The sequence below is a fragment of the Saccostrea cucullata genome, unplaced genomic scaffold (assembly GCF_032062105.1).
Source record: "Saccostrea cucullata isolate Sc308-1 unplaced genomic scaffold, CSIRO_AGI_Scuc_v1 ctg1058, whole genome shotgun sequence".
NCBI lineage: Eukaryota > Metazoa > Mollusca > Bivalvia > Ostreida > Ostreidae > Saccostrea > Saccostrea cuccullata.
In genome coordinates, this window is record NW_026934013.1 from 1 (window position 1) to 114,102 (window position 114,102).

The 114,102-nt window shown below is 33.6% G+C and overlaps 7 protein-coding genes across 7 annotated transcripts; 4 read left to right on the forward strand and 3 right to left on the reverse strand.

The window, feature by feature from the left end:
- Positions 1-1,048: 1,048 nt before the first annotated feature.
- On the forward strand, positions 1,049-4,835 carry LOC134239792 (uncharacterized). The gene is made up of 4 exons (XM_062721935.1): positions 1,049-1,212; positions 1,819-1,874; positions 2,026-2,169; positions 2,466-4,835. Exons 1-4 carry the CDS (start codon positions 1,136-1,138, stop codon positions 3,035-3,037), a joined length of 849 nt encoding a protein of 282 aa, XP_062577919.1. The 5' UTR covers positions 1,049-1,135; the 3' UTR covers positions 3,038-4,835.
- LOC134239799 (potassium voltage-gated channel subfamily F member 1-like) lies at positions 3,946-11,490 on the reverse strand. Its single transcript, XM_062721941.1, has 3 exons — positions 11,041-11,490; positions 8,739-9,391; positions 3,946-3,976 (listed from the first exon to the last, which is right to left on the reverse strand). The coding sequence occupies exons 1-3, from the start codon at positions 11,488-11,490 to the stop codon at positions 3,946-3,948; spliced, it is 1,134 nt and encodes a 377-aa protein (XP_062577925.1).
- A 585-nt stretch (positions 11,491-12,075) lies between these two features.
- Positions 12,076-14,494, forward strand: LOC134239795 (uncharacterized). The gene is made up of 4 exons (XM_062721938.1): positions 12,076-12,172; positions 12,350-12,411; positions 12,684-12,827; positions 13,817-14,494. Exons 1-4 carry the CDS (start codon positions 12,090-12,092, stop codon positions 14,377-14,379), a joined length of 852 nt encoding a protein of 283 aa, XP_062577922.1. The 5' UTR covers positions 12,076-12,089; the 3' UTR covers positions 14,380-14,494.
- Positions 14,495-24,690: 10,196 nt separating this feature from the next.
- Positions 24,691-26,200, forward strand: LOC134239796 (uncharacterized). Its single transcript, XM_062721939.1, has 4 exons — positions 24,691-24,814; positions 24,959-25,020; positions 25,206-25,349; positions 25,812-26,200. The coding sequence occupies exons 1-4, from the start codon at positions 24,729-24,731 to the stop codon at positions 26,198-26,200; spliced, it is 681 nt and encodes a 226-aa protein (XP_062577923.1). The 5' UTR covers positions 24,691-24,728.
- A 2,494-nt stretch (positions 26,201-28,694) lies between these two features.
- On the reverse strand, positions 28,695-67,738 carry LOC134239793 (uncharacterized). Its single transcript, XM_062721936.1, has 13 exons — positions 67,681-67,738; positions 65,951-66,051; positions 64,951-65,082; positions 64,556-64,672; positions 64,210-64,350; positions 59,003-59,160; positions 58,357-58,585; positions 51,329-51,433; positions 38,460-38,619; positions 38,184-38,332; positions 31,416-31,490; positions 29,461-29,587; positions 28,695-29,133 (listed from the first exon to the last, which is right to left on the reverse strand). The coding sequence occupies exons 2-13, from the start codon at positions 66,024-66,026 to the stop codon at positions 29,130-29,132; spliced, it is 1,473 nt and encodes a 490-aa protein (XP_062577920.1). The 5' UTR covers positions 66,027-66,051; positions 67,681-67,738; the 3' UTR covers positions 28,695-29,129.
- Positions 67,739-70,636: 2,898 nt separating this feature from the next.
- Positions 70,637-80,990, forward strand: LOC134239797 (uncharacterized). Its single transcript, XM_062721940.1, has 4 exons — positions 70,637-70,794; positions 72,264-72,331; positions 79,755-79,895; positions 80,140-80,990. The coding sequence occupies exons 1-4, from the start codon at positions 70,703-70,705 to the stop codon at positions 80,649-80,651; spliced, it is 813 nt and encodes a 270-aa protein (XP_062577924.1). The 5' UTR covers positions 70,637-70,702; the 3' UTR covers positions 80,652-80,990.
- An 11,330-nt stretch (positions 80,991-92,320) lies between these two features.
- On the reverse strand, positions 92,321-101,425 carry LOC134239794 (uncharacterized). Its single transcript, XM_062721937.1, has 9 exons — positions 101,419-101,425; positions 100,909-101,076; positions 99,864-99,973; positions 97,623-97,685; positions 97,015-97,216; positions 95,456-95,575; positions 94,425-94,518; positions 93,345-93,456; positions 92,321-92,508 (listed from the first exon to the last, which is right to left on the reverse strand). Exons 1-9 carry the CDS (start codon positions 101,423-101,425, stop codon positions 92,446-92,448), a joined length of 939 nt encoding a protein of 312 aa, XP_062577921.1. The 3' UTR covers positions 92,321-92,445.
- Positions 101,426-114,102: the final 12,677 nt, after the last annotated feature.

Consider the following 114,102-nt stretch of genomic DNA (forward strand, 5'->3'; position numbering starts at 1 on the left):
AACCATGACCCCGGGCTTGGTCGGGGCCAAAATGGCCGACCCAAGTTTTACATAGGAATATATAGGAAAAATCTTTAAAAATCTTCTTCTCCAGAACCACTGGGCCAGGAACGATGGAACTCATGTGGAATCATCCTCAGGTACCGTAGATTCAAGTTTGTTCAAATTATGACCCCCGGGGCCAGGTGGGTCCAAAATGGCCCACCCAAGTTTTACCTAGGGATATATAAGGAAACCTTTTAAAATCTTCTTCTCCAGAACCACTTGGCCAGGAAAGATGAAACTCATGTGGAATCATCCTCAGGTAGTCTAGATTCAAGTTTGTTCAAATCATGACCCCCGGGCCCAGGTAGGTCCAAAATGGCCCACCCAAGTTTTACCTAGGGATATATAGGGAAACCTTTTAAAATCTACTTTTCAAGAACTTCAAAGCTATGATTAGTTATATTTATATGGAATCATCCTCATGTAGTGTAGATTCTAGTTTGTTCAAATGATAAATGCCCGGGGGGGGGGGTAAGTTCAAACGCTGTGGCCCCTGGGCCTCTTGTTTCTTTTTTGTTTTGTTCAGTATTTTTTATTTAAAGAATTGTTTACAATTACTTTTCTTTTCGCTAGCTCCCTTATATGACTTTTAAGTTTATTCTTTAAAATTTCCAGCTTTATTTATTTCCGTTTCGAGTATTTTTATCCATACTTGCTTTTATTTAATGTAAATCCAACGTTATTATATGTATCAAACTATTCTAAAAGGGTGCAGAATTCTTTTGACCTAATGTATGCAACAATTAAAAATAAATTTTAAAGAAAGAGTTTTTCTATATTTGTGTTCAATCTGATAAATACTTTAAACAAATTTCCCGACATTTTGTTGCGATTGCTTCAGCATATAATTAAAACACTTGTGAGGTCAGGGATAAACTATTATAATTATCCTATATTTATCATTGCAACTTAAAACACGGAAGGAAACTTAAGTATATTTTTGTGCTTAATTAATGTATGGTCCTATTTTCAGGATAATACTTAAGGAAGTTAAGGATTTTAGTTATTTATTTAGGAAAGAGGTTTTCTTTATTAACAATAACAACACTAAATTTTTAGTGCAAACTATTGATAAAAAAACTATGAAAGAATGAAAAAAATATACTATATAGTTCTTGTAATTATTTCACGTTCACAAAATGGGAATGTCAGCGCTTTTTGTGATGGGTAAGTGAATTTTAATGGTGAAAAATAGATAATTTTAACTTATTCATTAATATAAAACAAAATTTGAATATGTTTTTATCCGTTATTTTATTCAAAGGTTTGGCAAGCAAACAAATTAGTGGAAGGTATATACCCTCTTGGCGAAAAAAAATTCTGCCTTATAATTTGGTTATTGTTTATGAATGTCACAAGTATATTTTACTCTTTTTTTATTAGCGCATGTTCAAACCAAGATTAATCTGATAATGATAAATATAGTAACTCTAATAATTCGTGGTTGAATTTAATGGGTTATTTTTCATCCACGAGCCTTGACAAAATATTTGCAAAAATTCGGACAAAAATGACAACAAACTATTGCAGATTCTACTTTTATCCAATGTTTTATCTATCACTGTCAATGTTCTACACGATTAAATATACAAAATCTTTTTTTTTCTTTTCTTCAATCTCATAATTACAACTCTTTAAAATGTTACAACTTCGGGATATCAGAAAACATCCAATGAGTGACATCCATATAATTATGGGGTAAACATAGGATTAAACATCATTCTTTTCACACTTTTACAAACTCTAAAATTTATATTACTTCGAATTCAATAGGCTTTTCCGACCATGCTGTGCAGATGAAATGCTGCTTGCAAATAACACATGTGTTCGTGAGTAACATATTTATTATATTAATCATACCTGTACATATTTTCTGAAGAATATTGAGCAAAATTAGAAAGTTTATAATCATTTAACAACAAAAGTAATTTTAGAATCTTAAATATATAAAAGACTCATTTCAATTCAATATTTTATGAGCGTGTCAACCCGGATTTCATGGTGCAAATTGCACAAGAGTGTGTGATTACCCATACTATGGTAAAAAATGTCTAGATGGCAAATGTGCCTGTCCGAGAGAGCTCTGTGACAAAGCAACAGGATGTGTGCAAACAACTATCGATCGTAATATATATTTGAATATCTTACTAATCTCATCTCAGGTATTATAATTTATATTCCTGTGATCCAGAGGAAGTAAAGGAATTAAATTAACAAATTTATAATTATAAATAAAGTATAATTGCTGTTTTTCAAAAAAAATATTATATTAAAACAAATACTATACAAATTAGAAATCAATTTTTCAAAGCTAAAACTATCAATTTCTTAGCATCCAGTATGTGTATATGTGCTTATAGAAATTCACTTGAATTTTCAGATAATAATTAATTTTGAAATTCAACCCTTTTATTCTATAGAAATCACCTTCATGAAACAGATGTCAATCGTTGCAAGGAAAGAAGATCTGAATCATCCCCCAACAACAAAGAGAGAATATTCCACTAAAAGCTCAGACCATACAGTAAAGAATGAATCTTCTACTCAAGATTCAGACCAGCAAAACGAAAATATTGTTGCGTCAGGAACTAAAGAAATTTTGAAAAATCCCATTCTATGGGGCATATTGGGGGCAAACTTCATTTTCCTTATTCTCATACTGACGTACGTCTGCAAAAGAACGATGAGATGTTGTTCTTCAAAGGAGAGCAAATCCAATCAACGGAAACAATCAGAGGAAACGGCAGAGTCCCATTATGAAGAGCTGGAAGATCTTCACACAAATACGGATATACCGACCGATTATAACAGATTGAATATGACTGGGCCTTGTTCCTCCCTCAAGGACTCAATTTCATGTTCGGAATCATCAAATTTTAACGAAAGTGGAAAGAGTACGAATTACTCATACGATGACATAGCTAATGTAAAAGGTGTCTCTTCAACTGAAATTGAAATAGTATCAAACCGTAAGGAAAGGCACTTTAATTGAATTATATTGTGGTATCAAGAAGATTACAGTGTTCATTTTTTTTTAAATCCATCAAAGTTAAAAATCAAAAACATCAACTTCATAAAGTTACTCGTAATTTTTTTTTATCATTTATTATTATTTTTTACATTTAAAGGGAATGGTTTTATCAGGAAAATGTCTATTGTAGCATGTTTGACCTTTCTATTCCTGACTCACTTGAATTCAATTAGAAAATTGAGTATATTTTCCTGATTTAATATATATCCACTTATGATTACAATGATGCTTTTAATTTAGCGTCACATTTATCCTTTGACTTAAGTTATTTCTCTTCTTTTTTTCTATTTATGCAGAAAATAAAAAAAATTCAAACACATCCCTTTAAATTAGGAAATTGTTCCAATATTTACAGTTTTGAAATACTTGAATTCATTTCCACGCGTAAGTAATATATCATTATAATTATAATGTCAATAATATCGTTTCCGCGATTCCTCATAAATAATCCTTTTATAAGGAAATCTTTTTTATGATTATTTTAAATTTTTAGCAAAAATTCACATAGACTTAAAACGAACTCTTTTTCAAAACAAGATTAATTTTAAAATTTGTAGTTTTATAATTTTAGACGTGTTTAATTTGGTAACAGTTACTTATCTATAATTTTGTTCATATGATAGACTTCTATATCATTGATCACTGATATGTTAATGAAATACTTGCAGATGACAATTGTAAAAGAAGTCTGTTTTTTTTAAAGAAATAATTCACCCTTCGGGTATATCTCTTAAAGCAATACATTGACTGACCCGTGCAAATTTTGCCCAAGAGTCACAGAATAAAAAGCTGATCCCTAAATCTCGGTATGAGTGAAATATTCTCAATAGGGACGTAAATCAATTAGGAAACAACAAAAAACACAGGCTTTAATAAGTGGCTTGGTCTTTCTTCTCTAGGCTAATAGAAACAACAATACGCTCATAAATAATTTCATTTTTAAAAAGTTATAAGGTGGAATAGAATAGAAGATGAAATAAATATTCTTTAAACTATGACCAAGTATTATATTTCATCGGGATAGAAAATAGTAACCTTCTTGAAGTTTGTATTTTATTAAAATGATACCAGCATCAAAAAGCAAAGTCAGTTAACAACGAAATTTATCAAAACAAACAAAACAGTAACGGTGAAATACTTATCAGATGTTATGTTTTCATTGTGTACAGATTGGTGATATTCTATTATATTTTTTTATTTTATTCCTTATATTTTTGAAAAAAAATATTCTGATTTGTTAATTTAAACGATTAATGGAATCACAATAAAGGTACGACTTTCCTTTGTTTTGATACATAGATATATCAAAGTGTTGAGATTATGTACATGTACTAAACTTGAAATTTAATTACTTTTTTGTAGAAAAAAGTTAAACTTCTTATGAGAGTTATACGAGGGCCGTTCAAAAATTACGCGGACTTGTTGCACAGAAGAAATATTTGACAACATAATCGGGCAAAATTTCACAAATAATATAAAAGAATCTTTACTTATATGGTCTTCAAAATTTTATATCAAAATGTTGTAAATTGGTATTAATTTTGAGTGATTTTTCAGGACATACCATTAAGTCACGGCGCAGCAAAATCTTCGACGTCACAAGCATTATAAAAAATATGTGATTGAGCTTTCATTTTCTCAACATTTTCCCTTGAGTACCTGTATAGTTTGAGTTACCTTATCTACTCAACATCAAAACACCATTTCTTGTCAAATTTAAAATCTATTAAATAAGTAAAGAATATTCTTTTTTTTTTTTGTTTTAAAACCAAAAACTACTTACATATGTATGAGATATAGTGTGATATTGGTGACTCTTAATCACGTTCTTTACAGTCCGGATAAAGTTAACTTTTCGTCTATAATCTTCTTTCCGTCCTCCCGTATAGCCTTTTTACTGAGGTCTAACTGTCTAAAATTTCAATTTGCTATTTGTGGGCGAATGTCACGAGTAGCCTAGTTTACTACATGTTTTATTATGCATATTTTGGATCTATGTTGCTGATATCTAGAGCATTACACATACTTTAACAAAAGTGTGGTGCGCCGTCAATTCAGAAGACTTCATTTTCAAAGTCGTTTTCACGGGAATCGCATCAGAGAAAAATCACTATATTTCTGTTAGTATTTCAAATATTACGTCAGAAATCTAAATTTATAATAATAGAACAATTTAAAGGTACATTTGAGAAAATTGTTGAAAAATATCGCGAATTTTAGAAAATGAATGAACTAAATTTTTAAATCCGCATGCTTATGCTTCAATTTTTTTGTCGTGCGCCGGACCTTTCCATCAACGATATTAACTTACCGATAATTTTAGTAGAATTTTTTTAAAATACAGAAATTTTGCCCCAAATTTATTGGAATCTTTAAGATACATATTTCTGTGAAATTTTATAACTATATGACGTCTGTAAGAGTAAATAATAGCACAGTCCGCGTAATTTTTGAACGGCCCTCGTATGCTAGACTGGCAAACTTTTGAAATAAAACAGAGGAATAACAAGTTGATCAACAAGAGACTTATGGGTCACATCACTCACCTGTGTAACTTTTGCCATTATGTACTTGAACAGATTTCCCGACTTGTTATATTTTGTGCCCCCCCTCCCCTTATAGCCCCGGGGTTCATGATTTTAACAGTTTAGAATCTATACAACGCCAAGGATACTTCCACATAAGTTTCAGCTATTCTGATCCAGTGGTTGCCCTATCCTCGGAGTCAAGATTTAAAAAGGAATTCTGGACCAATGGTTCTTGAGAAGATTTTTTGATGACCTCACCCTACTTTTGTCTTTTCTTAATAAGACCTTGAAAGAGGACTTGGTCTTCTATTTTAATAATTAATATATTCAAAGGTTTTTTTTTCATCCAAGGAAACTTTGTACCAAGTTTCATTAAAACTGGCCCTGTTGATATTGAGAAGAAGTTGAAATGTTTACAGATGGACGGACAAACGGTGATCAGAAAAACTTGAGTTTTTCAGCTCGGGTGAGCTAACATCCACATATTGTGTAATCTGTATCACATTCCTTGCAGAGCAATTTAATTTTTTTTGCGATTTCGTTCATTTTTATGTCCTGGTATGTTACAACGCGAAATGTAATAACAACGTGAAATGTAATAAATAGAGAATATTACATACTAAAATCCATATCATATGTCATATCATCCCGCGTGGTCGCATATCAGCCCGAGGGCCGAAGGCCCGAGGGCTGATGAGGGGCCCGAGGGCTGATGTAACATATGATATGGATTTTAATATGTAGTATTCTATTTATCATATATTTAAAATACTTAATATGCGAGTTTACATATGGTCATTGAAGAATGTTTCATGCTTGTTTATGACATTTTTCTTTCAAATGTAATAGAAAAGTTTTAGGTAACTGGCAAAAAATTAAGACTACAAATGTCACTGAAGAATTATTTTATATATATATTTAAATAAAATCAAGAAAATTAACCTTTAAAATTGATACAAACGTTACTTCCGGTTTGATATGGATTTTCAACCCGCCGGTCCGATACGTGATATGGATTTTCGGACTGGTCCGTGATATGGGGTATTGTGACGTCACCCGTATCACACCGTGCAGAATAGGTGTATTTACTACTAAGTATATGATAAACCTGGATTATTACATATTGCGTTATTTCATTTCGTGTCGAGATCAACGCAAAATGTAATAAAGCAAAATGTAATAACACGATTTTTAGATTATTACATTTTGCGTTATTACATTTTGCTTCAAAATCAACGCAAAATGCAATAAAGTCCTTTTTCGTTGTAACAATTTGCGTTATTTTATTTTTGCACTGAAGACAACGCAAAATGTAATTAAAAATATGTAATAAAACAAAACATAATTTTTTTTTTTTGACTGCGTTTAGCAAAAAAGATCATAAAATTGATTCAAACAATACATGTAACCAACATGGGAAACATGCTGTTAAAATATTTAGAACTAAAACAATGAGACCAACGTTAGGGCTTTTACAGACATAAATACTTCTAAATGTATCGTTTTTCTGACTTTGCTTTTAGTTATATTGAATGCACTGTGCTTAATTATACAGAATTGATTTAACTTTGATTGGCATATTTTTGATAGTCTTATTAAACTTCTAACCAATAACACATAATTATTTAATTACTAAAGATTGACCATAGGTTCATTAAAAGCTCTTGATATGCATATTCAGCATGTATACATTGGTTAACAAATTAGAAGTGTATGTGTGTGTCAAGCGAGGAAGGGCAGGGATAGGGTTGGATGATTACTTCGTATGTTTAGTATTGCATTATTGTGGACATGCAGAAACAATCCATTTTATTATAGGATGTAAAAAAAAAAGAGAGAAATAGAATTTTGTTTTCGCTTGTCTGCAATGCTGGAGATTTGCATGGCACAGTATGGTATCAATAAACCCCTTCCGGCTATACATTTACACCTGCCAGTACAAATGAATATTTTGTTGGTTTTTTTTTTTAGATTCATTACATTTGTCTACAAAAAAAAAAAGAAAAGGCACACTGGTCAATACCCTCCAACAACCCTGCCCACAGATGCACGTTTCTACTTTGCAACACCTATAATATGAATACATTTATTAAACTGATTTAAAATACATGTTGTTTATTAAATCAATATATTATAAAATTTATTAATTGTAAGAAATTGCGTATATATAATTTTCCTTTTTGTTTTATTTTCTTTTCATCGGCCGCTACACTATTGAAATTGTACTCAATCTGGCTGACGAAAAAAATGTTTTTGTTTTTTTTTTACATTTTGCGTTCCTGCCTTTTGCTTAATCTCGACGCAAAATATAACAACGCAAAATGTAATAATCCAAAAATTATGTTATTATATTTTGCGTTATATCATTTTGCGTTGATCTCGACGCAAAATGTAATAATGCGAAATGTAATAATCCTCAAAAGTTTGTTCTTAAATTTTGCGTTATTACATTTTGCGTTGATTTCAGCGCAAAATGTAATAACACAAAATGTAAAAATCAAGGTTTATTACGTTTCGTGTTGTTATTACATTTCGCGTTGTAACACTGGTAAAAGAAAAAAAACGTTCGTTTACGTAAACACACACAAACAAAAAAAATGATGTTTGGACATTTTATTCACCAAATATTTACAAAAAGAGAGAACTAAGTACAAATATTAAACGTTGGACATACTGGTATATGCAAGCTCTTACAGCCTGATGCCAAAAAGTGTCAATCATTAACCTTTCAAGCCGTCTTCTCTGCAAGTATCTTAGAGTCCGTTTCCTCTTCTTTTATTTTGGTTTTCTGAGACTGCATGTTCGCAAAGACTGCATATTTATACAGCGAGTGAAACGTATTTACAAAGATAGGTACGGTCATTGCAAACATAAGAACACCATAGATGGCGCACATTCCGCCAATTATCTTCCCAGTAATTGATTTTGGATACATGTCCCCGTATCCCACAGTTGTCATGGTGACAATGCTCCACCACCAAGCATCAAACATGGTAGGAATATTTTTTTCGGATTCAAAAAAGTAAATGAAATTTGAGAATATCAACATCCCTATGAACATGTACGACAACATCAGGGTCAAATCTTTTCGCCCGTTTCGCACGGAATACCTAAGTACTCTAAATGCAACTAACCTATTCAGTGATCTCAGTAATCGAAGAATTCGAAACGTTTGAAAATATAGTAGGAACTCGAATTTTGATTCTGCTATATTTATTTCGAAAAAGAATATCCCATACCGAACGTAATTTGCAGTAAGGGTCACAGCGTCCATGATATTTAGGATGCTGAAAAAGTACAGCTTTAAATTTGGGCAGCAGGTTAAACGAAGAAGAAACTCAAAAGTAAAGAGAGTCATAATAATGATTTCAAAAAGAAACAATTGTATGCTATTTTTAGCCGTTGTTGATAACGTTGTATCTTTTTTAATCCAAGCCGTTTTAAAAGTAGCGTCCGCATACAAGCAGCCTTTGCAAATATTCATAATGATATTTCTTTGGGAAGAGTTAGATATTGGGAAACCAAGAATTTCAAATTCATCGCAAAGAATGCAAAATTCCATTCTGCAATTTTCTACATTTGTTTTTGTTTTATTCAATTCAAGTATCGTCTCCTTGCAATAGACATTAGAAGAAAGCGAGTTTTGGTTTTGGTTTTGGATCTCGAGGTTGGTCGTATTTTTGTTTTCAGTTTCCATTATTAGTTTGGACCTGATTTCCGGTAGTGTACTAACGGCTATCATAATACAGCTAGCCAAGACGACGAGGGTAGATAGAAAAAGGTACACCTGCAAATAAAAATCAGAAGATATTAAGTATCAGTAGAATGTAATCATTCTTATTTCTTGTATCTTATTATTATCCAAAAAATTGATCGGACATATTCGTTTTTTTTTTTCAAAAAAAGTAAAAAATTTCGTGGGTGCAAATTTTCGAGGCTTGAGAAAAAAAATATTGATATGATATGTGAGGGGACAATTGTTAAGTAATAATGCAAGTTTAATTTACATTCCATGGTGGTCATAAATTCGTGGGTCTTTCCATACCTCGAAAACAATGATAATTAACTCCCCGTGAAAATTACTTATTTTACAGTAACCGTTTGTGTTCAAGTAACCATTTCTCGATTTAAATCATGAAGAACAATGAGGGCAAAAAAAGCAAAGTTACAAATGTACAAAGCATCTTAATTCTGTGTTTCCAGATGTAAAAATATGGAATTTAATTTTGTTTACCTAAATGAAAAGAAACGTGAAACAATTGTTAAAAATATAATAAAGCAAATAAAACAAAAGAATGCAGAATGAAGCAAAAGAGCGAGAAAAAGAAACAATAATAGAGGTTTGTTGCGTGCTAAAGAAAATACCCTCCCCTCCTACTAGTTCCTTATTTATTTTTCTAAAATAAAAACAAAGATTAAAAAGTTGTTTTTTCTTTGCATTTTTATAAAAAAATTTAATGTGCATGTTAAATGTATATTTAAACATCCTTTATTTTTATTTTTTTTATTGTTAAGTGCAGTGGTTGCGTATTTGACACACTCCTGTAGTAGTTGCATTGACTTTTGCATTTATTCAAAATAATTTTAAGCTATGATCTATTGTTTATTTATTTTAACCATAAAATATCAACTTCCCCTTTTATTCTTTATTGATCTATAATCTTATTCATAGAGTCGCCCGCGTGGCGCAGTGGTGAGAGAGTCTGCTCTAGAGTCGCGAGGTATAGAGATGATCCTTACGTCGCGGGTTCGAATCCCACTGTGGGACTTGGAGACCGGCCCTTCGGATTAGACCGTATAAACCGATGCCCCGTGTCGTAGGTGCTGGCACGAAAAAGATCCCTCCCTGCTTAATGGTCTTAAGTGCCGAGTATAGGACATAATTTGCAGCTGTCCATCGGCAAGTTTTGGCATCTCCATATGAGTAAACAATTCTCGAGAGGGACGTTAACCAACATACAATCAGTCAATCTTGCTGATAGACTTATTGATGTCGTTGTTTACGTGAAATTAAATGTTGATGGCACGGAGCGCTAACCATTTCTGACTAAAGTTACCGAATTGTGAGTTAATATGGATATCAAAAGTTAAATTAAAAATACTACTTTCAATGACTGTCGGGACTCGTAGTATATTGCAGTCATTTGTCACTTGTATCGTCTAGGATATAAAAATATATATATATCTGACTTATACTGTATTGAGGGTTATTTTCGAACCGTGTTATTTTCACCCTTTCAATATTGGAAACAAGTTTTCTCCGTTTTAATTTTTATATAATATTAATTATACCATTAACTTCATTTTCGCAATGTTTTAAATTCGCTTACTTCCGACCAGGACGAAAATGTCCCTGTATGCAGTTATTTTACAGGCTAATTATGATTAATGATCCATGTAATATTTTTTTCCAATAAAATACTCTCTGAGAAATACCTTGGCATAGATACTGTCATTCTGGTAATCCAATATTTCCCAGACCTTTTGCCTGAGTGACTTTGTGGAGATGTTATTGTTGTCCCGATCTTCACATTTCTTTTGACGTCTGCTAAAGTCACACTTGAATTTCAAAAGCGACTTCTGCTGAAGATCATAATCGTACAATTTTCTCAGGCAGCATTCTTCCATTGCCGACTCATCAATTCCCCAAAATTCCAGCTCTTCTTTGAATTTTCCCACACAGACACTTTTCGGAATATGCAATTTACCCGAGAAATAAAACTCGTGAATCGCACGAAAGCTTTCCCGGCATCGCGGGAAGGACATAGTCTTACACTTGTTCTCTTCCAAAACTAATCTTTTTAGGTAAGAATCTGGAATTTTTTCCAAAGATATTGCATTGAAGCCAAATTCTTCTTCCCCCACTTTTACAATCAACTCTTCCATTTTTAACTTGTCTCAGATAACCAATCTTAGTCTTTGGTGCTTATCTGAACCTCATCTAGTATAAATATTCCAGATGGCCAATCAAACTTTTATTAAAAGTAATTTCTCAATGCAATAAATACTCAAATGCTGCTGTTAACTGTTACCGTACGGTACTCGGTTCTCATAGGAATACAAAATATTGAATAATTAAAATTGCTAAAATTATTACTATCTCTCCAGATCCCTAAAGAATTAATAAATGATAATTGCTTTCAGTGATAGTAAGGAAGATCAGATTGAAACTCATAAAATCAATAAGTTTAAAAGTATACCTGTACTAAATAATTCTAATGAGCACTACTGTTCAAAACGTATAGTAATCAGTTAGGGACATACGATTGTTAGGCATGAAAATGTCTAATATTTTCTAATTTACATGATTTCATAGTTTTGGTTTAAATGTAAATATTCTGAATTGTAAATACATTTCCATTTATATCTTTATCAAATTTATCGAGTTGAACTCGAGTTATATTTTTATGAATTAAGCAAATACTTCCTGTTCAATGCGGAAATTCCTGAAGTGTTGTAGGAGAGAAAAAAAATTAATTATCAAAATGGTCTCCAATTCCCATGTTTTAAAATATTTATGTTTTATGATCTTTTCAGGTACAGGGTTTGGTCAAGAAATATGTGATAGGTAAGCATAAGATAAGAAATATTTGATTCTGTTCATTTGTATGCTGGTATTCTAAACGCTTTCTTTCTTTCTGTGTGGTAGGGGAGAGTTTGTGAGCGGGGGTGGTGGTAAAAGGGTGTCTTCGTGTGTTCTTAATAATCAAAAGAGTTTAATACTCTCTTTTGTTTCCTACACAAGTAACACAGGCCCAGTGTGCTGTGATGGCTATTACAAGGATCAAATTACAGGGAACTGTACAAGTAAGTATGAATGACTTTCGATATATTTGCAGATCATGATTCATTAAACAGTTCATGTACATACATTCAATGTGGTAAGCATTTTGTTTTTATATTTCAAAGATAAAATCTATCTTTAAAATAAAAAAAAAACACATAAAATGGCTTTTCATTCTTTAAGTAATGTTTAAAGATGTGAATACTAAAAAAAACAAATTGTGCCTAGAATCTATTTAAAAAAAACATTTTGACAGTGCAGATGACGTAAATGATACTATTAAAACCTTTTGCAGGCTGCAAACCAGGATATTTTGATTTTAATTGCTCAAAAATGTGTGGATATCCTACGTACGGTGACAAATGTCAGGAAATATGCAGATGTAATAAAATGTTTTGTAATTTTGCCTTTGGATGTCGACTGAACACAGATATGGCTGGTAAGTAATGTTTATGTTACGTTAAATTTAAAGATAAAAAAAAACGAGAATAAATTGTCTATAAGACATGAATGTATTGCAAATATTTTTATTGTAATGTAGCAAGAAATTTGTGTATAAAATTCGTATAAAATGTATTGCGTTAGATTTAAAACAAATTAAAAATGATTTTCTTAATTGTACGTGTAGTGAGTTTATCACAATGAATGATATATAAAGTCAAAGGTCATTTTTGGAATCATGATAAAAGAAATCAGATAAAGCTGATAAATTCCTACCAAATTATTCATCTGTGAATAAACTTTAAAAGAAATATTTGACTTGAAACTAAACTTTAGAAAATTGAGGCCAAGGTCAATGGAAAGCCCAGCATCATAAACTCATTTTTAAATTGAGCTTCATTCAAGGCGACGGAAGGACAGTCTGAAGAAACGAATTACGTTAGACAGACATAACAAACATAATATCCCCCATCATAATGGTATATGACAAGTAATAAAATATTTTGCTTTCCTATATTCGTTTTATTGATTGAATTGTAAATACTACATTATAGAATAAATGGACCCTGTATGTAGGCATAAAAAGTTTTGTTCAACAATGCATGGTTACATTACGGAACACATTACACAAACAATATACAGGAACTATGATGATGGAAACATCATCAGAGTGAATTTTTGGTTGCAAATTTGAATCAAAACTTCATTTATTTTTCGATTTTTTTTACCCCAAAAGATAATAAACAAGTATGTACATTGAGGAATCTTTTAAAAATAGTTTGTATTGAAATATAAAAGAAAGGGATTTGGTTTGTATGCACAAACGTATTCATACAATGTATTTCTTTAAACCTGAAAATTAAGTAGATGCGTGGTTTGTGTATAAAAATTGAACTACGTTCCAATTATAATCGAATATTTGTTCCTCGAAAGAAACAAAAAGATAAGTACATCCTTATAATTATTGTATCATTTTTTTCATTGCAGACACAAGTGGTTCCCACACCTCGACGGAACCCTTGAGTCCGAAGGTCAGATCGTCACTTGTTTTTTTGACGAGAATAACTTCAATAGGAATCAATTTAGATCGAAGCTATCAAATACAGGACATAGACACTTATACTAAATCAGAAATTATTATTGATAACGAAAAAATCAATTGGAAAACCAATTCCAATATTTCCACTGCAAATTCTTCGGGATTTCCAAGTTCTGTGATCATTGTTTCAATTATATGTTCTACATTGTTGTTCTCTGGACTTGTGTTTGTCGTGATCATATTGTTAAGGAAATTTATTAATATAAGAAACAGAAATGTTACTTTTCGAAATGATCCAGTAAATGTATCAGACACGATGATGTCAGATTATGACGTACTGAACAACAGAAATGTGTTTAGAGGTTTAGCTGAAATTTCTATCGATTACAGTGAGATAACTCAATCTTACTCTGTCAATTTTAAAACAAAACCTTTGGACACAAGGCAGCCTGGTATAAATATACCAGATTCGGGCCATGTGTATTTAGATTTAGATGACAGTACGAAATAATTCTTAGAGTTTATCGAAATAAGAAAGCGAAAATAGATTGGTTTTTAATGAAAGAGGAGAAAGTGCTGAAAATAAAAACATGGCTTGACCCGTTTACAATTTAAATCAAATAAAATATACATGCATTTTCAATTGTTCGCATTATGTGGTAGAACTTTGCTAATTTTAGCATGCAATAATAATGACAAAAAATAAATTTCTTTTAAAACGCTTTTCTTTTCTTTTTTTCTTTTTAAGCGCTAAGCGCTTACTGTCAACGTAAATCTACTTCCTTTCGCCATCCAGCGCTACTAAGTAATTTGTTAACTCCAATTATTTTTTCTAAAAATATGCAACTGGAAATCCCAAAATCTGTTTCTGTTATGTAATTGTAATACTGCGTTAGGTGCAGTTCTAGTAATCAAAGTCAATTAGTAAGGTAAAGGGATAATCCACACTAAGAAAATAAGAACAATGTAGTTCATTTAAAATCGTTTCGGCACTCAGCACTCGTGTAAGCCTTCAATTGCTGCATCTATGGCCAAAATACTTAACTAAAAACGGTTTTATCATAACGTATACTTATAATATAGTGATTGAATAAGTACATATTCTAAAACTCAAATGCGATTTTAATTAAAAAATATATATAATTTCAAATCTCAATTGCAAAGTGAGTTACTCAGTAAAATAGATTTGCATACAATTGATTTACAATGTACCTACATAATATGGTATGTTCTATATAACTTTTATCCATATAAACTATAATTAAACATACTTAATTATCAACGGTTATAATATGTCCTGACATGTAAGATAGTAATTAAATAAGTACATATTCTAAATCTCAGATGGGATTTTAATAAGTTTTTAAATATCAAACTGGAAATGAGTTATTCAGTCAAAACAATCGCATACAATTGATTTACAATGTATAATTTACATTGTATGGTACGTTCAATTTAACTTATATCCATATAAACTATAATTTCGTCTTCCAGAGAGTCTTATTTCAGGCAATGTAACTAAAACCATAGACCTAAAGCGAAAGGAATGCATTCCTAGACTGTCTTATTTAAGGTCTATATTTGTGTACTACTCTATACTTGTATCTTATGGGCAAAACATATAATGTAAATAATTCGAAATGAAAGGCAGTCTGCAGCTGTACATACATGTTGGGCATGTGTTTGCTGTGTTTTCAACGAATCCATTCAACATAAAACTTATTCATTGCGTTTAAAGATTGTGTGTGTAGCGTACGGTCCCTCATCAGGATATGGCAAAATATATGCAAAAAACCTTCATTAACATTCTTAGCAGTGGACAGGAATAGTGATATTGAAATGTTAAGCAAACAGTGTATTACTTTAGGAAACTAGGAAGAAATATATTATGTAAAACGATTCTTATTGAAGACTAAATAAAAATAGAATAAAACAATGTATACCTTCATGAAGATTTATTTATACTTGAGATGAATACTGTATTTTCTTCCTTGGACTTTTTAATTATTTATCATTGAAATATCCGAAAAAATTAGGGGCAATTATTTTCAGTAATCCTTTTCAACTAGCACATCAGGTTTTGCATGATTGTTAAGATCATACATAAATAAACAGAGTATGTTGAAAGGCATCAAGCGTCCGTATAAAAAAATGAAGCTTTTTAAAATATTTCAACAATCATGACAATAGTCAGATAAATTCTTTTTTGGGGTTTAATGACATATTTTTGCCCCGTGGGGATCCACGTTATACTAGATCCTCAGTACCCCTTTGCTTATCGTAAAAGGCTACTAAATGGGACGGTCCTTCGGATGAGACCGTATAAACCGAGACCCCGTGTCACAGCAGGTGTGGCACGATAAAGATCCCTCCCTGCTCAAAGGCCGTAAGTGCCGAGCATAGGCCTAAATTTGCAGCCATTCACCGGCAATTGTGACGTCTCCATATCAGTGAAATACTCTGGAAAAGGACGTTAAACAGTATACAATCAATCAATCAATGACATATTTTTAATCCACAGCAGAAATGTATTTTAAAAAATATGACCATCAAAGCTTTGTTGTAATCCTATAATTGATCAGGGTGTTACATTGTACTCCTCAATTAATTTTGTTCACACACGTGTGTCTCCAAAAAATAAATGCGACCACAATTGAATTTTATTGATGTACTTCAAAGCAATTCCTATAATAAACAGTACTTGGAAATTTATTTGAAATAAGAAGTTTCTGTAATTGATATGGATGACGGATATCTACAATTATCAAGAAATGGGTAAAATAAAAACTGTAGACCCATATCAAATAATAAATCTTAAATAACAATTATCAGATTAACAAATTCCTTTATTTTTAGAAGCATTAGGAGCATCACATTTCAGCATGATTAATACGGTTAATAAAACATTGAAAAGACATAAAAGCAATTGCTTAATGTTAAACATTTTCTCAACAAAAATAGAAACATGTTGACTCTCTAGAAAAAAAAAATAATATTCTGCATGATACCCTCGTAAAATTTAACATTGAATTTAAAGCGTTTAAAAAGTTAAATCACTATTATTTTTAGATTCACAATGCTAAGGAAAATCGGCTAATGGTACTTTGCGGAACGGAACGGAACGGAACGGAACCAGTTGTGGGGCACCCTAGGGGGAATAAATATGAATATATTATATAATAAAAATGAATATAATTAGGTAATTTATTACAAATTATTCTGCCATTTTATATCTTAGGAAACCAACCAAAGAAAGTGTCAAGTGTCTGAAGTAAAGGACCAAAAAATAAAATGTCTATAAGTTATGAATTATTCTGCCGTTAATTTTTGATCTGCTGTGTCATGTGTAGTAACTATGTGAACTGTTTTGAATGACAGACGTATACCTATCAATGATGTAAAAAAAATATTAATGCTTTGCCTTCAAAGTTTACTGTCAATAGATTATTATGAAAAAAAATGTCGTTCATGTGCAGTCTAAAGGTAAAGAGAGTTGTCGCGCTTTCCCAGTATGGTCATCTCTGGTTCCGTTTCGTTCCGCTAAATACCAATATCCGTGTGGGTATTAGTATTTAGCGAAACGGAACGAAACACAGTTAAGTTGGAATAAGATGATACACATACAAACATTTTGTTGTATTTCATTTCATCTCATCTTTTTAATAATCAAAATTTCAGGGGGAAAGAAATATAAGAGACAAGGATGTTTGAAGAGGAAAGTATATCATCCATCATATATCCAGCATAATAAAGCATTTTTTTTTAACCTTTCAAGCTTCTCCAAAAGTCTTGTCTTTATACAATCGCAGGCCTTGATGTTGATAGGAAAACGTAAATACCATCTCTCTGTCTTCAACTAAATCGATATGCAAAATAAGTTTAACTTTATTATTATGTAAACTTAAGGTAGATCTTAAAACGCGTGATTTGCAATTTGCTGTATGCTAACAAATATGTTTACTACCTGAACCTTGATCGATATCTTAGATATTCAGTTCTGCACTAATAAGAAAAGAAACACACACAACAAGTTCCGTTCCGTTTCGCAAAATACCATTATCCAATACAATATTAGTACTTTGCGAAACGGAACGGAACTATTATATCAAAGGTTTTAAAACTCTGTTAATGAACGACATGAGCTAAGTTTTGTGTCCTGTAAGGAATTGAATTGAAAATCATGCTCAGCATTGAAATCAAGGCCGTAACTACCATTGAGGCAAGTGAGGCAAATGCCTCACAAAATTTTTAGAGTTTTCTGAAAAGTGAAAAAAAGTTTAACATTGAACATACGAATTATATGTGTCTTTATGCTATATTAATATTTTAAACTTTTGTTTCAATTTCTGTAAATCGTTCATCTCACAGGTGCCTCATTTTCATGTAGAACGCATGTAAAATATAATTCAAAATGTTCGTTTTGTAAATTGTTTGATTGTTTAACGTCCCTTCCAAGAATTTCTCATTCATAATGAGACACCACTATTTGCCGGTGGAGGGCTCCTAGTTTTAAATGACTCTACTGGGCTTTAAGGTCACTGAAGATGATTGAACAGTGAGAGATCTTTCTGTGCCATCACTTACTGTGACATAGGACCTGGGTTTTTGCTGTCTCATCGGAAGGACCGGTCTCGACAACCCGCATGTGGGATTCGAATCCGCGATGTAGGGTTCAACTCATAAGTCTGCAATTCTAGAGTATACGCTCTGATTACTGTGTCATGCAGGAGACAACTCAAAACGTAAATTTTTTATAAGATTAAATCTTTTATTTTCTAATGTCCAGGTTTCAGGACCTCCCCCCCCCCCCTCAACTGGAAAACTGCATCACTGGCCATCAATTAATACCCTTGCCCCGTTTGAGACTAGGAATGCCCAGCACTCTTGCCTCACTAAATATTTCAGCTTAGTTACGGCCTTGGAAATTATTTTGACGACAGTCCTAAAAATTCTTCTTCTTTTTAAAAAAAAAAAAATACAATTAAACAAAAAGTTTTGTTAACTTTTCATTTTCTGTAAGTTAAACACCATTTATATTTGAAAAGAAGAGGCAAGAAAAGTATTTCAAAATGATCAAATCTTTTTCCGTTCCGTTCCGCAAATTACCAATATCCACACGGATATCGGTACTTTGCGGAACAAAACGGAACCACATCTTTTTATTTGAAGAGAAAAAAAACAAGAACTAACCAAAAACAACCTAAAGCTGCCGTAGTATTCATGACATCAACCAATTTTTTTAGCTTTCATGAATCCTGGGTAAATCAGAATATTCCAAAATAAGTTTAACTGAGAGAACAAGTCATTTTTAATTAAAGGAAAATATACGACATTCACGTAACAACTTATTTCTTCATATATTTATTCCATTGTGTTTTAGTTTTGCTGAGATTTGTTTAGTTCCGCTGAATACTACTAGTAATTTCTGTAGTGACTATGTGAACTGTGTTTAATGAGAGACGTACACCTATCACTGATGTAAAATAGTAAAAAATTATTAATGCTTTGCCTTCAAAGTTTACTGTCAATAGATTATTATGAAAAAAATGTCGTTCATGTGCAGTCTAAAGGTAAAGAGAGTTGTCGCGCTTTCCCAGTATGGTCATCTCTGGTTCCGTTTCGTTCCGCTAAATACCAATATCCGTGTGGGTATTAGTATTTAGCGAAACGGAACGAAACACAGTTAAGTTGGAATAAGATGAAACACATACAAGCATTTTGTTGTTATTTATTTCATCCCATCCTTTCAATCATCAAAATTTCAGGGGGAAAGAAATATAAGAGACAAGGATGGTTGAAGAGGAAAGTAATTCATCCATCATATATCCAGCATAATAAAGCATATTTTTTTAACCTTTCAAGCTTCTTCAAAAGTCTTGTCTTTATATCAATTATATGTACAAATACAATCGCAGGCCCTGTTGCAAATAACATCTCTCTGTCTTCAACTAAATCGATATGCAAAATAAGTTTAACATTATTATGTAAAGGTAGATCTTAAAACGCATGATTTGCAGTTTGCTGTATGCTTAAAAATATCTTCACTACCTGAATCTTGATCGATATCTTAAATATTCAGTTCTGCGGTAATAAGAAAAGAAACACACACAACAGGTTCCGTTCCGTTTTGCAAAATACCATTATCCACTACAATATTAGTACTTTGCGAAACGGAACGGAACTATTATATCAAAGGTTTTGTGACGGGGTTCCTCCCTGTCACTGGCACTGGTTAATAATGACGATTGTTTTTATTTACATCGTTTATTTACATATTTACAACACAAGATATATTTATAAGAAATCACAAATGAATGTTCACAATGAAAAGACACGTCCACACTCATTGACTTTCAGATTTGTTCTCCTCTCTCTCACTCATGTTCCCAGGGCCCACTTTCTCACACAAATCAATCTAATGCTCACTTTCATCTCTCAGAACTCTATCAAGCACAATAAACAACGATAATAGAAATGACAAATAAACAAATTATAATTCTCCCTCTCTTTCTCTCTAACAAGCTAAAATCACACTCTTGGGATGTATCCTGTGCCGCGCACCTGTAACCTATCAGAACTTCTAACTCTCTCATTTACAATTAATTAACTCGGGTGATTGCTCTGTGACAGTTTTAAAACTCTGTTAATGAACGACGTGAGATAAGTTTTGTGTCCTGTAAGAAATTGAAATGAAAATCATGCTATTTTGACGACAGTCCTAAAAATTCTTCTTCTTTTTTTTAAATACAATAAAACAAAAAGTTTTGTTAACTTTTCATTTTCTGTAAGTTAAACACTATTTATATTTGAAAAGAAGAGGCAAGAAACAGTGTTTCAAAAAGATCAAATCTTGTTCCGTTCCGTTCCGCAAATTACCAATATCCACACCGATATCGGTACTTTGCGGAACGAAACGGAACCACATTTTAGATTATCGCATTTTTCCTTTCCGACATTTTAGGGAGATCCAAGCTTGCCGGAAAGAACTATTTTCAAGAAGGTGACAGACTTCACTTAAGAATTTTTGAAAAGGTATAGTTTCGTCTTTAATTGGATTGATTTGAAACAAATGTGTTGCTAATTTTATTTTCAAAACTGCCGTTCATTTGTATATTTTTTTCATTATGTATACATGTTTATCCATAATCTTATTCTTTTTAATTTCATTTTGTAAGAATGTTCATGTGTAGGCTATTTTTACCGAGTAGTTGCAATGAGTAATGAGTATTGGTTTCACTGTATTACTTTTGATCAGAAAGTTATCAATGTTACGCTGGCTAAACTAACAGGTAGTGTTCTTAAGGAACAAATATGAAGAGTTAAAAATTGTTCATTAGAATATCTGATTAAGCATATTGTTGTATTCAAAGGACTACTTAATTAACTTGGCACAAGTTATTCCAACTAAATTTTGAATATGGGGAAGAATGCAGTTGTAATAAGAAAAATTACGTTACTGAAAGAAAAATTGTTAGTTGTACATGAAAATAAAACAAACGAGTTGAACGTATAGATACGAGTATCTTGTGACTGTCAAGTGTCATGTTGCGTGTCACATGGTGATTTGAATTTTTTTGGAAATATGTCTTAAACTGATGGTATATACTTTGATACTGTTATGCTGTCATATCCTGGTGTAATTGTGTATGATGACCATACTTTATTTCCCCACTTATACATTCAAGCTTAACTGTGTTTCGTTCCGTTTCGCTAAATACTAATACCCACACGGATATTGGTATTTAGCGGAACGAAACGGAACCAGAGATGACCATACTGGGAAAGCGCGACAACTCTCTTTACCTTTAGACTGCACATCAAGGATATTCTTTTTATAATAAGCTATTGACAATAAACTTTGAAAGAAAAGCAATAACTTTTTACATCAGTGATATGTGAGCGTCTCTCATTCAATACAGTTCACATAGTCACTACAGAAATTATCCTGGTAGTATTCTGCGGAACTAAACAAACCTCAGCAGAATTGAAACAATGAAATAAATATATGAAGAAATATGTTGTAACGTGAATGTCATATATCTCTTTAATCAAAAATGACTTGTTCTATCAGGTAAATTAATTTTGGAATATTCCTATGAATACTACGGCAGATTTATGCTGTTTTGGTTGGTTCTTGTTTTTTTTTCTCTTTAAATGAGACGATGTGGTTCCGTTTCGTTCCGCAAAGTACCGATACCCGTGTGGGTATTGGTAATTTGCGGAACGGAACGGAACAAGATTTGATTATTTTGAAATACTTTTCTTTCCTCTTCTTTTCTAATATAAATATTGTTTAATAAGCTTACAGAAATGAAAAGTTAAAAAACCTTTTCTTTGACTGTATGTAAAGAAAACAAGAATTTTTTGGACTGTCGCCGGTCATATTAATTTTCTTGCTGAGCGTGATTTTTAAATTCAAAACCCTACAGGGCAAAAAAATTCTAATGTCGTTCATTAACAGAGTTTTAAAACCCTTGATAATGTAGTTCCGTTCCGTTCCGTTTCGCAAAGTACTAATATTGTAGTGGATAATGGTATTTTGCGAAACGGAACGGAACCTGTTGTGTGTGTTTCTTTTCTTAATAGCGCAGAACTGAACATTTAAGATATCGATCAAGGTTCAGGTAGTAAACATATTTGTTAATATTTACGTTTTCCTATTAACATCAAGACCTGCGATTGTATTTGTATATATAACTGATATAAAGACAAGACTTTTGAAGAAGTTTGAAAGGTAAAAAATATGCTTTATTATGCTTCATATATGATGGATAATTTTCTTCTGCAAAAATCCTTTTATTGTGCATTACTTATATGATGGATGAATTACTTTCTTCCTATTTTATTTTCCCCCCTAAATTTAATTTTTGATAAATAAAAAGATGATATGAAATGAATAACAACAAAATGCTTGTATGTGTATCATCTTATTCCTACTTAACTGTGTTTCGTTCCGTTTCGCTAAATACTAATACCCACACGGATATTGGTATTTAGCGGAACGAACGGAACCAGAGATGACCATACTGGCAAAGCGCGACAACTCTCTTTACCTTTAGACTGCACATGAACGACATTTTTTTCATTATAATCTATTGACAGTAAACTTTGAAGGCAAAGCATTAATAATATTTTACTATTTTACATCAGTGATAGGTGTACGTCTCTCATTAAAAACAGTTCACATAGTCACTACAGAAATTACTAGTAGTATTCAGCGGAACTAAACAAATCTCAGCAAAACTAAAACACAATGGAATAAATATATGAAGAAATAAGTTGTTACGTGAATGTCATATATTTTCCTTTAATTAAAAATGACTTGTTCTCTCAGTTAAACTTATTTTGAAATATTCTGATTTACCCAGGATTCATGAAAGCTAAAAAATTGGTTGATGTCATGAATACTACGGCAGATTTAGGTTGTTTTTGGTTAGTTCTTGTTTTTTTTTTCTCTTCAAATAAAAAGATGTGGTTCCGTTTCGTTCCGCAAAGTACCGATATCCGTGTGGATATTGGTAATTTGCGGAACGGAACGGAACAAGATTTGATCATTTTGAAATACTTTTCTTGCCTCTTCTTTTCAAATATAAATGGTGTTTAACTTACAGAAAATGAAAAGTTAACAAAACTTTTTGATTAATTTTATTTTTTTTTTTTAAAAAGAAGAATTTTTAGGACTGTCGTCAAAATAATTTCAATGCTGAGCATTATTTTCAATTCAATTCCTTACAGGACACAAAACTTATCTCACGTCGTTCATTAACAGAGTTTTAAAACCTTTGATATAATAGTTCCGTTCCGTTTCGCAAAGTACTAATATTGTAGTGGATAATGGTATTTTGCGAAACGGAACGGAACCTGTTGTGTGTGTTTCTTTTCTTATTAGCGCAGAACTGAATATCTAAGATATCGATCAAGGTTCAGGTAGTAAACATATTTGTTAGCATACAGCAAATTGCAAATCACGCGTTTTAAGATCTACCTTTACATAATAATAAAGTTAAACTTATTTTGCATATCGATTTAGTTGAAGACAGAGAGATGGTATTTACGTTTTCCTATCAACATCAAGGCCTGCGATTGTATAAAGACAAGACTTTTGGAGAAGCTTGAAAGGTTAAAAAAAATGCTTTATTATGCTGGATATATGATGGATGATATACTTTCCTCTTCAAACATCCTTGTCTCTTATATTTCTTTCCCCCTGAAATTTTGATTATTAAAAAGATGAGATGAAATGAAATACAACAAAATGTTTGTATGTGTATCATCTTATTCCTACTTAACTGTGTTTCGTTCCGTTTCGCTAAATACTAATACCCACACGGATATTGGTATTTAGCGGAACGAAACGGAACCAGAGATGACCATACTGGGAAAGCGCGACAACTCTCTTTACCTTTAGACTGCACATGAACGACATTTTTTTCATTATAATCTATTGACAGTAAACTTTGAAGGAAAAGCATTAATATTTTTTTTACATCATTGATAGGTATACGTCTGTCATTCAAAACAGTTCACATAGTTACTACACATGACACAGCAGATCAAAAACTTAACGGCAGAATAATTCATAATTTATAGACATTTTATTTTATGGTCCTTTACTTCAGACACTTGACACTTTCTTTGGATGGTTTCCTAAGATATAGAATGGCAGAATAATTTGCAATAAATTAACTTATTATATTCATTTTTATTATATAATATATTCATATTTATTCCCCCTAGGGTGCCCCACAACTGGTTCCGTTCCGTTCCGTTTCGTTCCGCAAAGTACCATTAGCCGGAAAATCCGACTAAAATGAAACAGAAAGTAGATTTGTAAATAACCTAATGCATTTATATATCTAAATGGATTATTTTCTAAATTACCTAATTTGTATGTTAATCGTCATGAATTCAGCATCAACAGGACTGAATCAAGAGGTGTGCGACAGGTATGTAAGGAACGATCACCAAACACATGAATTTTATTTAAATCATGATGCTCTCTTTATTTCCTTTTTCCAGTTAATGGTCATTGAATTGAAATCATCATTTCTTTAAATTAAAATATACTATCCCTTTGTCTGTTTGTTTAGTAACACGGGGCCTGTATGCTGCGATGGATATTATCGGGAACAAATCACAGGAAATTGCATTCGTACGTAAACCATATCAAGAAAGAAAATATAGCCCACTTTCATTCATGTCAAGACATGTATGTGGTTAGCCAAACCAGATTCCGTTCTACCAATTTATCATTATTTTCTATACAGCTATATGTCTTGTATTAATGATAAGCTTACATAATGTCCTTGATCATTTGCTACTCTTATCTTTTAACAGGTTGCAGGCCTGGATACTTTGATCTGAATTGTTCTAAGAAATGCGGGTACCCTACATATGGTGAACAATGTCAAAAAATCTGCAGGTGTACAAGGACTCAATGCAACTTTTCTCATGGGTGCATTGTTAATTTTAAAGTATCTGGTATGATTATGCTTATATACTGAATCTTTAGAGTTTATGAGGTGTGATAAAATAGTTATAAATGAAATATGTCAGCGTTTAAAATGTTAATACTCTACAGACTTATAGAAAGGCCAAGGGTCTACACCGAGAAACAGTTTGATTTTTCTTGCTAGAATAAATGTGGAGTGCAATAATAAAGTCTAGGTCTAGTGCATATAAAGCGATAAAATAGGTTACATATGTACATGTATATATATTGTAATTTTTTCCAATATGTGGCCACAAAAGGTTTTTTTTTTCTTTTTACCTCAAATATAATTTATTTTAAACAGTGATTGTAACCGTACGGCTCCTTTACAATAAATGCATTATAATATGTCTTCAACGAAAAATTCCTAAGTATATGATTAATAAATTGAATGAAGTTGCGTTCTTTATGTTGTGTGAATAACACATTACTACCATGCTTTCTTTTTGTAGATGAATCTAGCCTAAACCTTTTCTCACCAAGACTTCAAAGCAGAAAATCAAATTTGCTATTTGTCAACAGAAATGAAATGAATACAGTTATAAATGCACATGGCAATTATCAAATCAAATATGGGAGTACCACTTCGTCGGTCTTGGTAACTGGAAATGAATCAAGAACTTTGAAATCCGATTCTTACAAGAGCAACTCGGAGCATCCAAAAAATATTAGAAGCAATACTAATGATTCTATCATAGCAATAACATTTTCCGTTATACTGGTTTTGGGGGGAATTATCGCGGTGACCGTTCAAATGATAAGAATATGTGTATGCAAAAGGAAAGAAAAAAGCCATCAAAAAGGTTCTCCCTTGATAATGTCCGATTTAATTACATCATAGCTTAAGGAACTGCATGCATAACAGAAATGCTTGTTCGAGATGTATACGTAGCTGTGCGTGATGAAGGTCAATCCTAACTTAAACTGTTTGATGGCTCTGGTAGAGAAATAACATCGATCCTTTCTTATCAAAACTATATATATTGTTCATTGGTTTAATAACTAAGACCAGAAAGGAAACTTTAAAAAAAAAGATATATTTTTACTACTAGTATACTATTAGCTATTTAACAGAGCTAAGCACTAACACCAGAACCCTTACATGTACCCTGGGGCCATGAATTTCAAAATTTCGGTAGAGGGCTCAATTCTCATTACAAACATGCCAACAGTTTTACTGCTTGATGTCAAGCAGTAAAAACAATTTTCAACGGTTGCATTGGTTTTCGTAGTTTTGGCCCTATCCCTCATTCCCCATCACATTCAGACTGATGTTATATGTCAAAATTGGTTGATATTGGTTCAGTGGTTTTAGAGAAGAAAATGAAATTGTTCTCCCTAAAGTTAACATACGACACATGAAGAATTCATGACGATGGACGAAATTAGATAGCAATAAGTCACATGAGTGGCTCCGTTGACCTAAATTTGTTAACTTTTAAGTGTATGCAAGTTATGATTTAATACGATGTGTTTTTTTTTCCTCATGCATGTTGAAAATATTGAACACAGTGCTTTTTTTCATTAATTTTTCATTGCGTTTTTCAAGATGGCTAGAAGCAACATATAATATTGTCATTAAATAATTGCCTTAAAGAATGTTTTCCCCTCCAAAGTAACAAGCAGCAATTTTAAAATACTGGTAATTAACTTAAGGTTTTAATACATGTAATTTTATCTATATAAAAAAAAAGCAGCGATTCAAAAGACATGAAAAACAAGAGGCCCATGGGCCACATCGCTCACCTGAGAAGCTTTGACCATTCTGTTCTTAAATTACCAGTTTTCCCCCTTGTTATACATAATGCATACCCACCCTACCCCACTGATCATAATTTAGACATTTTGAAATCTACACTACCCCATGATCCTTCAATGGGCACATATGTTTCAGCTTTTTTGGCCCAGTGGTTCCTGAGAAGAAGATTTTCAAAGATTTTTCCTATAAATTTCTATGTAAAACTTTGATTCCCTATAATGGCCCCGCCCTTCCCCCGGGGGTCATGATTCCTACAATTTAGAATTTACACTACCTTAGAATGCTTCCACATAAGTTTCAGCTTTTCTGGCCCAGTTGTTCTTGAGAAGAAGATTTTCAAAGATTTTTCCTATATATTTCTATATAAAACTTTGATTCCCCATTGTGGCCCCGCCCTTTCCCCGGGGGTCATGATTTGAACAATTTAGAATCTACAATACACCAGGATGCTTCCACATAAGTTTCAGCTTTTCTGGCCCAGTGGTTCTTGAGAAGAAGATTTTCAAAGATTTTTCCTATATATTTCTATATAAAACTTTGATCCCCCATTGTGGCCCCACCCTTCCCCCGGGGGTCATGATTTGAACAATTTAGAATTTACACTACCCCAGGATGCTTCCACATAAGTTTCAGCTTTACTGGCCCAGTGGTTCTTGAGAAGAAGATTTTTTAATGACCCAACCCTATTTTCGTCTTTTCTTGATTATCTCCCCTTGCGAGGGGAAATGTCCCTTCATTTTAACAATTTAAATTCCCCTTTACCCAAGAATGTTTTGTACCAAGTTTGGTCAAAATTGGCCCAGTGGTTCTTGAGAAGAAGTCGAAAATGTGAAAAGTTTACAGACGGACAGACAGACGGACGGACAGACAGACAGACGGGCGGACGGACGGACGACGGACAAAATGTGATCAGAAAAGCTCACTTGAGCCTTCGGCTCAGGTGAGCTAAAAAACCTTATTTAACATACATATACGTAATATTGACACATGTAGTATCATTATGTTATATTTTTTACAATATAATAATAAAAATGTACAAAACATTTAAAATTAGTTTGTTTGTTTTTTTATTTTTTTAAATATATATTACAAATGCCTTTATTGTAAAAAAAAATGTCATGACTTAAAGATGACAAAAAGCTTAATGCTTAATAAATTGTAAAAAATTTCGTAATTTTTATACATGTACATGCAAAATTTTATTAATCAATAAATATATATACCTTTAATTTCTTCATCCATATTACTTTCAAAAGAAGTAAACATACAAATTTAAGTCTTTAGAAATGGTTTATTCATCATAATCATATTATTTCTTTCATTTCATTCAGGAACTCATTGCATAATGCAACGGTATATGTAAATATAATGTTAAGAAGGCTGGGTGGTCGAGGACATTTTTAGACTGAATTGAAAGCCTTTAGAAGAAGAGGTCTATAAAAAGATAAACAAAAAAAAATTAAAAATGAAATTTTTCTTTGTCAAATGATAGGGGACAGCTTAAGATATCATATCTGAAAAATTAATCTTTATTTGATGGTTAATTGCCCCCCCCCCCCCCCCCCCCCCCCCCCCCCCCCCCCCCCCCCAGCCTCCTTTATTAGTTAACATTTTTTGCTTCCATTCAAATATTCCTGATATTCCTAATCACAAGTTTAAATAAATATCAAACAACAGATTTGTTCATGGTAAACACATTGCATTTTATGACCATCATCACAAACAAAAAAAGCACACGTTTACACAATTTAAAATATATAAAAAAAATCCCTACATGATTGAATGATTATCTTTAAATTAACATGTCAACAAATGAAAAAAATGAACACATCTGTCGAAAAAGCCATTTATACTGTACTTTAATTCTCTTTATATACAAACAAGTCACTTTCCCTGTGAGAATCACATTCAATGTTTTATATCCTCGCAATGTACACCATGTCATCACATTTATGAAGGACGATTTTCATTGAAAGGTTGCCTGACTGTGTCATCCTCTACACATGTAATGTTATCTGCAATTTCAAAAATTGACAAACTTGGAGAAAAAAATATACGCCTATTTTAAATTTTGGACAAGATTGTAGCTTTCCTGGTTCCAAATTATACATGCAGTATTTTCTCCTTTTTTTTAATATTGTTCTTTTACATGTACATGACTGTATAAATTTGACTTAATGGGTTTGATTCATATTGTCATTACTAAGTCAGCTTTAACCTCATTTTACACCCACATGGTGCAACGGTTAAAGTATCTGCTCTAGGGTTACGGAGTAGGTATAGCTGATCCTTACATCATGGATTGAAAACTGATGCGGAATGTGGAAAACAGCTAGACGTACCTTATTGCATTAGGCTCTGACATGATAAAGATCTCCAACTGCTCAATGGCACTGAGGGCCGAGCATAAGTGTAAATTTGCAGCCCTCCACCAACAAATAGTGGGGTGTCCATTTGAGTGAAAAAATTCTTGACAGAGACATTAATTAGAAAAAAGTCAATACAGCTCATTTAATAGCAATTTATAGTTTGTATAGAGCAATATTTTTAAATTTAAACTTGTTGATTATTGCACTGAACTTGGAAAACTCATTTTATTATTTGCAGGCACACTAATTAAACATGTTATATTAAACAAATCAAAACCTATTGCACAGGATATGAATTTTCTCCTTTTTATTGTCAAAGTTCAAATGATTAAAAACAAGAGGCCCATGGGCCACATCGCTCACCTGAGTAACTTGGGTGATGCAGATCTTTTTTAAAGATTTGCTCTAAATATATTTCTATGTAAAACTTGGATTCCCTATTGTGGCCCCGCCCTACCCCCGGGGGTCATGATTTTAACAATTTAATATCTACACTACCCAAGGATGCTCCCACATAATGTTCAGCTTTCCTGGCCCAGTGGTTCTTGAGAAGAAGATTTTTAAAGATTTGTTCTATATATTTCTATGTAAAACTTAGATTCCCTATTGTGGCCCCGCCCTACCCCCGGGGGTCATGATTTTAACAATTTAATATCTACACTACCCAAAGATGCTTCCATATAAGTTTCAGCTTTCCTGGCCCAGCGGTTCTTGAGAAGAAGATTTTTAAAGATTTGTTCTATATATTTCTATGTAAAACTTGGATTCCCTATTGTGGCCCTGCACTACCCCCGGGGGTCATGATTTTAATAATTTAATATCTGCACTATCCAAGGATGCTTCCACATAAGTTTCAGCTTTTCTGGCCCACTGGTTCTTGAGAAGAAGATTTTTAAAGATTTGTTCTATATATTTCTATGTAAAACTTGGATTCCCTATTGTGGCCCCGCCCTACCCCCGGGGGTCATGATTTTAACAATTTAATATCTACACTACCCAAAGATGCTTCCACATAAGTTTCAGCTTTCCTGGCCAAGTGGTTCTTGAGAAGAAGATTTTTAAAGATTTGTTCTATATATTTCTATGTAAAACTTGGATTCCCTATAGTGGCCCCGCCCTACCCCCGGGGGTCATGATTTTAACAATTTAATATCTACCCTACCCAAAGATGCTTCCACGAAAGTTTCAGCTTTCCTGGCCCAGTGGTTCTTGAGAAGAAGATTTTTAAAGATTTGTTCTATATATTTCTATGTTCAACTTTGATTCCCTATTGTGGCCCCGCCCTACCCCCGGGGGTCATGATTTTAACAATTTAATATCTACACTACCCAAAGATGCTTCCACATAAGTTTCAGCTTTCCTGGCCCAGCGGTTCTAGAGAAGAAGATTTTTAAAGTTTTGTTATATATATTTATATGTAAAACTTGGATTCCCTTTTGTGGCCCAGCCCTTCCCCCGGGGGTCATGATTTTAACAATTTAATATCTACCCTACCCAAAGATGCTTCCACATAAGTTTCAGCTTTCCTGGCCTAGTGGTTCTTGAGAAGAAGATTTTTTAATGACCCCACCCTATTTTTGTATTTTCTTGATTATCTCCCCTTGGAAGGGGTCTTGGCCCTTGATTTTAACAATTTAAATTCCCCTTCACCCAAGGATGCTTTGTACCAAGTTTGGTTAAAATTGGCCCAGTGGATCTTGAGAAGAAGTTGAAAATGTGAAAAGTTTACAGACGGACGGACGGACAGACAGACAGACAGACAGACAGACAGACAGACAGACGGACGGACGGACGGACGGACGACGGACAACAGGTGATCAGAAAAGCTCACTTGAGCTTTCAGCTCAGGTGAGCTAAAAATGGCAAGTAAATCCAGCAGTTGGACATTTTAGAACAAACCTTGTTGAATAAAATATACATTTATTTACCGTTCCTTGCATGTGTTGCAGTACCATCTTCTTTATTATTTCCAACACCATTTACTTCTTGAGTCCTCGGACGATCTAAAACCAGAAATTATTACTATTTCTTGTCAACATAAAACAAGAGGCCCATGGGCCACATCGCTCACCTGAAAAGCTTTGACCATTCTGTTCTTTACCAGATTTCCCCCTTGTAATACATAATGCATCCCCACCCTACCCCACTGATCATAATTTAAACAGTTTGAAATCTACACTACCCTTTGATCCTTCCATGTGCACCTAAGTTTCATCTTTCTGGCCCAGTGGTTCTTGAGAGGAAGATTTTAAAGATTTTTCCTATATATTTCTATGTAAAACTTTGATTCCTCATTGTGACCCCGCCCTTCCCCCGGGGGTCATGATTTGAACAATTTAGAATCTACATCATGTACACTACACCTGGACGCTTCCACATAAGTGTCAGCTTTTCTGGCCCAGTGGTTCTTGAGAAGAAGATTTTCAAAGATTTTTCCTATATTTTTCTATATAAAACTTTGATTCCCAATTGTGACCCCGCCCTTCCCCTGGTGGTCATAATTTGTATAATTTAGAATCTACACTACCAGAGGATGCTTCCACATAAGTGACAGCTTTTTTGGCCCAGTGGTTCTTGAGAAGAAGATTTTTAAAGAATTTTCCTATATATTTCTATGTAAAACTTAGGTCAGCCATTTTGGCCCCGCCCTTTTATAATTTCCCCGGGGGTCATGATTTGAACAATTTAGAATCTACATCATGTACACTACACCCGGATGCTTCCACATAAGTTTCAGCTTTTCTGGCCCAGTGGTTCTTGAGAAGAAGATTTTCAAAGATTTTTCCTATATTTTTCTATATAAAACTTTGATTCCCAATTGTGACCCCACCCTTCCCCCGGTGGTTATAATTTGTACAATTCAGAATCTACACTACCACAGGCTGCTTCCTCATAAGTGACAACTTTTTTGGTCCAGTGGTTCTTGAGAAGAAGATTTTCAAAGATTGTTCCTATATATTTATATGTAAAACTTTGATTCCCTATTGTGGCCCCGCCCTTTCCCTGGGGGTCATGATTTGAATAATTTGAAATCTAAACTACCCCAAAATGCTTCCTCATAAGCTTCAGCTTTTCTGGCCCAGTGGTTCTTGAGAAGAAGATTTTCAAAGATTTTTCCTATATATATATCTATATAAAACTTTTATTCCCCATTGTGGCCCCGCCCTTCCCTCGGGGGTCATGATTTGAACAATTTAGAATCTACACTATACCAAGATGCTTCAACATAAGTTTCAGCTTTTCTGGCCCAGTGGTTCTTGAGAAGAAGACTTTCAAAGATTTTTCCTTTATATTTCAATGTAAAACTTTGATCCCCCATTGTGGCCCCTCCCTTCCCCCGGGGGTCATGATTTGAACAATTTAGAATCTACACTACCCCAGGATGCTTCCACATAAGTTTCAGCTTTTCTGGCCCAGTGGTTCTTGAGAAGAATATTTTTTAATGACCCCACCCTATTTTTGTCTTTTCTTGATTATCTCCCCTTGTGAGGGGACTTGGCCCTTTATTTTAATAATTTAAATTTCCCTTCACCCAAGGATGCTTTGTACCAAGTTTGGTCAAAATTAGCCTAGTAGTTCTTGAGAAGAAGTCGAAAATGTGAAAAGTTTACAGACGGACAGACAGCTAGACGGACGGACGGACGACGGACAAACTGTGATCAGAAACTCACTTGAGCCTTCTGCTCAGGTGAGCTAAAAAACATAGTCTCATAACTATTTTTATGTACAAAACATATAAAACTATTGTGGTCTGACCCTTTTATGTAAATACTGTACGTCACCTCCAACATTAGGTCATTCCATTACTAGGCACATGTAGCAGCATTATCAATTAATTTTATGTACATGTAAGCTGCAGAACTGTAGCTCTCCAAAACAAGATGTGTTTGTGAAACACTGATGCCCCCGTATGGCAACATAGCGAATGTTGAGCTTTCTCAAATGCAGATCAAATATGTTGGTACCAATTAAGGCCTTTTTACAAGAAATGCAAAATATAAAACGCTAGCTACACCTGTTCCAGGGTTATGACCAAGGTTAACATTTTATAATACAGGACAAACTAAATTTCAAGGTGAAAGGGTCAAGGTTGTTGGGTTCTAAAGAAAGACTTTGTCTCAATGATTACGTATGGGAAGCATGAAAGCGCTGGCCCTAACCGTTCAAAAGTTATGACCAAGGTTAAAGTTAGTAAAAGGTAGGTCAAACTCTAAGGTCAAGGTCAAAGGGTCAAGATTCTTGATATCAAATGAAAGCTCTTGTCACAAGGATTACACATGTGAAATATGAAAAGTCTAGCCCCTACTGTTCAAAAGTTATGGTCAAGGTTAAAGTTTGTAAAAAGTAAGTAAAACTCCAAGGTCAAGGTCAAAGGGTCAAAGTTCTTGATATCAAATGAAAGGTCTTGTCACAGGAATTAAATTTGTGAAGTATGAATGCCCTAGCCCGAACCCTTCAAAAATATGGTCAATGGTGTATTTTTAAAGTAGGTCAAACTCCAAGATCAAGGTCAAAGGGTCATAGATCTTGGTATCCAATGAAAGGTCTTTATATCAGGATTATATCTGTGAAGTATGAAAGCGGTAGTAGTTATTGTTCAAAAATTATAGCCAAGGTTAAATTTTTTTTCATAGGTACAAAAATCTCCAAGGTCAAGGTCAAAGGGTCAAGGTTGTTGGTATCAAGTGAAAGGTCTTTTAACAAACATTATATATGTGAAGTATAAATGTCCTGGTGTCTACTGTTCAAAAGATATGGCCAAAGTAAATTTTTTAAATTTTCATGTAAAATGGGTCAAACTCAAAGGTCAAGGTCAAAAGGTCAAATTTGGTGGTACCCAAAGAAAGGTCTTGTCACAAGGAATACACATGTGAAATATGAAAGTCTGAATTTGTGAAGTATGAATGCCCTAGCCCGAACCCTTCAAAAATATGGTCAATGTTGTATTTTTAAAGTAGGTCAAACTCCAAGGTCAAGGTTCTTGATATCCAATGAAAGGTCTTTTTATCAGGATTATATATGTGAAGTATGAAAGCCGTAGTAGTTATTGTTCAAAAGTTATAGCCAAGGTTAAAGTTTTTTCATAGGTACGAAAATCTCCAAGGTCAAGGTCAAAGGGTCAAGGTTATTGGAATCATGTGAAAGGTCATTTAATAAATATTACATATGTGAAGTATAAATGTCCTGGTGTCTACTGTTCGGAAGATATGGCCAAAGTAAAATTTTAAAATTTTCATGTAAAAGTGGGTCAAACTCAAAGGTCAAGGTCAAAAGGTCAAATTTGGTGGTACCCAAAGAAAGGTCTTGTCACAAGGAATACACATGTGAAAAATGAAAGTCATAGCTCCACTAAATCAAAAGTTATGGGCAAGGTTAAAGTTTTTGCGGACAAACAGACAAACAGAGAGACAGACAGAGAGACAGACAAACAGACAGATGGACACGACAAAAACTATATGCCCCCGAAACTTCGTTTACGGGGGCATAAAAATAGGATGACAGACTAGAGAGCTACAGTGCCACCTACTGAAAAAACTGTGTACTTATTGCCCACTAAAAGTGAACTGTTTCTCAATTTATTTCTCCATGTTTATAAACTGTCATCTCAAAACATTACTTACCTCGTGTTCCTAGCATATTAATTCACTGTTTCTTCAAAAAAACATTCCTTATAATTGTTGTTATTAGCCCTACTGACTACTGACTCTGAAATTGAGATCATTGAAAATTTCGAGCATTCATACTGCCATTTTTGTGTGCAAGATAATTCGGTCCAACATGCTTCATGCAGATGTCTACTACGATTGTACTTGAAAAAGAAGTAAGGAATTATTTGAAATTTATATTTTTTGCGTTTGGAAGAATTGATACAGAACCAAGCATAACTTTAGTGCACAATAAATACACATATATAATAGGTTGCAATGTAACTCAACAGTCTGTCAGCATATTTTTTCAGAGAGATACAGTTCTGCCGCTATGTACATGTATGTTGTTTTACGTCTCGATTGAGAATTTTTCAGGAGACATCAACGTATACCGATGAAGGGCTAGAAGCTTATCCTTGATTGACTGTTAAAGTCAGCCATATTGTAAAGTGATTATTAATAATAATGGTCATTTTGTTTTATATTTTAGGAGAAGTAGAGGTTGACCAATCAAAAAAATAAAGATCCAGCTAGGCGGTGCATCACTCCACCTGTTAGCTGCAGAACTGTAGCTCTCTGAAAAATATATTGATAGACTGGAGAGCTACAGTGCCACCCATTGAGAAAACTGTATATTTATTGCGCACAAATAGTTGCGCTTGTGTAGGGATTAATTCTTCCAAATTGTTACCTCAATTGCAAAAAAATTAAATTTCAAAAAATTCTGTACTCTTCTATCAAGTACTTTCGTAGTTGACATCTATACTAAGTGCATTGGATCGAATTTTCTTATAAACCAAAATGGCAGTATAAACAGACAAAATTTTAGAACTTTCGATGATCTCCATTTCAGGGCCAGGAGGGCTATAAACAACTACTATAAGGTATGTTTTGTTGTGGAAACGGTGGAAGATTATGCTAGGAATACACATTTAGTAATATTTTGAGATTATAATTTTTAAACACAGAGAAATAAATTAACAAACAGCTCACTTTTTTGTGCACAATAAATATACAGCTTTTTCAATGGGTGGCACTGTACATAGGTCTCTGATCTGTCAAATTATTTTTTCCGAGAGCTACATTTCTGCAGCTATCCACCTGTAGACTTGGAGAACTGTTTATTAGGTTTGTCATTCATTTAATCAACTATACCGTGTGAATTGATGTGCTGTTGCATAATTACTGTTTACATTTTTCTATTTAATTACGCGAGCCCTAAATAATAAATGTAGCAAGTCACCCCCCTCCCCCCCCCCAAAAAAAATTAAAAACAAAAACAAACAGAATGAATTTCATGCCCACAATAGGACTCAGGAACTCTTCAACAAGAACTCCTCAAATTTTGTGAGAATGCCTCTTACCCCTTGGAATCCTCCTTCTTCACATCAGGGAATATGAGTTCTACAATTGTAAATGTGAATATTGCTCTCCACGGGTAAGTGGTGGTGTCTCCTTATGAGTGAAAAATTCTTGTTAAACAAAACATAATCAATCAATCCTACATACCTGGGTATAATCATGACTTATTACAAAAGGTGTTTCTATGACTTACTTGAACAGATCTTCCTAGTATCATGACTTACTATATGTAAAACAAGAAGCCCACAGGCCTTATAGGTCACCTAAGTATCATGTAAAAACTTTCTAACACTTGAATTTGGTTCATGTTTTAAACTATAAGCCATGAAACTCACAATTTTGAAAAAAGCACCATTATTTATTATAACTATACACTTAGCATGCTTACTCTGCTCAATTAATACCCAGAGGTAAATCAAAGTAACAAAGAGAAAATGCATTTCCACTTCTTTGTGATCGGTAGGTTGTGTGTTCGTATCTTGGCCGTGACAGACCCAAGTCAATAAAAAAAAGGAAGCAGCTGTTCCTTCACCATGAGCTCCGCTCTTTGAAGTGAAAGTTGCAGGTCCTTCAGATAAAACCATAAAAACCAAGGCTTGTGTCAGCAGCATGCATTGGCACGATAAAGATCCCTCACTGCTCAATGGCCCTGAGTGCCGAGTAAAGGTCAAAATTTAAAGCTCTTTATTAGAATACAGTGACATCTCCATATGAGCGTTAAATTCTCAAGAGGGACTTCAAATAATATACAAATCATTTCCACTTTATTACCACCACTTGTGCACCTCAACACACAGGAACCACTGACAGATATTTAAAAATGTTGAAAATTTTATCATAAGTCTTGAATTTCATTTCATCATAAATGCTTGATTAAAATCACACAGCAGATTTCAAAGCATTACTTTAATTTTAGACTACATTGTATGCCCCCCCCCCCCACCCCGCAGTACCATTTTGGACGAGGCACCTTTTTTACAGAATAAATATGTACCTAGATCATTGGTTTAATACCCAGAAGCAAAGGAAAAGAATTTCCAAAGAATTAATACAATTCTACAATATAATCATTAGAGCCCCACCCAAACGCAAGAACCCCTGATCCAGGGGTCATGAAATTCATAATTTTGGAAGAGGCATTCTCACTCATAATAACATGTAATTTGTTTGTTTAATACCCAGGAGCAGTGGCGAAGATTTTCACAGAATTAATGCATTTTCAGTACATAATCACACAAGAAGCCCTGACACAGGAGCCATGAAATTAACAATTTTGGTAGGAGTCAATGCTAATTACAATCATGGCAACAGGTTGACTGCTTGGTGTTCAGGAGTATAGGAAAAGATTTTTAAAGATTGCATTAATTTTAGTGGTTTTGGACCACCCCTAAGGCCCCAGGAAGGGGGGGGGGGGCTGAGACCATGAAATTCACAATTTTTGTTCCCCTTCACTCACAGATGCTGTGTGCCAAAATATGTTGAAATTGGTTGAGCAGTTGCAGAGATAAATCTGAAAATGTTCAAAAGCTGACTACATGTGTAGGTGACTAGAAAGATCTTTCTATAATACTTATTACAAAACATCTCCCTATGATGATTTATCACAAAAAATCTTAATTCAATGCTTCTGCTTTCAGCTTCAAAATATGCATCATTTATAGTGAGAGAAAGTTGTATGACTCATACCCCTCTGTTCATTTACATTCTCCTCTATGAATGCTTCTCTTTCACTGGAATCCCCTTGTCCTCTTTTTCTCCTGTATTTGCATATTAACAGACCAAAAACTATAATTGGTAGGACAATGCCAAGCAGAATACCAATAAGTCCAAATTTCCTACAAAGGAAAAACATGTATCATCTTGATTAATTCAAGAGAATAAAGCTTATTTAATTAAACAAATAAACTTCATCATAAAATTGCAGCCGACAATATAATTGTGAACACAATTCATTTCTTATACCTGTCAGAAGCACTAGTGGAGTCACTATCCTCACTTCTCCAGATTGCCCTGGGAGTTGTTTGAGCTGGAGACACTGTTGTATGTGAGGGTTTTGTAACACTCATTGTTTCAGTAGATGGTCTCTTTGTTGTTTTCTGCACATTTTCATAGCATTGTGGGTCTATAAAAGTAAATAAAATTGGACTGCTTAAAGTTAATAATATTCTATATCTTCCACACTCATGTATTTGCCCTTTTCTTACCTTGTGTGATATCATTTTGAAGGGGAAAAAATCAGAATGTCAATGCTACTCAAAAACTCAACTTTACGAAAAATTTAAGTCTTATGTATATGATATAAAAAGAAAAATATAACATTAAGCAATAAAGAGAATAGTCTAAAACAGGGTATGTAACCTGAAACTGTAAATTGAAGAAAAAAAGTCTTCTGCACTGCTTGAGGTAGATTCTTAAATTTCAGCTTTTCTGACAATTTGAAAATGATTCTTAAAGATTATAACTATACCTTTTATCAAATATTGCAATGTATAAATTAAATTTCTTTTTCTGACCCAATGCAACCCCCAGGTGGTCATGACTTGGACAAATTGATTTAACATTACTGTTAACGTATTACATTTGGCTGTGTATTCTTTTTAGCGCCTTTCGCGGAAAGCAGCCTCCGCTAAATCAAGTACATCGCTAAATGCTTTGTGTATAAAGGTTTATGAAACGTACATTCAAAAAGCGCTAAATCAAATCTACGCTAACTTGTTGAAAATTCAATTTCCGCCAAATATCGTACACGCCAAATATAATACATTTACAGTATTACATGATGCTACCACATAGCTTTTTGTCATTTGATTCTGCTAACTATTTGGTTATTGAGTAAATGATCTTAAAGAATTTCTCTGACATTTTAATAAGTTATTGTCACCCTCATTAAGCAGTGGTAAGAGCCTCTGCTATAGAGTCTTAGAGTATGGCATTTATCCTTACATCGTGGCTTCAAATCCCACTGTGGGACATGGAGACCAGTCCTTTGGATGAGACCACATAAATAGAGGTCCCAATTGTCGGTGCTGGCATGAAAAAGATCCCTCCTTTCTCGATGGCCCTGAGTGCTGAGTGTAGGACAAAATTTGCAGCTCTCCACCGAAAAGTGGTTACAATTCCATATGAGTGTAAAATTCTCGAGAGGGACATTACCCTTACAGAAATTTCTGATAAGTGACTTATATGTGATTTATTCTTTTACTTATAAGTTGTTTATTCTGGACTTACACTTCACTGATACATTTAACTGATAAGTGACTTATAAGTTACTCATTAGAATTTTATATGCAAATGAGCTACTTAACCTATAAGTGACTTATAAGCCAGTATTAGCCACTTATGCTTTATGCAGTATAGTCACTTATAAGTGACTATATGTGACTTATAAGTCAAGCATTAACCTTTCATACTTTATCAAGTATTAGTCGCTTATAAGTGACTATAAGTGACTTATAAGTGAAGTACAACACTACCAGTAAGATCTTAACTTACAGTCCCTGAAACATTCTACTTTCCCACCTGAATGGTGAACGAACGCTGAACGAACAGTGAACGAACGGTGAACGAACGCAGAACGGTGAGTGAACGATGTGCGAACGCTGAACGCAACTTGTTCAACGATATGTGAACGGTGAACAGTGAGTGAACGCAGAACGCGAATGGAGCGCAAACGCGAGCGCAAAGTGAACAGTGAACGAACGGTGAACGCAAGATGAACGATTTATTCGGAATGCCTCCGATCTTTTCCTTGCATTGAAATTATTCTATTATTCTATAATTCTAATTCAGGTGCTTTAATATAAAAATAATAGAAGATAAATAATAAAAAAATAATAATAAATAAATAATAAACATTATTTCTGTACATATATATACCTATGTCTTATTTTATAACACGATTTTAATTGCCGTAAAACATGTGTATTTGTTACTGAACGCGTGTAGTTTGAATATAAAATTAATCTATTTATATAGTAAATATGCTTATTCTTTTAAATAATAAAATAATGTGGACTTAAGAAGATAAAACTACTACTTATAGAATGAATTAATTACATTGTATGCGGTACATACATGAACGAACTAATTATCGCTTGTAAACAAACAATATAGTAAGTTGTACAGTATTATGTTCTCGTCAAATAGTGTGCCCTATTGTGATAAACCATGCATACAGTTTAGATGTTTAACGTTTTTTTTTTTCTCTGATGTTCATTCTTGTTTACTGGTTATTGTGGTCAAGATACTTTGAAAAATTTTTAAATACACCAAAAATAATTTTTTTAAATACACCAAAAATAATTTTTTTTTTTTTTTTTTTTTTTTTACAAATAAACATTTCTCAAAGCTTACATAAATATTTTGTCGGCAATGTACATGCACACGACATAATTTTCGGGAATTTGTTTATAAGTATTTAGCTCTGGAGCTTAATTTTTAAAATTTCTGCAAATGAAAAATTGATAAATAATTAATAAAATCATTTTTAGAGATTCGCAAGCATTGAATCAATGGTAACATGGATATAACTTGTAATTTAAGACATTTCATGCTGCGTTTTTTTTTTCAATCGTATTCCACTTTCTGCATATTATGAAATCCAATTCAATCAAATTTTACGGTCCACCTACATGTACACCTTCTGATAGAACAAACAAATCCGTTTTCTTAGGTCTGAGAATTATCTAAATAATTATTTATAATCTAAAATATTAAAATAAGTCTTACATGTATTTAGTTCCAGAAAAAGTCTATGAATAATATTAACTAGAACTGTCCATTAGGGACAAATACCCCCCGCTGGGTTTTTCAGAGAAGGTGCCAATTCAAAAATACTTTATGGATCTAGAGGTGTTCACAATTTACTTTTCCTTTTTTACGTTTCCTTTTTTACTAAAAATTTGCAGTGAAATACAATTGCTCATCATGTTTCTTAATGAATGAAACAAAGGTGCAACCAAATGAAACATCAAAACTAATACATTGTAATTCCATTGTAACATTTTGTTTTAATTTTTTCATTTTATTTTTTTTTATTACTGCATTAAAAAAATATATTGCAATTATGTGTTATGTCACTCTGCAAACTGATTGTTGAAAAAAAAACCATTATACAAAATCAAATTAATCTTGATATATCAATTTGAAATGCATTTCGAAAATAAAGAGCTGGTCATCCAGTGATGAAGTGCTTTGACAGAAAATAAATTACAATTAAGAGAATAAGAGAAGAGAGATCTTTAATTCTTGTGCCTTATTCCCTGGAGATAGATAACACACACACTTGACAAGAGATACTTCCAACACCAAACTCATTAATTTATCTTTAACTGGATGCATGTCCAGTCATTATTCCCAAGAGACAAATGAAATTACATTATCTTCTGTGCAATGTAAAAACTGTTTTTAACACTTTATGATGTTTCTTTTTTTAAGTTTATATGAGTAGTTTTAAGCTGTAGCATTTTTGAACAGATATTCTAGATTCTATATCTCAAACCTTATACATGAACCCCATATGAACAAGTCAATTAAAATAAAAAATATAGCCTGTAGAATGCAAAAAAATTAACAAAAAGAGTTGAAAATTCCAGGTGCACACCTTCATATGGTGAATAATAAGTGTACAAATTTTCAGATTAATCCTTGCAATAGTTTCTGAGAAACGGTCCAGACAAAACCACAAAATAAAAATGAAAAAACACCTGTAAAATTCAAAATAATAATCCAATCAAGATGAAAATATCAGGTGCACAACTTCATATGGTGAATAATATGTGTACAAATTTTCAGACAAATCCTTCCAATAGTTTCTGAGTAATGGTCCGGACAAAATCTCGTCTACAGACAGACAGACAGACGGACAGACGGACATAGTGATTCCAATATACCCCCCCTAAACTTCGTTTGCGGGGAGTATAATAATTCTTTGAAATCTTAAATCAGTATTACATGTAAGCCGTATTTCGTTTTGAAAATACTACAGTACTGTTGGCACAAATTTATTCTAAAATAATATTGTTTAATGACTGTTTGATGTTGTTTTAAGACTGATTTTCTTGAGTTACAATACACATTTGATATTAGGTAAAATGTACTGAAAATACTAAGAATTTTATTACGGGAGAAAAGGCACCGAGGGTGGGGACGGGGGGCTTAATTATCTTGAATGGCAAACATATATTTTGGTACGGTGAAGAGAGGAATTTTCCATCTGTAATAAAAGATTATTTTAAAAAGTCGGTGTTTTCTAAAATTTAAAACCACACTATCAATTCAATTAGCTCTAAAAATATTTAATTAATATTTGCAGTACTGTTCATAATTCTAAGACCTACCTGTAGTTTGAAACAGGTGTTACTGTAGGAATAATTTTTTGTTTATTCATGTCTTGTAAAAGACTTGCATTAAATTATCATACATCCATTGGTGATTTGTCATCTTTAACATTGCAACAAATTTGTGCCGTGCATAAAGCATTTGTACATTGCCTTTTTTAAATTTGATATTTTTAGCATCTTTCTACATACATATACAGTATGTACTTAATGTATTATTTTCTAGGCAAATTTCATGAATAAAGTAACAGCTGAGTTATGACAATAAAAATATAAATACCATAGATAATTTTTGCAGTGAAATAATTATTCTTCAAACACGATATCTAAGTTATTTAATTCAAAAACGTGTAATTCCTTACCATCAAAAAGATAAGTCCTTTCACTTCGGAGTTCCGAATGACAATAAAGACTGAACGATAAGTGAACGGTGAACGCAAGGTGAACGCAAAGTAAACGGAACGAAGAGCGAACGGTGAACGTTTTGTGAACGGTGAACGCAATACTGTGAACGAAGAGCGAACGGTGAACGCACGCTGAACGAACGGTGAACGAACGCTGAACGAACGGAAAATTGGGAAAGTAGAACGTTTCAGGGACTGTAGAACAGAACTTCCAACCATGCAGGGGTTGCATGATATGTTCAAAGCTATTTTTTACATCTACACATGTATCTGCAGTTTAGATGAAATAATCAAGTAAAAATTTTATGGAAAAAATCACTTTCATTTGACATTTCTTTGATGATGCAAACTTAACATATTAATTCAGTTTAGTACAAACAAGAATGTTGAAGAAAAGACAACAAGATTTAATGACCTTGAGGCTTCTTCAAATTTATGAAATCTGAAAGCAACTGAGTCAATTGATTCAAAATTTCATGCAAAGGAAGTTAAAATAGAGAGATAATGTAAATAGAACCTACTTGTTGTACCTAATGTGAAGGTATACCGTAAATCTGGAAATTTTTACTGTAGATAAATTTTTAGCAAATTTGCGCGTGCATTGCATTCGCAAAAATATTTTTCTTAAAAATAAATCAACATGTGAAGAATTTTTTCTGAGAACTCGTGTCTTTTTTTAACTCAGTGCATAGGCATCGGTAAGCACTGGTCATTTTTAAAAGAAACCTGTTTACACTAGTCTACTATATAACTACAAGTTAATTACCCGTGCGTGTAAATTGCCCTCATTATATGCAATATCGTCGGTTGATTTGACAAGCACTGAGGCGGTATGTCCCTTTTTAATTATTTTCATCAATTAATTTGCCAATAAAGAGAGAACTGTCATTCTATCTAACCGAGTATCAACACGGGCGATAACTCAAATTCACTGCATTTACTATAAGTTCCAAATACAAAATATAAACGCGGCGTGTAAATTTTAGGTGAGAAAAAAAACAAACGTTGAGAAAATTAGTTATATTTTTCTTCATTTGGATCATACTTTAGGTTAAAAGGTATACAAAACCTCTAAAATATTTGTTATAATTGATTTAGAAATTATTTTCAGTGCAAATCCTTTTGTATTTTTATCAAAATTGTTTGGGAGCGATTTTGCAATTTCTTGCCACGGTGCGAGTATATTGGTGGTATTCTAACTGGGCATTTTATTTGAAAAATAACCTGATATGAAAATCTTCAATGATTTTTATTTTTGCCACCAGTGACAATTTCGCAAAAATTTGAAGCGTAAAAATTAATCAACAGCTTTTCGACCCAAATTCGCAAAAATAAATCGACGTAAAAATTTCCAGATTTACGGTACTCAAAATAAATCTTAAATCTCAAACATCCTTTCACAGACACAAACTTGGTTTCAAATTCTTGTTGCTGATCTCTGCAGAGACAAACTCTCTGATTGGCTACCTTGAATACCCATAGTGCTCCTGGAGAGAAGTCTAGTATAGGGTAAAAAGTCCACACTTATACTTTGCTCATACCATACTGATCTTCACTTATAAGTGAGGTATAAGTGAAATATTCACTGATATGTAGCTCATCTTTACTTATAAGTGAAGTATTAATGAAATCTATTCCTCACTTATACTTACTTTGACTTATAGTACACTTATAAGTAAATTTCAAAATTTATATGTGACATAAGTTATTAATAAGTGGAGTATAAAACACTTATAAGTTTCTATTAGTTTTTTTCTGTAAGGGTACACAACAATCAATCAATCTAGTAATACACTATTCCATATTTTTTACCTATTCTATCCCCAGATGTTATGATTTGAACAACTTAAAATCTTTACTACTTCAGAATGCCTTTTTGTCCTGTGGTTCTTGAGAAGATGTTTATATTGTCTCCATCCTCTTTTTGGTATTTTCTTACAAATGCATGTAATTATATGTATCTCCTATTGTAAGGTAGCTTGACCCTTCATTTTAATAAGGTGCCTCACCCTAGTATGATAGTCCATCAAATATCCTTCAATATTCATTAATAGCTTCAAGGGCAAGAATCTCATGCTACATGTGCAGTAATCTTGATATATGTACAAAGGTTTCAATGATATTTCCATTCCTAATAATGTTTGATGAAAATACATTTCCTGTAGTGTAGGTATTAATTATACAATGTATATATTTAACCTACTTGTATTGGTTCTATATGTTAAATACATACTATATGGGGTGAGGCAACATACATGATATTTAAGGTTAATGACTTATTCCATTATTAATAATGAACAAACGAGGTCTAGCAGTGAGCTTCCCATTTACCAAACGGATATGCATTCCAAAATTTTAAATAGTAACAGTGAACAGATCATGCAAAACAACAAAATGCTTAAAAATTGATTTAGGCCACACCAATAATTTTTTTTGTTCGTCGAACCCGTGCGCTCATATTAAAACAAAACTATACAAATAATATTAATTTAAAATCCGTGGGAATTCTGTGCTGCTTTCTGTTCCATTTCCACTCTATTTATCGTAATTTTAATCTATTTAATTCTGCAAATCAGAAAAAAATATAATTTTCCACAAATTTTTTTCACACCCTGCTTAAAAATTTTGCCTACAGTTAGTACAATAAAGTAATATTATTATTATTTAACCGCTAGCCCACTCATACTTTTTTCAATTAATGTCCGACGAACAAGAAATTAAATTGGTGTGGCCTTATGTTCACCTTCTTATCATGTTGATGCAAATTGTGGAAACTTTCTGAAATAAAGTTTAAGTATTTTACTCATACAATTCATTAATCAAAGGCCTGAAGGGCCTGCGAGTTGACTCGCTCAAGTCAATTGAGCTTTTTCATACATATGGGCACCATACCTTAATATATTTGGCTTATTTTGCATCTTAAGAGATTGAATATTATATGTCTGATCCATGTTCGGTTCATAAATAAAGTGTATATTGCTTTTCCTTTATATATACAGGTTGGCACTAATGGGCTTCCGTATTATTTTGACTGGATTCTATAATGAATTTCAGCACATTAGCTGAAGTGGTCAGTGTTATGGGATAATTAGGTTAAAGATTCCCACAGCAAATCTGGATTCTAAAAATAGATTTTCAACATCAACTAGCTGCAGCTAATGAGAGCATCAGGTGTTTGTGTTAGGGAGTATTCTAGGTCAATTATGAATAAACTTCAGATGGGAAGATTAGATCCGCTTAACATGCTTGAACAATATATTCATACGCAGTAATTTTACATCAAACAGGTATTTAATCAAAACTTTCTTTAAAAGCATATGAGGCAAAAATAATGTTACAGTATGAAATTTTATACAGTTTTTACCTCTTAAGTTTATACAATCACTCAAACCAAAGCATTTTTTGCTAGAACTATTATATTTGGCGTATGGATCACCTTGATGAATGCGTGAAAAATTTTACAGCTCTGAAACGGCCATGTCGACAGGGAGTAGCTCGCTATGCGAGCCAACTCAAAAAATGAATTGCATCTGAGCTCACTTTTATATCCTGACCATTGATGTTGCTTACAGTAAATCTTTTTTAAGCTACAAGAACATCCAATCCTCAGCCAGGAAGGATAACTCCAAAAATCAATATTTAATTCAAAATGCATTATTCTGCAGCTTGAAAATGAATTTTTTTCATGCAACAATTTTTATTTTATTCATTTTGATATGATTCAAGGTTTTTGGAAGTCCTATAAAGGGTCTTTTGAAAAATTGACAATTTTACCTAATAAAAGGAAAGAAATCAATACAGTTTTAGAGAAATAAGACTTTTTTGAATTGAGCCTTAGATACCAATGCTATTTAGCATGATATGAAATAAGAAGAGATTTGTGATGTCTTGCAATGGTTGCAAAAACATTTAACACAGTGTATTATATAATACATGAAGGAAATAGAAGACAAAGAATAAGAGGCCCATGGGCCACATCGCTCGCCTGAACACATGGGCTAGTTAAAAAACAAGTAAGCTCAGTATAATAATAATAATAATAATGATTGTATTTATATAGCGCCTTTCTAGCATAAATGCTACTCAAAGCGCTTTACAATGCATTATTACCCCAGCAGACCTTAACAATCCAGAATCTTTCTCAGTGCAAGCTGCCGTTATCAGCGCTAGAACACTAACATTCTGACAATATCTTTCACTGTCTATAGCCAGGTACCCCTTTTACACTTGGGTGGAGTGAGGAAATTCGTGTAAAGTGCCTTTCCCAAGGACACAACGTCGGCTTGTCGCGGCCTGGATTCGAACTCACAACCTTTCGGTTTGGAGTCCGGCACCTTAACCACTGGACTACCGACGCCAGTATAGAAAAGTTTACTTGCTGGGGGAGGGAGAATATGAATTTTTTATTACTAGAGAATGCCACTATATCATTAAGGTGTGTATGTATAATTTTGCTATACTTGAGAAGAAGAGTTTTAAAGATTTTTCCTTTATATATTTATGTAAAGATTTGATTGCCCATTATGGCCCCATCTCGCCCCCAGGGGTTATGATATGAACAAACCTGAATTAAATCAAACTCAAGATGTTTCCATTTTAATATTCCCAATCCTAACTTTGCTGATCTTGACTTGAGAAGAAAATTTTTCCTATATATTCCTATGTAAAACTTTGATCAGCCATTATGGCCCCGCCATACCCCAGGGGTCATGATTTGTACAAACTTGATTCTACACTACCTGAGGATGCTTCTGTGTTTAATCTTTCCTGGTCCTGGTTAAATGGTTCTGAAGAAGAAGCATTCTCCAATATGTAAATTTTTGATCAGTCATTGTGGCCCCGCCCCACACTTGGGGGTTATGATTTGAAAAAAAAAACTTGAATCTACACTTCCTGAGGATGCTTTCACATGAGTTTCACCTTTCCTGGCGCAGTGGTTCTGAAGAATAAGATTTTTAAACATTTAGATTTTTCATATATATACCTAGTATGTTAAACTTTGATCAGCCATTGTGGCCCAGCCCTATACCCCTGTGGGGTCATGATTTGAACATACTTGGATCTACACTACCTGAGGATGCTTCCACGTGAGTTTCAACTTTCCTGGTTTAATGGTTCTGAAGAAGAAGAATTATCCTATGTATTCCTATGTAAACTTAGCCAATGTGTCCCTGCCCTACCCCCGAGGGTCATGATTTGAACAAACTTGAATTTGCACTACCTGAAGATGCTGCCACATGAGTTTCATCTTTCCTGGCCCAGTGGTTATGGTGAATAAGAATTTTAAAAGACGCCATAAATTTTTCATTAATTCAGAATTCTCTCCCCTTTGAATAGGGATTGGCCCTTCGTTTAAATAAACTTGAATCCCCTTCACTCAAGGATACTTTATGCCAAGTTTGGTTGAAATTTGCTCAGTGGTTCTTGAGAAGAAGATGTAAATATGAAAAGTTTACAACGACGACCACAACAACTATGACAGACAATGGACAAATTTTGATCAAAAAATCATGGCACTTTCTCTGAATGCTTGGATACCTATTGTTTTTTAACCTAAAATATATTTTTTGATCAATTTTCAAATACAAAATGTATAACTGATATTCCTATTCACTTTTTGTAAATATTGGAGATTGGATAATTTTCCATATATAACATGATTAACTTTAATGTTTAACTTTAAAGAAAAACTGTGGGCAAATTTACATTACTTTTTGGATTCAGAGATATTTTTATGAGTATTTTCAATTACTTAAGGTAGATCACGGGTTTACTGTCTGCCTGAAAACATTCTCCGAAAATTTGTCAACTCAATCCTCTCGATTTAAATTTTACTTTCTGAAATTTTTGTGAGATTCGTCTGCGTGGTTATATTGTTATCGTCTTTCAAAGGCACTAATGTTGATGAGAACTGGTGAAGCTATAACAATGAAATATATAGTAAATGCGCCTTTCTCACCGGTAAACGCATTTCAAAACCATGCTTATAATATGAAAACGCCGCAGACGAATTTTATATTACTCAACGCGATGAATGTGAGATAAATTTCGAATCGACCTATTAAAAAAAAATTAATAGGTGTTCTCGCTCATTTTCTCGCAAAAAAAGTTTCAAGTTTTACAAATTTGTAACAAACATAAATTATATAATTTCATTAAGACGTTATATAACGTTAGTGCGACGTCATTATAACACTTAATTTAATTTAGTATTGATTAGATATTGATTAATCCTTTATTTTTTATTGATTAATTTTTTATTGCATTATAAATAAATATTTTTACAAACAAAACAAGCTTTAATGTTTGTTTTATTTTATGATGCATACTGATGGAAATACTTTTTGCTTGTTTGTATTTTGATACTGTAAACGTAGTAAGCTTTTTACGTCGAATCCAGTTGTGACGTCAGCCAACCCGTGATCTACCTTAACTGTTAATTTTATGAACCTGAGGATCAGATTACCTTAATTAATTAAGACTGCCTGCTGTTGAAAATTTCACTCTTGTGTATATTTTCATTATAAATTTTGAGGATTATATGAAAGTACAGCGACAGCCAAAATTAATAAATTGTGTGGGACTTTTTTTTTTAAATTTAGGAACTTACAGAATGTGTCAATTTGTTGATCAGATGATACTAATATAGACAATGTACCTTGATGGGGAAATAGTTCACATACTTAAAAAATTTGCTTTCGTTTGACACAATTCTGTTTCATATTTGAATATTTTACTTGAAAGACATTAATGGTAATCTAACAACCAAATTCTATGATAAATGTGATGACTTTAACTTTTCTATCATCAGCTTCCCTTATCTATGCAACAAGATACCTTCATCACCTGCAAACAGCAGTTGCATACAAAGGTTTTCATTTTAATCTTAAAATGGCAGATAAAGATAGGCCTACTAAAGTTTCTGCAGCAGGCTAGATAATTAATCCCAAGGATTAATTGTACCTCTATCATCATTTTCTTCTAAAGTTACAATAAGAACTTTTTAAGTATAAATATTAGAATGGGAATTTTTATCCAGCTACCTTAAAAATGAATATTATTCTTGAATTTACATAAAGAGAAAAAAAGTAAAAATAAAAGATATGTCTTCTTTAATCTATTTCTTGTTTTAGAATTCAATGAAATCATAACTCATTGTGTAGGGTGTTTTAACAAAAATAAAGTATAAACTGTAAACATTTATATCTAAATCCACATTTCAGAGTGTTCATAGCATTCCAAATTGACTGAACTTCAAAACAAACTCCATTTGCAGACAGAGGTGGCATTTAATTTTAATGTGACAGATAAAGATAATGCTTTAGATTTTCTTCAGGAGGAAAGCTAATTAATCCCAAGGGACTCATAGCAGTGTTCAGTTTACAATGGAAACATCTTCAGCAGTTATCTCTCTTTGTCAAAGCATGCTTAAATATATAAAGTTAAGGAATATACCCCACCACCCCAGCTCCAAACCAGGGGACACAGAGAAACAAACTTAGCATTAAAATTTGTCTTTCTGCTTATTGAACTACCATACCAAATTTGATCTTAATTGGGCAACCATAAAAAAAAGTTATTAGGAAAAAAAAAGAAAATTTATGGACGGTAGAATGACAGATGGACAGCTAGACAGAGTGATTACTATAGGGCACCCGCAAATCCTTGCGGGGCCTTAATTTATCTAAATGTAATAGATAATAAAGAAAATGCTTTGGATTTTCTTCAAAAGGAAAGCTTATTAATTCCAAGAAACTCATTGCAGCTTTCACAGTTTCAGCAGTTATTTTTCTTTGCCAATTCATTGATATATAAAGTTAAGGAATCTATCCCCACCACCCCAGCTTCAAACCAGAGGACATAGAGAAACAAACTTAGCATCAAAATATGTTTTCCTGCCTATTCAACCAACATACCAAATTTGAACTAAATTGGTCAACCATAAAAAGGTTGTTAGGAAAAAACCCAGAAAATTAGTGGATGGAGAAATGACAGCTAGACAGATGGTCAGACAGACAGAGTGATTACTATAGGACACCCACAAATCCTTGCGGGGCCCTAATGAACCTTTTCATTTTAATAAACTTACATTTATATATATCTGTTGAAATGTAAACTTTTTTAATTCCTTTAGGATAGAAATGACGGTGGTTTTGGATTTTTTTGCCTAGTTTGTTGAATTCTGCACAATACCCTAAATATAAAAAAAAATATTAATGCACATGTTATCCAGATTGATATAAATCAAATGTATAAAATAAAAATTCAAAAGCAAGTATTTCACAAAACAAATCAAGGTAATGATCTGATCAAGATAACTTTATTTTGAAACTGCACAAGGGTATGTTAAGGAAGCATATAAGTAATTTTTGGGGAAATTTAGACTTCTTGAAGAAAATTTAGTTCAATAAAGTACCAAAACCACTGATAAACATAAACTGTTATTTACTATTGCATACAGGTAAAAGCGTGTCTAATGCAAAAACGTGCATCACCGCCACGGCATCACGTGACTTCTATTAATAGCAAAACTTTCCTTAATAAAAAGGCTTACAGAACAACAATACCCCGTAGTTTGATAATATCTTTGAGTGTGTAATATAGCTGAAAAACATCTATTTTCTCTTAAAAGTGCTGCTAGAATCCAACTATCTTGTCCGTAAAATATTTATTCCACATATTCGAACGAAACCTTACCCTTTGTTTTGAATTTTAGACATATTCAAAACAACCATTCGTACATATTCGTACAACCATTCTTAACTCGGGATTCTAGCAGCACTTTCCAAGTTTGTCAAAACGCAAAGTTTCAATCTGTACAAATCGTATGTTTTGAAATATCCAGCTTATTGTTGTTCTGTTGTATTATTTGGTCAAGAATGACGGAAGATAGGCTAACCGGGATACATAATATGAGCGACTGTCTTCGAAAGAGAATATAATCGATGAAAATAAATTAGCATACCTGTTTAATTAATTGAACACCATATGAATTTAACACAATGTTTCCAATATTTTCTTTTAAACTCCAGTTTACGTATCTTTATACATGGTGTCTAAGCCAAATTCTCTTTACACGACATGATCAATTTCCAAGTTACTCGATGGACACATATGACGTCATCAGTGGTAGATTTCAATCATAATGACTGTTACAGCATTACAAATCATTTTCTAGAGTTCAGTTTCATTGGTAAATACCAATATTACGAAAACCTGATTTCTAAAATTGACGTCATCTTGCCTTCTATGACGTCATAATGCAGCACTGATTTAGCCAAGGTAGAATATTTTGTATGCTTCCTTATTCCCCCTGCGCAGATCTCTTGCCCTGCAAACCTTTGCTTTTACAACTTTAAAATTGTATAATAAGAAAGATTTCCCAAAAAATTGAATTTGAAATGTTTTTCTCAGTCAGCATATTTAAAGTATGGAAGCAACTGAGAGTTCCCTACCAGTAACCAAGACTCTCAATTACAAATGCTGATAAACATACAAACTTGCAAGCATTTAGAGAATTTGCAAATTTGAAAGATGTTTGCAGAGTTTCTCTATGTTTTACGGTGTTAGGAAAATATAATTCACAAATTGCTCTTTAAAAAATTACTAATTTAACTTAAAAGAGAGGCATGTCAATGGAAATGAGATGTCTTGCAAAACACTCATGTCCCCCTCACCCACGAATTGTCCAAGAGGCATAACTCTGTCAAACAAGAGGCCCATGCGCCACATCGCTCACCTGAGCACTGTGGCTAGGAAAAAGTAGAAATTGGATTATCATTGAATAGTTTATATCCAAAAGTAGTCCCATGACCAATCATGGCTATGTTATTCTTGAGAAGATGATTTTTAAAGAATTTTCCTATATATTTCTATGTAAAACTTTGGTCAGATAAATCATGACCCCCAACCCCGGGGGTCATGATTTGAACAAACTTGAATCTACACTACCTTAGGATGCTTCCATATAAATATGATCATTTATGGCTTTCTTATTCTTGAGAAGATTTTTAAAGAATTTTCCTATATATATTTCTATATAAAACTCTAGTCAGCCATTTTGGCCCGGCCCTACCCCCGCTGGCCATGATTTGAACAAACTTGAATCTACATTACCTGAGGATGCTTCCATATAAATATGATCAATTATGGCTTTGTCATTCTTGAGAAGATGATTTTAAAAAATTTTCGCATATATATTTCTATGTAAAAATTTGTTTCGGCCATTTTAGCCCCGCCCCACCCCATAGGGTCATGATTTGAATAAACTGGTATCTACACTACCTGAGGATGCTTTTATATAAATATGATCAATAATGGCTTTGTCATTCTTGAGAAGAAGATTTTTTTTAAATTTCCTCTATTTCTAAGTAAAACTTTGGTCGGCCATTTTGGCCCCGCCCTACAACCGGGGGTCATGATTTGAACAAAATTGAGTCTACACTTCCTGAGGATGCTTCAATTTAATATGATCAATTATGCATGCTTTGTCATTCTTGAGAAGAAGATTTTTAAAGAATTTTCCTATATATAAATATGTAAAACTTTGGTCGTCCATTTTGGCCCCACCCTAACACCGGGGGTCATGATCTGAACAAATGTAAATATACATTACCTAAGGATTCTTCTGTATAAATATGATCAATTATGGATTTGTAATTCTTGAAAAGATTTTTAAAGAATTTTCCGATATATTTCTATGTAAAACTTTGGTCGGCCATTTTGGGCCCCGTCCTACCCCCGGGGGTCATGATTTGAACAAATTTGAATCTACACTACCTGAAGATGATTCAACATGAGTTTCATCTTTCCTGGCCCTGTGGTTTTGGAGAAGAAGATTTTTAAAAGATACCATTAATTTTTCATCAATTCATAATTATCTCCCCTTGGAAGAGGTCTTGGCCCTTCATTTGAACAAACTTGAATCCCTTTCATCAAAGGATGCTTTGTGGCAAGTTTCGTTAAAATTGGCCCAGTGGTTCTTGAGAAGAAGTCGAAAATGTGAAAGGTTTACAGACAGACAGACGGACGGACAGCTAGACAGACGGACCACAGACAAAATGTGATCAGAAAAGCTCACTTGAACTTTCAGCTCAGGTGAGCTAAAAAGGTGCAATCATACCAAAAACAGAACTTGACCTAGATAATCATCTGACTAATCTGTATACTAAATTCCATTTCAACATGTTCAATATGTGCAACCTCTCCATAGAAAATGAACAGAAACTACAAATAGTTGGAATTTTTTCTAAGTCCAAGAGGCATAACTCTGTCAAAAATGGCTCGATCCTACCCAAAACAGAACTTGACCTAGATATTCATCTGACTAATCTGTATACTAAATTCCATCTCAATATGTGCAACCTCTCCAAAGAAAACTAGAACTGTCCAGTAGGGACAAATACCCCCCGCTGGGTTTTTCAGAGAAGGTGCCAATTCAAAAATACTTTATGGATCTAGAGATGTTCACAATTTACTTAAAAAAATTTCAAGTGAAATAAAATTGCTCATCATGTTTCTTAATGAATGAAACGGAGGTGCAACCAAATGAAACAACAATACTAATACATTAATGTAATTCCCATTGTAACTTTTTTTTTTTCATTTAATTTTTCTTCATTACTGCATTAAAAAAATATATTGCAACTAGACTCTTGTTGCCATGGCAACAAAAAAGTCTTCCGTTCCTGTATGATACCGTCTGCATTGTTTTTTGTATGTAGAGAATCGTGTACATTTTATTTAATAAATTTAAAATTGTAAGAAACTAAGTATGTCATTTCGGTACTTGCAGTCCTTTGATTTTTACTGCAAAAATGAATGCATCTGTTGTTCTTATGCATGCTTTTTTTTGATAAGAAGCAAATTCTAACTTTCTTTAAATTAAAATTATAAATGTGGAGTATCTAGAAGACAACGTCTCAGCACTTGCAGTACTTTGATTTTCACTACAAAAATAAAAGTATTCACAATCCTTGATGAAAACACATGACAAGTTATATTACGTGTTTATATGAATTGAATTAATTTTTGCTGTCAAAGAAAGATTTACATGTATATATAAGTCAAAGTAAACTAATATAGTTAATATCCTTTCAGTACTTGTGGTACTATGATTTTTATTGACTGACAAAAATAAGCTTCCATAGGCAACTTATTGTATGCATTGATGTTTATGTGTAGGAAAACATGCCTGCTTATACTACATACATGTACATGTACACTTCAGTGAGAAAAAGGTTGATATCTAAATCAGTCCTCTCAGTACTTTAGGTACTTTGATTTTCATTGCAATTATGGTATCTTACTCCTAATATAAATATGTCTGTATGTTTTGGTTTTTGTATGCAGAAAAACGTGTAAACGTAACCTCCATGTAATTAAAAGTAAGAAATGCCCTTTTAGTACTTTCAGTACTTTGATTTTATAAATGCAAAACGAAAGTAACCAAAATCTACAAAATGTGTGATCTGATTTGAAAACAAATTATATATTTAGCTATTGTGGACATATCTCTATTATACCCAGAAATATCTTGAAAAAATTATTTAAAACAAAAAAGTCGAAAATTGACCGAAACACAAATTCACTTCCGGTTCGGACAGGAAGTAACGGAAACACACGAAAAATACATCAAAACAAAGAGAATGTGATGATCTAAGAGTCCCAGAAATTCCACATTTTTACCACAACCTGTTCTTGAGAAAAATTCTGGACAAAAGTCAATTTAAAATTTGGAAATTTAGCCATAACTTCGGACCGGAAGTGAATATTTCAAAAAACAGAATTTTATATAAACTTCACATATCTGGCTACTATCCTGTAAAAAATTGTGAAAATCTATCCAACCATCTCTGAGTAATCGCGCTCACAAAATTTAGGAGGAATAATAATAATAATAAAAAGAAACAATACAAACACTATAAGTCTTCCGTTGTGAACGGAAGACTTAATTATGTGTTATGTCACTCTGCAAACTGATTGTTGAAAAAAAAACACCATTATACAAAATCAAATCAATCTTGATATATATCAATTTGAAATGCATTTTGAAAATAAAGAACTGGTCATCCAGTAATGAAGTGTTTTGACAGACAATAAATTACAATTAAGAGAATAAGAGAAGAGAGATCTTTAATTCTTGTGCCTTATTCCCTGAAGATTTGATAACACACACACACTTGATAAGAGATATGCCTAAACAACTTCCAACACCAAACTCATTAATTTATCTTTAACTGGATGCATGTCCAGTCATTATTCCCAAGAGACAAATGAAATTACATTATCTTCTGTGCAATATAAAAACTGTTTTTAACACTTGATGTTTCTTTTTTCTTAAGTTTTTATGAGTAGTTTTAATCTGTAGTTCACGTTTTTGTACAGATATTCTAGATTCTATGTCTAAAACCTTATACATGAGCCTAAAATGAACAAGTCAATTAAATTTTAAAAAACCTGTAAAATGCAGAAAAATGAACAAAAAGAGTTGAAAATTCCAGGTGCACAACTTCATATGGTGAATAATAATTGTACAAATTTTCAGATTAATCCTTGTAATAGTTTCTGAGAAAAACCCCAAAATAAAAATGAAAAAACACCTGTAAAATTCAAAATAATAATCCAATCAAGATGAAAAATATCAGGTGCACAACTTCATATGGTGAATAATATGTGTACAAATTTTCAGACAAATCCTTCCAATAGTTTCTGAGTAATGGTCCGGACAAATTCTCGTCTACAGACAGACAGACAGCTAGACAGACGGACAGACGGACAGACGGACATGGTGATTCCAATATACCCCCCCCCCTAAACTTCGTTTGCGGGGGGTATAATGAACAGAAACTGCAAATAGTTGGAATTTTTTTAAGTCCAAGGGGCATAACTGTGTCAAAAATAGTACGATCGTATCCAAAACAAAACTTGACTTAGATATTCATCTGATATACCTGTATACCAAATTTCATTTCTGTATGTGCAATGGTTGTAAAGAAAATGAACAGAAACTAAATGGACCGACAGACCGACCGACAGACAGCAGCAAAGCAATATGCCCTCCCTTCTTTGAAGGGGGGCATAATAAATATAAATTTCACTATTAAATTCAACATCAATAAATGTATTATAATTTTGTGATTACAAGTTTAGATCTCAACAATAATTTTTTTTTAAATAAAATGTTAAGATGACAGATGTAATATAGGTAATGTACATCAAAATTAAAGATAATTACATTTAAAAAAAAAGTTCTAGGTCAAATGAAGTCAAAAATTATCAGAAAGGTTTTGTCACAGATAAGTACACATACAATATGATTGTTTTTTCTTCTCGTTTAATTTTTTTTTAGAAAATATTAGAATTTTTTAAAAGGAGGTCTAACTTTTAAATCAAGGTAACAATGAAACTTGTTTTATCTGGATGTTCAGCATTCTGAAATTTAACTTAATACAATGTGATTTTTAGTCCTTTTCCTAGCAAATTCAATTGTATAGAGATTAAAATGTTATCACTGACAGTATCTAATCCATTATGTTTTGTAATTTTGGAAATTGCTATGGAGCCAGTGAGTGTCTGGTAAGGACAATTTTTCAATATTAGTGCAAGGATATTAAATATATATTTTAGATTTAAATATATTTCATCTACTGCTATACATGCCTTTTTTAAAAATATGTTTTCTAACAAAAACATTTAAGGACAGACGAGACGTTCCTTAATAATAGATAAAATTTTCCAAGATTTAGTCATTGAAGAATTGCTACTTAAACATGTTTACTCACAAAAAATTGAGGTACCTTACCAGGCATTTCTGCGAAATACCAGGGGTAGTTTTCCTTATATAATCCTTTTGCGAAGAAAAATAATTTTCCAGTTTCAAATGTTGAAGTGTTTGAATTTTGTAAAGACGTTTAGAAACTGGTTAAGAAATCAGAATGTTGTTAAAATTTTGATTTTTTTTCATACATTAAGAAGATATACAAAACATATTTTGAGGAACGTCTCGTCTGACCTTAAGAAAACAGAAACAAAATCATTTTGAATAAAAATAAAAGGGGGAAACCTATATTTACTGGTATATAGTTTTTTTTAGAACACGATTTACAATTTACTCACCAGGTTGAATGTATTTGGGAACTGCACAAACTTCTATTGTTTCATTACCAAAACCATTCATTACACAGTGGTATTTTAAGGTGGTACACTGGGATGGAACTAAACCTTGGCAGTTCATAAGGTTTGCAGCTTTGTCCCAATCACTTCTGTTTGTAGGGCACTTTGAAGCTTTCCTTATAGTTTTTATGGTTGACATAAGGCACTCTTCAGTCACCTCAGTTGATCCGGCCTGAAATATTTTCAATTTTCTTACTGAAAATTATATTTCTGATAAATAACATAATTTATGTCATTGCTTTTTTTTCATGGATCCTGAGTACATTCTGATAGTTTTAAAGAAATTTCAAAATTATTTATGACAGTAATCATAACATATCTTGAAAAGTAGGAAATGTCTACAGTATCTACTTGGACTCACGAATATTAATCGCAAAGAACCAATCATTTTGCTTGCTATTTGTAGAGAATGTTTCTTTATTCACAAAAATTAATCATCACAGATTAAATCAAATTAAATTGAAGAATCAGAATAAAAAATGATGCAATATTAGTTGGTTTACAGCAGAAAGAAGGCATAGAGGAGACAACTTTCACTTAACAGCTCTTTAGATTAGAAAAATATGTCCATTTTGAGAATATCACTCACCGTGCTGAAGAGCAGACACATAAAAAAACCAAAAGTTATAAAACCCCATTTGGTGTCAAAGAGTTTGGTACACATCACAGTTGCTGCCATTAAGTTCTTTAAAAAGGTGCGACATATATGTACTTTTCCATGCTCTTTGGAAAGGTATTTTCTTATTCCTAGAATTATAGAAAAAAAATTATATTCTAATGCAATTGTTTTGTAAAACACTCTTTGATTGGCTAATGCACTGATGTTTGAAGCAGTAAAACGAGCATTAACGAGCATGAAAGCTTTTTCATTGTGACGTCATAATAGAGCGACGCAAAAATACAATGCTCTGTGACATATTTCATGTAACAAAATTCAACAAAATGAGACGCAAACAACAAACAAAATGCATGGATTGCATTAGAATAGGAATAACTATCTTCTAATTTGGTATTTGTGACCGTTAATGCTTATTTAACGGTCGCAAACATCTGTTTTACCAACTCCGCTTACACGTCGCCGGTAAAACTCAGTTTGCGACTGTTAAATCAGCATTAACGGTAGCAAATACAAAATTAGAAGATAGTTATTCCCTAATTTAAAATGTCTTGAAAACACAACAATCAGGGCTAATAGCCCTTGACACTAACAGCGTACACATGTCACAAGTATTTCTTTATACTCTCTAAGACATGGAATTTTAAAATAACTGAATAAATTGAATTGCATTTTACATGTTCATGTTTTATGACAAGATATAATTTTCTGTCTCTTCAAAAACAATAGTAATAAATACTTTCCATTCATAAAGTGCATTATCTTTTTGCCTTGAGACAAGTAATTTTTTTTAAAAAAAACTAAAACTCTCCAAAATGGGCATAAACCATAGAGATAGAGGACCCGTACAAAATTCAGAGGTGTATTATGCCTGGATTTTTTGCAAATCCTGGCATACAAGAGACATATTTTTAACAAGAGAAGTTTGTAAAACACTTATGCCCCCCTCCCCCTAAATTGGAATTTTTCCAAGTCCAAAAGGACACGACACGACAATTGAGCCCAAAACAGAACTTGACTAAGATATTCATCTGATATTTGTATACAAAATTTCATTTCAGTATGTGCTACAGTTGCAAAGAAAATGAAGAGAAACTGCCAATAATTGGAATTTTGCTGAGTCCAAGGGGCATAACTGTAAAAAATGGTGTGATCATACCCAAAAGAGAACTTGACCTAGATATTCATGTGATATACCTGTATATATGCCAAATTTCATTTCAGTATGTGCAACAGTTGCAAAGAAAATGAACGGATACTTAAGTGGACCGACAAATCAACCGACATATCCACAGACAGCAACAAAGCAATATGCCCTTCCTTCTTTGAAGGGGGGCATAAAAATATGGTAATTATTTTTGAAAACATATAGCTTAAGGATATCCGATCCTCAGCAAGGAAGGATAACTCAAAAAGATAATTAATATTTAATTTAAAATGCATTATTATCAAGCTTGAAAATGAAATTGATCATGACACAATTTTTATTTTATTCATCTTAATATGATTCAAAGTTTTTGGAAGTCCTAGAAAAGGTTTTATAAAAAAAATGACAATTTTACTCTATGTATGGAAAACAAGATGCCCAAGGCCAAAATAAAATTAAAGTTTGTTTGGAATTGCTGTCCGCCTCAATGAAATACCCCCCACTCAAAAAATTTTATCGGCAAACTATTGCAAATTTTTTTTTTTACCGTTTTATTGTCTTACATTGTTTGTTACAAGTTAGTTCATTCGTCGAAAAGTCGGGTTTGAGCTCACATTAATTTAACAACACCTGTCAATAAAACGCTTTCTTCATAGTATTTTCGATTTAGCAATTATAGGTGGGAGATTTGACAAAATGAAGGCCGCCAAAATGTCAGACCAGGTTGGATCTGTGGATGTGAAAACATTCAAGCATTGAAGAGGAGAATATCTATGCATCTCCATGACAATAAAAGGGGAATAAAAAATTCTATGGAATGAAACACTGATACCTGGAAAAAGTTATAATTGTAATAGATTGCACATTGAACTTGATAGGCTAATTCAATTAGCATGATTAGTCTGTGATGTTGAAATTAAAAATGACCGTTTGGCAGTTCCCAGTTAAAAAACTTCATGGATCAGAAATGTTTTATACCAAATACTAGAGAAAAAATATTAATGTTGTATGTCAGTATGATAATTCTTTGAATCATAATCTAAAACTGATTCATGGTGAACACTAGAACATACCAAGCACCCCCTCCCGCATTTCCACAAAACTTCACAAATATTCTTAAGAAATTTTGTGTGGTTTGCACTGTTTGTAAGGGTTGTCTTAACAAAGGGCTAAATTTCAAAGAGAAATACTATGAAGTAGACTGATAAAATTATTGTCTAAAAAAGATTGTTGAAATAAACTAGAAATTTGACACTGAAATTGACTTTCAAGTTTTAATAAATGAGGAGATCCAACAACTAAATTTAGATTGATGTATGAGTTCCATTCTGTGTTTATTTTTTCTAAAATCAGACCAAAAAAAAATTTATAAAATAAAGTAATTAATGAAAATCACCACTGTTCATCATGTTCATTGAGACTTTTATTTGTAATCATTTAGGCCTTAGCTTCAATTTGTAAGAAAAAAAACCCTCCCTCCCTCCTGGGTCTGAAAACCCCTAGGCGGCAATTCCAAACAAACAATTTTTTAAGGATGGCCCAAGGGTTTTGAATCGCTCTTCTGATAAATTATACAATCTATACTGAGACCCAAGATGCATCAACAAAGTTAGATGACTCTTAGCCAGTTAGGACTGAAGATATTCCAATGTAACTATAAAATACTATAAGTAGGTCATGGTGACCCACTTTTTGATTGAAATTTTCTGAGGATGCATTAATTTACAAAGACTGATGATTCTTAGTCAATAAGTACTTGAGATATTCAAAAGAGGTCATGGAGTCCTACTTACTGGTCAACATTCTCCAAAAACCAGAGGTGCGTCAACTGACAAAGTTTGACAATTCTAAGCCATAAAGTACCCGAGAATACATAAATATAGCCATAAAATGTCACAAGTAGGTCAACGTAACCTCCTTTTCAATCATCATTCTCTGAAAACCCAACATGCTTCAATTGACCAAGTTTGATGTTTCTAAGCCAACAAGTACCCAAGATAAGTAAATACAGCCATATAATGTCAAAAGAAGATCTACTGACTAAGTTTGATGATTCTAAGCCAATCAGTGCCTGAGATATTCAAATGTAGGTCACTGTGACCTATTGTTTTGGTCAACATGCTCCAAAAACCCAAGATGCATCAAATGACAAAGTTTGATAATTCTAAGCCAATAAGTACCCAAGACAAGTAAATACAGCCATACAATGTCAAAAATAGGTCACCATGACCTATTTTTTGGTCGTCAATCTCCTAAAACCCAAGATGCATCAACTGACAAAGTTTGATGATTCTAAGCCTATAAGTACCTGAGATACTTAAATATAGCCATAAAATGTTGAAAGTTGGTCGACATTTTCTGAAGACCCAAGAGGCATCAACTGACAAAATTTGATGATCATAGGTCTAATAGTATTCAATATATGCCTTTTAAATAAATTGAAAACAAATGCCTGCAAAGTTAAAAAAGGTCACAGTGACTTAATTTTTATCATGTTTATGAATATGTTTTAAGGCCCCAAGATGCATCAACTTACAAGATTTGATGATTCTAAACCTCTCAGTGTCTGAAATAATGGGATCAAAAGTTTTTTAAAAAGATTAGCCATAAATCCCCTTTACCCAAAGATAATTTGTGGCATTATAGTTTGGATAAAATTGGCTCATTAGTGGATAAAATTGGCTCATTAGTTCTTGAGAAGAATTATCGAAAATATGACAAGTTTACATAAGGATAGCTATACAGAAATATCATAGACAAAATGTGATCATAAAAGTTCATTTGAGATTTCAGCACAGCGCAGCACAGTTAAGGTTACAAATGGAATTATCGGCGATTTTTTAAGATAAAAAATACATACTTTATTAGAATAGGCGAATCTTTTTAGGAATTCGCTGATATTAAAAAAATGTTATGTGGTTTAAATCTACATGTTGGGGACATTTAGATTTTTTTTATTTAGACTTGTCATATGATGTCGACGTCACATGACTTTGGCAATTATACATGCAGTTTAGAGGTCATCTATAAATTTCAATATTGCAAGGGCATAACTAAGTTAAAAATCTTAGTTTATTTTATAATCCTTTTCAGCACTATATGTAGTTTGTGAAAAGTGCTGCGAACCTATATAAATTCCCCTTTTTAATTGGTAAAATTTAATTTTTTAGACGTCAGATCGAATATTTTGCAGGTCAACTACATTACATGTAAATATAGCTATAATTAATTTATTTGCAAGATTTCAAGAGGTTCGCAGCACTTTTCAAATATCTTAATGCTTCTTGAGTTTATGTGTAAAATTTTCACGACATACATTGAGGGTATGCCCTTGCAATAAATCGATTTATTAGGACCCTTCCATTACTTTTTCAATGAATCTGCATACAAAGACACGACAGTATCGCTAGTCTGGAGAATGCACGTACAGTTTATAGATAAAATACTAAAATCGACATCGCATCCAAGTTAATGGCTTTTTATTTTACAGCAAATAATATTTTATTTCAGAACAAAAGACATTTTTCATTGTACAAAATATGACTTGATCGGCTTCTCACTGTGTAAAAACTGCGTCATTTTTGCGAGATGACGTCAAATTGACAAGTGCATTGCGATCGATGCATCGTTTATATACTGTTGTGTGGGATTTAACAAACGACAAAACTGCATGTAACAGTAAGTTTGTATGTAGTATACAGCTATCTAGCTGTTTGAAATAGCAAATAATTTCATTTTGTGGTATTTTGAAGACCTTGTATTATGCGTGACATCATAGTAAACATTTCCCGTACAAATTAGGCTCCGCCTACTTACTGTAACCTTAACTGTGCTGCGAGGTGAGTTAATAGGAATCTGCCAGATGAATATTTTTTTTCTAATCCAGATGAAATTATAAGGTACAATTTCATATGGTGAATAGTGAGTGTACAAGCTTTTAGACAAATCCATGCAGAAGTCTCCAGACAGACAGAAATGCTGATACATGCACCAAATATTATATTTCAATATTTTTAAACAGGTAAAAAATCACCTTGAACAAATTTTATTATAGCTAGATCTGGATGAACTTTCTTGATCCATGTAGGTCCTGGCAGATTTGGCTTCACTGAAGCAGGCAACATCCCAGAAAAAGATTCTTCTAGTCTTGTTTTCCAGGATTTTATTTTCATCCCTGTAAATAATTTGAGGAACCGTAACTGACATGATTATTAAGAATGGAATTCATAAAAAGAAATTAAAGCAAATAAACCAAATAGACCAGACCACTTTCCAATGTCTCATTGTGGTTCCAATGTTTACTTATTAAAAGACCTTGAAGGATTTCTTTTATTATTCTGTTTTCATTTTTGTTAATTATATATGTTAACAGCATGTACCTTGATCCAGCTGGTTCTCAGTTTTACCTGAAATACCTATACAGGGAGAGGACACCTCAGTTCTATTTCCTCTAACCAGGACATCAAGGGTGCCACGTTGGTTGTCCAACATTTGTCCTACAAAACAATATTTTGTGAACTGATAACTTGATACTGAAGCCTTATTGTGCATGTGTTGTACAAGTAGTACATGAAGTCATGAAGTGGTACATTTGCAATACTTAGTCAGACAATATTATTTATAAGTCTTATGCTTTTGTATTCTGTAGATATAAAAACATGGGCAAATCCCTAAACCATCCTTGGTGTATTAGTTTTACAATGTACTGTACATGTACCATTCTTTGCAATCATTAGTAATGCAATTTATTTTTACTAAACTATGAGTAAGTCACCCATTAAATGTTCTACTGGTGAAGATTCTGTCCTAACAAGGTTTGATGGGGTCCCACTCTCTGCTTGAATGCCATGATTTTGAAGTTTTTTCATTAACTTTAGCCTCAGTGGATCCTGACTGTACTCAGAATCTAGAGAAAAAAATATAATTTTTTAACCATAATATATGTGTATATAGTCATTTATGATATTATACTTTCATGTAAATTACTTGAATCTGATTCGTCGAGAAACATTTGATAAAAATCACTACTACCAGCTGAATAATGAAGCCACGCCCTCCTGCGTAGCAACAGTCAACATTGCTTGACGACGGGTGGTAATCCAAAAAATAGCGACTGCGCTGAATTTATGCGCGCACGGTTCACTGTTATATGTATTTGTATAAAACATTCAGTATAATATAATAAATATTGCATGTAGTTGAGTGTAACATTGAAAATTTTTACCCCTCAAAAATCATTGTCAACCTCGGCTGCGCCTCGGTTGACAATGGTTTTCTTGGGGTGAAAATTTTCAATGTTACACTCAACTACATGCAATATTTATATAATATGTAGTACTAATATAATGTCGGTCAAAAGCTCTACAGAGCTTAATATGTTTCTGTTATAATCATTCGACTCAAAATAATATTTTCTGATTCTGATAAATTCACATTTGAATTTACACCACAAGAAAACCTAGCTTTGTCAACAGAAGTGCAGCCAAGACTGACAATAGTTTTTGAAGGGTGAAAACTTTTTATGTTACCATCAACATCATGCAGTATTTATTACAGTGTATATTATACTGTCCTGAAAGTCTTGCATGCACAAATTCTGTGCAGTCACTATTTCTTTAGAATATCACCTATTGTCAATCAATGTTTACTGCTGTTACAGTGTATGCCCGTGAGCTTGGCTAATTATCATTTAACAAGAAATAGTGTTTTTATCCATTTCAAAAAATCGGCTTCAACTAATTCACTTGAAAGAGAAAATATATTAATGTACTAACCATTGTCATTGCTGCTACTTGTGAAACCTCTCAATAAAGCATCACTTGGTCTCGTTTTATCATCAATTTTCCCCATGTTTGTCTTTGTTTATACTTCAAACCTGTTAAATAAACTAATGGTATAATTAAGTACCAAAATCTTCAGGATTCAATATTATGTACTGAGAAAACAAAAATTTTCGTGGGGGTTTTATTTTCGTGGTTTTAAAAGTATGAAGAGACCAACAAATTTATTGGGTCTCTACATACCTTGAAAACCACGAAAATAAAACCCCCATGAAAATTAGTGAAAATCAATACTTCTACCACATAATCAAATACCAATGAACCAATATATTTTCCTAAAAACCACCAAAGTTTGAACCCTTGAAAATATTTTATTTTACAGTTTATATATATATATAGACTTATAAACATAAAAATATTTCAATTTCTCTTCAATTTGGGAATTGATTTCAGAATATCTCGAGAAGTATACGGAATTACGGAAAGAACTTTGGTAGTAATGAAGATATTTAATATTTGAATAGATATGGATAGAAAGTAAAATTGTAAAGCATTTGATTTAAAAGAATATTATTGGTGAAAGTAGGTACCCCACGAAAAGAGTTCCATACCTTTATTTTTTTTTCCCCAACACCTCAATTTTTTTTCTAAGCGATATAAAGGCCTGTGACCAAAACAGACCTTGACCAGCAAGTGGTGATGTTGGGATATGAAAAAAAATTCCGGAAGGACACTCTGGGAGCAAAGAACAAAGCTCCGCCCCCTACTCTCTAATCAAATTTTTTACAGAAATTTCGGAACAATAATTTATGTGAATTACAATGAAAAATGTACTGTAGCAAAACTAAAGACTGCATATATTCATAATTGTAAGAGGTAAGGAGAAAATGTACATGTATGGCAGGACTTGGAATCAAACCCAGGACCCTTGCTTCACTAGTCAGGTGCTCTATGGAGTGAACTATCCAAGTGGATATTCAGAGCCTAATCCATAACATTCCTCCCTCCTTAAATGGTCTTCACCCTCAAAGACACAACCCAAGTTTCTTGTTAGCCCCTGGCAGGACTTAAAATGTTAAAACACCAGTGCAATTTTAGGGGTGGTCAAAGGCACCAAATCTGTAATAGGAATTAAAGGAGAAAATGTATGGCTGGACCAGGAACCCCTATGACCCCTACATGATCACTAGTCAGTTGCAGCTCTACCGACTGAGCTTTCCAGGCAAATAATTATATCCAGGGCCCAAACCATTACCATGATTACACATGGAACCCCTTCGCCCCTAGCTGCAGAACTGTAGCTCTCTGAAGAAAATTATATTGACAGACCAGAGATCGAGCCATGGTGCCACCAATTGAAAAAAACTGTAAATTTATTGCACACAAAAAAGTGTGCAAGGTCCTGAATTAATTTTTACAAATTCTTATACCTCGATTACAAAAAAGCTAGATTTCCAAGAATTATTGACATTCATATCAAGTCACAGGCACCTGACGTTAAATGTACTTATTTTTCTTTTAATAAAAAAATATAACCCATTAGGCCTACCTAATAAAACACGCGGTAGGGAGTAAGCTACAGACCCTATAATTTTTATAAAAGAAAAATAAGTGATGTGAAGTGTCGGTTGAATGTGGATGAAGGATCTATATAATCATATATATAATAGACTTATAAACATAAAAATATTTCAATTTCTCTTCAAAACTCGACTATATCCTACTTGTATCAATGAAAACAAGATGAAATGACAAACATGAAGACACCTACAGACCTATAGTAAACAGAATTTCTTCATGCCAGCAATGGAGCCATGCAGCTTAAAAATCCCCTGTGCTATAAATAACTTTTTTTCACATAGTTAATTTCGTAAGGAAATATGCGTTTTATCAAATATCTAACCGCTAGGACAAAACTAACGCTACTCACCTTTATTATGGTTGCAATTTTTTAAAATAAAATATTAATATTACATTAGGGATTTAGGCCTATACCGTCGAAAAAATCCACTCGGAGCCTCTCGGATGGCTACAGCCTGGTTCGGTAACAAGATGGGTTTGCCCTGATGACGTATTCGCACCGAGTGGTTTCGCACCATTTTTAAAATCCCCATTACCTGTAACTCTGTCTTGGATAGCTTGCATTTAGATTAACCCAAATGCTAATGTCAAATTTATTTTTGTCATAGGCGTAGTCACAAGGGGGGGGGGGAGGGGGGGGGAGGCAGCAGGGGCATTAGCCCCCCCCCCCCCCCCACTTTCAGATGGGGGGGGGGGGGGGGGGGGAGAGTATATTGTTGCTGGATACCCTGGTTTCCACCACCTTGATTTTGTCTCCTGCTGCAACTTGTAAAAGGTGCATATCAACGATGCCCAGTCTTGCCGTTGATCCTGTGATGCCAACCCTATATTAAATACTGTAAACAGGGTAACCGTTTTTTCGTACTTTTGCAAATAATTTTGCCCCGTTTCAAATTAACCTAGTCTTGAATTCGCCCCACCTGTGAGTGGAGAAAAAGGGGAGGGATAAAACGGGGGCGAAAATTTTCATGTCTTTCATAAATTACATTTTATCTTATAATTAATTCGAAACCTTTGAAATACAATTGATTATTTTTTTAACATGCAATTCAACTCATAGTTCTAAAAATTATATATGCATTTTAATAAAATACAAAAAAGTATTATCATGTGATAAAATGTTCATGAAATAAATACCTAATAAATCGTAGTTGGTCCTTTCCTGACGGGTTGATGGTAGACTGTCCAAGTTGATGGGTACATCTATAAGGCATGGCTCATCTATTACCTGTAGATACATGTATCGTTGACGATGGGCTGGATTTGGATGCTTGAATCATAATATACAATAGTCTCGTTCAACCAGACGCTCGGCTGTCTCCGTAAACTCCGACCAGCAGAGAGTCTGGACCCTCTGGATGGTCGGAGATTTACGGAGACAGCCGAGGGTCTGGTTGAACGAGACTAAATATACAAGTGTAGATACAAAAGCAGAGCTGTAACGTAATAATAATCTGTTCAGAAAATTAAGGTTTCTTTTAGCTCACCTGAATCAAAGGATCAAGAGAGCTTTTCTGCATGATCAAAAATTGTCCGTTGTCAGTCGCCATCGTTGTCGTCGTAAATTTTTCATCTTAATTCGTCTCAAGAACCACTGGGCCAATTTCAACCAAACGTGCCACAGAGTATCCTTGAGTAAAGGGGATTCAAGTGTGATCAAATGAAGGACCACGTCCTCTTCCAAGGGGAAATAAATCATAAATTAAAGAAAAATTAATGGCATCTTTTAAAAATCTTCTTAAGAACCAAGAACAAGGCCAGGAAAGATGAAACTCACGTAGAAGCATTCTATGGTAAAGTGTGAATTCATTTTCTCTCAAATCATGATTCCCGGGGGTAGGGTGGGTCAAGGTCTTTGTTAAACCCTCAATTATAAGGAAAATGAGCTTATGTAATATTCGTGTAAAATTTATTTATAAATATACAAGTCACAATTGAAGTCAAGATTAAAACAATTTATTGATTTAAACATGCTTTAAGTAATGCAAAACAGCGACTACTTAATTATACTAGTATGCTGGGTCCAAGGGCAACATGCAATAGTTAATACTCACTGTCTGATATAGATACTGATAGATACTGAGAGGCGTATTGCACGTACATGTATAAATAGGATTCGTGATTGGTAACCGTATATTTATAGCGAAAAAAAAACGATGACAGGGAAGAGCTTACAATTAACAGCAAACTTCAACGACTAATTAAGTCCACACACCTGTCCTAGCGCGGAGTGATAAGAAGAGATGACAGCGATTGATTCTAATTTGATACCCAGACAAGGATGTTCACACACAAGTGTTCTGCCACAAGACACAAACAGGAAAGCCCACATACCAGCTGTTTTTGCGCAGCAACAAGCAAGGATATGTTACTAACAATATTAAATACCAAATCCAGACGAGGCATATACAACTGTATGTAAATCAAAACACTCTTGTAGTTATAGCTAATAATCATGCAGGAATATCTATGTCAGCATACATATTATTATACTATTAAAATCTGTATAACATACGAAACACATGAAACTAGTTTGACATTCCTGTACTGGAGTATTAAGCCTTAGATCCGTCCTCCTCGTCATTATTTTTGGCATATTGCGTCACATTTAAACGCCCTATCACATGTCTTTAAAAGGTAATTTTTGAAAATTACGTCAAATACGAGGTTTAAGGGTTATAAATAATAGCAAGCTTGCAAACATCTCACAGGCAATGTAAATTTCAAATATAAACCCATATCTCTTTTTCATCATATGTTATAAGGAAAGACAGCAGTATTTTTAATTTGAAAGAAGGTCAAACGTCAAGGTCACAGGGTAAAAAAAATCATCATAGTATATTCAAAACGGTCTTGCCAAGGGTAATATACATATATATTTAATATAAAAGCCAGGTCCTATTTTTTTTTCAAAAGTTATGACTATATAATACAAAAATTATAGTTAGAATCCAATTCAAAAGCACATTTTTAAATGTAATCATTTGCATTTCGCTAAATGTTACCCATTGAACCTCCTAGGAAGGAAATACGTCATTTAGAAAACAGGGAAGTTTTTAGATCCATTTTCAAAAAAAAATATTCTATTCCTTGAAATTACATGTTTCAATATTTTTGTATATATATGATTAATTACTTAACAATCTTAATAAAAAGCAATCAGTGATGGGTATCTTTGAAGGCAACCAGCACATAAGGATCTTTGTCACAATATGTTTCTCCATTGTAGCAAGTACACACTCACTGCAATGTTTAGGGTAAGTAATAAGATTTACATAAATGTAAAGTCTGGCACTTGCAGGACTTGGGTTACTTGTAAGTATTTTACTTAATTTTAGCTTATTGTCAAACTTGTAGTTTTGATATATCTTCACAATGTTTATGCACAATCTAAACAACCAGCATGTTGAATCGTCAAATATCTATTTAATTAGCTGAAACATGTTTCATATGGTTTGTAAAGAAATGATAACGTTTTAATTCAGCTGCAGTATATCAAGAAAATAGTTTTAAAGTTTTATATTTAAATTACACAGTATTTATAAGTAAGTAAGTAAGCACTTTTAACTGCAATATTGTGCAAACATTCAATTTAACATACACTGATTTTGAATTTTAATGCGGTCCGTTGGCCATAAAGGTACATATGTAACATACAATTTCTGAATTTCTGCATGCTTCTGAGTATTTTACTCGTTTACGTTGAACAGTCATTCTACGATAAATGGACCATTTCATGGCTTCTAACATGTACTTCTCTAAAGGTCATATCAGTGGTGAACTTAAAAAAAAAAAGAATTGTCTTCAAATCTGGTATCATTAACTTTTGACAAAAAATCTAATATTTCATTGAATTTAAGGTAATGATCGATGAAGTTTTAAATTTTTTTGCAAATAAAGCTGAAATCAATCTTAGAATACATTGGCGTCGGAAGCAAATTGAAAGTGGGGGGGCAAAGTGTTAAAAAAATTTTTTGGTACCTCCCAAAAAAACCTGACAAGCAAAAAAAAAAAAAAAAAAAAGAAATGTCTATTTCCCAAAACACGAAAATCCTATTTCGTGGGGTTGGGGGTGGGGGGGGGGGGTTGGGGGGTGTTAGTTTCGAACTCCAGTACCAAAAATTTTCTTCCAAACACCAACAATTTTCCATTTTTAACCTTTACGTATCTGTGGAAAGTGGGGGGGGGGGGGGGCTAAGTTTTAAATGCCTATGTTCAATGTCTATACTATGTATATATTTGGAAGAAAAGTGGGGGGGGGGGGCTAAGCCCCCCCTAGCAACCCCGGTTCCGATTATATTCAATATAATAATTAGGATATTACAGCGGTAAATTGGTAAGCAACATCAAAAAAAATATTTCATTGGGTATTGATTTTTGTAGAATGACTGTTTAGCATAAATTCTGTAAACTCTTAATTTTTCGCGAGTACCTTTTATCGCCAACTTGCTCTTAAACGTCAAATCGCGAGAATAATTATTCGCGAATGGATACTTGACCAATATAATTTAAATGGATTTCAGCGCCTTAAAATAAAAGTGAGTTAGTTCATTTCGAGAGTGATGATTCTCACGAAATGACGCGGAAATGAATTCCCCGCGTATAATGAGGAATCTACAGTAGTTAACATTTCTGATGTACAATTTTCAAACAAATTTACAGTGTTATATTTCAAGAATTCATGTATACATTATGGTTTTTATATGCATTGATATCTGTTGTACAGGAGAAGTGGAGAGTTCGAGTGTTGTAACGGTTATATGTGGAACGAAACGTTGAGGAACTGTGACACAAGTAATTTTTTTAAAGTATATTTATAAGGGAAAACATTTTTAAAAAATATTTAATAAAGTTATTTTCGAACCGTGTTACTTTCGCCCTTTCACACAAGTTTGCGGAAAATTTTGCCCCGTTGTAAATTCGTCCCGACTTAGTTTTTTATTTAAGTATATTATACCGTAATATTTGAATTCGCTCCCTTTTAGATTCGCCCGAATGAGGGAAGAGCAAAAGGGGCGAAAATAAAACGGGGGCGAAGATTTCCCTGTATACAGTATTTATTCCGTTGGAATATTGAGCTGTAAATACATGATGTGGTATTCATTCTTGTATATAAAGTAAAGTTACTGCAAATATCAAGCGTCGCACTTTATAATTGAAAAGTGAAACAATAATCTGATGTTTTTCTTATAATTTAGACATAAAAAGATATATTTTGTCCTATAGCATCAATCCCTAGAAGTTTTGAATTTTATACTTATTCACACATAGGGTTGTTCTGGCCGCAAATCAGTAGCCCACTGCTTTGAATCGAAGAAAAAAAAAAGAAATTATTGTGAGCTACAGTTCTGCATCAAAAGAAAATTCATTTGTCTAAATATAGATTATCAAATACTTCCGAGATCAAGAAACATCATTTAATTTCTTGTCAATTTCAATTGTTTTAATTCGTATTCTAAACAATTGGCGTTATTATATAAATTTCATTCTCCATCTTAGATACACTATAGTAAATAACATGTACGATACTTGTCTACATTTTGTACATGTATAAAAAAAATTTAAAGAAAAATAGCTTTAATTAGAGTGCACATTAAAATGCAGCTAAACAAAATATTTTTAAAGAGGAAAAGTGAAATGATGAGAAGTATTACAATTCTATTTTAAGGAAGGAAATTTATCACGAATTTGAAATCTGCTCATATAATTTATATTTTAATTATATTTATAAATTATAGATTGTTTTCCGTATTAACTTACATTTTCCCGTTTTCCACTTATCCTTATGTAGTATTTATAATTTGTACTCTTGAAAAAGTACATATGAATCTAAAAAGCTAATTCAGAGAATTTGTGTCCCCGGCTTAGGGAAAAAGTAAACCATGCTCAGTTCGGGGAAGGGGGGGGGGTGTCATATCCTCTTGACTGAATTTGTAGAAATATCAAATGTAATTAAATATCAAAATACATGTATACTGAAGTAAATAAAATATGCCAATATGGATATCAAGATTTGATTGCTTATTCTTTATTATGTGTATAGAAGATTCTTTTTATATGGAATATTTATCAAACTGTAATGATGATTTTAAGAGTTTGTACGAGCCAGACCTCATAATTTTTTTTTCATTTCACATGCTGAATACTATCATTTAGTAAAAAAATGTATTTCGAAAAAAGAAAATGGATCATCCGGTATCCGAACCCGGTACCTCGCACAAGTGAAGCGAAAAACATGCCACTAGACCACGGAACTGCATTACACTGGCCAAAATTATAATATGCAAAGATGAAGTTACATACATGTATATGCAATGTATTCACGTTCGATATAGTCAAAATTTTACACAATGCATGGTGTCTAATGTAACCTTTATCAAACAGTTCTAATAGATGTAATAAGAATATAAAGTCTACCGAGAACCTCTTTTGTACGTAAAATCTCTCCTCATGCCCCTGTGCTACATGTAAAATAGCGACATGTAATACAATAAATACTAATAAATAAACGGGGCGGGACACTTTGAGAGGGGTTAGAGAGGTCCTAGGAAGTTTTGGTATAAAATTACATTGCAAAAGCTCATAATCCTCTTGAAATATCGCCCGGAAAAGATAGTGTTACACACATATTTATAATATATAATATGTAAATTTATTACCTTAAACTTTGACCTTTTGACCTCAAAATCAATAGGGGTCTTTCTTAGGCCACAGGGAGTTGTTATGTAAAATTTCATTGCAAAAGCTCAAAAGGTTTTTAGAGAAATCGCGCGGAAACGAAAGTGCTATAACAGACAGAATTTGCGAATTTATTACCTTGACCTTCGACCTCTTGACATCAAAATCAATAGGGTTCTTCCTTAGTCCATAGGAAATTGCTGTGCAAAATTTCATAGCGAAAGCTAAAAGGGTTCTCGACATATCGTGTGGTAACGGAAGCATTACAGACAGACAGAATGACGGACAGATCAAAATTAATATCCCCCACTTTTCAAGCGGGGGACAAAAATAACATATATATAAACAGTCCCAATACTATTTATTTTCTAGTTGTATATAAACAGTATATACACAGACTCTTCTTGACATTCGTCCTTTAGATTTCTTCTTAAGGTACTCCGATCCTCAGTTTCTGAAAATCAGTTGACTAAATGTTCATAAAAATCTCTCTGGAATTTTAAAGTGTAATTTTGTGCTTTTACACAGTATATTTCTTCAAACTTCATCATTAAAGGTGCATGGACACGGATTTGAAATTAATATTTTCTGTATAATATTACGACTTATATATTTTAACAGCATTTCACATAAAAATACATTAATTTTTTTTTGTTCATCTAAAAGTTATTTAATCTTCAAACTTTTAGACGGGTTTGACAATTGACATCTTTTGCACTTTCACAGATTTAAATTTTGTTGTGTATAAATGAAAAATATTAAAACTATAATCCAGAAAATTTAGAGTAGAAATGTTCGAACGCAAAACATACACACAGTATATTGTCAGTCCGTGCAGTTATTGTGAGCCGACTTAAACAATTGAACGCACCCGGTGAATCGTAAAAATCAACAATAAAAGGGCCCGTGCCCTGTTTACAAAAACTGTGTACGTTTCACGGGGTGTGATCAATTTGCTAAACTGTGTACACAACACTTAGCTTGGAATGACAATACTTGTGAAGGCATTTTGCTTTCTAACATTTTTACTCTGAATATAATAATTTTTCTGGAATAAAGTCGTATTATTTTTCATTAACAACAATATTGCCACATTTACTTAGTATAAGGAATAAAAGTAAAATTTGTGAGAGTGCGAAGATGTGTCAATCGATCAAACCCACCCAAAAATTTGAAGTTTCAATAACTTTAAGATGAAATAAAAATTTTAATATATTTTTGTGTGAAATGCTATTGAAATATACAAGTCGTGAAATATAGACAGAAAATATTAACTTCAAATCCGTGTTCATACACCTTTAAAGTTACTCATATTAATTAGGGGAAAATAGTAAATCTCAAATGAATTTTCAAGAAATGCGAAAAAAAAACTACATGTACTATACATTTCCAATTCAAATTTGAACAACAAACACATTTCAGAAATAAAAAATCGTAGGTATCCAGGAATTGAATAAAACATTTTTTTAACATATAAGATACATTTATTAGTTTCTTGAATTTAAACTTCGATCATTTTACAATGCATTGCATATAAGGATTTTCCTATCATTGCAAAACACCATAAATCACTTTTAATTTCATATTAAGTTTATAAACATAGGTATCCATGGTTAGATTAAAGGAACTTTAATTTCGTTAAATATATTATTTTGATTTTGAAATACTTTTATGGAGTAAAATTTGCAACTTTTTAAAAGGCCTTATAAGAACCTCAAAGAGCATTGAAGAACATTGAGAGGTATAAAATAAAAAAAGTTACATGAAAAGATTTAATGTCGAGTTTCATTTCTTTCTGGCCTAAGATCAGAGTAACTTAACGCAAATTTGAAAAAAAAATCCTTACATGTTTGAGAAATGTTCGAATAGTAAGAATACATGTACTTATTTGAATCTGTTATTTGGATTTACAATAAAAATAAACTTAATTCTGCCTCACTTTTGCAAAAGCAAGGGGACATTAAATTTCATTCGTCTGTCTGTAACAAGAACTTTCTAAATATATCAATGCTTTTTTACTCCAATTTTGACGTTTGACCTACTTTTCATTGATTAACAGAAAATCTAGTGTGCACTGTGAAGTATGACCTATGTCTTATTAAATTCCTATCTTTTGTTTATTAGTATGTAAAATATCAGGTCCATTTACGAAAATGTTAAAAATTTACAACGATTTTACTATGCGGTCATAAGATTCACGGAGCAATCACTTCGCGTTAGTGACGCGACAACCAGATTTTAAGGTTTCGTCAAAGGTCAACATGTCTAAAAAATTATTTTTACAATTGCTTCAAAACTATGTGTGGTATAAAGTCAAAACGTTTACAGTTTTTAAATATATCACTGATTAATAGATAGAAAGTATCACTTGATAACACATATTTTTAAAGATTTTTTTTTGAGAAAAATTGTATCAGAAAATGTGCATATTTAAAGAAAAATGCACCTGCTAATTCTGTCCTTTTTGTGAAAACCAACATTGTAGAAATAATATATGTTTATCATTGAAGGGCAAGTTGAGCGTGAATGGTCCCTGAAAGGCTGTTATTGAAAGCATGACATGTATAAAGACAAGACCCCTATAGAATCCGCCATTTGCAGTGTACTTTCACTTTCAAGTCTTAACATTTGGACAAAATAAACAGGGAAAACAACTTTCCAGAGGCTATCCAAGTCCAACTTGCCCTTCATTGATAAACATATTTTGTTTCTGCAATGATGGTTTTCACTAAAAGCACGGAATTAATTAGGTGTATTTTTTGGAAAATATATGCATTTTTAAGAAGAATTTTTCTCAAGAAATATTATTCCAAGTATTTTTTTTTTATCAAGTTATACTTTCTATCTGTTAATCAATAACAAATTTATAAACTGTAAAAGTTTTAACTTTATACATTACATAGTTTTAGGGCTATTGTAAAAATAAATTTTTGGACATGTTGACCTTTGACGAAACCTTAAACCCGTTAAGATTTTCATTAGTTATAAATATCTTATATCTCTTTGACTTTTCTTGTCTATTTTCTACTTAAAAATTAAATATCAATATCGATCGAGACATGTTACTTTTCTTCTATAATGTCTTAAGTGTTGCTCGGATATTAGCCAGATCTTAAAATGAACGTCTACGCAGTTAAGCGATCATGACCAGGTTTGGAAACAATATAAAATCCCGAGAAGCAACTTCCACGAATTGCATGCGATAATTTGGGTTCCTGAGGTATCGCATGAAAGTTGATATAAAAAATGTTAACCCTTCCATTAATTCTTATGTAGCTACTACCAATTGAATATTATTGTCTTTTATACCTGTAGACAATTTCTAGCAACATCTAGAAGCATTGTAGTTTATATTTTGACTTTTTCCTGTCTACACACATAAATTCTAATAGCTCAGTGCTCCATGACGTTCAATGACGATTAATTCTATATATGCGTTGATTATTATATAAATGGTTGGAAACATTCATACATCATCCAATTCAATTCAAAATTTCACCAAGTGACGTTTCATGAATACTGTAGCGGCAGGTAAAATCTCATAATTTTTTTTGCGCTACAACTGTGCATTTTTTTAATTTCATTAAAAAGTCTATGTAATATAAACGTTCAAAAAATAGTATGATCCGTGAAGCATGTTTAATCAAAATAATATAGCTGTATATATATTTTTTTATTTTCACCAAACACCCCCCAAACACCAAATCTTTGTACATGTATATTTATTAGAAAAAGGATTTTTATCTGGAGGGTTTATTTTAACTGATGTCATGGAAATAGCGCGCTCACAAAAGAACTTTTCTAACAACCCTCGTACATGTAAATTATCATTTCTGACAAGGCGTTTCTACATATAGGAGGGGTGATCAAAAAGTTCGGGAACTAATTAAATAACTTCCATAAAAGAAACAATATTTGGTTTCAATGTTGATCATATTTTAAATTAAATTAATCCTCCGATTTTAACGCACATCAACCACCGTTCTGCGCATGCGCAAATCACGTGATATTGGCGGTCACGTGACCCCCTTTCGTAGCGTTCTGTCATAAAAGTTGAAAGATTTTTCTGAGTTTTATATTTCTTTCCATGTGCGTTAATTTTCATGACAAGAACAGTTCATTTGTCAGAAATGGTCAAATCTTGGCAACAGAATGGGTGGATAAGAATATCCTTTCCAAAAATAAGCATGGTGACCATTAAAACACAAATCGTCTGTCTCGGGAGAGACCTTTATTCAAGGTGGATAGAGAATATGCCTCCTTTTAATCATATCTATCATGTTTAAAATCTAAAGTAAACGATATCTTAGGTATTTAATAATTTTATTACATTCAACTATTTTTCAAAGTGTAAATTGGAGGTCTTTGATAGCAAATTGCTTAATTAAAAACACATATCTTTTCAAACTTGCTTTCACTGGGCAAGATATCAAGTATCATATTTAACCATCTGCCTTCCTTCACTGAAACGATCAATCCAATCATTAATTGAATTGATAGAAATTCATTTATCTTAATAAACTGTGTACAAATTATTATATAATACCGCAGAGTGATTTTTAAGATATACAATAAAGTGTACAGTCTTTTGTTGAACGAGTTCGAGAGAACCATTTTTCGTCACAAGTGGCCTACATAGTGACGTCATTTTCACATTGTGACGTCACAAACAAGGAGAAAAACTTTATTTGGCAAAGGCTATTTATAGACCTTGTGTATGGCTACGTGGGTGTCGAATTTCATTCTAATCTGAATTGTGGTTTTGTAGATATAGAGATAGTTCGCGAACTTTTTGATCACCCCTCGTATAATATCAAATGATTTTTGACTGCTTAACCTTGACTTTGAGTCGCGCGGGTGACGCAGTGCTTAGAACGTCTGCTCTAGAGTTGCGACTTACGAAGTAAGGAGTTGATCATTACGTCGCGAGTTCGAATTCCACTGTGTGATATGGAGACCGGTCCTTCGCGTAAGACCATATAGATTGAGGCCCTGTGTTGTAGTTGGTACTGGCACGAAAAAGATCCCTCCCTGCTTAATGGCCAAGAGTGCCAAGTAAAGGACAAAATTTGCAGCTCTGCACCGGCAAGTGATGGCGTCTCTATTTGAAGAAAAATTCTCGAGAGGGCTATTAAACAATATACAATCAATAAATCTGTTTTGATCACATTGATGCTTGATTAATTTTCAATAAAATAAAATACCAAAAGAGGAGGAAGACAAATCTTTGAATCTGCTTGTATTTTAACATTTATACAATTTGCATTTTATCTATGATTGTATGGGGGAAAATATCGTCTAAAAATATCAGTGAATACACTTTTAAATAGAATCTGAGTGAAGATTGATTTGGAATAAAATACATTACATGCCTGAGAAAATCATACATTCAAACGCTGAAAAAAGATATACTAGTATGACATTTACCCTCAACGAGTTGCTGAAAAACAAAACATACAAATCGATTCAGATTATTTTTTTAAATGTGAATCTTAATCCTTACTGAGTAATTCTTTAGGCATAACTATACATATTTCAGGGTGTCTACCTGGATACTTTGGTAATAACTGTACAAGACATTGCAGTCCTGGTCGTTACGGAGAGGGATGCTCCAACCTGTGTACAGAATGTGAGGTGTCTCGATGCAATGTATCTTTTGGTTGCCCTGTATCAACAACAGGTACATGTACAGTTTATTTATATATTGATATATTATATACTATTATATGGATACAACGCTTTCATTTGGTAGCATAATTTTTTTTATTTACAAAATATTCTTTTTAGAATAACGGTGTCTGATGACTAGCATCATAATTAAATATGTAAAGAATAAACTTTGTCTTTCTATAAGTAAATGGAAGATATTGTATGTTATGCCATGTATGAAAAATCAATTGGTTGCAAATGATAAATTTTCATAGAAATTCCTACGCCGATAAGGGTACCAGAGATGCAAAGACTGAATCAAAGAAGTGAGAATGTATCTATGGAATCGGTCTCAAAAGCAAATTCCCAAATTTCAGGAGAAAAAACGCAAGGCATCCCATGGCAAATATTGTCTGTAGCGTTTTCCATTTCAACATTTGCTGTAGTATTGCTGTATATTACCAAAAGAAGCTGCAAAAAACCAAAAGCTGTGATGGCGCCAGGAGAAACCTCAAAGGTTACATGGCCGAGCAACATAGCGGAGGGACAAAAACTTGGATACCAAAACTATCAACCTTTGCATAATGAAGCTGTGTTCAATGGAACAGCCAATGTGACCATCAACATGGACACTGAAGATAGGAACTTTACTGTTGTTATGAAGACTGACCAGAATGATAGAGGGTTAACAAGACTTGATACAACAGAGCCAAAAAGAAACATGGGTAACTCCATAAATGAAAGTGGAAAGATCTACGAATCCTACATAAACAGAGAAACCTTTTAGAGGTTAACAAAAATAAGATTTTTCATCCCTTAATTTTCAATGCAGCTGAAAAAGAAAAATGTTCCGTTCTCCAATACTACATGTAGTTTTTGAAGCTATCTTTATAGTTGCATATTCAAGCTTTTCGAGGATTTAATCTAAATTGGCGAGTCAATAAGTACATGTAAGTGGTACTCAGTACGTGAACGTATTAATAAAAAAGTTAACCAACAAATAAGGATCATAAACATCAATTTAATTTTCATTAGAAAACAGGAAACCGGAAAGAAGCATCCTGGTAATCTATTTGTTGGAAGGTCGATGATTTAAAAATTATTTCATGTCTTTAATTGATTGGTGGTGTATTATTAGTTACATAGTCTTTTAGTGACAGGGTACAGGATGCATATGATACCTGGTTAGTAAATGTCAAAACTGGCGAGGCGGAGCCGAGTCAGGTATGAAATTTAATTTCATCCCGTACTCTGTCACTAAAAGACTATGTAACGAATTTACCCCACCGATGTAACATTTACGTTTTATCTGTAGTTTATAAATGGTTTTCTCTGCTAAATGCTTTATCGCGCTTATACTGTGCCTATTATGACGTCACGTTTGTGTTTGTGACCGGGTATAGATTTCTACTAACCGGGTATGGATTTACAACTGACCGGGTATAAGTAATCCACCGCCTTCACGTGACAGATTTCAACCAATCGTAAGCCAGGATTTCACGGAAAAATCAACAGAGGTGGGGTAAATTGCAGATCCCCTTCTTGGAGTCATTGAATCTCTTTTTTCAAGTTATTCGATGCATTTTTTTAAAAATGTTTCCTACGCCATGTACATATTGTGTTGTTTTGTGTCATTTTGTTAAATAGCCTTAATTGAATGTTTCAGATTAAAATGGTTTATGTGTGCGTTTCTATACGCATTTTGACACATCACCTCTCATTACCGGTACTTTTCAAGAGTTTTAAGTATGGTGTGTTTTATCGATTGTTTGTTTGCTGTTTAATGTCCATCTCGAGATTTTTTTCTCTCATATGGAGACGCCACCACTCGATCGCCTTTAGAAGGCTAAAATAGGCTCTCAGCCAGGGCCATTAAACAGTACGGGATCATCTACTGCGGCACAAGACATCTGCTTATAAGAAAATCTAGTCTGGAGCGTCTACAGAGCAGACGCTCTAATCTTTGCATTCACAGGCAATATCAATATTTTTTTTGGGGGGGGGGGGGGTCAATTAAGGCATACATTGTAACGATATTTGAGGAACAGGTAATATAGCGATGATTAAAATAGTTATTTTAATATTGTTGTTATGAATAAAATAAATACATAGAAAATCTATTTGAAGTGTGCTTCAAGTTTTGTGATATTTGATCGGGGTTCACTTTTTTTTTACTCTGCGCAACAGCATCAAAATGAATTCAGGGACTTTACAGCTGATTTACATTTACCATTTGTTTTGTTTCATATATTCATGATTGTATTATATTTCCATGTTTTATATGTTCATATAACAACACAACATTTGACCATTTCTCAGGTCCTCATTTCACCATATTGACCTCAAAAGGGGCAATAAGTCGCATGTTTTTAACATAATTGTTAGCACTGTATTTGCACATGACTGTACATTAGTTTGTTTTGATTTGTAAGAGTATTTTAAAATATATCTTGATCCAATACATTCTGTATAATTATGCAAAAAAAAAAATATATTTATAATAAGTACAATATTTATAAGAATAATTTATGTCTACTTTCATATACACGTAGTACATGTAGTATTTATTTTTAAGAATTCAAATGTTTTCCTATAATATTTTAAACAAATGCACAATTCTGTCATCAACCAAAACTATGAATTTTATTATTTATCAATATGATCTTAAAAATTCCACTTTTTGTAAACACTTTGTGAATACTTTGATATGTATATATTTTATGGCAAAAAAAAATCGAATAAATTATTTGTTTTCTGTAATACATGTAGGGTCTCTTTAACATGCAGTGAATCTAATGCCTTGTTCACACGGAGAGTTTAATTCGCAGTAAATTAATGCGAAGTAAACTAATGCAAATTAAAATAATGCGAATTAAATTGCGTTCACACGAAAGCTAATGCGAAGTAAACTAATGCGAATCATTTTACCTCTTCAGTCAGGCACCAGTAAGGCTATTATGACGTCATTTGTAAATCACGTCATGTATACAGAGCCATCGAATTGATAATTATCATAATCATAGTTGTTAAAGGTATACATTTCGTGATTAACATATGTTTCCTTGATTTTTGAACCAAATATAGCACAGACACCTATATCTAACCTCTAGCATGTGTACAGACACCTATATCTAATCTCTAGCATGTGTCCTGTGACCTATTTCTGGCCTTACGCATGCTTACGTTTCCTTGATTTTTGAACCAAATATAGCACAGACACTTATATCTAACCTCTAGCATGTGTCCTGTGACCTACTTCTGGCCTTACGCATGCGTCAAAATTTAATTTGAATTAGCTTAGCGTTCACACGGATTTAATGCAAAGTAATTTAATGCGCACTAAATTAATTCGAATTATACTAATTCGCATTAAATTCTCCGTGTGAACGCTAAGCAAAGCTAATTCGCAGTAAACTTACGTTTAATTCGAATTAAACTCTCCATGTGATCAGGGCATAAATACACTGCACAGTGTTGTTAGAAACAAGTGACCTGTAAGATTGATACCAAATGATAACAAATGTAAAACAGTTTTCAAGTTAAGAATTTATTACAAGTCCAAAAAATTAATTTCCCAAGTGCAAATTAGAAGAGACTGAATTTTAGAGGTTGTTACATCTCAACCCTCTTTTGTACTGTCCAGGCAATTAAATTAAGATAGAAAATTGCATGAACATGGGGAATCTGTATGACATTAATCACAACACTGAAATTAGGCAGAGTTAAGCATAATAAATTCAAAGAACACATACTTGCACTTGATCTTGAGATCTAACCATAAAGTTGATAACGAGAACATGACATTGATATCGTATGTGAGACAAAATAGATTTGTCAAGAATTAGATTTTGCTACCATGTGCAAAAATGCTTTTTCTAAACATCAAATACAATTAATTCACCTCAAACTACAGACCGAAAATAATATAAACACTATCGGAAAATCTCCAGATTTTTTGAAATTGCCATCTATACTTTTGAAAGAAAATTTCAATTAATCTTTAGTTAGTGGGCATAGATTTTTATTAAGAAATAAGGTATCATTTTTAAACATCTATAGGGATATAAATACGGGTTGGTCACGAGATTAAATTCCATAAAGCCCGAAGGGCTTTATGATGAATTTAATCTCGTACAAACCCGTATTTATAGCCCGATAGATGTTTAAAAATGATACCTTATTACTTATATTTACATTTGTGACTTATTCATACTTTATATTTACATGATTGTGACTTTTAACGTGATAAATGCATTATTTTTCAAACCCAACGGCATGTATGTTATCCACTGAATGCGCGTCGACCCTTTATGACGTCACTGAGAAATTACGTCGAACGATTATCTATATGCACATCTATGACCTCTTGACCCCGTACCTGTATTTATACAGTTATAGATACGCATTGCTTTCAGTAGTGTTATATAAAGGAAAACATTTGCAAATGTAAATATTAAACAGTTAACACTATCACAAAACCTCTAGATATTTTGAATTTCAACAAGTACTATTTTAAAGTTTAAAAAATAAAAAAGAAGAAATTTCGGATATGAAAGAAAACCAAAATGTTAACTAGTGCTAATTGTAACGGGGACCGTTACAGATGTTCCCCAAACGCTCCCCAACTCCCTTTAATAGTCATATTCCCTGTAAGCGTAATTAAATAAGACAAACTTTATGCATTTGAGACTTTAACAACGTTTACCTAGAATTGTACCATGTTCATTCAAATTTTATCATTGCACAATTGCGCATGTTAATGCATATACGTAATGACCATATCATATTCTCTACACAATCTATATATTTTAATATGCTAAATATTAAAGTACTTAATCCAAAAGTAAAAAAAAAAACGATCATTCAAGTGTAGTTTTGATTTTACCCATTTCACGTGCACGCAGGTGCATACATGAGCATGGTGACTGTACCTTCTTGTAGAAGTCCATTACATCTATCTATGTTCTAAATCCCACGTGCACCCTGTTTGGTTGAAAACCAAGGGAGTTACAGCTGTTTAAAGTTTCAGCCAATCAGATTGCAGCGCACGTACACGCACGTGTATGTATGTGCAGGGTGACCATACCTTCTTATAGAAGTCCATTATATATATCTTTGTTCCAAATCCCAACCTGTTTGGTTGAAAAACAAGGGAGTTATAGCTGTTTAAAGTTTCAGCCAATCAGATTGCAGCATTCGTACACGCACGTGTATGCATGTGCATGGTGACCATACCTTCTTGTAGAAGTCTGTTATATATATCTATGTTCCAAATTCCATCCTGTTTGGTTGAAAACCAAGGGAGTTATAGCTATTTAAAATTTCAGCCAATCAGATTGCAGCGCACGTGCATGCACGTGATTTCATGATATTTGCTATATATCATTTTGTAGAATATTCTAATGCATGGCTATGTTCAAAATTTCAAAGGATTTTGTCAAACAAGAGGCGCATGGGCCACATCGCTCACCTGAGAAGCTTTGACCATTCTGTTCTTTACCAGATTTCACCCTTGTTATACATAATGCATCCCCACCCTACCCCACTGATCATAATTTAGACATTTTGAAATCTACACTACCCCATGATCCTTCCATGGGCACATATGTTTCAGCTTTTCTGGCCCAGTGGTTCCTGAGAAGAAGATTTTCAAAGACTGTTCCTATATATTTCTATGTAAAACTTTGATTCCCTATAATGGCCCCGCCCTTCCCCCGGGGGTCATGATTCCTACAATTCAGAATTTACACTACCCCAGAATGCTTCCAAATAAGCTTCACTTTTTCTGGCCCAGTGGTTCTTGAGAAGAAAATTTTCAAAGATTTTTCCTATATAATTCTATATAAAACTTTGATTCCCCGTTGTGGCCCCGCCCTTCCCCCGGGTGTCATTATTTGAACAATTTAGAATCTACACTATACCAGGATGCTTCCACATAAGTTTCAGCTTTTCTGGCCCAGTGGTTCTTTAGAAGAAGATTTTCAAAGATTTTTCCTATATATTTCTATGTAAAACTTTGATACCCCATTGTGGCCCCGCCCTTCCCCTGGGGGTCATGATTTGAACAATTTAGAATCTACACTATACCAGGATGCTTCCACATAAGCTTCAGCTTTTCTGGCCCAGTGGTTCTTGAGAAGAAGAGTTTCAAAGATTTTTCCTATATATTTCTACATAAAACTTTGATTCCCCATTGTTGTCCCACCCATCCCCCGGGGGTCATTATTTGAACAATTTAGAATCTACATTATATCAGGATGCTTCCATATAAGTTTCAGCTTTTCTGGCCCAGTGGTTCTTGAGAAGAAGATTTTCAAAGATTTTTCCTATATATTTCTATGTAAAACTTTGATTCCCCATTGTGGCCCCGCCCTTCCCCCGGGGGTCATGATTTGAACAATTTAGAATCTACACTATACCAGGATGCTTCCATATAAGTTTCAGCTTTTCTGGCCCAGTGGTTCTTGAGAAGAAGATTTTCAAAGACTTTTCCTGTATATTTCTATGTAAAACTTTGATTCCCCATTGTGGCCCCGCCCTTCCCCCGGGGGTCATGATTTGAACAATTTAGAATCTACACTACCCCAGGATGCTTCCACATAAGTTTCAGCTTTACTGGCCCAGTGGTTCTTGAGAAGAAGATTTTTTAATGACCCCACCCTATTTTTGTCTTTTCTTGATTATCTCCCCTTGCGAGGGGATATGTCCCTTCATTTTAACAATTTTAATTCCCCTTTACCCAAGGATGCTTTGTACCAAGTTTGGTCAAAATTGGCCCAGTGGTTCTTGAGAAGAAGTCAAAAATGTGAAAAGTTTACAGACGGACGGACGGACGGACAGACGGACGGACGACGGACAAAATGTGATCAGAAAAGCTCACTTGAGCCTTCGGCTCAGGTGAGCTAAAAACAAGAAAGATATTGAGACTTAAGTTTCAGCCAATCAGAGCGTAGCGCACGTGCATGCGCGTGAGATCTTGCCATATTGACCATGTCAACTTGTGTAAACTACTAATACATCCTTACATTATGAGTTTCAAAATATTTCATCAAAAAATAGAAAAGTAACGGCAATATACCGGTACATTATATTGGTCATTCACGTGTTGCACGTGCGCGCTCTTGCAAGCACGTGCGCGCAAAATGACCTTCGTTCCGCAAATCTACATAACATGTCTACTGACCCTAAAAACATTTCACCTTAGTTGGATGTGTAGTTTACGAGATCATTCACGGACAAAAAAGTGCCCAGGAAGAAGAAAAATAATAATAACTAGATGCGTTCTTGTTGCTGGGGCAACAAGCAGGTCTTCCGACCGATTTTCGTTAGAATTCTATGCTGCGTCATTCCATGAAATTTCAGAATGTATTTTTTCGTTTACGTTCATTTACAGCAGCCTCTAAACATATCTCATAATTATTACAGGTATTCCTCAAAATATCTCAAAAATATCTTTTAAAAATCGACAAAATCTTCCGTACATGTTAAAAAAGAGAGAAAAGTTATTTGCAACTGAAAAAAGACAGAAACAAAGAAAAAAAAATTTCAACGCCCACAGCGGGATTCGAACCCTCGACAGTGGGACAAAGTTTGGTTTGGTCATATCTTTTCAATAGATGCACGCATCAAGATACTTAATACATATTTAGAATTCTCATAATACACACTATAATCCCTGTAAATACTAAAGAAAAATATTGAAAAACAAAAAAGTTGAGAAATGTGACTTTTTTAATTTACTTCCGTGTGCGACCGGAAGTGCCGACGACGAAAAATAAAGGCCGTTGCCCAGAATAGAGTTGGACGTTCTATCACCTCAGTGAGTTTTACTTTCATATCTTTAGCCGTTCTCGAGAAAACTGCTGGACAAAATGCCTTTTAAAAAATACAAAAATCCCCCAAAATCGCGAACGGAAGTGAATTTCGAAAAAATGAAAAACACGTCTGGAGATATTCTCATGATGCATCTTCCCTGAGAAAATCTTTGAAATCTGTCCACGCATAGCTGAGATATCGGCTGTACTATGAAAATAGAATAATAATAATAACTAGATGCGTTCTTGTTGCTGGGGCAACAAGCAGGTCTTCCGACCGATTTTCGTTAGAATTCTATGCTGCGTCATTCCATGAAATTTCAGAATGTATTTTTTCGTTTACGTTCATTTACAGCAGCCTCTAAACATATCTCATAATTATTACAGGTATTCCTCAAAATATCTCAAAAATATCTTTTAAAAATCGACAAAATCTTCCGTACATGTTAAAAAAGAGAGAAAAGTTATTTGCAACTGAAAAAAGACAGAAACAAAGAAAAAAAAATTTCAACGCCCACAGCGGGATTCGAACCCTCGACAGTGGGACAAAGTTTGGTTTGGTCATATCTTTTCAATAGATGCACGCATCAAGATACTAAATACATATTTAGAATTCTCATAATACACACTATAATCCCTGTAAATACTAAAGAAAAATATTGAAAAACAAAAAAGTTGAGAAATGTGACTTTTTTAATTTACTTCCGTGTGCGACCGGAAGTGCCGACGACGAAAAATAAAGGCCGTTGCCCAGAATAGAGTTGGACGTTCTATCACCTCAGTGAGTTTTACTTTCATATCTTTAGCCGTTCTCGAGAAAACTGCTGGACAAAATGCCTTTTAAAAAATACAAAAATCCCCCAAAATCGCGAACGGAAGTGAATTTCGAAAAAATGAAAAACACGTCTGGAGATATTCTCATGATGCATCTTCCCTGAGAAAATCTTTGAAATCTGTCCACGCATAGCTGAGATATCGGCTGTACTATGAAAATAGAATAATAATAATAATAATAAAAAACAGAAGGAAAACAATAAGGTCTTCCGAAGGAAGTCGGAAGACCTTAATAATAAAAAACAGAAGGAAAACAATAAGGTCTTCCGAAGGAAGTCGGAAGACCTTAATAAGAAACAGAGTAAAAACAATATGTTCCCCAACTTCGTTTGGGGAACATAACTAGAGATTGAGATTGTTCTCTTTTTTATACATGTACCTATAGCTTGTAAAAAAGATACATGTATTTTGACTTGTCAGGTCTTTTTTTTTTGACTTGTCAGAAAAATAAACTGTCAGCTGATGGCATAAACATGGCATGAAAAACTTGTAAAACACCTACGTATAGACAAATCTAAATAATTACATCATAAAGATACAGAAAAAGGTTTAAAAAAATATAAGCCTTTGTGCAAAATAGAGATCTTTTCAATACACTAACATACATGTCATTATTTCATAACTAAAAAGAATTAAATACACTGAAAGAAACGTGCATAGCATCTTGATAGTAACTACAGAACCCAGATAGTAACTACAGAACCCAACCATTTCTTACACAAAAATATAAGAACAACAAAGTCATTAAAATACAGACTTGACAGGTTAAATCCATACAACATCCACCATAAAATTCTTACAAATATTGTTCATTATTGTTATAATTTATATTTCATCAAAATATTTATATTTCATCAAAAAGTAAAATAAATGGAAGCTGGTATAAAATCAACTACAAGCAAAACAAGACTAAGAATCATTCCCCTTTTACAAAGTAAAGGAAAAACTAGTAACAACAGACGATTAATTAACTTAATCAAAATTATAAATAATTCTATAACATTTAATTATCACTTTGCTACCTCACAAAGCATGAAGTAGAGATGAATACCAACCAAAACATTTTACATATACCTGTTATGTTGAAAAATATCAGAATACAACATAAAAATTTTCAGAAAACTAGAAATATGTCCATAGGACATGAATGCCCCGCCGAGGATATATTAGTAAAGCAACATGAAAATTCGTATGTGTATAAAATTTGATCAGTTTGGTTCAGGTAGGGCTTATAGTTACTAGGGAATAAAAATGTAAGTCAGATCCAGCATCCGAAGCAAGTCTGGTAGTGTCCATCCCTACATGCATCATCCATGCAAGTTTGGTTCAGGCAGGGCTTATAGTTACTTGGGAATGAAAATGTTGGTCAGATTCAGCATCCGAAGCAAGTCTGGTAGTGTCAATCCCTAGATGCATCATCCATGCAAGTTTGGTTCAGGAAGGCTTATAGTTACTTGGGAATGAAAATATAGGTCAGATCCAGCATCCGAAGCAAGTCTGGTAGTTTCCATCCCTAGATGCATCATCCATGCAAGTTTGGTTCAGGCAGGGCTTATAGTTACTTGGGAATGAAAATATAGGTCAGATCCAGCATCCGAAGCAAGTCTGGTAGTGTCCATCCCTACATGCATCATCCATGCAAATTTGGTTCAGGCAGGGCTTATAGTTACTTGGGAATGAAAATATAGGTCAGATCCAGCATCCGAAGCAAGTCTGGAAGTGTCCATCCCTACATGCATCATCCATGCAAGTTTGGTTCAGGCAGGGCTTATAGTTACTTGGGAATGAAAATTTAGGTCAGATCCAGCATCCGAAGCAAGTCTGGTAGTGTCCATCCCTACATGCATCATCCATGCAAGTTTGGTTCAGGCAGGGCTTATAGTTACTTGGGAATGAAAATGTTGGTCAGATTCAGCATCCGAAGCAAGTCTGGTAGTGTCAATCCCTAGATGCATCATCCATGCAAGTTTGGTTCAGGAAGGGCTTATAGTTACTTGGGAATGAAAATATAGGTCAGATCCAGCATCCGAAGCAAGTCTGGTAGTTTCCATCCCTAGATGCATCATCCATGCAAGTTTGGTTCAGGCAGGGCTTATAGTTACTTGGGAATGAAAATATAGGTCAGATCCAGCATCCGAAGCAAGTCTGGTAGTGTCCATCCCTACATGCATCATCCATGCAAGTTTGGTTCAGGCAGGGCTTATAGTTACTTGGGAATGAAAATATAGGTCAGATCCAGCATCCGAAGCAAGTCTGGAAGTGTCCATCCCTATATGCATCATCCATGCAAGTTTGGTTCAGGCAGGGCTTATAGTTACTTGGGAATGAAAATTTAGGTCAGATCCAGCATCCGAAGCAAGTCTGGTAGTGTCCATCCCTAGATGCATCATCCATGCAAGTTTGGTTCAGGCAGGGCTCATAGTTTCTTGGGAATGAAAATATAGGTCAGATCCAGCATCCGAAGCAAGTCTGGTAGTGTCCATCCCTACATGCATCATCCATGCAAGTTTGGTTCAGGTAGGGCTTATAGTTACTTGGGAATGAAAATGTAGGTCAGATTCAGCATCCGAAGCAAGTCTGGTAGAGTCCATCTCTATATGCATCATCCATGCAAGTTTGGTTTGGGTAGGGCTTATAGTTCCTTAGGAATGGACCTGCTCCAAAAACTTTAACCTAGTCACTCAATGGAAAAATGTAGGTCAGATCCAGCATCCGAAGCAAGTATGATAGTGTTCATCCCTAGATGCATCATCCGTGCAAGTTTGTATCAACATGTGAGTTGGATAACACAATCTTGAATGGTATGTTCAAATCTGAGCTAAACACTAATTTAAGAAAAGTGAGGTCAAGGTCAAAGGAAAGGTCAGGGTCAAAAAATGTTGATGCAGTTGCATAGCTCTCATCAATATCTATCAGCATATGAAGTTTGATGGAAATATCTTGGATAGTTTCTTTGAAACTTAGCTTTGAACAGAGCTAAACACAAAGTGTGACCGAAGACGGAAGGACGGAAGGAAGGAAGACGGACATGACAAACACTATATGCCCCGGCCATATTCATGGCGGGGCATAAAAAATAAGATAATATTATATTTATCTTACTACAGGTATTTTCTGTGACCTATAATAACACGAGCAAGGTAAAAAGGCTAAACAACTTTCATAAGAATATAAATATTTTTTTGAAAGTACTAGAAAAGGCATTTTAGCAAGTGGGATTTTTATTCTTTTTCATCACGTTTTGCTCCACTCTAGAGGAATGATCACATTATTTTGAATTTCATATCAGATCATTCATGTATAACTAAAAGCAACTAAAAGCTAAAAGTTTATCTAATACATGTACATGTTTTAAATACATAACATTGTCATTAAGCCTTGTAGGTTTATCTGAAACAAGTAAACCACATATGGTCGTCATTAAACCTAGTAGGTATACCCGAAACAAGTAAACCACATAAGTTTTTCATTAAACCTAATAGATATACCCGGTACCTGAAACAAGTAAACCCGTAAGGTCGTCATTAAACCTAGTAGGTATATCCGAAACAAGTAAACCACATAAGGTCGTCATTAAACCTAGTAGGTATACCCGGTACCTGAAACAAGTAAACCACATAAGGTCGTCATTAAACCTAGTAGGTATACCCAAAACAAGTAAACCACATAAGTTTTTCATTAAACCTAATAGGTATACCCGGTATCTGAAACAAGTAAACCACATAAGGTCGTCATTAAACCTAGTAGGTATACCCAAAACAAGTAAACCACATAAGTTTTTCATTAAACCTAATAGGTATATCCGGTACCTGAAACAAGTAAACCACATAAGGTCGTCATTAAACCTAGTAGGTATAAGCGAAACAAGTAATCCACATAAGGTTGTCATTGAGTTAAGGTGAGCTTAATTCTGTGTCTTTCTCAATCAGTGCTTTAATTCTCATTTACGAAGATCCATCCCCTAATCTGGCCCCATATTTGGCAGAGACGTTCACTCTAAGAAATCAAAAACAATATCATGTTAATTCCTTTAGTTATAACATTTCTGATCATACAGATTTTTTCCACAGGTACATGTATACTGTGGAATAATCAATGTTTGTGAGAGACCAATGTTTATGAATATCTTGGATCTTCCTTATCCACGAAATTTACATCTCCATGAAAAATTATTTTAAAAACATATTTATTGAACTTTACATAATTACAGAAGTTATCAATTAAAGTAGGACCCAATGCACCAACAAAATTTTGCCAGCCCTTGTACACTGACACCTTGAAGTAAATTGAATGATTTTACAGTAGTATTACTCTTATTTTTGAAATCTTTCTTAATTAAATAACCATTGTAAATAAGCAATGTAAAACTGTTAAAAGTGAATTCTTCATTTCCAAGACCACATTTAGATGATAAATTTCTAGAGACAAAAACAAGATATTGCCACACAAAATATTGAGACATTGCTAAGATTGTTAACAATACAGAAGAAAAAATAAATCATATTGACTGTTCTGTTCTCATAAAAAGTCTATTTGCATGTTAACTTCAAAATGTTTCAAAAGTATTAATCCAACAAAGTTTTTATATTCATATGACTAATCATGGCTTTGTTGTCCTTTAAAAGAAAATAAAGATATTTCTTAAACATACTAGTATTCCTAGTATATATTTAAGGAATGTTTTTAAGTTTATACATGTAATGGCTTTTCTGTTCTTAAGACTTTTCCTAAATGTTTTCAATAATCTGTAAATTTTGATTGTTACTCTGCCCATAATTATATAAAGTTAATTATAATTACAATGTACATATTAAAGTTGTACAACATCTTACCTGGATATGTATATAGCCTGATCTGTGCAGAAAGAACAGTGCCACAACAATGATCACAGCCAATACAACTATAGCTACAGTAACAATGGCAGCAATGTGTCCACCACTCAGCCTAAAGAAGAGAGTTTGGACAGTCTATTGTTAAAAGGACTAAAATATACTATCTCAAAATCACTATAATCTTAAAAAAAAAAAACTGTTCAACTCAAATTTTATCCTAAATAGATTTCAATTAAGAGAAAATGTGGGTGATTAAATTTTTTTTACAACAGAATAATATGAATAAATCAAAAGAAGGTATACAAAGCATCAACAGTAGCATCAATATAATTATACATGTATATACTTTGGAACTGTAGCTAGAACCTTCTTTTTTTTTTAAAATTTAAAAGACAATTTTATCAAATACTTGAATTTTATAATGCTAAGAATGTTATAATCTATTTTAATTGATAAAGATGATTTTGATGTTACGATACGAAATCTGCCAACTACATTAGTAAGTACTAATATTATATTAGGGTTTCTATATTGAGTAGCACTCCATTCCTCTAAAGTAATGGGTCCAAGGTCCCAAACATGCTGAGGTAGAGTTCTCTGAGTAAACTGACACACTTAAAATCAACTGTTTTATATGCTTGTAATTATTGCTGGTGAATATATGCAGTGAAAAAAATATTTCAATAATTTTTAATAATTTTAAAAATTATTTAACATGTAAGTAGAATTTAAATTTATATTAAGATAGATTTTGCCAAATAAAGTGTTTTGACATTATTTTCCACAATCTTTAAAAATTTTTGGTTTTCTTTCTTGGGTCTGGAATTTAATTCCCTGATGAAATAAGATTTTTTCAAACTATAAAATGAAAATATCAAGAAAACCAAACTGACTCATGAAATAAACTCCACATTGAATTACATGTTAAACAAAAAAAATCCTTTAAATATTACAAACTCTAATTGGTTGCAAAAATGGGTAATCATTGACTTCAACAGAGTAATACCATGAAACCCCAGTGTTTCCTTGGAAAAAAATCACAATGTTTAAAGAAATTTCAGACTTTCATGTGAAACATACCCTTTTTCATCTCTCCCAGCAGAATAAGAGGTGGCATTAGAGGAACTAGTTGCTGGTGTTGACTCATCCATTTCCAGTTTTACACACTGGGGGTCTAGGAAAAACAAAGACAAAAAGGAGTTATATAATTATTAAGCCAAAAGGCCACGATATAAACCATTGTGTCATGAATTCTGTTTATTATTAGACCAATCCGATCCAGACAGTGAAATTTTACAAATTGAGCAGTTAAACTGTTGGCATGATCATTCTGGAAAGAAGTGTACAAATGTAAATATGAGTGTTTAGTGAAAATTTCATAAATTTTTATGGTTTCTGCAAAAGATCTATTCCTAGCCCTTAATTTTCTGATCTGTGATAAATTCTGTATATTTTACAAAACTTAAATTGTACAATTTGTATTACATGTATGCATAATGAAAGTTTTCAATCTGTACATTTTGACAAAATCAAAAACTGACACTCAGAATCATGATTGCTAATATATAATTAGTATAGTTAACTTTTAAAATCAGACCAAACCTGTTGGAAAAGTACAGTCAATGGGCAATAGTGTTTGTCATTTTCATTGGCATTGTGTTCATTGTGATGCATCTTTCAAAATACAAATTTGTATGCATATGTGGTTTTTAAAGAAAAACAAATTAGAGAACCTGATCCGCAAAATATATTTTACTTTTTACTTTTAAAATTATTGTTAACCTACTGTCTTGTTAATTAATGCCGCAAAAAATGTCAGGCTTCGGGGCCACCAACCCTTTGATTTTCTCAAATCTGAGATTTCTCAAAAAATCCGAGTTTTTCTCACCAAACTGTGCCACCAAACATACGAGTATGTATATTAGTATATATTTTATCAAACTCAGACTTATCTTTTGAGTTTTTTCTCAAATCTGAGATTTGAGGCAGAGTTTTGAGCTGAGATTTTTATAGGTTGGTGGCCCAGAAGCAAGTTCTGTATACATATAGTGATTACTGGTACATAAATCAAATACCATAGGTTAAAGGCTCCTGTGGTAATTAACACTTACATTTTTCGACGTCGCGTTTGTAATAGTCAGAGCAGTTCACACATTGAGAATGACTGTCAAGCTGAACTATTGGAAAGGTTGATCCATTGCTGGTTGCCAGTGTAAAGACCGGACAGAAATCTGAAGAAAAAAGGGGTTCAACTTCATAAGCCACATGGCTAACCTGAGCACAATAGCTGATAAAAAAGCACAAAAAAGTCAAGTATTGAAAAATTAACAGAGAGAAACTTGAATTTCTCATTCCCCTTTGAGGATGCTTTCATTGATAAAAACGGCTTTGCTGTTCTTGAGCAGCATACTTATTTAAAGATTTTGTCTGTTTAATTCCTTACTAACACTGTGAGAGGTAAATGCTTTCAAACTCCCAAAAGTCTAAAGCTCACTCTTGCAATAAAAGTTATTTTCAATGCCAAGTCATGGGACACTATCTGGGTGTAAATTGCACAAAAGTGCCTCTTACTTATGTCACAGAGTGAATTATAATTAATTAATTAATATTACTAATTATCATTCATATCATATCTTATTATAATAAGGCATCATTATTTTATAGTAACTAGTGAATTCCGTCGTCACTACGGAATTTACTACGTTCATTCAATACCTTGTTCATTCATTCATTCATTTATACGGGTGAGTGGTCAGTGAGAGTATTCGGGTGTGTGAGTGGTTAAACAGGTTTTTCTATGTCTCCTGCACATTCGCGCCAATACTAACTTCTCGAGCACTCCAACCTTAGACCTTGGGGAGGGAAGACTTTCTCTCCCCCAACACAACTTTATATCTTACGATATTGTGGCATTAAGTCTAGGATTACGGTAAGAAATAATTGTTAAATTATTTCTTAGTATTCAAGCATTAATCAGTATCTTTTTGATCATTTTATTTATCTTAGTGAATTTCTAAATTATCTAAATTCTTAAGATTAAATTAATTCGCGTGTGTGTGTGAGGTGAGAGATATTAAATACAGTTTATATTATATTTCAGGTCACCTTCTTCTTTTTCTGTATTAAGTATAAAATATATAAAAGACATCGAACCCAGCAGCCGTGTTGTGTTTATTTCTACAACTACAATTTCTACTATACCTAGAGAAGGCTGTGACACTTAATTAGGAACCCAATCCCTTTTCATGTCCCGCGTTTCCTCACTTCACAATTAATGGTTTTTATGAGGAAAAGATGAGAAACTTAACCTTTTAATTGTTGCCAAAAGGACACCGTTAATTTTTATTAATTTAAAATGTGTAACAAATTCCATAAAATGTTTATATTAGCATTTCATCAATCTAACAAACAAAATAAAAAGAGGTCCATGGGCAACATTATTGAGAAGAAAAGTTTATGAAGATCATTTTTCATATATCACAAAACAAATATTTTACAACATACCCCCTTAAAATTGCAATTCAAAGCTCTAGATCTACACTTGTATTATCATAGCTTTGTTTGTCAGCAAGGAAGACTATGTCTTGATGTATGTATTGATCTTTCATTTCAGGTGAGCAATAAACTAAATACATCCGATCTAAAACTAATTATGAATTTTCATTTTTACCATGCATGTACATGTCGGGAGCACACACAGCTACCAAGTTTTTCTTTGTCCTGTTCCTAACACACAAAGCTTGTTCTGAATTGTTACACTTGTCCTGAATGGCTTGTGTGCCAGCTGAGCACTCTTCTCCTGCCTCCAGAGTTTTGTATACATGTACATGTATGATACTTTTGGTCTTCTCGTTTGTAGATCTTTCTTTAACCTTAAATAACAAGCAAGGTTGACTTTGAAATACATATGTTTTGTTCTTGCTGCAAATATAACTGATCATTGACTTAGATGTATATTGGTATGATCCTGACTATAAATCAGGAGGCTGGGGGTAAAAAAATTTACCATCAGATTTACATATTACCCAATGTTTTTTTGATATGATATCTTACGCTGTCAACTATCATTTGGCCAAAAAAACTTACACACTTTGGTGGCGCAGTATTAAATACCAGTTCCAGATAAATTTTTTGACTTAAGCTAAAGATCTTTCATTATCCTAGCAATTTGAAGTGCAAACAAATTAGCAATAAAGTTGTTTCAAATCAAGTTGTTACAATACATTATCAGTATTACTATCGTTATATACATGTACATACTGTATCTTGTAAATTTACCTCATGATGAATCACATTTAAAACTGTCTGGCTCAAATCCATTCCATTTTTGTGAAGAATATCCTGTAATACACTCTAGCAAGTCATTACAGGGGCTAAATTGTTCACAATTGTTTACAAAACTACCATCAATGAACATTTTTCCTGACATATTCCCTTCTACAAGCTTACATATACCTTATATTCATTTATGTGTACATGTATCATACATGAATATTTCATATGTACTTTAAACTTATTTTGGCTACTGCATCTTGACAAATGCACATACATTGGAAAAAAGTAAACATTCTAAAATCATTTAATTTGCTGGTACATGTAAGCCCTCTTTGTTACAAAATGTGTGTACTATAAGGTTTAAAAACAAGAAGCCTATGAGCAACAACACTCCTCTGAGCAAATTGGCTATAAAATGCCAAAGATTCTTCTACAACACATACTTCATGTGAGACATTCAGTTAACCATGGATAATTTAAGCCATTTCCAATAGGATTTTTTGTGAAATATATAAATTTGTACTTCCTTTTTAAACATTGTTCAAATTGCACTTCTATATGTATTCATTTCGACAATCTTTGTGATGCTGAATATGTATATGTAGACAACAATTAAACTGGCATTTCTTGCCTGCAGGCAGAAATCAACATTCTAGATTGCGTAAACCTACAATATCTTTATAAATTGGAACAAATTTCTCAATCAAATTATAAATTAGGCTATATCATATTCGCAGTACCGTTAAGGCTTCCCGGAGCTGAATATGTATTTATAACGTAACACTGCATTGGAAAGTTGATTTTGAGTTTTATTTGTAAGTTTTGTACTTCAGTACGCCAAATTCATATAGAGAATCCTTTAGGCTATTTATAAACATATTTGTTACGATGTCACATGACCTTCTTGATCACGTGACGGTCATTTCTTCTTTTTGGAAATGTTCCTCATAAATCGCTTCGGCGCAGGCTGTTAACACAATTATTATCATCTTTTTGTCACATAATTAACTCAGTGCATCCTTGTGAAACCGAAAAGTGCTTGGGAAATTTTAAACCTTTTCTTTGGAACAATTTATTTCATATTAACTTTAACTTACCGACAAATCTGAGGGTATTTTCTGCTGAATATCGTCATTTGTTTAAAAACAAGGCCATCATTCATTTTTCCCAAGCAGGATTCATTTAGAGGGGAAACTCCTCTGACATATTCCACAAAAGATATTAGATAAATCTAGCTGCAGATCTGTAGCGTTATGGTTTTATATATTTGTCTTTGACCATAACGCTACAGATCCCATAATGTAAAAAAGTGCAATTTACGGCGCAATATTATTTGCACTCTTTTCCCAACTTTCCAGCATCGGTCAATCAACTACCTTTCAACTCCCAATTCTAAGCACATTATTTAACTAATCTGTGTATTTTATCCATCTCCCAACCCTTTATAGACGTCTATACCAATGATAAACTCCTATGATTAAAATTATTTCTTAGATAACTGAAAGTTCTCTTCAACCGAGTTTATTGCCTGTCGAGACAACTATAAATGGTTGGGAGGTGCATAAAATATATATATTGGCTACAAAATGTGTATAGAATGAGGGGTTGAAAGGTAGTTGATTGACCAATGCTAGAAAAAGGAGAAATTCTCCCCCAAAGAGCGCAAAAAATATTGCGCCGTAAATTGCACTTTTTTTGCACTATCGGATCTGTAGCGTTATGGTCTAAGACATATACATAAAACCATAACGCTACAGATCTGCAGCTAAGATAAATCCTCCTTAACAACCTGCGCCAGGCTCTTTTATACACATATTATGAATTCTGCCTCTGTCCACGGGTGTAAAAAAGGGTAAATGTCAAACGTATATTTCCGTACGTAGTTTGAACACGCTGACTCTTATACAAGAGTAATGAAGCAAAGCTATCTTAATTATTCGGATATATACGACTTTTGAAAAAATTATAAAAAACACCTTTATTTTAAACTAGCATTTTGCAATTTTATATGCAGATTGAAATGAGGTGTAAAGTTTATGACACTCTCCCCATTATTACAGCTCAAGTATGCAGCGGCTTTACGTCATTTTCAATTATGACGTCATAAATTTGTAGTTCAGAGAAGTTCATGTGATGAGTACACTACAATATTCTCTGGGAAGCCTTATCGTACCTGCGTTACAGTTTTTATACTTTCTCTCAATTCATCTATACACCTAAACGTGCTGGCAGCTGATAACGTACCACATTGTTTTCTGCTTGTATATGGATTATTTTTCCACACGCAACATTCACCACAACTACAGAGAATGTTCCAATCAGAAATAATATTCTTAATGTCTTCCATAGAAAACCTGTCAAATATGAAGAGATAGATTATATATCACATATTATATTTGTGTGGAGTTTTTATCAAATACTGTACGTGTCTTATTTCCATTGTTTGTTTTGAATACAGAAGTGTAATATCCGACAACCACAATTTGCACCAATTAACAGATAAATTTGTTGCCCTATTTTAAAATGCACAATTTAAAAATTCGATAAATTAAACAATTGTGAATTTGTTTTCATAACAGTTTATGTATCAGCCAACTAGTAGTAGTTTATTTGTCACACAAATAAATAATACGGCTTAAATAATTCTGTTTAAGAGCTAAATAATAATAAATAAGCCTTTGAATTAAAAAGGATTTTTTTTATATTGCCCAAGTCAAAATGACTTAAGGACAGATGACACTAACAATTTCTTTTCTTTGAAGGAGATTTAATATCATATCACAGGCTTAGAAAAGTGGATAATTCTTTGATAATTTTTCTCAATAGTCTTGGAAAATAAAATAGATTTGAAAATATTGTTAATACACGTACTTCAATAAAATAACAAATATGGACAAATCATACTCAGTAAAGGTTAACGAAGGATAACAAATTTTAGAATATGTTATACATATAGGATTTTGTACAATTTGAAGGTAGTTTTAAAGGGTAATTTGCCTTTAATAATATCAACGACAAAAATTTAATTATCAAGACCGATCAATTTGCAAGAATTCGGAAGAAAAACTGAATATTTCTTTCAATACTTCCTATGAAAAAAAAAATCTGAGATATTTTTACTATCAAAAAGTTAAAATATAAAATGAAGGATAACTGCTTTTGATATGTCATAGGCTACCCATTGTTTAAAATATCTCCAGTTATATATGTTAATGGCAAAAGTATCAAAAATAACCCCAACCCCCACCCATCAATTTGAAAAGGCAACTCTCTGAAAACATCCTTGTACCTGGTGAGAAGCTCATGTCCACAAGAACTTCAGATTTATGAAATTTAGTACCATCATCATTGTCATCCCGTTTGACAGGAGACACTGACAGACAGGCTTCAGTCTCGGTCTCATATTTTACTCCAGATCCAGAGGTTTTCTTGGGTGTAGATCCTGGTATTGTGTGACCTTGCAATGTAGTTAAAATAACAAAACATACATGTACAATGTATTACAATTTAACTGTAAAGAAATTGCTGAAAAGGCTAACATAAAATAAACAAATAAAATGCAAATGTACCCTGAAAACTAAAAAAAAATAGCAAAATAATTGTTCAACTACATTTGTATTTTATGTTAAACTACTCTATCACAGTGTAAAAGAATGGGTTCCCAGAAACTGAAATAAATTAACATTAGGGTATTACTATTTAAGATTAGTCTCAAATTTTGAATACATTGTCAATCAAACCAGTAGTATTAAAGCATGCTTGGTAGGGTTTGGTTTGAACTAATAATTCCATAATTCACATCTCATTCTTTAATCAATTATTTTCATATTTCAAAATGCTCACCTGAGAATATCAGCTAAGAAAAAACACATATCAGATCAGAACTTAAAAATAAGTGGGGGGGGGGGGGGGCTTTAATTTTAACCCCCAAGGTGATCATAATCTGAACGAACTAGAATCTACATTACCTGAGCATGATTCCATTTAAATATTACTAATCATGGCTTTGAATTAATTGAAAAGAAGATTTAACAAGAGGCCCACGGGCCTTATAGGTCGCCTAAGCATTATGCAACAACTTTCCAGTTACAGTGTATTGAATTTGATTCAATAACATGTTTTAAGCCAGATGCTATATGGCATTCACAATTTTGAAAGAGCACCATTGATCATCATAACAATAAACTTAGCAGTCGCTTAGCTTGGTAAACTAAATACCCATATGCAGGGTAGGGGAACAAAAATGCACTCCAACTAATCAGTAATATTCATCAATAATCAGTAGTGCCCCTAACACTCTGACATAAACCCCTGACCCTAGGTTGCACAAATTTTTAAAAGGCACCCTTACAATTGCCTATCAAAAAGTAAATAAATGTTTTATAAATACAAAGGACCAGATTTCAAACAATTAATTCATTTCCAGTATATAAGTATAGCCCCCCCCCCCCCCACCCCTGACCCTGGGGCCTTGAAATTCACAATTCTGCAAGATTAGGGCCCTTGCTCATCATAACTATATAGGTAGTTCATCTGCTTCAAACCCAGAGACAGAGAAGAAAATTTTCAAAGATTTAATGTATTTTCACTATATAATCAATAGAGCCCCACCGTAACACCAGAACCCCTGACCCTGGGGCCATAAAATTCACAATTTTTGTAGAGGCACTCTTTCTTATCATAACTATGCACTTAGTTGGTTTCTTTAATACTTAGGAGCAGAGAAGAAGATTTTCAAAGAATTTATGTAATTTCACTATATAATAAATAGAGCCCCCCCCCCCCCCCCCAACACCAGAACCCTTGACCCTGGGGCCATTAAATTCACAATTTTGGTTGAGGCACACTTGCTTATCATAACTATGCACTTAGTTAGTTTATATAATACCTAGGAGCAGAGAAGAAGATTTTCAAGTAATTCACATATTTTCACTATATAATCAATAGAGCCATCCCCCCCCCCCCCCCACACACACACCCCAGAACCCTTGACCCTGGGGCCATAAAATTCACACTCTTAGTTGAGGAACACTTGCTTATCATCACTATGTACTTAGTTAGTTTATTTGATACCTAGGAGCAGAGAAGAAGATTTTCAAAGAATTCATGTATTTTCATTTTATAAACAATAACGTCCCCCCCCCCCCCCCCCCCCCACCAGAACCATTGATGCTGGGGCCATAAAATTCACAATTTTTGTAGAGGCACTCTTGCTCATCATAACTATGCACTTAGTTAGTTAATTTAATACCTAGGAGCAGAGAAGAAGATTTTCAAAGAATCAAAGTAATTTCACTATATAATCAATAGAGCCCCTCCCCCCCCCCCCAACACCAGAACCCTTGATCCTGGGGCCATAAAATTCACAATTTTGGTAGAGGCACTCTTGCTCATCATAACTATTTTCTTACTTGGTTTATTAAATACCCAGGGGCAGAGAAGAAGATTTTCAAAGAATTCATGTATTTTTACATATATATAATCAATAGAGCCCCATCCTAACACCAGAACCCCTGACCCTGGGACCATAAAATTCACAATTTTTGTAGAGGCACTCTTGCTCATCATAACTATGCACTTAGTTAGTTAATTTAATTCCTAGGAGCAGAGAAGAAGATTTTCAAAGAATTCATGTAATTTCACTATATAATCAATAGAGCCTCCCCCCCGAACACCAGAACCCTTGACAATGGGGCCATAAAATTCACAATTTTGGTAGAGGCACTCTTGCTCATCATAACTATGCACTTAGTTAGTTTATTTAATACCTAGGAGCAGAGAAGAAGATTTTCAAAGAATTCATGTAATTTCACTATATAGTCAATAGGGGGGGGGGGGGGGCCGGGCCCCCCCCCCCCCCCCCCGCCCCCCACCACCACCACCAGAACCCTTGACCCTGGGGCCATAAAATTCACAATTTTGGCAGAGGCACTCTTGCTCATCATAAATATTTACTTATTTGATTTATTAAATACCCAGGGGCAGAGAAGAAGATTTTCAAAGAAATCATGTATTTTTACTATATACTTATTTAGCCCCGCCCTAGCACTAGAACCCCTGACCCCAGGGCCATGAATTTCACAATTTTGGTAGAGGACTCAATGCTGATTACAATCATGCAAATAGTTTGACTGCTTGATGTCAAGGAGTAAAGAAGAAGATTTTTAAAGACTGCATTAATTTGGGTGGTTTTGGCCCCACCCCTCAGGCCCCAGGGGGGCAGGAATCATGAAATTCACAATTTTTGTTCCCCTTCACCCATAGATGCTTTGTGCCAAATTTGGTTGAAATTGGTTCAGTGGTTGCAGAGAAGAAGCTGAAAATGTTCAAATGTTAACACACGACACACGACGACAGACGAAAACTGATAGCAATAGGTCACCTGAGTTTACTCAGGTGACCTAAAAAGGTTTCCCTATATATTTCTATGTACTAAAACTTTGGTCGGCCATTTTGGCCACACCCTTACCCCGGGGTCATGATATGAACAAACTTGAATCTACATTACCTAAGGATTATTTCACATGAGTTCCATCTTTCCTGATTCAATGCTTCTTGAGAAGAAGATTTTAAGATTTTTCATACATATTCCTATGTAAAACTTTGATAGGCCATTTTGGCCCCGCCCTACCCCCGGGGGACATGACTTGATCAAAATTGAATCTACACTACCTGAGGATAATTCCACATGAGTTTCACCTTTCCTGGCCCAGTGGTTCTTGAGAAGAAGATTTTTAAAGATTTTTCCTATATATTCCTATGTGTAACTTTGATCAGCCATTTTGGCCCCGCCCATCCCCTGGGGGTCATGACTTGAACAAAATTGAATATACAATGCCTGAACATGATTCCACATGAGTTTCATCTTTCCTGGCCCAGTGGTTCTTAAGAAGAAGATTTTTAATTAAAGATTTTTCCTATTTATTCCTATGTAAAACTTGATCGGCCATTTTGGCCCCGCCCTACCCCGGGGGTCATGGCTTGAACAAATTTGAATCTGCACTACCTGAGGATGATTCCACATGAGTTTCATCTTTCCTGGCCCAGTGGTTCTTAAGAAGAAGATTTTTAAAGATTTTTCCTTTATATTCCTATGTAATACTTTGATCGGCCATTTTGGCCCCGCCCTTCCCATGGGGGTCATGACTTGAACAAACTTGAATCTACACTACCTGAGGATAATTCCACATGAGTTTCATCTTTCTTGGCCCAGTGGTTCTTGAAAAGAAGATTTTTTAAAAATGAAGATTTTCAAAGATTTTTCCTATATATTTCTATGTAAAATTTTGATTCCCCATTGCGGCCCCGCCCTTCCCCTGGGGGTCATGATTTGAACAATTTAGAATCTACATTATACCAGGATGCTTCCACATAAGTTTCAGCTTTTCTGGCCCAGTGGTTCTTGAGAAGAAGATTTTCAAAGATTTTTCCTATATATTTCTATGTAAAACTTTGATTCCCCATTGCGGCCCTGCCCTTCCCCCGGGGGTCATGATTTGAACAACTTTGAATCTACACTATACCAGGATGCTTCCACATAAGTTTCAGCTTTTTTGGCCCAGTGGTTCTTGAGAAGAAGATTTTCAAAGATTTTTCCTATATATTTCTATGTAAAAGTTTGATTCCCCATTGCGGCCCCGCCCTTCCCCCGGGGGTCATTATTTGAACAATTTAGAATCTACATTATACCAGGATACTTCTACATAAGTTTCAGCTTTCCTTGCCCAGTGGTTCTTGAGAAGAAGATTTTCAAAGATTTTTCCTATAAATTTCTATGTAAATCTTTGATTCCCCATTGTGGCCCCGCCCTTCCCCTGGGGGTCATGATGTGAACAATTTAGAATCTACACTATACCAGGATGCGTCCACATAAGTTTAAGCTTTTCTGGCCCAGTGGTTCTTGAGAAGAAGATTTTCAAAGATTTTTCCTATATATTTCTATGTAAAACTTTGATTCCCCATTGCGGCCGCGCCCTTCCCCCGGGGGTCATGATTTGAACAATTTAGAATCTACATTATACCAGGATGCTTCCACATAAGTTTCAGCTTTTCTGGCCCAGTGGTTCTTGAGAAGAAGATTTTTTAATGACCCAACCCTATTTTTGTCTTTTCTTGATTATCTCCCCTTGCGAGGGGATATGTCCCCTCATTTTAACAATTTAAATTCCCCTTCACCCAAGGATGCTTTGTACCAAGTTTGGTCAAAATTGGCCCAGTGGTTCTTGAGAAGAAGTCGAAAATGTGAAAAGTTTACAGACGGACAGACAGACGGACAGCTAGACGGACAGACAGACGGACGGACGGACGGACGACGGACAAAATGTGATCAGAAAAGCTCACTTGAGCCTTCGGCTCAGGTGAGCTAAGAAGTTAACGCACACCGCACGACGCACACCGCACAAATGGCCATAGCATTAGCTCTTTGAGCCTTTGGCTCAGAAGAGCTAAAAATCTATAAAACAATTGTGAATTTGATTGTTTTCATAACAGTTTATGTATCAGCCAACTAGTAGTAGTTTATTTGTTGCACAAAAAAACAATACGGTTTAAATAATTCTGTTTAAGAGCTAAATAATAATAAATAAGCCTTTGAATTAACAAGAGGCCCATGGGCCACATCGCTCACCTGAGAAGCTTTGACCATTCTGTTCTTTACCAGATTTCCCCCTTGTTATACATAATGCATCCCCACCCTACCCCACTGGTCATAATTTAGACATTTTGAAATCTACACTACCCCATGATCCTTCCAGGGGCACATATGTTTCATCTTTTTTGGCCCAGTGGTTCCTGAGAAGAAGATTTTCAAAGATTTTTCCTATATTTTTCTATGTAAAACTTTGATTCCCTATAATGGCCCCGCCCTTCCCCCGGGGGTCATGATTCCTACAATTTAGAATTTACACTACCCCAGAATGCTTACATATAAGCTTCACTTTTTCTGGCCCAGTGGTTCTTGAGAAGAAGATTTTCAAAGATTTTTCCTATATATTTCTATATAAAACTTTGATTCTTCATTGTTGCCCCACCCTTCCCCAGGGGGTCATTTCAACAATTTAGAATCTACATTATACCAGGATTTTCCACATAAGTTTCAGCTTTTCTGGCCCATTGGTTCTTGAGAACAAGATTTTCAAAGATTTTTCCTATATCTTTCTATGTAAAACTTTGATACCCCATTGTGGCCCGCCCTTCCCCTGGGGGTCATGATTTGAACAATTAAGAATTTACACTATACCAGGATGCTTCCACATAAGTTTCAGCTTTACTGGCCCAGTGGTTCTTGAGAAGAAGATTTTCAAAGATTTTTCCTATATATTTCTATATCAAACTTTGATTCCCCATTGTGGCCCCGCCCTTCCCCCGGGGGTCATTATTTGAACAATTTAGAACCTACATTAAACCAGGATGCTTCCACATAAGTTTCAGCTTTTCTGGCCCATTGGTTCTTGAGAAGATTTTCAAAGATTTTTCCTATATATTTCTATATAAAACTTTGATTCTTCATTGTTGCCCCACCCTTCCCCAGGGGGTCATTTCAACAATTTAGAATCTACATTATACCAGGATTTTCCACATAAGTTTCAGCTTTTCTGGCCCAGTGGTTCTTGAGAAGAAGATTTTCAAAGATTTTTCCTATATCTTTCTATGTAAAACTTTGATACCCCATTGTGGCCCGCCCTTCCCCTGGGGGTCATGATTTGAACAATTTAGAATTTACACTATACCAGGATGCTTCCACATAAGTTTCAGCTTTTCTGGCCCAGTGGTTCTTGAGAAGAAGATTTTCAAAGATTTTTCCTATATATTTCTATATCAAACTTTGATTCCCCATTGTGGCCCCGCCCTTCCCCCGGGGGTCATTATTTGAACAATTTAGAACCTACATTAAACCAGGATGCTTCCACATAAGTTTCAGCTTTTCTGGCCCATTGGTTCTTGAGAAGAAGATTTTCAAAGATTTTTCCTATATATTTCTATATAAAACTTTGATTCCCCATTGTGGCCCCGCCCTTCCCTCAGGGGTCATGATGTGAACAATTTAGAATCTACATTATACCAGGATGCTTCCACATAAGTTTCAGCTTTTCTGGCCCAGTGGTTCTTGAGAAGAAGATTTTCAAAGATTTTTCCTATATATTTCTATATAAAACTTTGATTCCCCATTGTGGCCCCGCCCTTCCCCTGGGGGTCATGATTTGAACAATTTAGAATCTACACTACCCCAGGATGCTTCCACATAAGTTTCAGCTTTACTGGCCCAGTGGTTCTTGAGAAGAAGATTTTTTAATGACCCAACCCTATTTTTGTCTTTTCTTGATTATCTCCCCTTGCGAGGGGATATGTCCCTTCATTTTAACAATTTAAATTCCCCTTTACCCAAGGATGCTTTGTACCAAGTTTGGTCAAAATTGGCCCAGTGGTTCTTGAGAAGAAGTCGAAAATGTGAAAAGTTTACAGACGGACAGACAGACAGACGGACAGACAGACGGACAGACAGACGGACAGACTGACGGACGACGGACAAAATGTGATCAGAAAAGCTCACTTGAGCCTTCGGCTCAGGTGAGCTAAAAAGGATTTTTTTTTATATTGCCCAAGTCAAAATGACTTAAGGACAGATGACACTAACAATTTCTTTTCTTTGAAGGAGATTTAATATCATCTCACAGGCTTAGAAAAGTGGATAATTCTTTGATAATTTTTCTCAATAGTCTTGGAAAATAAAATAGATTTGAAAATATTGTTAATACATGTACTTCAATAAAATAACAAATATGGACAAATCATACTCAGTAAAGGTTTACGAAGGATAACAAATTTTAGAATATGTTATACATATAGGATTTTGTACAATTTGAAGGTAGTTTTAAAGGGTAATTTAATTGCCTTTAATAATATCAACGACAAAAATTTAATTATCAAGACCGATCAATTTTCAAGAATTTGGAAGAAAAACTGAATATTTCTTTCAATACTTCCTATGAAAAAAAAATCTGAGATATTTTTACTATCAAAAAGTTAAAATATAAAATGAAGGATAACTGCTTTTGATATGTCATAGGCTACCCATTGTTTAAAATATCTCCAGTTATATATGTTTATGGCAAAAGTATCAAAAATAACCCCAACCCCCACCCATCAATTTGAAAAGGCAACTCTCTAAAAACATCCTTGTACCTGGTGAGAAGCTCATGTCCACAAGAACTTCAGATTTATGAAATTTAGTACCATCATCATTGTCATCCCGTTTGACAGGAGACACTGACAGACAGGCTTCAGTCTCGGTCTCATATTTTACTCCAGATCCAGAGGTTTTCTTGGGTGTAGATCCTGGTATTGTGTGACCTTGCAATGTAGTTAAAATAACAAAACATACATGTACAATGTATTACAATTTAACTGTAAAGAAATTGCTGAAAAGGCTAACATAAAATAAACAAATAAAATGCAAATGTACCCTGAAAACTAAAAAAAAATAGCAAAATAATTGTTCAACTACATTTGTATTTTATGTTAAACTGCTCTATCACAGTGTAAAAGAATGGGTTCCCAGAAACTGAAATAAATTAACATTAGGGTATTACTATTTAAGATTAGTCTCAAATTTTGAATACATTGTCAATCAAACCAGTAGTATTAAAGCATGCTTGGTAGGGTTTGGTTTGAACTAATAATTCCATAATTCACATCTCATTCTTTAATCAATTATTTTCATATTTCAAAATGCTCACCTGAGAATATCCGCTAAGAAAAAACACATATCAGATCAGAACTTAAAAATAAGTGGGGGGGGGGGGGGCTTGAATTTTAACCCCCAAGGTGATCATAATCTGAACGAACTAGAATCTACATTACCTGAGCATGATTCCATTTAAATATTACTAATCATGGCTTTGAATTAATTGAAAAGAAGATTTAACAAGAGGCCCACGGGCCTTATAGGTCGCTTAAGCATTATGCAACAACTTTCCAGTTACAGTGTATTGAATTTGATTCAATAACATGTTTTAAGCCAGATGCTATATGGCATTCACAATTTTGAAAGAGCACCATTGATCATCATAACAATAAACTTAGCAGTCGCTTAGCTTGGTAAACTAAATACCCATATGCAGGGTAGGGGAACAAAAATGCACTCCAACTAATCAGTAATATTCATCAATAATCAGTAGTGCCCCTAACACTCTGACATAAACCCCTGACCCTAGGTTGCACGAATTTTTAAAAGGCACCCTTACAATTGCCTATCAAAAAGTAAATAAATGTTTTATAAATACAAAGGACCAGATTTCAAACAATTAATTCATTTCCAGTATATAAGTATAGCCCCCCCCCACCCCTGACCCTGGGGCCTTGAAATTCACAATTCTGCAAGATTAGGGCCCTTGCTCATCATAACTATATAGGTAGTTCATCTGCTTCAAACCCAGAGACAGAGAAGAAAATTTTCAAAGATTTAATGTATTTTCACTATATAATCAATAGAGCCCCACCGTAACACCAGAACCCCTGACCCTGGGGCCATAAAATTCACAATTTTTGTAGAGGCACTCTTTCTTATCATAACTATGCACTTAGTTGGTTTATTTAATACTTAGGAGCAGAGAAGAAGATTTTCAAAGAATTTATGTAATTTCACTATATAATCAATAGAGCCCCCCCCCCCCCCACACCAGAACCCTTGACCCTGGGGCAATTAAATTCACAATTTTGGTTGAGGCACACTTGCTTATCATAACTATGCACTTAGTTAGTTTATATAATACCTAGGAGCAGAGAAGAAGATTTTCAAGTAATTCACATATTTTCACTATATAATCAATAGAGCCATCCCCCCCCCACACACACACACACCCCAGAACCCTTGACCCTGGGGCCATAAAATTCACACTCTTAGTTGAGGAACACTTGCTTATCATCACTATGTACTTAGTTAGTTTATTTGATACCTAGGAGCAGAGAAGAAGATTTTCAAAGAATTCATGTATTTTCATTTTATAAACAATAACGTCCCCCCCCCCCCACCAGAACCATTGATGCTGGGGCCATAAAATTCACAATTTTTGTAGAGGCACTCTTGCTCATCATAACTATGCACTTAGTTAGTTAATTTAATACCTAGGAGCAGAGAAGAAGATTTTCAAAGAATCAAAGTAATTTCACTATATAATCAATAGAGCCCCTCCCCCCCCCCCTCCCCACAACACCAGAACCCTTGATCCTGGGGCCATAAAATTCACAATTTTGGTAGAGGCACTCTTGCTCATCATAACTATTTTCTTACTTGGTTTATTAAATATCCAGGGGCAGAGAAGAAGATTTTCAAAGAATTCATGTATTTTTACATATATATAATCAATAGAGCCCCATCCTAACACCAGAACCCCTGACCCTGGGACCATAAAATTCACAATTTTCGTAGAGGCACTCTTGCTCATCATAACTATGCACTTAGTTAGTTAATTTAATTCCTAGGAGCAGAGAAGAAGATTTTCAAAGAATTCATGTAATTTCACTATATAATCAATAGAGCCTCCCCCCCCCCCCCCCCCCGAACACCAGAACCCTTGACAATGGGGCCATAAAATTCACAATTTTGGTAGAGGCACTCTTTCTCATCATAACTATGCACTTAGTTAGTTTATTTAATACCTAGGAGCAGAGAAAAAGATTTTCAAAGAATTCATGTAATTTCACTATATAATCAATGAGCCCCCCCCCACCACCACCAGAACCCTTGACCCTGGGGCCATAAAATTCACAATTTTGGCAGAGGCACTCTTGCTCATCATAAATATTTACTTATTTGATTTATTAAATACCCAGGGGCAGAGAAGAAGATTTTCAAAGAAATCATGTAATTTTACTATATACTTATTTAGCCCCGCCCTAGCACTAGAACCCCTGACCCCAGGGCCATGAATTTCACAATTTTGGTAGAGGACTCAATGCTGATTACAATCATGCAAATAGTTTGACTGCTTGATGTCAAGGAGTAAAGAAGAAGATTTTTAAAGACTGCATTAATTTGGGTGGTTTTGGCCCCACCCCTCAGGCCCCAGGGGGGCAGGAATCATGAAATTCACAATTTTTGTTCCCCTTCACCCATAGATGCTTTGTGCCAAATTTGGTTGAAATTGGTTCAGTGGTTGCAGAGAAGAAGCTGAAAATGTTCAAATGTTAACACACGACACACAACGACAGACGAAAACTGATAGCAATAGGTCACCTGAGTTTACTCAGGTGACCTAAAAAGGTTTCCCTATATATTTCTATGTACTAAAACTTTGGTCGGCCATTTTGGCCACACCCTTACCCCGGGGTCATGATATGAACAAACTTGAATCTACATTACCTAAGGATTATTTCACATGAGTTCCATCTTTCCTGATTCAATGCTTCTTGAGAAGAAGATTTTAAGATTTTTCATACATATTCCTATGTAAAACTTTGATAGGCCATTTTGGCCCCGCCCTACCCCCGGGGGACATGACTTGATCAAAATTGAATCTACACTACCTGAGGATAATTCCACATGAGTTTCACCTTTCCTGGCCCAGTGGTTCTTGAGAAGAAGATTTTTAAAGATTTTTCCTATATATTCCTATGTGTAACTTTGATCAGCCATTTTGGCCCCGCCCATCCCCTGGGGGTCATGACTTGAACAAAATTGAATATACAATGCCTGAACATGATTCCACATGAGTTTCATCTTTCCTGGCCCAGTGGTTCTTAAGAAGAAGATTTTTAATTAAAGATTTTTCCTATTTATTCCTATGTAAAACTTGATCGGCCATTTTGGCCCCGCCCTACCCCGGGGGTCATGGCTTGAACAAATTTGAATCTGCACTACCTGAGGATGATTCCACATGAGTTTCATCTTTCCTGGCCCAGTGGTTCTTAAGAAGAAGATTTTTAAAGATTTTTCCTTTATATTCCTATGTAATACTTTGATCGGCCATTTTGGCCCCGCCCTACCCATGGGGGTCATGACTTGAACAAACTTGAATCTACACTACCTGAGGATAATTCCACATGAGTTTCATCTTTCTTGGCCCAGTGGTTCTTGAAAAGAAGATTTTTTAAAAATGCTAATACTTTTTCACTAATTTATGATTATCTCCCCTTGGAAAAGGATGTGGCCCTTCATTTGAAAAAACTAGAATCCCCTTCAACCAATGATACTTTGTGGCAAGTTTGGTTGAAATTGGTCCAGTGGTTCTTGAGAAGAAGATGAAAATGTGAAAAGTTAATGACGACTACAACGACAACAACAACGACAACAGATGAGGACAAATTTTGATCATAAAAGTTCACTTGAGATCTCCGCTCAGGTGAGCTAAAAAGACTCTATTTGGGTATCTTATCCTTAACATAAACATTCAAGCAAAGCTTTTGTTACAGTAAACATGGTAATTGTTTTATCCTATAAATGATATATGCAGGAAGAAAATTGAGAAAACAATTTCTTTTCAACATGATTACAAAGAAATAGAACCTTTTTTACCAAAATCTCTATTCTGCTGATCTTCTCCTCCTGCATCGCCTTCAATTTCTACACTTTCCCCCAACCCTTGCTTATTTAATCCAAAGCTTCCTGAAATGAAAAACATTAAAATACATCAACCTTAAAATTTAACTAAATTGTCTCAGTAGTTCATGAAATTGTTATTGGTTGAGTGTTTGGAACCTAATGATTAATTAACTAGACAGTACACAAGTAGCTGACTGTTATATGTGTACATGATTTGTATCATCAATATAAGTTTACTCTACAAATGCCTTACAATTAAACTATAATGAATCTCTTCCAAAACCTTCAGATTGTTAACTCATCCAGAATTTGGCAGAAAATATAGGCTATATCAGAAGAAAGTTGGGTAGTGTGCATATAAAGATGCACCAATTCATTGATCATAAATCAACATTTTTATAGGTCTAATCCAGCATCCAGAGCAAATCTGAGACTGTTCATTCCTAGCATGCCTACATGCCTTATTCTAGTAATTTAAGTCTGCAGAGGACTTGAAGATGCAGTGAAATGAACCTGCTTTAAAACCTCTAACCTAGTCTCTCATCAAAAATCATAAGTCAAATACAGAATCGGACAAGTCAGATTTGATTAAAATAAGCCTTAAGTGGCATTGTTGTTTGATAAGGGAAATGATCCAAAAACCAGCTGCATGGTCATTCACTTAGAAAATGTAGGTCAAATCAAGCATCTTATTTACATGTAATAACTGTGGTAGTGTGCATCCCTTGAGGCACCATCAATGCAAATTCGGTTCAAATTGACCTCATACCATAATTTCTTGCAACTGGTAATTTAAAAATTCTTGCTTCAAAAACTCAGATACTCATCAAGAAAATGATGAAGGATAGATAAAGCACCCAAAACAATCCTAGAAGGGTCTTAGATGTAGCTAAATCTATGCTTCGATCATTATACACTGTAACCTACTCCACTCTATTAACTAGG

Coding starts and splice junctions, on each gene's coding strand:
- LOC134239792 (XM_062721935.1), top strand. CDS start 1,136: ATGAAAAAAATATACTATATAGTTCTTGTAATTATTTCACGTTCACAA. Junction 1,875..2,025: donor TGCAAATAACACATGTGTTC/GTGAGTAACATA, acceptor ATATTTTATGAG/CGTGTCAACCCGGATTTCAT. Junction 2,170..2,465: donor TGTGCAAACAACTATCGATC/GTAATATATATT, acceptor TTTATTCTATAG/AAATCACCTTCATGAAACAG.
- LOC134239799 (XM_062721941.1), bottom strand. CDS start 11,490: ATGGAAGAGTTGATTGTAAAAGTGGGGGAAGAAGAATTTGGCTTCAAT. Junction 9,392..11,040: donor ATGACAGTATCTATGCCAAG/GTATTTCTCAGA, acceptor TTTTATTTGCAG/GTGTACCTTTTTCTATCTAC. Junction 3,977..8,738: donor TTACTGAGATCACTGAATAG/GTTAGTTGCATT, acceptor TGTTTCTATTAG/CCTAGAGAAGAAAGACCAAG.
- LOC134239795 (XM_062721938.1), top strand. CDS start 12,090: ATGGTCTCCAATTCCCATGTTTTAAAATATTTATGTTTTATGATCTTT. Junction 12,173..12,349: donor GGTCAAGAAATATGTGATAG/GTAAGCATAAGA, acceptor TTCCTACACAAG/TAACACAGGCCCAGTGTGCT. Junction 12,412..12,683: donor AATTACAGGGAACTGTACAA/GTAAGTATGAAT, acceptor AACCTTTTGCAG/GCTGCAAACCAGGATATTTT.
- LOC134239796 (XM_062721939.1), top strand. CDS start 24,729: ATGGATTATTTTCTAAATTACCTAATTTGTATGTTAATCGTCATGAAT. Junction 24,815..24,958: donor AATCAAGAGGTGTGCGACAG/GTATGTAAGGAA, acceptor CTGTTTGTTTAG/TAACACGGGGCCTGTATGCT. Junction 25,350..25,811: donor TGTTAATTTTAAAGTATCTG/GTATGATTATGC, acceptor TTCTTTTTGTAG/ATGAATCTAGCCTAAACCTT.
- LOC134239793 (XM_062721936.1), bottom strand. CDS start 66,026: ATGGGGAAAATTGATGATAAAACGAGACCAAGTGATGCTTTATTGAGA. Junction 38,620..51,328: donor TTCAACAGATATATATAAAT/GTAAGTTTATTA, acceptor TTACTTTTATAG/ACCCACAATGCTATGAAAAT. Junction 38,333..38,459: donor TCCACTAGTGCTTCTGACAG/GTATAAGAAATG, acceptor TTTCCTTTGTAG/GAAATTTGGACTTATTGGTA.
- LOC134239797 (XM_062721940.1), top strand. CDS start 70,703: ATGGGTATCTTTGAAGGCAACCAGCACATAAGGATCTTTGTCACAATA. Junction 70,795..72,263: donor CACTCACTGCAATGTTTAGG/GTAAGTAATAAG, acceptor TCTGTTGTACAG/GAGAAGTGGAGAGTTCGAGT. Junction 72,332..79,754: donor GTTGAGGAACTGTGACACAA/GTAATTTTTTTA, acceptor TACATATTTCAG/GGTGTCTACCTGGATACTTT.
- LOC134239794 (XM_062721937.1), bottom strand. Junction 95,576..97,014: donor TCCCGACATGTACATGCATG/GTAAAAATGAAA, acceptor TTTTTTCTTCAG/ATTTCTGTCCGGTCTTTACA. Junction 93,457..94,424: donor GCTGGGAGAGATGAAAAAGG/GTATGTTTCACA, acceptor TCTCTTCTTTAG/GCTGAGTGGTGGACACATTG.